This window comes from Mus caroli, unplaced genomic scaffold (assembly GCF_978045245.1).
Source record: "Mus caroli unplaced genomic scaffold, Mus_caroli_1 scaffold_15, whole genome shotgun sequence".
NCBI classification, from domain to species: Eukaryota; Metazoa; Chordata; class Mammalia; order Rodentia; family Muridae; genus Mus; species Mus caroli.
In genome coordinates, this window is record NW_028227270.1 from 21,760,019 (window position 1) to 21,887,432 (window position 127,414).

A 127,414-nucleotide genomic window follows, 5' to 3' on the forward strand; every position below is an offset into this window, starting at 1 on the left:
GCAGTGGGCTGCCGATAAGAGGGTGAGGACAGGGTGGGATAATTCCAAGGCTGGAAGCAAATCAAATCATTCCCTTCCTGTCCTTGCCCCACCCCCCTTCCTGGTGCTTTCTTTTTTTCTTTTCAGAAACCGGCCCCTGCCAGGTGTTTAAAAGCCTCTGGCCCAGCGCCTGCAGGCTCACCGACATTAGGCATTCGCAAGTTTGTCGCATTCCCAAGTTTAATTACTGTTATCGACTTTCTGGATTTTCATAAATTCAACTCACTGAGTAATGAGGTTAATAAAACCGGTGAACTCCTTCGCCGTGTACACAGACTATTTCTATAAAAATGCCAAGGCTGTGATTAGCTCAGATTTAATCATCTTTTCTACCATCTTATAAATGTTTCTAATGAACCGATTGGCTTTCCAACGGGGGGGGGGGGGGCTCTGCTTAGCCTATGTTAGGTTTTTATTCCTCTGGGTTTGATTAGTGTCTGTGTATTTATAGCTTCTAACATTTCTGCAGTGAATTATTTCCCCAGTGAGTATGTATCTGAAATTCAACAAATCAGATGGGCTAGAAATCACGACAGGGGAAGAATTAGCTCTGGCCAGCCCAGTGCCTGGAAGTCACTGCTCCTCTGGGCAAAAGCTTTATCTCATCTACAAATGTTTCTTGTCCAGGCTTGAGTGACAGGGCCCCCAGAACCCTAAATAATGCAATGTATCAGAGTGCAGGAATTTATTTTATTAATTTTTTGTTTTGTTTTGTTTTTCAAATCAGGGCTTTTCTGTGTAGCCTTGGCTGTCCTCGAACTCACTCTGTAGACCAGGCTGGCCTCAAACTCTGTCAGCCTTTGCCTCAATCTGGGAATAAAGGTATGTGCCTGGCAGGATATTTTTGTTCGGGTGGTTGGTTTTGTTTTTGTTTTTGTTTTTGTTTTTGTTTTTGTTTGCTTGTTTGTTTTTAGTAAAGGACTAGCTTTTAAAACTTTTTTTGTTTGTTTGTTTTTTGTTTTTTGAGACAGGGTTTCTCTGTATAGCCCTGGCTGTCCTGGAACTCACTTTGTAGACCAGGCTGGCCTTGAACTCAGAAATCCACCTGCCTCTGCCTCCTGAGTGCTGGGATTAAAGGTGTGCGCCACCACGCCTGGCTCTTAAAACTTTACATATTCATTCAATAAACATCACTTGACTCAAACTGCACACAAACAGTAGAGACACAAACTCCTGATCCTATCTGAGTCTCCTCTAAGTATAGGGTTCCAAGGCTAACCAGCCTTTTGACTTGTTTTCAGTCACACATAATAATTAGTAATTGATCAGCTTATTTTTGACAGACAAAATAAATAGGCTCCATCAGATCATATTTTCAAATCTGGTTTTATTTAAAATACAAGTAAGCCTTGGACATGGATGATGCTGTTTGCTTTTAGGGGTGGAAACTGTTCTAAAAAATAGCAAATCCTTTGGATCAAATTTCCGTCCCATTGAAAACCTTGCCCCCAAATCAAGAAAAACCACAAAAAATGGGGATGTAGCAAAATGGAGCAGGGATACATGAGGGTTATTTCAAGGGTAAAATCTATGATGACTGGGAGCAGGGCATTTAATGAAAGTGCCACATATGGAAGTTGCAAGAAACGGAAGGTGGTTTCAAATTGATCACGTAGGTCAGGCTCCAGTGAAGTGAACCGCCATAGAGGTCGGCTGCTTATGTTTTGGCTGCAGAGCTGGGGACAATGGTAGGGGTTGTGGGTAGGGATTGGTTCTTTGCATATGCTTTCTAGAACCTCATCCTACAGACAGCTTCAGTGTGTGGAACAGTGCTGGAGAAACTCCGAGGATGCCTTGAGGGACATTCTGAGATGGCCCTGGCCGTAAAGTGATGCTGGAGACTGGTCACACTGGGCACCAGACCCAGGCAAACAGACCCACCCAAGAGGCACCAACACAAGGGGAAGACACTCCCAGGATCACTACAGGATGTTGTTAAACTCCTGCAACTCCTTGTGTGAGTACCTTAGTTGGTTTTTTCTGTTTGTTTGTTTGTTTGTTTTGTCCCTTTCAATAATCATTTGAGCAAGCGCTGCTTTCACTCCATCTTAGAGAGCAGAAAACTACAGCACATGCAAGTTCAACTCTTCAGCTGTTGACTCCAAGAAGCAGTGTGTGCTAGGAACCTGTTTGTAACCTTGGTTGCAGGGATCACTGGTGCCTTTGGACAATTATAGTTTCCACCCCAGGGCCAAGAGGAACTTCTTGTCTACTGTCTACAGTCTACTAAGAGATTTCCTCTCATTGGGCTGCCATAGGGTTTGGAAAAGCAAGAGAGTCTTGGTTCATTCACCCTCTGAAAGAGTCAACATTAGCGAGGCTGGGGTCAGGGAGAAGCTTTAATGGCAATAATACAAGGATAAAAACACTCCTTGAAGAGCAATAGTTGGGAGCCAGAGACAGGATCCAAACAGCAGCATGACCCCCATTCCTAGGTCACTAGGATCCAGGAGAGCTCAGTGGAGAGGTGAGGCGTGCCAGCTGTGGAATCAGGGAACTACAGGGTGATGTTGAGAAAATATGTGCTCAGGACCAGAACAAGGAAGAAATAAGTGTGGGAAGAGCCTGCAGAAGATGCCCCTGGATGCAGGAGGCATGGGGAGAAAGAGCCCAGCCAACCTAGTGCCCAAGAGAGAAAGATGCTTCAGCCAAGACTGGGGCTGGGTTTCTCAGGGTGCCACTCTCTGTGAAGCAAGCACCTCAGTCCATTCTATCTCCTGGTCCCTGGAGAATGGGAGCCTTACACAAAGCCATGTCACTGGAAGGAACTGGGATTTAGATAAAATGGGTAGTATCTTAGAGTTTCTATTGCTGTGAAGAGACATTATGACCACAGCAACATTTAAGAAAAAAATAACATTTAATTGGGTCTGGCTTACAGTTCAGAGGGTTAGTCCATTGTCATGATGTTGGGAAGCATAGAGGTATGCAGGCCAATGTTGTGCTGGAGAGGAGTTGAGAGTTCTACGTCTGGATAGCAGGTAGCAGGAATAGAGTGAAACACTGGGCCTGGATTGAACATCTGAAACCTCAAGATCTTCCCTCGGTGACACACTTCCTCCAACAAGGCCACACCCACTCCAACCAGACCATACCTATCCTATAAAGCCATGCCTCCTAGTAGTGACACTCTCTATGGGTCTATGGGAAGTGGTCATTTTTTTTTCAAAGTACCATAAGTAGAAATGCTATCTTCTGTCAAGGCTAATTGCTCTGGTAGGTAATTCACCCCCCAAATATGTCCTTGGAAATGCTGATCACTTCACAGTGGTAGAAGGAGGGAGATGAGAAGTGAGCAGAAACAGGAAGCCTAAATTCCAGCTATAAGAAAAATTGCTTTGAACTTCCTTCCCTATACTAGAACCTATGTAATGAAAAATGTCTCCAAAAGGGGATGGGTGCCTTGGAAAACTTAAGAGTAGCATTGTAGGAGGTAGAGATAAAAATATCCATATTCTAAAGGTTGTCCTCTGGCGTTCTGAGGCAGCTTCACACAGGGAGGTAGGGTAAGAGCACAGAGGAACAGGTCTAACAGGTCTCCTGCTGACATGAGCTGCTCATCTCAGTGTCTGAACCCAATGGATGGAGTAAAGAAGACTAAAATCAGCATTAGCCATCTTTTCCCCAGTCGGGGTGCCAAGGACCAGTTAGGTGGGGTAACCATGACAGAGCCTGTCTTAGGTAAGACCCAGATGAAGAGTAGGAGGCAGCTGCACTGTAGAGAGTCTTTTAGTTGAGGCTGGGGTGAGACCAGGCTTGGTGTGTTGGGAGATGGACAGCAGAGAATGGGGCTGGGGTATACATGTAAGCTTGAAATAGTATCTACCTCTTAGTCAGGGACGAAATCATGGGGGTCCGTGTTGTCTATAGCTCATTTTCCAGAAGAAGCAGGCTTTGTGAGGTACCATCAAAGTCACATTGTCTTGGGATTTCCTTGGCTCCAGAGATCATGTGTGTGACTACGTGTGGTTGCCCCATTCTGGTAGCACATAGCCTGTGAATGGTTGGATATAGGTGGATAAGCAAATATTATATACCTTTTTAGAGAGAGGCCAGAGAGGCCAGAACACAGAAATATGAAGGTCAGTGATTTTCAAGAAGGCTCACCTGCACAAAAGCCAAAGAAGCCTGGGCTTGCTTCCCCTGGCTTGCTCAGTCTGCTTTCTTATAGAACTCAGGACCACCAGCTCAGCAATGGCACCGCCCACAATGGGCTGGGCCTTCTCCCATCAATCAAGAAAACGCCTTACATGGGGGATCTTATGGAGTTATTTCTCAAGTTTCCTGCTTTCAGATAACTCCAGCTGTGTCAAGGTGACGTAAGACCAGCCAACACAGATGGCACGCTGAAGGGAAAAGTGTCCTGATGAAAACCCACCGCTGAATTATGAACACTGGTTATTTATCTGCAGGGGGAAGGTTTGTGGTGAATTAGGTTGTACTGACTGCATAAACAGTTCAATGACTAGGCACATATGTATAACAAGGGTTGGAAGCTGACCCTGGTCTTAAGTATGTATGGTATTGATAATGGGGAAGGAATTGGAAATGGTTTCTATTTCACTTAAAGAAGGCTTTTGTAAGGCTCTACAGAGACCACTGCTCAGGTGCCTCACCTGCTAAGCTGAAAGTCTACATATGGGATGCTTGGCTAGTCTGTCTTCCACATCATCTGTTGTGTCTTTAATGGCTCCTGAGAACTATGAAAAACAAAAGCAACAGGTTAACTAAAATGTGAAATATCATTTCTTATTTTAAGGCATTTGTCAATACCAAAAACAAAGCAGCCAGCATCAGAGCAAATAAAAACTACCTTAAAACTAACATCTACGAGAAAAGCACCGGACCTGAGACTGCATTAGTTAGGGAAGCAGAAACCGGCCTGAGTAGGGCCACAGGCCTCATCCGGCCAGATCAGCGCCTGGGTAGCTAGAGCGCAGGGTTGCCTGACACCCGCCAGCTACCCACGACCCCCGCCACAGGATTTTGGGACTGCTGGTGAGTGGAACACAGCTTCTGCTCCAGTCCAATCACGCGGGACCTGAGACTGCTCTGGTTGGGGAGAGAGAAATCCGGCCTACATAGGGCCACAAGCCTCTTCCGGTCAGAAAAGCACCGGGGCAGCTAGGGCGCAGGATCGGCTGACACTCGCCAGCTACCCACAACACCTGCCACAGGATCTTAAGACTTCTGGTGAGTGGAACACAGCTTCTGCTCCAATCCAATTGCGCACGGGACCTGAGACTGCATTAGTTAGGGAAGCAGAAACCGGCCTGAGTAGGGCCACAGGCCTCATCCGGCCGGATCAGCACAGGGGTAGCTTGAGCACAGGGTCGCCTGACACCCGCCAGCTACCCACGACCCCCGCCACAGGATTTTGAGACTGCTGGTGAGTGGAACACAGCTTCTGCTCCAATCTTTAAACAGTGACAATGACAACAACTAAACCCAGAGATTACCAGATGGCAAAAGGTAAATGTAATAATCTTACTAACAGAAACCAAGACCACTCACCATCATCAGAACCCAGCACCCCCACTTCGCCCAGTCCAGGGCACCCCAACACACCGGAAAAGCTAGACACGGATCTAAAAGCATATCTCATGATGATGGTAGAGGACATCAAGAAGGACTTTAATAACTCACTTAAAGAATTACAGGAGAACAGGGCTAAAGAGTTACAAGTCCTTAAAGAAAAACAGGATAACACAATCAAACAGGTAGAAGTCCTTAAAGAAAAACAGGAAAACACATCCAAACAGATGATGGAAATGAACAAAACCATACTAGACCTAAAAAGGGAAGTAGACACAATAAAGAAAACCCAAAATGAGGCAACACTGGAGATAGAAACCCTAGGAAAGAAATCTGGAACCATAGATACGAGCATCAGCAACAGAATACAAGAGATGGAAGAGAGAATCTCAGGTGCAGAAGATTCCATAGAGAACATCGGCACAACAATCAAGGAAAATGTAAAATGCAAAAAGATCCTAACTCAAAACATCCAAGAAATACAGGACACAATGAGAAGACCAAACCTACGGATAATAGGAGTGGATGAGAATGAAGATTTTCAACTCAAAGGACCAGCAAACATCTTCAACAAAATTATAGAAGAAAACTTCCCAAATCTAAAGAAAGAGATGCCCATGAACATACAAGAAGCCTACAGAACTCCAAATAGACTGGACCAGAAAAGAAATACCTCCCGACACATAAAAATCAGAACAACAAATGCACTAAATAAAGATAGAATACTAAAAGCAGTAAGAGAAAAAGGCCAAGTAACATATAAAGGCAAGCCTATCAGAATTACACCAGATTTTTCACCAGAGACTATGAAAGTCAGAAGATCCTGGACGGATGTTATACAGACACTAAAAGAACACAAATTCCAGCCCAGGCTACTATACCCAGCCAAACTCTCAATTAACATAGATGGAGAAACCAAAGTATTCCACGACAAAACCAAATTCACACATTATCTCTCCACGAATCCAGCCCTTCAAAGGATAATAACAGAAAAAAACCAATACAAGGACAGGAACCACGCCCTAGAAACAACAAGAAGGTAATCCCTCAACAAACCTAAAAGAAGACAGCCACAAGAACAAAATGCCAACTTTAACAACAAAAATAACAGGAAACAACAATTACTTTTCCTTAATATCTCTTAATATCAATGGACTCAACTCCCTGATAAAAAGACATAGACTAACAAACTGGCTACACAAACAAGACCCAACATTTTGCTGCTTACAGGAAACTCATCTCAGAGAAAAAGATAGACACTACCTCAGAATGAAAGGCTGGAAAACAATTTTCCAAGCAAATGGTATGAAGAAACAAGCTGGAGTAGCCATTCTAATATCTGATAAGATTGACTTCCAACCCAAAGTCATTAAAAAAGACAGGGAGGGACACTTCATACTCATCAAAGGTAAAATCCTCCAAGAGGAAATATCAATCCTGAATATCTATGCTCCAAATACAAAGGCAGCCACATTCATTAAAGAAACTTTAGTAAATCTCAAAGCACACATTGCACCTCATACAATAATAGTGGGAGACTTCAACATACCACTTTCACCAATGGACAGATCATGGAAACAGAAACTAAACAGGGACACAGAGAAACTAAGAGAAATTATGAATCAAATGGATCTGGCAGATATCTACAGAACATTCTATCCTAAAACAAAAGGATATACCTTCTTCTCAGCACCTCATGGCACCTTCTCCAAAACTGACCACATAATTGGTCACAAAACAGGCCTCAACAGATACAAAAATATTGAAATTGTCCCATGCATCCTATCAGATCACCATGGACTAAAGCTGATCTTCAATAACAAAATAAATAATAGAAAGCCAACCTTCACGTGGAAACTGAACAACACTCTTCTCAATGATACCTTGGTCAAGGAAGGAATAAAGAAAGAAATTAAGGACTTTTTAGAGTTCAATGAAAATGAAGCCACAACATACCCAAACTTATGGGACGCAATGAAGGCATTTCTAAGAGGAAAACTCATAGCTCTGAGTGCCTCCAAAAGGAAACTAGAGAGAGCACACATTAGCAGCTTCACAACACACCTAAAAGCACTAGAACAAAAGGAAGCAAATTCACCCAAGAGGAGTAGACGGCAGGAAATAATCAAACTCAGGGGCAAAATCAACCAAGTGGAAACAAGAAGAACTATTCAAAGAATCAACCAATCAAGGAGCTGGTTCTTTGAGAAAATCAACAAGATAGATAAACCCTTAGCCAGACTCACTAGAGGGCACAGGGAAAGCATCCTAATTAACAAAATCAGAAATGAAAAAGGAGACATAACAACAGATCCTGAAGACATCCAAAACACCATCAGATCCTTCTACCAAAGGCTATACTCAACAAAACTGGAGAACCTGGATGAAATGGAGAAGTTCCTAGACAGATACCAGGTACCAAAGTTGAATCAAGATCAGGTCAATGATCTAAACAGCCCTATATCCCCCAAAGAAATAGAAGCAGTCATTAATAGTCTCCCAACTAAAAAAAGCCCAGGACCAGATGGGTTTAGTGCAGAGTTCTATCAGACCTTCAAAGAAGATCTAATCCCAGTTCTTCACAAACTATTCCACAAAATAGAAACAGAAGGTACTCTACCCAACTCATTCTATGAAGCCACAATTACTCTGATACCTAAACCACAAAAAGACCCAACAAAGATAGAAAACTTCAGACCAAAACCCTTATGAATATTGATGCAAAAATCCTCAATAAAGTTCTTGCTAACCGAATCCAAGAACACATCAAAACAATCATCCATCCTGACCAAGTAGGTTTCATCCCAGGGATGCAGGGATGGTTCAATATACGGAAATCCATCAATGTAATCCAGTATATAAACAAACTCAAAGACAAAACCCACATGGTCATCTCGTTAGATGCGGAAAAAGCATTTGACAAGATCCAACACCCATTCATGATAAAAGTCTTGGAAAGATCAGGAATTCAAGGCCCATACCTAAACATGATAAAAGCAATCTACAGCAAACCAGTAGCCAACATCAAAGTAAATGGTCAGAAGCTTGAAGCAATCCCTCTAAAATCAGGGACTAGACAAGGCTGTCCACTTTCTCCATACCTATTCAACATTGTACTTGAAGTCCTAGCCAGAGCAATTCGACAACAAAAGGAGATCAAAGGGATACAAATTGGAAAAGATGAAGTCAAAATATCACTTTTTGCAGATGATATGATAGTATATATAAGTGACCCTAAAAATTCCACCAGAGAACTCCTAAGCCTGATAAACAGCTTCGGTGAAGTAGCTGGATATAAAATTAACTCAAACAAATCAATGGCCTTTCTCTACACAAAGAATAAACAGGCTGAGAAAGAAATTAGGGAAACAACACCCTTCTCAATAGTCACAAATAATATAAAATATCTTGGCGTGACTCTAACTAAGGAAGTGAAAGATCTGTATGATAAAAACTTCAAGTCTCTGAAGAAAGAAATTATAGAAGATCTCAGAAGATGGAAAGATCTCCCATGCTCATGGATTGGCAGGATCAACATTGTAAAAATGGCTATCTTGCCAAAAGCAATCTACAGATTCAATGCAATCCCCATCAAAATTCCAACTCAATTCTTCAACGAATTAGAAAGTGCAATCTGCAAATTCATCTGGAATAACAAAAAACCTAGGATAGCAAAAACTCTTCTCAAGGATAAAAGAACCTCTGGTGGAATCACCATGCCGGACCTAAAGCTCTACTACAGAGCAATTGTGATAAAAACTGCATGGTACTGGTATAGTGACAGACAAATAGACCAATGGAATAGAATTGAAGACCCAGAAATGAACCCACACACCTATGGTCACTTGATCTTCGACAAGGGAGCTAAAACCATCCAGTGGAAGAAAGACAGCATTTTCAACAAATGGTGCTGGCACAACTGGTTGTTAACATGTAGAAGAATGCGAATCGATCCATTCCTATCTCCTTGTACTAAGGTCAAGTCTAAGTGGATCAAGGAACTTCACATAAAACCAGAGACACTGAAACTTATAGAGGAGAAAGTGGGGAAAAGCCTTGAAGATATGGGCACAGGGGAAAAATTCCTGAATAGAACAGTAATGGCTTGTGCTGTAAGATCGAGAATTGACAAGTGGGACCTCATGAAACTGCAAAGCTTCTGCAAGGCTAAAGACACCATCAATAAGACAAAAAAACCACCAACAGATTGGGAAAGGATCTTCACCTATCCTAAATCAGATAAGGGACTAATATCCAATATATATAAAGAACTCAAGAAGGTGGACTCCAGAAAGTCAAATAACCCCATTAAAAAATGGGGCTCAGAACTGAACAAAGAATTCTCACCTGAGGAATACCGAATGGCAGAGAAACACCTGAAAAAATGTTCAACATCCTTAATCATCAGGGAAATGCAAATCAAAACAACCCTGAGATTCCACCTCACACCAGTCAGAATGGCTAAGATCAAAAATTCAGGTGACAGCAGATGCTGGCGAGGATGTGGAGAAAGAGGAACACTCCTCCATTGTTGGTGGGATTGCAAGCTTGTACAACCACTCTGGAAATCAGTTTGGCGGTTCCTCAGAAAATTGGACATAGTACTACCGGAGGATCCAGCAATACCTCTCCTGGGCATATATCCAGAAGATGTCCCAACCGGTAAAAAGGACACATGCTCCACTATGTTCATAGCAGCCCTATTTATAATAGCCAGAAGCTGGAAAGAACCCAGATGTCCCTCAACAGAGGAATGGATACAGAAATTATGGTACATTTACACAATGGAGTACTACTCAGCTATTAAAAAGAATGAATTTATGAAATTCCTAGCCAAATGGATGGACCTGGAGGGCATCATCTTGAGTGAAGTAACACAATCACAAAAGAACTCACACAATATGTATTCACTGATAAGTGGATATTAGCCCAAAACTTAGGATACCCAAGATATAAGATACAATTTGATAAACGCATGAAACTCAAGAAGAATGAAGACCAAAGTGTGGACACTGTGCACCTTCTTAGAATTGGGAACAAAACACCCAGGGAAGGAGTTACAGAGACAAAGTTCGTAGCTGTGATGAAAGGATGGACCATTTAGAGACTGCCGTATCCAGGGATCCATCCCATAATCAGCTTCTAAACGCTGACACCATTGCATACACTAGCAAGATTTTGCTGAAAGGACCCAAATATAGCTGTCTCTTGTGAGACGATGCCGGGGCCTAGCAAACACAGGAGTGGATGTTCACAGTCAGCTATTGGATGTATCACAGGGCTCCCAATGGAGAAGCTAGAGAAAGTACCCAAGGAGCTAAAGGGATCTGCAACCCTATTGTTGGAACAACATGATGTACTAACCAGAACCCCGGAGCTCTTGTCTCTAGCTGCATATGTATCGAAAGATGGCCTAGTCGGCCATCACTGGAAAGAGAGGCCCATTGGACTTGCAAACTTTATATGCCCCAATATAGGGGAATGCCAGGGCCAAAAGAATGGGAATGGGTGGGTAGGGAAGTGGGGGGCGCTATGGGGGACTTTTGGGATAGCATTGGAAATGTAATTGAGGAAAATATGTAATAAAAATATTAAAAATCAAAAAAAAACTAACATCTACTCAGGAGCTGTGGACACCATCACCTGTATCTTATAGTATATTTTTTACAAGATCAAATAAACAAACAAATAAATAGCCCACCGCTGTGTCCTCAGCAACTGTCCTCATTTCTGATACCCCAAGGGTACACAGTCAGTGCTTAATGAATGAGTGATTGAATTGTGTGCATAGAGATGGTGTTGTTTCTTTGTTGTCTAGGTGAGGATGCTGACACAGGGAGCTAAAGGAGATTGTCCTGCCACTAATATGGGATGAGATTGGACGACGAAATGAGGAGCCTGCTTGATAACCTCATCCTGCAACCGATGAGTATCACACGATGCTATAACATATGCTAGGGGCATCTTTGGGGATTATTTAGATATAGGGAGGGTGGTTTTTTTTCCTGTCAAAATACTGAGTGAATATTTGAAGCTTATTTTGCAGGGTGATAGAGTCAGATGCATAACTATTGGTCTAATTTCATCACTGTCATTAATGCCTTCCCAGTATGCCCTCCTTGGTGATAGTGGGGAAGGAACAGGAAAATGCTCAGAAGAGAGCATGTATGATCCAAGATACACACAGTGGCCCTGAGTTCAGATGACAAAGCCCTGTCACTTTTGAGGGTTTTATTCATCCACCTGTCATTACTATTGAAGCCAGTAACTGTTCCCAGTCAGATCCAAGCCTTTCTTTACAATTAGTCTTTACTGAGGCTGGGCCTGCTCCTGCATGCCTTCAATCTCATGGATAAAATTTAATTTCATGGATAAAATTTAATCTCATGGATAAAGTTTAATCTCATTGGAAGGCAGAGGCAGGAGGATCTCTGTGAGTTTGAGGTCAGCCTGATCTACATAGTGCCTTCCAAAAGAGCCATAGAGAAATCCCGTTTCAATAAAGCAAAAAAAAAAAAAAAAAAAAAATGAAATTGCTCTTTATTGTGCTTGGTTTTATTTGTTTGCAGCCATGCTGATTATCAGTCATCTTTTGAAGTTGGATATAGTTAAAATGTAGGCAATTTTTCTATCTGCCAGGAGAGTATATTGTTTAAAAGGCTGAACAAGGACAATTTCGTCCTTATTTCTGGAGATGTAATGCTACCTCTTGTCAATGGTGCTGGTGACCTCACTGTGCTTGTTTTATATCCTGGGAATTGAGAGTTGGTTTTCAGAGGTTCTGAGAAGCCAGTCCAGCAGCCTGGCAGCCAGGCTTCAAGGAGCCCAGTCGCAATCCCACACACCCTTGGTTATGTAGATCCTTCGTGCTCCACTGCCAGGAGATCTTTCTTATAGTATATCCACTGTGGTGGCTCTATTCTTGCTGCCTAGTGTGCATCAAGAGGACATGAGATGCTGCCATATTTCACATGGAGTCTGTAGCATCACAGTTTTTAAAGCTGTACACACACACATACACACACACACAAACATGCATGAGCACACATAGACATATGCACATGGGCACACACATGAGCAAAAGCTCCCTACATGATATAACTTGCGTGGTGTTGCCTATGTTAAGTTATCTGATGGTGATAATAATTTTATGCTGTGTGAGTCAAACCATCACATTATGCACAATAAATATATATTTGTCAATTTGGCCTCAAAGCTGGGAGAGAGAATAATGTTTAAAATACCAATTTCTCTACTTTTTCCTGTTACCTATACCTGCGTTATGGGCATTGGTCCAAATCTGTTTTTTCTCATCATCTCTCCTAGAACACACACAGTATCTGGCACATGGTAGATGCTTATTAAATACGCCGATTCAAGAATGTGTGAGTGGTCAGACTAATGACTCTTTTTTCCCCTACTATCACAACCAAAATAACTTTCTTTCATCTGGGTATCTGAACATGGTTTTCTGTTTTCTCATCATTTTTTAAAAGTAAATACACCCCCCATCACATACACACACACACACACACACACACACACACACACTCATCCACTCACCACCACCACCACCACCATGCACACACAATTCATCTAGGAGGTTACTAATCCACAAATCACAAGTCTTACAGAACAGCAGCTAATGGGAAATCAAATACTTAGTGGCCATGGATTTGAGCAACGCCACCCAGGACAACATTGACTGTATCACTGTTCACAGCAATCTCAGGAACGCTTATTGGACTTTATACTATGCAGAGGGTGGATGCCCAGTTCCCCAACTGATCATGCAAGGAGCTCAAGGATGAGAAATGGCAAGCCAGAGGACTCATTGGAAGCTCTAACCCTATACTGCCCATGACCCATCCTGCAGGGTGGGTAGGTCTAGCAGAGCTGGCTAGAATCCTGACTACATGAGGGCACTTCAGGCACACTCAAGTAAGTGTCTAACTCATTACATTAGTTTCCTGCTCCTGTGTAACAAATTACAGCAAACGTGATGATGTAAAATACCTACTCTTTTTTTTATTAGATATTCCCTTTATTTACATTTCAAATGTTATCCCCTTTCCTAGTTTCCCCTCCTAAAATCCCTTATCCCCTCCCCCCTTGCCCTGCTCCCCAACCCACCCACTCCTACTTCCTGACCCTGGCATTCCCCTATACTGGGACATAGAACCTTCACAGGACCAAGAGCCTCTCCTCCCATTGATGACAAACTAGGCCATCCTCTGCTACATATGCAGCTGGAGCCATGAGTCCCTTCATGTGTTTTCTTTGATTGGTGGTTTAGTCCCAGGGAGCTCTGGGGGTACTGGTTAGTTCATATTGTTGTTCCTCCTATGGGGCTGCAAACCCCTTCAGCTTCTTGGGTATAAAATACGTATTCTTAACCAGTTCTGGAGATCTGTAGTCCTGTATCTTGGCATCAGCATGGTTTTGTTCCTTCTGGGGTCACAGTGGGGAGAATCCATTTCTCTGGCTTGTCCAGCCTCCAGAAGCTACATTCTTGGCTTATTACCCCCCCCCCATCTTTGGATCTCAGTCTTGTCTTTCCCTTCTCTGCTTCCTTCCCCTCCCACATCCTTCTGTCCCCTCTTCCATGGTCACATCTTCTCTGACTCGAACACTGAGTATCTCTTACAAGGATCCTTTCGAGCAGATCATCTGTGATGGTTTGTATATTCTCAGCCCGGGGAGTGGCAATATTAGGAGATGTGGCTTTGTTGGAGTAGGTGTGTGGGTATGGGCTTTAAGACCCTCACCCTAGCTGCCTGGAAGTCAGTATTCTGCTAGCAGCCTTCAGATGAAGATGTAGAACTCTCAAGCTCCTCCTGCACCATGCCTGGATGCTGCCATGTTCCCACCCTGATGATAATGAACTGATCCTCTGAACCTGTAAGCCAGCCCCAATTAGATGTTGTTCTTTATAGGAGTTGCCTTGGTCATGGCGTCTGTTCACAGCAGTAAAGCCCTAACTAGGACATCATCATACCCCAGAATCCTTCATTGAATCACATTTGCAAAGGTCCTTACTACTAAAACAACAGTTCTCAACCCGTGGGTCAAGACCCTTTGACAAACCTCTCTCTCCAAAAAATGTTAACATTACAATTCAGAACAGTTGCAAAGTTACACTTAGAAAGTAGTAGTGAAAATAATTTGTGGTTGGGCATCACCACAACACGAGGAACTGTATTAAAGAGTCACAGTATTGAGAAGATGGAGAACCACTGTGTCACAATGACATGTACAGACAGGGGTTAGGGTGGGGGCACTATTCTGTCTGCATTCCTTCCCAGACCCCATCAGCATTGCTCCAAACAGCTTCTGAAAGTGACCTTCTGTACTGGCTGGTTTTGTGTGTCAACTTGACACAGCTGTAGTTATCACAGAGAAAGGAGCTTCAGTTGGGAAAGTGCCTCCATGAGATCCAGCTGTGAGGCATTTTCTCAATTAGTGATCAAGCGGGGAGAGCCAATTGTAGGTGGTGCCATCCCTGGGCTGGTAGTCTTGGGTTCTATAAGAGAGCAGGCTGAGCAAGCCAGGGGAAGCAAGCCAGTAAAGAACATCCCTCCATGGCCTCTGCATCAGCTCCTGCTTTCTGACCTGCTTGAGTTCCAGTTCTGAGTTCCTTGATGAATAGCAGCATGGAAGTGTAAGCTGAATAAACCCTTTCCTCCCCAACTTAATTCTTGGTCATGATGTTTGTGCAGGAATAGAAACCCTGACTAAGACACCTTCTGACCCTCGGCTCTGGTGGTAGTCGTGTCCCTTCCTTCTGAACTTTCCTGGTCCCTTCAGCTGGATGTAGCTGCTTCTTTTTTACACTCTGGATCAAGCTCCTTTTCTGGGCCTGACACCCTATTTCCGTGTGTCTGTTACTTTCTGGAGAAAGTCAGCTCTAACTGTGTTCCCTCACGTCTACCAAGGAGGCACTAGAAACAGCACAGGGTAGATTACAGATGCTGTGTTAATGCTCTTCAGGTGACTTTAGCCTGGCCTAGTGCCACTTACATGTGGCCCCTAGAGTCTCAAGGCACATTTTTTATCTCATTCAGGATTTCTCGGTTAGCCAGAGATATTCATCCGCATGGTGAGCTGGGAGGACTGTCCCCAGTGGCCACTGGCACCCTGGGAAGAGAGCCTGCATTTGTACCTGCAGCTTGGCTTTGCACTTAAGCTGCAGACTGGCTGGCTATTGCTCTGCTGTGGGCTGAGTGGCTGCCTGCCTGCACTGCCAGTTGAGAAAGCCATCTCCAAGCAGGCCTGGCTATTTCCAGTGTAATTCTTTCTCTTGGCATGTGGTCCTTTGATGTGTCAGAATGACTCATTTGGCATTTGCAGCCAGTGAGACCCAGAGCTTAATGAAAAGGCACTGGACGAGAACTTCCCAACCTCATTTACGTTCTCTCCTTCTCAGGCCTCATCTCAACTCAGGTGGAATCTTACCTCCCTTGGCAGTGGACAGCAGCCCAGTCTGAGCTGCCCAGTTGCTGACACCTGAAGACACTTGGGCTGGGGTTGAAGTGGCCAGAAGGCAAGTGGGGGAATAAAAGCAAAGAACCCACTCTCAAAGATCCTAAAATCAATTGAGGAGAAAGATCAGACACTGAATCATGACATCATGCTGTAAAAGCTTGCATCAGCAAAGTGCTAAGGAACTTAGGAACTGATAACAGATCTCAGTCTACATCTGGATATATCCAAAATATTAAATATTTAAGTCTCCAAAGCACTGGACAAAATCCAGGGAAAATCTTCTTGTATAATCTAATAAATGCAAAGCCATTTTAAGGCCCAAGTATGAGAAAGGAGCCAGAAGCCAGAACTGAAACAGCTGCATAATGATATTTCCCAGGGTAAGATCTACAAAACAGTCAGAAGGACAGATGCCAGCCTGAGGAAATAATATTTGCAAGTCATACCATAAAAAATGGCTAATTCCCTTCATATAGAAAGAACACACACAAATCAATAAGAGAAACAGGAATCATTCATGAAAATGTAGGTAGAGGACAAAGCATACGGCTCCCTGCACACACAGGAAAACCTATTCAGCTAGGCTGGACAGATGGCTGTGAATGACGGAGACCTGGGGTCAGATCCCAAGAACACATCTAAGAAGCCTGGCATGGTGGTGTATGCCTATGACCCCCATTAGGGCAATAAGGGGTTTGTCAAGTGAATCACTGAAGCCTCAGCCAGTCTAGCCAAATGGATGGAATTCAGGTTCAGTGAGAGACTCTGTCTCAAAAACTAAAGTGGAAAGTGATCAAAGAAAGCCACAAAGAGTTACCCCCGGACCTGCACACACCCATGCACATCTGCAGGTGCATGCACATGTGTACCTACAACCACCACACACACACACACACACACACACACACACACACACACACACACACTGCGGCTGAAATCATAAAGAAACTATTATCTATAACACTGGAACAAATAAGGTTTAAAAAGTCTTGCATGTTGAGAAGCAGCTCAGGTGTCTGCCACTGGGAGAGTGCATACTATTGACACAGATTGTGAAGGAGGCAAGTTTTCACCATCTTTCAATATTACAAATGTGCTTCCCTTGACTCAGCAATTTCTGAAGCATGCCCCCCACACCCCCAGGAGAGAAATGCCAAAGGCTGCAGTGTTGTTTACATTGTCTGATTTGTTCCTAACTACAGCACTGCTATTTGAGATTGGGAGTCATCAAGACATCAAGACAGCCACGACTCAGTAAGATTTACCCACACAAAGGAACGCTACGCATTGGTCAAAGGCATGGGGGATGCCTGCCCTTCACGATTAGGACCAGGGTGTGTGGAGACACTCCCCAGCAAGGCGAAGGACAGATTGTTTGGCTCACCGCCATTGCTTCCTATATAAAAGGAAGGAGGGAAGCACCAGCTCTTTTCAGGGGTGAGCTCAGTGTGTCCCTGCTGGCTGGCTTTGCACATCCTGTCCCTTCATGAGGATGTCCTCTCTGTATGCCTGTTACAAAACAAAAACAAAAACAAAACAAACAAACAAACAAAAAACCCAAACCATTCTTCTAGGGCAATTTAAAATATTTCTTCCTGATACCCTCTTAATTGAACATGTCTATAAAATTATTAGAATGCTAAGGTTTGGGGGAAACTATATCCTAATAACTCATAAATAACTCATTCTTCCTTATAAGGTTGGTTGAACTGGAAAGGTCAACGCGGTCAGAAAGGGACCAAAACACAAAACTCAACACAGAGAGGAAACATTTGCAACACGTGTAGAGTTCATTGGTGTGGGTAAATCTTAACTGCAACGTGCTGTCTGGATGACTCCCAATCTAAAATCGTGCACCTCCTCCTAGAGATTACTTATTCAGATGTATTGAGATCTCTGCTTTCAAACCAATAGTTCAGCCAAGCGTCTTTGGCTACATAGTGAGTTCTATGCCAGCCTGGATTGCATCAAATCCTATTTCACAAACCAAAACCAGGCCAGCCAGATGTCTCAGCAGGTGGAGGTACAGGCAGCCAGACCGGATGACCTGAGTTCAATACCCAGCACTCACAGAGTAGGAGGGGAAAAAACCCACCTCTGGAAAGTGTATACCATGTGTATATTCAACCCCTCCTCTTAGTCATATATATCCACACATGTAAAATTTAAGAAATTATCAAAAACAAGACAACAATAGCAACACATGAAGCTAGCAATACAAAAGGAAAGAGAGAGAGAGAGAGAGAGATTGATTTAAGAGCACATGTTTAATTGATAAAACAGAAGTAATGTGATTTAAAAGATTAATGGGTGGGGGCAAATAAAAACTTGATTTTTTAAATAAAAATATGTATCTGTTACGAGGAAAACCCTGGGAGTTCGGAAGAAGAGGTGGTGATGTGGCAGGAACTCAGCAGTTGACTTCCCTTGAGGTCTCTTGACAGGAGGAGGCAGCTCGTGTTAAAATAAGGTAGTACACGTAGCCTATCTGCTCTACTCCAGCCGTCTGTGCCCAGAGAGCTGAACACACATAGACACACGGCCATTGCCACATCAGTTTGAAGAACGCAGAGATCTGCTGAAGGTCTGCAGATGGGGAAGAGCGAGTGAATGAACGGCGGACGAATCAGACTGTGGCTTCCTGTGCAGGAGTTTCGAAAATGAGGTCAAGCTTCACATATCTGTAGAGAGCTTCAAAAAAGAAACGCTATTAAAGAACCATATGTAAAATATTATTGACTTGGGGGAGGAGCTATACATATATGTACATGTATATATGTGTATGTATACATGTGTGTAAACACATGTGTGTTTACATTTATATGTTTAAACACACACACACACACATAAAAACAGTGCTCTATCCAGTTGTGGGGTTTTATGTTGACCATTCCTTTGCTGTTGAAGAAGACTGGTCAGTTCATGCAGCTAAAAGGGATGTTACCACAGTTGCCTCCTGAGGCAATATTTCCTCCCCCCTCAACACTGTACCAAAAGAAGAGGCAATTTCCCAGGCAAGCATAATTAAATATAAGTGAGTGCAAGACACTTCTCTGTAGCCGAGGTTATGAGCATTGAATTTGCAGAAATGCCCCGTAGAAATAATGCAAATGGCCCGCAGAGAACAGTAGCCCTGCCAATGACGCAGCACATAATACTATTAAAACTGCCTCTAATAGCTCATACACTATAAATCATTTCCCTAATTTCTTGTTTCTTCCCAGACTTTGCTGTTTTCTATAGCTAGCTTAGAATTTGGGCAGGCAAGGCAAATTGATGCTGAGCAAACCCAGCCTACGTCCTCATTGCTAAACGTGCCCTTGAATTACATTCTAGATTCATTCCGCATTGAAATGATGTTTTTACTCAATCTTTAAGAATTTCATCCAACATATTTTGACGATATTGTTTTCCTTCTTCCAACTTTTCCCAGCTCCTTCCTCACCTTGCTACCGACCCAGCTTTGTATTCTTTCTTTCTTAAAAACACAAAACAACAAGAAAACCCACATTATCAAGTGCTTAGCATGTTGGTGGGAATTAACTCAAGGCCAGCAGTCAACCTTAGCACAGTGACACAACCCACAGATGCCACCCTTTTTTTCATCAGAGAGGGTTTTCAGTTATTAAATGAACACAGACCGTCCTTGGGCACTAGGAACACTGAAGTGAGCTGGTATGTTTGTGTATGAGTGCCTGCGTGAGTGTGTGTGTGTGTGTGTGTGTATGTGTGTGTGTATGTATGTGTGTATGTATGTGTGTGTGTGTGTGTGTGTATGTGTGTGTGTATGTGTGTGTGTATGTGTGTGTGTGTGTGTGTTTTGAAGGAGCTCTCCAGAAGTAAAGACATGGCCTTCGCCCACCCTAGAGTGCACACAGAGTCTATGGAGAAGACAAACAGATTTTAGAAATTGCTTACATAGGTGATAAATTAAGTACTGCAGATAACCAAGGCCTGGTGATCCAAGTGCATCTAAAAAGGTTAGCTGGAGTGGCTTCCCACAGAAGTGATGGCAGAGGTACCACCTGTGGGGTTAAGCCATATTAACCAGGAGAGGTGAAGCAGCCAGCGCCAGGCAAAAAGGTCTACATAGGGAGGAAAGAAAAGCTGAGCAGGGCCAGCTGAGGGTGACTGAGGCTAAAAGACAAGGGCAAGGCTGGAGTACAGGTTGCCCAGGGCAAATAAGCAGGGGCTAGATTATTTTGGGGGGGTCCTTGTAGGCCATGTGAAGAAGTTTGGTCTTGGGTTAGGCATGGTGGCACAGGCCTTTTACCTTAGCACTTAGGAGGTAGAGGCAGGTGGATCTCAGAGTCTGAGGTCAGTCATGGTCTACACCAAGGTTACATAGTGAGATTCTGTCTCAAAACAAGGCCAACAAACCAAAACAAAAGAAAAGAAAGAAGAAGAGGAGGGGGAAAGAGGAGGAGAAGAAGAGGAAGAAGAAGAGGAAGAAGAAGAAGAAGAGGAGGAGGAAGAGGAGGAGAAGGAGAAGGAGGAAGAGGAGGAGGAGGAGGAGGAGGAGGAAGAAGAAGAAGAAGAAGAAGAAGAAGAAGAAGAAGAAGAAGAAGAAGAAGAAGAAGAAGAAGAAGAAAGAAGAGAAGGAGGATGAGGAAAAAGAGGAAGAAGAGGAGAAGGAGGAGGAGGAGGAGAAGGACAAGGAGAGATAGTAGTAGTTTTGTTTTTATTCTAAAGATAATATGAGCGTTGAAGAGATGACTCCGCGGTTAAGAGAACTGACAGCTCTTCCGAAGGTCCTGAGTTCAAAAAACCCAGCAACCACATGGTGGCTCACAACCACCTGTAATGAGATCTGACGCCCTCTTCTGGTGTGTCTGAAGACAGCTACAGTATACTTAGATATAATAATAATAATAATTAATAAATAAATCTTTAAAAAAAGATAATATGAAATTTCAAGAGGAGTGAAGTAAAATGACCAATCAGGTAAAATCATTCCCCTGGTGCTGTGTGGCTCACAGACTGGCTGAGGGTTAGCCAGCCAGGTTACAAAGGGAGAAAATAATGCTAATAATTACTGCGATGACTATCTTCACTGTTAGCCTGACAGGATATAGTATCCCTTTGAAATCCATCTTTAGTGAGTGTATCTGTAAGGGCATTTTCACCAAGGTTTAACTGAACAGAAAAGACCTTTCTAGAACATGGGTCAGCACCTTCTCACGGGCAAGGCCCTAGAATGAAGAAAAGGGAAAAACAGAAGTTGACCAGAGTGTGAGCAATTCCCTTCTCTCTCCTGTCTCACTGCGACACACAAGGCCAGCTGTCTCAGGCTCTTGCTGGAACTGATCTCACCCCGCGCTTTCCCCAGCAGGAGGGACTGTACCCTCAAACTGTGAGCCAAAATGAAGTCTTTCCTTCCTCAAGCTGCTTTTGTTGAAGGAAGAAGAAAAGTAACTGATACAAATATTGTTTATAATATAAATCAAGTTAGAGATAGCCCAAATGCCCACCAACAATGGATTCTCACCGGTAAGTTATATATAAACCTAATGGATTACTATGTAACAATAGAAAAGAATGAGGTATATACCTCACTCATATATATATATATATATATATATATATATATATATATATACACACACACACACACACATATATATATATATATATATATATATATATTTCACATCAGGATATATTATTACGTACTATGCATTTACTGGTTTATTGTTGTTTTGTTTGTTTGTTTCAACTCTAGGGATTAAGCCCAGGGCCTAGTGCAAGCTAAGTATGTGCTCTGCCAAGAAGCTACACCCTCAGCCCTGTATTTAGATTTGTAAAAGAAAAGACTAAATAAGCCCAGACAACCAGGATGGGGGTGGGCTGGAGGGGTGAGGTGGAGGGGAGGGGTAGGTAGATAGGCAGCGTGCCTCTAAGGGAAGTCAGGGAGCATGGTAGAGGGAATATAAGTAGAGACTGAAGTCGTCTGGGTACAAATTGTCTTATAAATTTGACCTTGAAGCCATATATTCATAATTATAAAGCAAAATTGAATTTAAAATTCAGCTCAGAACTATTGCAAATGAAACCAATGAATCTATGTATTGAGTTAATGGCATCATCCTATAAAAAGGAATTAATTAATTAGACTGCATAAAACTGTATGCCTTGGGGAGAGAGCTATTGAAAAAGGAAATTGCCAAAAGAAATTGCAAGCTGCTTTCAGTAATGCTGTTGATATTGGTATCTTGCTACTGTCCTGAAAAGGGGACAGGGGAGGGTTCACAGTGACGGAAAGCAGGAAGGGATGACCATGCCAGTGTCTGATGACCGAGTGTTTCGGTTTTCTAGTGTGATACATGCTAAGGACAAAAACAACGGCGAAAATATTTAAATGGCAATATTGGCCATACGGTTGCGTTTTTAAATCTACAATACTGAGTGTAAGGCAGAGAAAAGGAGGTGCTCTCTGCTCTAACCTGTCCTTGTCTTTGAGAAGTCCAGGTGTAAGACAAAGGTGAAGAATAAGCAGACCCTGTGGCCTTGACTTGTGTTAGAGTCAACCCTTAGTGTTTTCTCATCTTTAAAAGACAAGATCCCTTATATATGCTTACTGAAAATGAAGACCACGATGGTCAAGATCTCTAAGTCCTATTTTTAATTAAGTAGTGTGAGCTTCTTGGAGAGGCAGATAAACCCAGGTTCTGAGGATAATACAAGGTAAGGGGGTAGTATTCTATATAATGCTTGCCAAGAGGGGGAAATGAATATCAGTAAGAATAACAGCTCTATGGTAGATTTTAATCAATCAGTCAATTAATTAATTAATTAATTTTTTACTTATTCGCTTTACATTCTGCTCACTGCCCCCTCTCTCCTAGTCACTCCCTCTCATAATTCTTCCTCCTTCCCCTCTCCCCCATCTTCTCCTCTGAGCTAATGGGGCCCCACCCTGGGAATCCTCCCAACCCTGGCACTTCAAGTCTCTGAGAGATTAGGCACTTCCACTCCCACTGAGACCAGACAAGACAGCCCAGCTAGAAGAACATATCCCACGGACAGGGATATGTTCACAGCTTTTGGGATAGCCCTGTTCTAGTTGTTCAGAACCCACATGAAGACCAAGCTCTCCATCTGCTATATCTGAACAGAGGCCTAGGTCCAGCCTGTGTATGGTCTTTGGTTGGTGGTTCAATCCTTGAGAGCCCCGAGGTTAGTTGACTCTGTTGGTCTTCCTGTGGAGTTTCCTATGCCCTTTGTGGCTGCAATCCTTTCTTCTGTTCTTCCATAAGAGTCCTTAAGCTCCACCCTCTGTTTGGCTGTGGGGTATGCCTCTGTCTGAGTCAATTAGTAGGTGGGGCCTCTCAGAGAACAGCCATGCTAGACTCCTAACTGCAAGCATAACAGTATCATTAATAGTGTTAGAGATTTGGTGTTTGCCCATGAGCTGAGTCTCAAGTTGGGCAGGTAATTGGTTGGACATTCCTTGCTCCATCTCCAGTTCTTGCATTTCTTGTAAACAGGATAAGTTTTGGGTCAAAAGTTTTGTGGGTGGATTGGTGTCCCTATTGCTCCCCTGGGGTTCCTGCCTGGCCCCAGGAAGCAGCCTCCCCAGGCTTCTAAAGTAGATATTAATGATAGAAAAATAGTGGTTGCTTTGGAAGAATGGTATAGAATGAGCAATGTTGACAATTAGTAAATAAAGAGCCATGTGTTTGTCCATTGTCCTTCTTTCCTACATAAACTATATCTTAGGCTAACCAACTAACAAGGTAAGTCTTCTCCTAATGTCTTCTTGCTGTCAAATAAATAATAAAATATTATAATATTAGAATTTTCATATTCCTGTTTTGTTTTCTAAGACAGGGTTTCTCTGTGTAGCCCTGGCTGTCCTGGAACTCACTCTGTAGACCAGGCTGGTCTCGAACTCACAGAGATCTGCCTGCCTCTACCTTCTGAGTGTTGGGACTAAAGGCCCCCAGTTCATTGCCAACATGTCTGGATGAGGGAGACGTTTACTCCAGAGCTATTATATATATATAATACCTCTCATAATGGCGAGGACTGGGGCCATGATAATGGAGAGAAATGGATGGTTGAGGAGACATCTAGAAGGCGAAAGTGAAACTCACCAGGCTCCATGTGGCGCTGACTGCACTTGAAGCCAGGTCCAGGGAAGGGTCCCAGATGTCGGCACGGTTTCTACCTTGCGGTGTGGGATAGATGTGTTACCGTTCAATGAAACAGATATGCGAGATCAGCGCTAGAGGATGAAGATGATTCCAGCCTGGAGCCGATTGAGTTTGCAGAGCCTTTGGGACACTCAAGTGTAGTCACTAAAAGCTGGTGATACAGGCAGGCTTCCTTGTGGGGTGCATTTTCTCTTTATAATTGTCTCCTTTGTCTTGGGAGTGGGGAACTTTTCTAACTTAGAAGAGTGGCTGACCATGTTGGGTTTTCTTTTAACTTTTCTCCCAGAGGTGTTGGTAGAGGGGTCACCTGTACATATTTTGTAAGGCTACCTTTACTCCGTTGTCTAAGGAAATGGGGGTGGGGTATCATCTAATCAGCCATGCCTTGATGCTTAGGCTGATCCCGACCCTGGGTTACAAGCTTCTGAAGTCTCTTCCCTGTACTCTTCCCTCACATAGTCACAAAGATCCAGTTCTTCCCACTTCTGCAACAAAGGGACTGGACATTCAAAAGAGCCAAGTTAGTTGACTGCGTGTAAAGTAGCCATCGCTAGTCTGTGTTCTGCCATAATATCCCTGGATTGCAAAGGGTGGGCAAAGAATGGGGTGGATCCTGGTCATGGCTTTCTTGGACAGAGGGCCACCATGAAGAAGCTCTTTCTTCTATTGCACTTATTAAAATTAATTAACCAGTGTGCATGGAGGTCACAGGACGATTTATGATAGTCTGTTCTCTCCTCTCATTGTGTGGGTCCTGGGATGGAACTTAGTAGGTCCCCAGGCTTGGCAGCAAGTTCTTTTTCCTCCTGAGTCATCTCATTGACTTCTTGCATCTTTCATCCAACAATCTATTGCAAGATATGGAACAATTCAGTTAGGTAGGTGTTAGGATATTCCAACACGTCTCTGTTTTTGGTTTTTTTTTTTTTTTTTAATCCTGGATAGTACATACCTCAGGCTCAGTCCTGATCATATAGTAACAATATGTAGCAGAAATTTAATTATTATCTTATTTTCATTCTGTATATTTTCCGGGGCTTACCTCTTATTTATTTGGGATATGTGTTTCCATGAACACAAAAATGTAGACTTTTGTTCCAAAATACATTTAACGAGGTAAAGGGACGCTGCTGTCGAACTTGATTATTAACTTGATTGGGTGGAGAGCTTTGTAAAGCACAGCTCTGGGTTTATCTGTTGCGGTGTTTCCAGGGAGGATTAGCTAATAGGATAAGAACCACCCTGCATATGGGCAGCAGCACCCCATAGGCTGGGCTCAGACAGAATAAAAAAGAAGTACCTTTGCTCCCTGCCCATGAGGAGGTGAGTGACCCTCCCACCGCTCGGTCCCTCCACCACAATGTTCTGCCCAAAGGAATGGAGGCTCCAGACCACAGTCTGAAACTTAAGAAGCTGTGAGCAAAAATCAGCCTCCCCACCCCCAAACAATCTCTCACAGAAATGTGAGACATAAAGCAACACAAATACCCATATAGGCATAGGAGTAATGGCGGTTCAGAGAAATGGAGGACAACTCACTAGATGGAGCCTGGTGGTTGGCCTCCAAGAAGATGTTCTTTGCCTCCTCACCTCCACCATGGGTCATCCTGCTGCCCTTTCCTAAGAGTAACTGCATATTCTCTTTAAACTTGTTCAATTGTGACCAACTCTCTGTGGCACGCTTAGTGCAGACCCCTAGCGTCATAGGTCTGCTCACCGAGTATCATCTCTCCAGGTTTCAAGAAAGAAACGGGGCAAAAAGGCCTATGACAAGTAAACTGTGAGAGTCAACACCTAAGACACTGGGCTATTGGGAAAGTCTCACAATAGGTTTTGTTTGTTCTGTTTCAGTTTTAAATAGGGTCTTATGTATCCAGGCTGACCTTGAACTCATTCAGCTAAGGATGACCTTGAACTTCAGATCCTCCTTGTCTGCACCGCCTGAGTGCTGGGGCTACACTGCCCAGTGCTTCCGGTGCTGACATGGGCGTGAAGTCCACCAGCTAAGCTACAGCCCCTCCAGTTGGTATTTTAAAACTGGTGTATACTCCAGTGTTACAGGTATATTGACTAGTATATACCAAACTGCTATTTAGTATGTTATATTTAGTATAAATTAAAACTAGTATACACTCCAATATTAGTTATTTTAGATGAAAATAGGCTTTTTCTCCCTATTCCATCTAATTCCATCTATTTTCTCCCCTAAAACGATCCCCAGTCTTTATGATGATGAGGCACTTGCCCTCCTCTTCTGCCCTAATACAGAAATGTACTCATTAGATTTGTGAGAAATGAATGTTTACGGTGGTCTTTAGAAACATTATTAGGAGTTCTTCTAAATATAGACAAAAGCAATAAAAACTCCCAAAGCTACATGTATATTAAAAGGCATCATTGTCACACAAAATAATTTTGCCTGTGTATCCCCCAAGGAACTGAAAAGCACATTATAGTCGCTGTAATCCTGCTGGGCAGAGACAGTGTCTTCTCTATTCTTTGTTATGCCTGATGCTATCTGTTCAGCATATTAAGAAAAGAAATCTGTATCTAACATAATATGTCTGCCTTTTCCCATTCATTTCCCATGAGCACCAAAAGCCAGTTCTTTTTTGAGCGTTAGTTAGTCTTTCCAGACTAGACTCCAAAGTCTGAACAAATTAGGCTTAGGTCTTGCAAAGTCTCTTTTAAGCGAAGATGATAAATATTCCTGTTATTTAAAAAAAAATGGACAAATACGCCTTTCTATATCTACAAGGTCAAAAAGACAGGTTTGTGTTCTTGGGTGGGATACCCTCAACCCAGCGTCCACTGTGACTGCAGCAATTACTCAAATTCTGACTTCACGTGGATGAGGCACAGGCACAGGCCTGAAGATGTGGAATCTGACTCAGGACATACTCCCGCTCTGAAACAGGAAGTCATCCCCACTCCCCAGGTTGATGGTTTAGGGCAAAGAAGGTTTGTGTGTGTAAGGGTGATGGTGCAGACGCCCCTCGGGGCTGCAGCAGAGTTCTTTGGGTCCCCTAGAGCCTGGCTCCTGGCCCTGCCCAGACCATTGTCCACACACCTCGTCCTTCCAGCTTCCGGGCCGCCGGCGAAATGATTTGCTGCAGATGACATCAGCCCTGGGCTAAGGGCTGGAGGAGTGGAGGCAACCACCACGAGGACGTGCCGGGTGGTCCTTTCCTCCTCCTCTTCCTCCCAGGCTCCTAGCCTAGTCTCCACATAAACGGCACCGCCTCCTCGGCCTCTCACTCCCCGCTCCTCTCTTCCGCGCAGGGAGAGGGCGGAGGGGGAGGCGACGCGCGCCGGGAGGAGGGGGGACGCAGGGGGCGGAGCGGAGACAGCACCTTCGGAGATAATCCTTTCTCCTGCCGCAGAGCAGAGGAGCGGCGGGAGAGGAACACTTCTCTCAGGCTTCAGCAGAGCCGGCAGGATGGCGACCGTGGTGGTGGAAGCCACCGAGCCGGAGCCATCGGGCAGCATCGGCAACCCGGCGGCGTCCACCTCGCCCAGCCTGTCGCACCGCTTCCTAGACAGCAAGTTCTACTTGCTGGTGGTGGTCGGCGAGACCGTAACCGAAGAGCACCTGAGGCGTGCCATCGGCAACATCGAGCTGGGTAAGCGGTCCCGAGGCCCCCCAGGGGCGTGAGTGGGGAGACGCGCCAGCACGACCCCACCCAGGGCGCGACGGCCACCTTGTTCTCCCGCACGCCCCGCACCCACGCCTCTCCGGGCCACCTCCCACACTCCATCTGGACTCTTTTTTCTGGGCTAATTTCTAAATTATTTTATTTGAGACCCAAAGAGGGGATCTTTATAATAGCCCTGAGGGATAGGTCACCTGGCTGGGTCCGTGGCCACCGCCGACTTGGCTACCTCCTCTCGTGCTCATTGAAATGCAGGTGTCAGCGGAGCGGAGGCCATAATAAAACCGCAACCGCAGGCGGAGAAAGGGTGGGGTGAGCCTAGCAAAACCTCTTCTTTCAGCTCTGCTCTCGCCCTAGCCAAAGGCTGGGACCCACCTCCCCTTACCCGAAAACCTGGGGTCAAAACACCATGTGCCAAGGCCCGCATGGAAATCGTCTTTATCACAGTCACCTCGTGCTCCCCGCCCCCGCCAGTCTCACACACACACACACACACACACACACACCCCTCTGAGAATGGAGAATGCCTTTTCTGACTTAAAACTTCCCGATTCTTTCTTTCCTGGGAATGACTAGGCTAGTCCTTGGGCCACGCCCGTCCCCCCTCCCCCCCCAGCCCCCGAGGATACAGGCATGGAACCCGTCTGCGCTCTGTTTCTAGACGAAGCCCAGCCTCACTCTTGCCCCTGAGGTCCTGATTGCAGCTTTCAGAAAGGACAATGGGACCCCAGGTTGTGTGGGTGGGCTTCTTTGAAAAGTCTCAGCTTCAGGAGCCATAGCTTGAATGGGAGGAGGAGGTGGCAGGGGAGGGCCAGCTCCTGGGCTGCTGCGCGCACCAGGAACGGGCTCTGCGGTAGCGGAATAGCGGTTCCCGGGGAACCCTGGGCGGGGCTGGGAGGGTCCGGGAGGGCACAGCCTTGGGCGGGCAACGATCGGCCCGCCCTTCAGCCCCACCCGGTATGCCGCAGTGCCCGCGCTGGACAGCCGCACCTGCCCCCGCACTGCGGCGCCCCCGGCTGGCACGATGCTGGCTCTGCCCGAGCCTCGCGCTGTCGGGGGGCCTTGCGCCCACCTTTGGCTGTGAGCGGTTTTGTTGCGCTCCCCACTCCCCGTTGGCCGCTCTAGCCTCTGCTTTATTCCGCCCCCCTCGGCATCCCTCCCTTCACTTCATCCCTGGCAGAAGTCCCCGGGTCCGGGTGCAGCTCCAGCCTGAGCGCTCTATTCTCTTGGGGTGGTGCTGAAACGTTTCTGCCAGGAGACACCGGCTGGTGGGCGTGGTGCAGTCCGCACTGCGGTCTCTACGGCAGCCCGAGGCGGACAAAGGGCGTTCACGCAGCCCTCCTTTCCTTCTCCCTATCACGCCAATAAAAGATGGATGAAATGATTTTGGTTTAGATGAATAAATAAATAAACAAAAGCTTGTCACCTGCCTCTGCATTTGGAAATGCCCACTTGTCCCCAGAACAAAAGGCTTCAGGGTGGGGACTGGAGTTGCAGACCCGGTTCTTTTGTTTAACTTTAAAGCACGGATTTTCCCTTTCAGCTTAAAAGGAAAAAAAAAAAAAAGTGATCAGAAAGCCTGTCGTGATTTTTCATCTGGGGGATGAGGGGAAGATCAAGAATAAGAGATTTCAAAAGTGGAATGCTTTTTCTGAATGTCTCACTAATCCTTCATTTTCAGATTACGGGCTTTTGATCTGTTTCTCAAACTTCGTTTATTTCCACGTTTTTCTCCTTGGAAAAACTCACAAGTACTGACTTTGGGTGTGGCTATTGTGGGAATTAATGGCTAGGTGTTTTTAAATCATTTTTTACTTAATATTTCTGGGAAACAATCCATTAAGAAGTGTTTTTTCATCTCCAGAATGTTCAGAATCACCCATTGTGGTGCCAGGGGAGGAATCATCACGCCCATTTTTTTAGAGCTTGCGAACGGACATGAGGGAGGAAGAGTGAGGGACAGGCTCAAGGTCACGGAGCAAAGCTGTGCCAGGAGAACGTCTACTGCAGTGTCACTACTTGTGTGACCCGGTCTAGATGGGAGTGCCAGCAGGCTAACATCACAGATTCAGCAGGCAGTCTTCCGACCTTGTCTTTGAACAAGTCGTCTACTTGTGGGCACCTCTTGGTACAGGGAGGAGGCTCAGGCATCACCTTGCAACCACGTTTATCTTCCCGCTTTGTTACCGGGTTTGATCATTCCTTACGCGTTCCGTTCCAGGGTTTATTCAAGCCTCTTTCTGTTGGAGGAGAAAATAGATGCAGCCAAGGAATTCTGTGCGTTATGTCCTGGTTTTACTAGCGTTTAGTCCTAAAATCAGATTTGTCTTCTTAACAGCAGGAAGTAGGAAAGGGAAAGAAGGAGGGAAGGAGGAAAAGAAGGAAGGAAGGAAGGAAGGAAGGAAGGAAGGAAGGAAGGAAGGAAGAATATTTGAGAGAGAGAGAGAGAAAAGCACAAACCGCAGAGAAGAGTTCACTGAATTTTCACAAAGTGAAGACACCTGTGTTGTCCAGCTAAGAAACAGCCATTTACAAGAATCCCAGAAGTCACCCCACCCACCAATCCTAATGTTCATTTTGCAATCACCATGCTTTTTTGATTTTTAATTCCCTAATTTGGTCAGGGTTTTTTTTTTCTTTTTCTTTTTTTTTCTTTTTTTTGGGGGGGGGGGTGGATTTCTGAAATGGTTGTATCGATCTCATTAAGAATCAACCAAGTGTGTGAGCAGAGCCATTTCCTCAGGGTAGTAACAGATGTTGCTGATCCTCTAGAGAGTGCTCTTCTGGGTCCCCGGGTCTCCGATGCAGCTCACACTGCCCGGGTTTTCAAGGATAAGTGAAAATTCTGCTTCCCCAGCTTTTCAGACAGTCTGAGATGACTTAGCAACAGGGCAGGCAGGCCCTGTTTCCTTGGCGGGGCGCACTGCTGCTTCAGCTGGCAGATCCCAGCTGGGCCTCCTCCAGAGGTCACTATGGTGCCACTGCTATTGTTGCCGGTGCCTGCAGGCTATGTTGCTGTGAGGCAAGAAGAAACTGCTCCAGGGGGCTCAAGCTTGTCTGGTCAGCTCCCTGAGGGCTGGGGAAACCATTTCTCTCAGCTGTTAGCCTTGCTTATTCTCTCTTCCTTTCCCATCCAGACTGAGGCACTATGTAGCTGGAGACCCTGGAGTCTGGCATATTGGCCATCTGATTGATTACCCAAGAGCACTCCAGAAAGGCAATAAATAAATAAATAAATCTAGACCCCTGCAGAGGGATGGTAGATAACGAAGCAAATCAACAGGCCCGGAAACACCCCACGTGGATGCTAAGTGCTTCTGGAGACCAAGGAAGAAAAATGCTCAGCTGTTTTTGAAAAGCACAAAATCAGGGTTGATCATTTCTTCTCCAGAGCTTCAAACAATAGTGTTCACTTGCACTGTTCGAGCTACACTGGTGTAGTTCTATAGGACTTGATCCCAAACTACAGGTGGACACCACCAACTGATTCATTTGTCCTTCCCTAATTGTCCTCAATGTGGAGGTAGCCTGATAGCCTTATTCTTACCAAAATGCTGGCATCTGGGTATATTTTAATATCTAGACTCTATACAACAATGCCAGTCACACTGAAATGTAAAACACGGTACAATTGAGTTTTCATCATTTCGTGCCATTCTTTCTAAAGAAGCCAGAGTCATCTAATGAATGTTAAGTGTCAGACTGACGCTTTCCATTATGATTAGAGGGCAACTGACTGCCTCTCTAGGTGACATTAGAAATCAGCAAGATGTGCTTATGAGAAGATAGACAAGTGTAGTATCCACTGCCTTGAGTCTTTAGGTGTGAGTTAAGCCGGTTACATTGTAATAGTCTGATGCCACCTTAGTGAAAATGTTCTATCCAAAATTGTAGGCAAGAAAATAAAGAACCCAGAAAGTCTTTGGGATTTCATTTTCATTTTCTTCTAGCAAAGAAAAAGAAGTGAAAACCATATATGGTAGGAGATAAAGAGACGCTAGAATGTGTTACATTTATTATATTCATCTTCACACTTCCAAAGTCAGGAGGCAGATGGATTTTTTGCTTGTTCTGCCTAATTGGTGTTACCACTAAGGGCTCTGTGATCCTAGCTGAAATCCAAGCTAGTCAGTCCCTAAATGGAAGGTCATTAAATCAATGCTTTGTTGTAAATCTCCCCTAAGCTTGCTTTTAAAAGTAATTTCTAGCTTTTAGATTTAGAAATAAATTCTTATAGATAACTATTTGCTTCTAGTCTAAGATGTTATCCAAGACTTGAGGTTGTTTCTTTTTCTTTCTTTTTTTTTTTTTTTAATTATTGCCAATGCTCTGAATGGTGTGCTGTCCATGTGAGATATCATTTTCATTAAACACGAATATAAGACGAATATTAAGTTACTGGCTTTGTAAAGAGAGAAGCAAACCAAAGGCTAGGTCAAAGGAAAGCTGGGAAATCTTTTCTCTAAAAAGCCTCTTAGCATTTTCCGTTTAGCTGCTTCTCTGGTTTATACGTCTATCCCAGGTTCAAGTTACCTTCTAGTGTCGTTTTCCAAACAGAATCATAGGATTATAGGCTGACCATTCAGATATTTACAAGAAATACTCAAAAGCCTGCTTCTAAAAGGGAACGATTAAATTGGGCCCATTGAGGAAAATAACTTGTCAAAGGCCCAAGTAGTTGTCACGTGTGCGGAACGTCTGAGCACCAGCATGCACAGCGTGGTCCATTCATTTTCCTTTCTTTGATCTGCTGCTTCGGTTAGAAATAATGCAGTTTTCATCCACTAAAGGCGAGGTGCTTTTTGGTCTTATTAAGCCAAAAGTTTCTACAAGATCAGGGTAAGCTTTACGTAATCCAGCTGGAAGACCCAGTATATGATACGAACCTTCCTTCCTCACCCTGACCAGCTCTGAAATACCCTTCCCCTTCTTTTTCCCCTCTCTTAAAAACCACGTGCACGCCCACTTCTTTGTGCATCGCTACCACATGGGGTGAGAGAAATGAAAAGAAAAGATGGCCTGATGCTTCCTGCCCACCTGGAATGAACACAGGACAGTGTTTGCCTCCCTGGGTGGAGGCAGGATCCCGGAACAGCCTGGAACCTGAACCCCTAGCCCCTTGAACCTAGCCAGGCATTTGAAACACAGGTTAACTACCCCCAGTTGCTCCAGTTGTTAGCCCCTGGGTAATCCAGGAAGGACAAAGTCCTCTTAGATGGCTACAAAATCAAAGCCTCAACGAAGAGCTTGCCCTTAGAGGGGCGAGGAATATAATATGTCCCCTCCGCTCTCCCACTTCCCCTCCTCCCCGTTTCAGAATCTCTTTCAGAACTTCTTAACAACACCCAGGTATCTCCCCTCTTTGGCTGCAGAGTCCAGAGGGAAAATAGAATGTGCAAAGGGCTTATCGACTTCAGGGGCTCCAGCTTTGGCTCCCAGTTAGGCATGAAGGAGAGACATGGAAACAGTCAGAAGCAATCAGCCTTCATTGCGAATGTCTCCCTTTGCTAGCAATATCCAGCATAAGGGACCAACTCATGACTAAGTGTTTTATTTCTAAAACTGATAAGGCTCCAGAGTGTTCACTCCCAACTAAAGTAACCAGGAAGTCTATATAGCCTTTCTATAAACCACAGCACCAATTATGCATCCTTAAATATTTTGACTGGAAATTGCTCTGTTAGAAAGAGAGAACCTTGAATATTTTTCTTTCATTGACAGTTTACACACCGATTTTTACCAACGGTCTACTGGTTTTATTAAAAAAAAAAAAACATCAACTCAATGGATTTTTTAACGTTTAGCATTTTTCTGTTGTCAAATTATAAATGTAAACGACATAAATGAATATAAAATGAACAATTCACCACTGGCGTCGTGACAAGGGAGAAATAACAAATATCAATGCAAGAGCAAGCGGGTACCCAGCCCCAGACAAAGTCATTCAAATAGTGCAGCCATTTAGACGTTACTTAGAACAAAGATGGAAAAATAGGATGAATTTAAATACATATGTCTCATTATTAACTTATTGACCTGGCTTGACAAGCCAGAAGACAAAATGGAGCTCCATCAACGGTTCCGATTAAGCCACTCCGACAGGAACTCAATGGCTTTGCGCACGAGGCTAGTATAGAGTGTATATATGTTGAAGTAAAATATTCTAATGAATTCAGACCTCTCAACCTGTCAAGCTCTGCGGGGAACAAAAAGAAGCCATTTATCATGTCTCCACTAAAAAGACCCACAAACTCTCAACATGCCTTTCTTGTTAAAATTTAAATATTCCATTAGCACAAATGCAAACTGAGGCTATTTAATGTTTCCAGGGAGACTCATAAAATTTTCCCTTATAATTTAGCCTCTCCTTAGGAATGTTAACTCTTTCTTGTCTGAATCTTTCCCGCTATTCCTGTGAGAAATTCTCCCTCTATTGAAGGGACACCCAGCTGTTGAGAAGGTTCCTCTGATGGAACAGGTCTAGAAGCTCAGGCATCAGAATTACAATTTCAAGGCCACCTGAACTAGTTAGAGCGAATTCTAGGCTGGTTTGGCTATGTAATAAGACCCTGTCTCAAAAAAATTAAAATAAAAATGAGAGAAAAAGAGAGAGCGAAAATGAATTTGAAGATATCTTTTCATGTATAGTGAACAGAGTTCTACAATCTTTTAAAAGATCTATATCTAATATATCTTTAATCAAAATATTACATATAATTAAGACCTGTGTTGTATATATTATAGTATAATGCACATGATTATCCCTAAGATAGGAAAACAATGGTGGTAAATGGAGGTAGACATTAAGGATTTAGAGGTGGGTTTCATGCACTACCATGTAAACCCTCTAGGCTGATGGCATAAATACTAATCAATCAATGGATCAATCAATCATTGGCCTTTTGGTTAGAGATAGCTCACTTGCAGATATCCACCTAAGGGCTCAAGCCTCTTTCTGAGGAGTTTGATAATAAATACTTGTTGGCTCAGAAATTGGTTTCCGGCAGTTGAGGCTGATCACACCATGTATAGTCCTGGTGCTGTGTACTGGCTCCATCATGCACAGTCTGTCAGGGAAAGTCTGAGCACATACCCATGAACACACATACACGTGAACACACATATTACATATTACATGTGAACACACACACACACACACACACACAGAGATGTTGTCTGGGCTTCGGCAGCTCAGAGCTTTCCCGGCTTCTGTCCAAGGTTCTCATAACTTGATGGTCTCTGTGTTCCCTCTGAGACACCTCCTTTGGGTTGAAGAGGGAGGGAGAGGAGTACAGAAGAGACCGAGGAGATATGACCAGTACTGAAAACCACAGTCACACTGATGCTTCACCCTGGGTTACACTGGCTCTTGATGGCTCCTTCCAGGCTGATGCATGGGAGTTCATGCCCACCCCCAAACTACCGAAGTTTTATCAAGTATAAAAAGTTCCCCTGGCTTTAAAAAAAAAAAATTCAGTATAGCTCAACAATTGTGAATGAAAAGCACTCCCTGAGCAGCTGACTAAATAAAGTAAATTACTGATAGAACTCCTAGTCCAAACCTTGAGTTCCACCTGCTTATCAAAGATCACACAATTTGAGATTGATATGGAGGAGGGGGGAAAAGAAACCAAGGTCAAAAACAAGTAAGAAATCACACACACGCACTGCAAGAGCATCCTTTGGAAAACAGAGAGCCAGGCTTGAATGGCAGCTGCCCGTCCCACCTGCATCTGACATTGGCCACTTACTGGAGCTGAAGAAGCTGATGGTAGTCTGGGGCCTCCTAGCCAGAACTGTCATCTTCTGTGCCTCCCAGCCTGCCTTGAGTCTGCTGTTTGCTTTCCAGCCCCCAGCCTTGCTGCATGTACCCTTTCTGAGGGGGCAGAACTTGAGGCTCACAGTTAGTTCTTCTTCCCTTGTATCCCAGGGGAGGGGCCTTCCTTTTCCTATCTGTGGGCATCCACAGCTAGTCAAGGAACCTGTCATCAAAAGGCCTGAGAGAAACGTCCATTGGGGTGCTTTCCAAACCACTCTGAGGTGACTCCCGGAAGCCTGCCAACTGTCCTCCTTTTCCTCCACAGGGATCCGATCGTGGGACACAAACCTGATCGAGTGCAACTTGGACCAGGAACTCAAACTTTTCGTATCTCGACACTCTGCAAGATTCTCTCCTGAAGTTCCAGGTGAGGCTTCTATTCAGTGTTAACCTAGCTCTTGACAGGATGAGGGGAGTGACCGTTGTCTGGAAAAGCTTTGGTCTGGCGTGGAAAGAAAAAAGAATTTCCTCTCCTTGCTAGAAGTTTCTTTGTATGTATGTCAATGACTTGAGCCAGCAGCCACAACTTGGAAAAGTAGAATTTAAGTAATCACCATGTGGATTATTGATGGTGTGGGTTCTTATGAGAGGTTTGAAAGTCCAGCTTACTTCCCTTTGGGTTTCAGTGTTCTCTGACCTCAAGGGATTACAGACTACTTCAATATTAATTTTACTCAAAGTTCTGAGTACAGACTGGGTGCTCCTACAATCCTCCACCTCCCTTCTCTAGAAAGAGAAAGGACACTTGGTGTTTCAGACACAAAAGATGTTTTCAGCTCCTTAGTGTGGGAAAGAACCTGATGTTCCAAGCTGCTGTAAAAACAGCCTTTCTTTCAGAATAAGAGAATCAAAGGTAAGGACGCAAGCACTGGTCATATGTAAAGCTGTTCCCTCCAAGAGGATGTGTCCCACCCACCTATCTGGGCCTCGATGATGCAGATTCATTTCTTCCTCCTTTCTGAGCTATGAATTCCTTCTATCTGGTCCCATTTGGACATAATAAGAGAAGATTCTGGCTCCTATTGAATTCTCTCAACCCAGGTGTGTCTTTTCAGAAGGGTCACCATGGAAATGATACTACATTTTATTTCTTGACTACCACTTGAGCCGTACATAAAATCAAGACTTTCCTAGCTATATGCCTCTCTTCTATGAGTTCTTATTGGCATTGACAGAACATCAGGCATGAAGGTCGGTCTCTCTTACATGACTAGATCATATCCCACTACCCCATGTGCACTGAGATTCAAAGCCACTTGTGTGGAATGTAAATGACTTCTGGAGTCACTCTTAACTCAGCAAGATGGCTGTGGCACCTCTCCCCTGCGTTTTCCTTTTGACTTTGAGGATAGAATAAAACCCACCCATTTCAGTGACCATCTACTGTAGCTTTCCAGCAGAGAACTGAATGTGCTAATAAAAAAAAAAAAAACTGTAGAGAACATGGTGGATGATGTGGGTGTGGTTTGGGCAGGGTGGGGGGCGGGGAGGAAGTTATCTAGGGACCATCAGCACATAATTTGCTAAAGGCTAGGTACAGCTTAAGGTGTTTGCTCTGGTCATTATTGTGTTTTATTTTTCTGTCTTGCAAACCTCCATAACCATCTGACAGAAGATAAGTGCCATTTGCCAACAAGTGTGTTTGTTTCAGCAACTAAATGCCAAGTTTCTGTCACTTCTCTGTAGGTCGTTCTGGCTTTCTGTTTTGTAAGACGTTTTTTTTTTTCATTTCTACACATGTGGCTTTCATTGTATACATTCATATTTGGACTGCCTTCCTATGATGACAAATGTGCATTGCAAAAATGAAAAGTTAAAAAAAAAGCTGCAGAAGAATTCACTCTTTCCAGCCTAAAGGCCTAGCTTGGACTACTCTTGGAGACTAGACAGAGAGCTCTCTCTAAATTACCATGTTAGTACTCCGTCTCTCCATCTTCTCGCTGTCACCTGCTTTAAGAGTGGGTCACCTATCTAGTGATGTCAGCAGTGCTCAGTGCTGATTTGAGGACTGGCTTCCAGACATTCAGCATCCCTAGCATCATAGCCAGCTGCAGAGCCGGTTAATGTTAGGACCATTCCTTTCCAGGCTGTGCAGGACCCAGCTTCCCTCTGAGCAGAGCCAAGGGAGTGGTGCCCCTGTGGAGTCATGAAGTTTTCTGAGCAAGACTGTGCTACGGCTGAGTATTCCTTACCTAAAATGTTTAACACCAGACATTCTTGGATTTTGGAGATTTGGAGTTTGGGACATTTGCATCTCTAACCCCCAAATCTAAAACCTTTAATCCAAAATCTAAAGCCTGTTGCTAACCAAACCCTCAACCTGTCATCGACAAAAGCACAATTCAGAGTGCATCTTGAGTGTGCGGTGGAAAGAGGTTAAAGGTCAAGGACACAGACTGGGGTGAGTAAGGTTGTAAGATGGTCCTTACTTAAGAGTTCTAAGCGTGTTTGAGTCTAGTGGTCCCTTCCCCACTTGCTTGAAACTCAGTACAAACCATGTGGTGTGTCTCACACGCCGCTTACAGTGGAACCAGCCGAGTCACCCTCATTTAGAGTTTCAAGAATCTAAGTCTACTTGGAGAAAAGGAATAAGACGAGGGACGGAGTCTATCAAAACAAAAAAGCCATTCAGTCACTGTAAAACTGTTTAAATGGATGCTAGCTATCGTGCGCCATACACTGGGAAGATGAGCTGAGTAATAGAACCGGCATGACCTCTGTCACACTTCTGTCTTGAAAGTCATAAAGTCCTGCACCCTAGACATCAAACAGGTCCCTCTTCCCTCCCCCCATTGGTTGATTGATTTGGTTTGGTAAGTTTACAGCTAGCAGTCATGACAGTAGGATATTGGTCATCCTCTGAGACTGAGGAGCCAAGGGCTCAGGTGCTAATCAGATGAGCCGTACAGTCATGTTGGCTGTTATTTCTTTTGCTTTTCTTAGGAATCAGAGGTCATCTATGAAGAGTTGGTGGCTGCCTTAAATTGCAAAGGGCAGACCATGTATCTGGAATTAACTCTCATACTAGTTTAGACTTTGTACTGAGGCTTTGGAGTGCATTGGGAGGCGAATCAGGTCTCACTCAAGATCACCCTAGTTAGTCATTCGGGGCCTGGAATGTAGGTTGCCTTCTGCATAGTAGGTGGGTTGGCACAGTGTGACTTCTTGAAGACGTCAGTCCAGAGATCATGAAATCCTGGAGAGCGCTGACTGTGTGATTTTTAGATTGGTCAGTCACTGAAGTCTGCGTAGGTCTCTCAAACCACCTGAGCATGGACCGGCTTTTGAGGTCACTCAGAACACTCCTGCTGTGCACCAAGGCCATTCTCTGTGGATTGCTCTCACCGAAGCTTTCTGGCCAAGTCAGAGCTGGACCGATAGGCACAGGGGTCCTGAGAGAACAGCCCAGTCTTTCACTCAAGAGAGGGCTCTGCAGCTGAGTCTCTGCGACATCGAGCACTCTTATATGCCCTTCTATTTCTGAGTGCACACACCATCATAAACCTTTTGTTCGTGTATGTGATTTTTGTGCCTTAATGATGTTGGACTTGAGTCATTCATTGTTGCAGGTCTCCAGGAATAAGAATCTGCAAAACTTTCTATGGAAGCTCAAGTCTGCCATGACGCATAGAGTTTGACTGGCTTCCATTTCTGTTGTTTCTTTCCCAGGTTTAACTGTAGACCTTGGTGTATATAGTTACAGGGGAACTTATCTTCTGAGGGTATAGACAGTATCCCATAATCCCCTGGACTGGGGAAAGCCTTCTCATACAGAGAGAGAGAGAGAGAGCAATAGTCTCTTTTATCTCACGTTGTCATTTTTATCTGTTCTTTAAAATGGTTAAATTTTTTGATAACCCTTTTCTTGCCATCAGTACAGATTACAATTTACAGATTGTAATTGACAATTACAGTACAGTTACAGATTCTGGAGCCAGCTTCCCACATTTGTCCTTAGCTCTGTCATGGGTGTTTCTGAGTGGCCTTGGACACTTAAACATTTCATATCTCAGTCTCTTTGTTTGTGACTCAGAATGCTTACTTCTGCTTCAGAAGGAAGGCCAGTTGAATAAATGTGTGTGAACACATGGTAGCCGACCTTCTGGGGAACTAAATATAAGTGAGTAGCCATCTCTCATCTCCACAAGGAAGATCTGTATGTGCGTGACTGGTATGTATGGTGATTCTTACTGTCTGTGGGAAATACCGAGTTCCTGATATATGTCTGGCTTCCCTCTTGTAATCCTTTTTTAATTTATATTAAAGACAATCCTTAGAAGCAGTTGCCATGGGCATTCTCAGAAGGCACAGAGCTCTTCTTTTGTCTGGAGGTGGCAAGACTCTTCCAGTTTAATCGTAGATAATATTTTCAGCACTGCTCTCAGTTCTTTGGGCAAAATGAAGACAGTGCAAGAGTAGAGCCAGGGCAGAGGTTAGACCATCTGCAACATGGCCTACCACGCTGGACACAAGGATGGTGATGTAGGGTGATAGCCCTGGCTGTCTCCCTTACTGCAATGACCCAGTCCCTCCAAACCTCATCCTCTCCATCCACCACTGTTTCCTCTTCTCTCTTCAACCACAAGTGACTGTAGTGTCTGCCAATTTTAAGAGACTCACATTTCCTGTGGTTTACTGTCTTAGTCAGCTGAATTAATAGCACAACTCTAGCGTATTTACATTAGTTCTATCGCCACTAGCTACTAGATCACATTCACGAAAGCCTTCTTTTGTCTGTGATTGATTCTGAAAGGTGTACATGGGCGGTTCTGCTTGAGAACTCGTACCTTCCCTGTAGTGGATGAAAGATAAGCAAACCGCAGGCAAGCATCTTTAGGTCTGTGCTGAGAGACTGCTAAAAATATCCTTTCCGGAGATTGGCTTAGGTTAGAGAGTTAAAACCGATCCTTTACGTTTCAGTCAGGCGAGTCTTTCCCTTCCTTTCACATTAGTGAGTCAAGGTCTCCTGTCTAACATTTGCTGGCAGAGTTGTAAGAAAAAGAAAAAAAACCTCAACCATGACCCTAGGCTTTGTCATATTTCTGTGTCTAGTCCTGGATAGCTAGCCATTGCGTAGAATTATGACTTAGTTGTGTATGCTTAGAGTGCAACCACTGCTCTACAACAGAGAGTCATGGATGTAGTTTACAGCCTTGCTCTCAGCCTTTAAGCAACAAAGCACATACATGCATCGTCCCTTTGCATTCCAGGGACTGATGATGTGCCACTCAGGGAACCTGTGACCACAGGTTAGGCAAGGCTCTGTCCTGCTGCTTCCTCTGACCTATGTACATAGTCAGGGTAGGGCCCCTGTCAACGTGCCCACAAGGTTCCTTTATCCTTTGTCATTACGTCATTGTCCAAGGTGACAGGAGGAACTCAGTCGTTAAAATGACAAGCCTTATTTTCATGAAATAACCATACTCACTGAGGTAAATGGTGCCTGCCTGGGAAAGAGTTATTTTATTGCAAACCCCTAGCCTCCATCGGCCTTCCCTCTCAAGCCCGCCTAGCCTGCTTGCAGGGAGGGCAGCCTGCTTGCTCTCCCTTAGCCATATCTGCCGCCGTCCTATTGTCCCCTTCAGACTGATGGGTCCAGATCACAGCACAGAGCCTGCCATTGTCAAAACAGCCCAAAGTCACACTGGACTCGGAGTCCTGTGGTGTCTGTGGCATGAGGCTTTTGATACCTGTAAGAGCTGCATGCCTCTTGGCTTTCAAGTGTCAGGGGTTCTTTATATTCACAGCCTAGCACAGTAGGCGAGTTCCCTCCTTTGACACAGGTATGGCCAACATAAAGGAAACACACACACACACACCACCGTGTCATTTCTGTGTTCAGGTGCCTTCATCCCCCAGGGAGTTAATGACAGCTTGTTCACACCACCTAGAAATAACTATTCATCTCACTTCTCAAAAAAAAAAAAACCTGAGTAGAAAGGATGTTTTAGTCTGCCGACAGTAATGGCTCTCAAGCCGTTCCTAATGGGCACTGTGGAACTACTCCATACAGACCAGCGTAGGCAAGACCGTGGCATGAAGTGGTCTGCCTGGGCTCAGGGACCGTGTTAGGGAATGCCAATAACTGGCCATTAAGTGCAGCTAAGTGCAATCCAGAGCAGCTGCTGTCACTGCTCAGCAAGGAGACATCACAGGCGGCCTCCGTGCATTTTTCTTCTTCTTTTGGGGGGGGGGGGAACTAAAGTGCCTGTAATTTTACTCGGGGTCTAAAAACACACAACAGTAGTGAACTGTCACGCCCGCAGTCCCACACTTGCTTCCGGCCACCATTTGGGTCTTTGTGGTCCATGTCCAGCATTTGTAGCAATGTGCTAGGGAGACTGGCAGATGAGGGAACAGATGAAACACAAACTGAAAGATTGCTTCTTGAATTTCAGGCACTTGGTGTTGTGTACCTATTAATAAGCAAAGAGGGGTGAAGGGAACTGTGGGAGAAGATATGCCCACTGTTCATAATCTAGATGGGAAAAGATATCATTCATTCCTTTAAAACTCACTGTTATTTTACAAAGAAAGCACTTCCTTAATCTACAAATTGTGTGTTTGTGTGTCTGTGTGTGTCTGCATGTGTGTGTGTGTGTGTGAGAGAGAGAGAGAGAGAGAGAGAGAGAGAGAGAGAGAGAGAGAGGCAGACAAACACAGAGACTGACATAGAAGAGCTTTTTGTTCTCTATTCCTCAAGACCGGGAGTGAAATGAAAACCCTAACAAGCTCTATGTTTTGATTGTTCCAACCCGTGGTGACAAAGGTTGCCCAGGTACCAGCACTCCGCCCCCAGCAGCAACCCAAGACTAATTAAACGCTACCGCGGCAACGATCAAGTATCTCCAAACATTATACTCCAGGGCTCGCTGGCTTTGTTTTCTCGCTGCAGTCTGAGGGTGATAGCTATTGTGTGAAGTCATATTTCCTTGGTCCTGGAGACATGTGGAAAAATGAAGAGTACTTCCCCCAGAGACACACCTTAAACATGAGCTGCAGGGCCTGGGCAGCTAACACAAACAAGACAAAAATAATGTGACTTTAATAAACTCTTCCAGGGCTTAGAAGGAGTGAGACAAATGCTCACAGAACATAAGATGAGACAGTCCGTATAGGATTTCAGAGGAGAAGTATGTGATTCAAAGCAAGCATTGCAAGCCCAGAGAGTGCACCACACCTCAGTTTAAAAGATTCAAACGGTTGCTGCTAAGCGTTGCCACAGGATTTGGAAGGACTGATTTAAAACCCAGCACCTTAAGGACTGCCCTTATTGTCACGGAGGAAAGGCCCTTATGTCTGCCCTTTGCTCTTAAGCCAGTTTTTCCTTAATAAAATGGGATTTCAGTCGTTGTGAGAACAGTCACTGCTGAGTGTCTGGCCCAAATGCATAGATTCCTGGGGAAGCCTCTCGAGGCTAGTGTAGGATGGAGTAGCTAAGTGGTCAGTGCACCATACCTGGCCCTGAGCCCCCCGCCTCACGGGGTTGCCTTTGGGTTCCTGAAATTCAGCCCCAAATACCACATCTGGCAAAAATAAAACAAAAGCTGAGAGAAAGGATCAGCGATGGGCTATGTCCTGCTGCCTAGGTGAATGAGCTGCCTAGGTGAATGATGCTGATACGGTGAACAGCTCTGCAGCCCCCTGGTGGAGTCTTCACAGCTTTTAAGCTTTCGGCTGGGAGACCACACTTGCAAAAGATCAGTGCAAGCTGCCAGTTAACTGCACTAGACAGATGCACTGCATGCCTGCTCAGATTAAGGAGTGCCTGTTCTTCAGCTAGAATTCCAAGTATCTTCTCAGTGCAAAATTTAGATGGTGCAGCTCAGGGGGAAAACATTGTGTGTGTGTGTGTGTGTGTGTGTGTGTGTGTGTGTGTGTGTATGACGGGGTGGGGGGTAGGGAAATATCCCCTGGAACTGAAGTTAAGTAGACAGTTATGAGCTGTCATGTGAGTTCTGGGAACTGAACCTGGGTCCTTTGGAAGAGCAGCTAATGAATGCTTTTAACCCCTGAGCCATCTTTTCAGCCCCTTAACATATTTGAAAAACCAGGATTGAAAGGTCTATGAAAGAAACTTTATTTCAAAAATCTGCCTGTCGCACCTACTAGGACTGTCAGTCGGGAAACAGTCACAGCCTCGGGATGCTCAGAGCATTGACTTCCCAGGACAGGGGCTCTTAGCCCTAGCCTTTTCCTCTCTCTCCCTGTAGAAACTGTGAGCCAGACCAACTTAACTGTATTTGCACAACAGCAGACACCTGTGTGGAAAGTATTTCAAGACTCAGATCTGTGGGTGTTTCTATCTATGTCATTGTCTTTTCCCATTTAAATAAGAATGTGCATGTTGGCATTTGGTCCTGCTTTATGCCTCAAACTAAGTACTTATGCACAAGTTTTGGAAGAAGGCCGAAGGATTGCAGCCTATAAAGTCGGGGATTCAGTGTGGTTTGAGTGTGTTAAAAGTCCCAGGCACATCGTTTGTTGCACATAATTGAGAATAGCCTGCATTTTAATGAGCATGATCAGCTATGCATATCTTGTCATGTGAACCATCAATTAGCACGGCATAATTTAACAAGTCAGTACGTGCAGATATAAATACCCTTGGGGAGCTATGATCAAATCAGATTATTACCAACAATGTGTGTGCAGGTGATCGTTACCAGAGAGCCCGGGTTATCCAGATGGAAAAGTGATTTTCATGGTAATATGGCTTGTGATTGGCTATTGCCATCTGAGGCCATATTCATTCATTATCTATCTATCTATCTATCTATCTATCTATCTATCTATCTATCTATTCATTTATCTATTCATTTTTGTTTTTTGAGACAGGGTTTCCCTGTTATTTCCTGGCTGTCCTAGAACTCCCCCTGTAGACCAGGCTGGCCTTAAACTCTGAGATTTATCTGCCTCTGCCTCTGTGTGTGCCAATGCTGCCTGGCTTACATATTCGGCCTTTAAGGCAATGGCTCAATTTTCCCCAACTCAGTTTGATTATTTTTTTTTCTAAAGGCTTACGTTAATGTATGTATCCAATCCTATATGACATTGTGTGTTTACAGAAAACCTTCACAGGGCATGCTGAAACTTGAAAGAAAAATGTATGTATGTAATAGTGCCATTGGTGATAATGTATGTTGACAACAGTATGGTGGTCAGTCACTTAAGGTTCTGTTGATAACTTTTTGAGGGGTTATTCTCCAAGTTTTACAAATTCAGTGATACAGTCCTTTTGTTTTGTTTTGTTTTGTTTTGTTTTGTTTTGTTTTGTTTTAAGCAAACACGTCAGAATTCACTTAGACTCCCTGAATCAGTTAAGACATAGTTAAACTATTTGTAGTAAATATGGGTTTGGAAATGTATTCTTCCTTCTTCTTTCTAGAGTGATGTCTTTAAAGATAGCAGAGAGGAGAGAGACAGGATGAGATGTCTTTCTCTTTCTCTTTTTTAGTTCACCCTTTAAGCGAGTATTGTCATTTATTAGACGCACAGGCAGCATCACTGAAGGGGCCACAGAGCCCCAGCCACACCCTCCTCCTCTCTGAAAGTGTAATGTAAAGTGTAGTTGATTTCTCCACCCCACAATCCTTTAAGAAGCCACTAAACACAAAATCCAGTCAAGATTTAGAGCAGTGGCTCTCAGCCGTCCTAATGCTAAGAGCCTTTAATACATTTTCCCTCATGTTGTGGTGACCCCCAACTATAAAGGTATTTTCATTGCTACTCCAGAACTGTGATTTTGCTACTGTTATAAATCATAACGCAAATATTTGATACGCAGGACGTCTTGTAGCGACCCCTGTGAAAGATTGTTTGACCTGAAAGGGGTTGCGACCCACAGGTTGAGAACCCCTGATCTAAAAAGGCATGGAAAGTGAAATCGTTTATAAAAGCTTGTTGCCCAAAATATCTTAAAATTTTACATTTTGGAGCCACTTATATTTCCACTTATATTCATAATGTGTGTGGGGGGGTGGGGTGGGGGGGTGTATCACTTCGCTTTTAAATTACAGTTGTACACTATAGGAGCATAAGCAATCGAGGGTGCATAAACTCCTAATAGATCTGGGAAACACTGTTTTTTTTAAGGGATGCCATAACATCACAGGGAAACGTGCCATGCCCCCAGCCACACTGATGAAAACCCCTCTACATTGTTACCTGTATGAAAGTGTAGCACATGCTACCGTGACAGTACATCGTGGTTGACAAGGATAACCAGCTATCACTGATCAACGTGGTTGCTAAAATATGCTTCTCATTGTGACTTAGAATATACTCTAGGAGAAAAAAAGTTTTCTATGTGCAAACAGTAACAGAGCCCCCCTCATCTGACTGTCGCTTGGTTTTGCATTGGGCCTTCACACATATCATTCATTCACACACAACCTCCATGTTATCTGCTTCTATCTTGCTTTCATATTTCCACTTGAATTTTAAAAATAGTGTGTCTCCCTACTCTCCAATCACAGTCATGTTTTTTACAAACCATGTTGGTTTGGGTTATTTTTAGGCATGAGGTCAGTGTTTTGTTTTTTAAATAAGCCTTACATCACGGTTGGTTATGCTATTATGTCCTGTCTGCTTTTTGTTTTCTTGTTTTATACATAGAACAGAGATTATTTTGTGCCTTTGGAATATCATTCCAGTGTATAAATACAAATGAAATAATGTGTCAAATTAACTCACTCCATGGGGTCATCTAGAAATAGGCTTCTCTCCGTAGACATTCTGCTGCTGGCAACCTAAGCAAACTTCACACAGCAAATGGATTCTCTATGCCTGGTAAACAGACTCCTCGCAAATTTGAAAATAGTTAGCAACAAAAACAACAGAAGTTCCAATTTACAATTCAGAAAGAAAAAAAAAAACAATAAAGGAAATAAACAAAAGCATACTTTGAGTAAGTAAAAGCAAGACCTTAAATTAATCACAGAGCAGATTTCAGGACGGAACCTTCCAGGAGTCTAACTTTCGGATCCCGCTCCTTTTCCTTGTGAGAAAGAAGGAGGAATGTGGTTGTCTCCTAACCACAGAGACAAAGAGGCTTTAAGTTAAAGAGCCTTAGAGGGTAATGCCAGGACCTAGGCAGACAAGGTCAAGATGGTGAGTCGTGAGAAATCACTGGCTCAAGAAACTAGAGCCACTTTACAGAGTGAAAAATAAGCCATGTTAGACAAATGAAAACGTGCAGTCATTGCTTACATTATTAGCACTTTTTTTGTTGTTATAGATTTCCTTTAAACATGAAGGTGTTGGATATTTATTTACAAACTATCAACTTTCAGAGACTTGGCAAAAACAAGCGACCAATTTCTGAGAGAGAGAGAGTCAGAGCCCTCCACAGGTGGGCCTGGGATGGACAACCTGGGCTTGAATGACCTCTGTTGAGTAGATGTGTGCTCTTATGGAAAAATTCTTGAACTTCAGTGTTTTCTAAACTTTATCTCAAAGATCCTTTTACACTTAATGTTCTGCTATTTTTTTTTTGATAACATCAACTCATAGTAAAAAAAAAAAAAAAGTCACTTATATATTTGGTAAAATGCTTTACATGCAAAGGTAGCCATAGCTGTTAACTGTGAACATAGCCGATGGGTCAAGCCAAGATGTGTTTGTATGAAGTTCTTGGGCATTCAGAGTAGAACAGGAGAACTTACTGGGATGAATCAAAATGTAACTGTTCACACTCACCTGCTCACTGTCCCTAATGGGTATTGCTTGTCTGCGGAGTCTGGGGCCCTGTCATATAAGAGGGCTAATAACGATGTGATATATTAATTAGTTAATTAATTAATTAATTAATTAATTAATTAATAAACAAGCGTTTGTTCCCACACACTCTCCTGTGGTTGGAACTAACTGTCCATCAAGATTCAGAGGCACTTCTCAGTCACACAAGTATGTGTCTCCAACTGCTAAGGAGGAGAGGAGAGTGTAGCGCCATCTAGCATATGACAGAGGAACAGGTCCTCCAAGGATGACAAGGGAAGGGCCTTCACGGGTGAAATTCAGCAAAAGTCTTTTTCTTTTGTGCTTACGAAGGATGATGGTCGCTACTTATATTTCCTAGGTTAGCAGTCTGCACTGCCTCGTTGTAGAGGATGCAGGGTTGTTTTTGGTTTTGTTGTAGACTTTGTGAGGATCACCGAAAGCTTACAATCCTCTATTGCCTAGGAAATAGGAAGAGGGAGATGGAAATTATTTAAGATCTTTCTATAAAGATGGTAAGCGTTAAATGTATAAGTATTTTTCAGAAGACTTTACATTATTCTGTTGAGATGTAAGAAAAAAGCTAGAAGGCTGGCACGAGTTTTCACTGACCACCGAGAGACACGTGATTAGTGACAATTGGTTGGTGGCATCAGTAACTCCAGGGACCAGAGAAAGAAACCAGCGCGTTTAAACATAGGGGCATCAGAACTCAGGGGTTTTGGTTGTAACTGTTACTGAGGTTCTGCTGTAATGGAACCACAGTGCTCAGAGAGGTCCTCAGAGACTCAGCATCCTCCTGCCTGCCTTTGTTTACAGGATTCATAGGAAGTGAGGGTGCTCCAGTGTCCGCCAGGCTGGTTATCTCTACTGTTTGCTTTTCATAGGTCATCGTGATGCTGCTTGCTTGCATGGTGGCTCACTCAACATTGGGTGGCTCTCTATCATTTCATAGAAGACATGTCTAAATTAATTTTGGGGATACCATTATTTTCCAGAAGTCTGCTTTGTTCCTTTAAGAAAACCTTTTTTTTTTAAGATATAATTTTCCACTGACTCTCAGGCCAGAGTATTCATTTTATCTTATGCTGTAGAGCTTTTTCAAAAGGTTCCATTTTGAGTTCTGTTTGTTTTCTCCCTGGAAATGTTCTTCTAGGCTCAGCATCTGTCAACAGGCAAGGTTCCATACCCTCCTTCGGGAATCTCACGATACCCCTTGAGTCCCACCCAATGCCGCCTCCCCTTACAGGGACATTTCCTGAACTCTATCCAGTCCAGGTTGCCAACCACAGAGGCCTCATCTAGACTCGGCTCTCTTTGGTTCTTAAGGGGAGGAAGACTCAAGAAATGAGACTGGTTTCCCCCAAAGTGTGTCTTGCAGCCTAGAATTATGGACAGGTGTAAAGGACTGAGTTCGAGCCTCTCCAGCCTTCCTGAGTCTGACTGAACAGGTCAAGGGGGAGTGAGCAGAACAGTTAGGGCTGGACCACACAGGTTCAAATGCAAGCTCCATGTTATACGTCAATGCCCTGTGCCTCAGTTTCCTTACCGAAGACCCTGTTCTACACACAGTGGATTTATGAGTATTCGGGAGCTACATGCTATGTGAAGGGTGGAGATAGTGAGGCCATATTAAATGATGCTATTAATATGCAGCTTTCCTCCTTGGGTGAAACATGCTAAAATGGATACTTTGATTGCTTTGTATGCATTTCTTCTCCCGTGAGGCTTCCCCCTCGACGTACCTTTTTGCATGCCACCATGCAAATCACCATGGCCATGTTTGTTGTCATTAGTAGTGTCTTTTCATGAGTCCTTCAAAGACTCGTGAATTTGGAACCTCAGAGCATCTTCTTGTCTGTCTCCATGTCAACCCACTTCTTCAACTCAGCCCAAGTTGAAGCACCCATTGTGCGGCAGAATCTCTGTCTGCGGAAATCTGCCATTCAAAGCTGTCAGCGTGTTACAGTCTTTGAGATGATTCATAAGCCATATTTTTCTAGAGCGAGTTGCGTTTATTTTCACTCACTTCATTTATTTTCGTGTATGTAAGAGTCCCCCCGTAAGGTTGGCTTGCTCCATCGTAGTTAGCAGAACACCCTCTTACTGTTTGTCTTGCTCTTTTGGGGTGAGTCTTACTGAGCTGACTTTTACCTTGCAGGGCCCCTCTCCCCTGAACTTCTCCAGGGCTGTGACATCACATTGAAGGTCATCTGCCATGGTGTCCCTTCCCTAAGTAATATGCAGCTATTTTGAACTATAAACCAATATTTCACCAAGAATGCTATCTTCTGTTCTTCAGGTTTTCAGATACATGGTCTTAAGAAGGGAAATAAATACCTGTAGTGGTGAGGAGAGCTTTCACCCCTTCAGGGGAATGAATGCTAACAAGTGTCAGGAAAGCCGGGACCTCTGCTGCATCCTGACCGTTCAAACTTAGCATACCGTTGGCCACTCTGTGCAGCGCCACTCATATAAGTGGTTACGTTGAGCTTCTAATTTTCTCACAATATTAGCTCCAAATTCCCTAGAGCCAAGCTTTTCTTTTCTTTTCTCTTCTTTTCTTTTCTTTTTTTTTTAAACTTCTCTTTGTCTAATCAAAGTCCTTCCCACCTTGAAACCAATTGAAATCCCTGTTTTCCCAATGGTACAGTTCAAACAGCAATCCCTTCCTATAGCCTCGACACCTACCAAAAGAAGCCGCACACCAATTCTTCATGTCACTCTAGGAGTGGCTATGTATGAATTGCTTGAAAAATGCATACATTGGACAAGGCATATTAGACTGTTTGAGTCTGCCACCAAGGTAGCCCACCAGCTTTTTTAATCCTGTCTAATGGAGGCAGGCAGTCTGTAAATGCCATGGTTAGAGAATGTGCTAGCTACTGTCTTATCATTTTTGATCCATCTCAGAAACCTATGTTTTTAAAAGGGACTTAGGTTATTTAACACTCAAAACGCTGATGATATTAGTTTCCGTCATGTAAATCAGTGCATCATCCATATGCCAGGCGCTGTGTGGATATTTTGTGCTATGAGTGTATGGTGTAGCAGTGCTTTTTAAAATGCTCTTTTCTGTCTGTGCTTGTGAGTTTTTGTATCTGTTCGTGTTGTCTTTTGGGACACTGCAGTTCAATGGGCCTCAATAGTGGGGGAAATGCAGTTTTACTTCACTGGTCTCTAGGAGATGTTTTTGCATCAGAAAATGAAGGCTGGCCAGTGTAGTCCTTTGATTTCTGCTCCTTTTGGTATTGCCACAGCAAGACCCCCTCAAGTGCATTACTGAGCCCCATTATATTCACTCCCCCTCCCCCCACAAGGCCTGGTGAGAAGGGCTTGCCTGTAGCTCACATCCACCTCCCTGATCCTGCATATTAAACCCTGTAATTATAGCAGACATTACATTGTCTCCTGTCCACACCCACCCTCCTCCCTATAGGATGATGTCATTGCATGTCAAACAGGGGATTAGCACGAGGAGAGAAATTCTACTGCCTTTTTTTTTCCCACTAAGAAGAATTTGGTTCTGATAAATTTTCCTACGAATAACTGCTGTCTTACTTCATAGGAGAAGTTTTTAAAAGGAGAGGAAAAACCTTGAAAGCACAGAAACACACACACACACACACACACACACACACACACACACACACACTGGCCGGATGAACAGAGATAGGCGCTGCAGCGCTGTCTATCACTTAGTGACTGAGCAGGGACACAAAGCAAGCCTGGGAAATCGCCCCCTTGCCTTACAAAAGCAGGGCCGCATCAGTCTTCTCAGAGCCCACAGTGGCCCTGGCCCTGCTGCAGAAAATGGCTCTGGAAAAAAAGCAACAACAAGGCCCAGCCAGGGTGGCTGCTGGGTAGAAAGAGGATACAGGCAGCTGGTCCCATCCGTCTTCAAAATGTTTGCTTTTCATGATGGCGGGGATAGAGGATGTTCAAGTCCGATTTGTTGTGTTTCAGGCTAGAGCTCTTGTCTTCCCAGATGGAAAAATAAGTTAAGGTGCAAGATGGAAGCCGGGTGTCATAGAGTTTCTGAGCCCGGATTGGAGTTTAACAACCTTTTTCACTTCTTCCAACAAATGTAAACATAGACTTGGATATAGAGAAGAAAAAAAAACAATAATTCTAAAAAATAAGAAAATCCTTTTCTGTATGGGCAGGGCGAGTTGTTTTCATGTTTGAAGCAATCTGAGAGCTCTAAGTTGGAAGAGTTAGTGTAGGCCCAAGTGCAGCCTGGCTTAGCTGTGGGACCCTGGGCACCTCAGAACCTCGGCCTGCTCACCTGTGCAATGGCATTGACTAACTAGCTTCAACAGCCACACCTCACAGGGGAAGTCTGGCAAGTATCAGAGGTCGTTTTCCACTACCTAAAATCAGTTCCGATAGCAGGCTAGAGTTCTGAGAATAAGACACTACCCTAAAGGACAAAGCCTCTCTCCCCATTTCTGTCAGGCTTTCAGAGAACCAGACAGGGAAACTGCCTCTAACCTGTCTAAGCCCCTTTTCTTGTGGAGGAGACACGGGGTCTGTGAGCTCCAGGGCCACCCACATTAGAGATCCTTTGAAACTGTTGGGGTGGGGGATGTTGGTTGTTTGGAAATTGGAGAGTTTAAAACCTTTTGCAGTGCACTTGGGCCGCTGAGACCCTCCTTAGAATTTAGTTTCTTTGGGTCCAGACCGTATTTTCTTGTCAGGGATGACATTGCATACATACACCTCATCTTTCCATCCTTTTCTTGCTCTGCCTGGGAGGGTGGCGGCTGAGTTGCTTTATTTTCCTCCCTTTTTGGGGGGCGTTGTGGGGGTGGAGGTTTCAAAACAGGGTTTCTCTGTTTAGCCCTGGATGTCCCTTTGTAAACCAAGCTAGCCTCGAACTCAGAGAGATAAGCCTGCCTCCCAAGTGCTGGGGTCAAAGGCGAGCACCACCAAGCCCGGCTTTTTGTTTGCTCTTCAGATCTTTTTCCCGAGCGGGGCTTTGTTTAGGTGAGTGGCGCTTTAGGGGTAAGATTCTGAAGGCTACTAATTTGACCAACAGTTGTCAATTGCAGTTCTGGGTTGGCTACGTGGTTGGAAGGACCCTGGGATGTGTTTGAGGGTTCTAGAAATACTATACTGTCAAGGCCACCTGTCACGTTGCCCCTGTGTAGAGTGGGAAGAAGGGAGATGTCATGGCCACGTGCTGTCTCTGGACTCTGCTCCATGCAGAGTGGGGACTTCACCAAATCTGACTTCAGACATGGACTCTCACCCTCTGTTTCTGCAGAACTTACCTCTTCATTGGTGGGATGCTGCCTCCACTCCAATTGTCTGCCAATACGCCTTGGGTCACTTGGAATGCGGATAGCTCTCCTACCTTGTCATCATGGGAAGGCTGTTACAGAAGGGTTGTCATTACTTGTTCTGGAGAGCTGAAATTACTGTCTGGAGATGGCCACATCCTCCTCTCCCAGGTTGCTGTAGGGACATCAGGGTCATCTTTCCCACCACCCCACTTGTGGCCCCGCTAAGCTCTCAACATGGCTGTCATCTGACTCATCCGTGGCTTGGGTTTCTGGGATAAGGTTGAATCTGCCTGCTAGGACCTCCTTGCCCGGATGCTGGGGAGCGATAAGTCGCCTTGGTTGCTTTTCATGGTCATTTCACCATTACCATCTGCCAGACCCTGCTCTGAGCCAACCTGGCTGAACTTTGTTCTGTTTTTTTCAGTTGCTGGCCAGATGCTCTTCTGCATCAGGGTGCGTCCAGGCTTGGTTCTCTACCTCTTTTTCTGTTGTTACTTTTTGCCTTTGGGATATTGTCTTGCCTTGTTGCCCTGGCTAGCCTTGCTCTCCCTATGTCTGTCTCTGCCTTCAGAGGGATTATAGATTATAGATGAGTATGATCGCATAAGGTTCTTCACATATCCCCAGACACCCATTCAGTTTTTAGAAAATAAACTATGATCTTAATTTATTGTTCTCATTTAGTTCAAGCTAACAAACCCAACAGGGAAAATCTTGTCTGGAAGTTGCTATCCCATCCCCCCACCCCTACCCAAACCCAACCAAACAAAATCAGCTCTTTCCAGTGTTAAGGGATCCATGCATACAGGAGGCACTGAGTTACCCTCTCAAGCACCCGCATTAGCTTTATTGTTAGAAACCTATGTACCTGGTGCAGAGTGTTCGCATTTGCTCATTTCTGGTTGTAGAAAGGTTCAGATTTGCACATCCTCTGCTGCCTAAGGATCGAGCCACCTCCCTGCCCTTGTGCTCCTGGCACTAAGTTGACCAGCTTCTTGCAATAGCTTGCATTTGGTTTACATCAGAACTCCCAAGGGCTGAGGAAGGATTCACAGCCCCCAAAGATCAGCTCAGCACACTCCCAAGCGCAGCTTCCTATAAAGAGAGTGACTACTCAACTGCTGTCTGTCTGAACAGGACAGTGATGGCTCTGGTGCTTGGCTATGGACCTGCGTGCATTGGAGTATGATCGGTGACCATTGGTTCAGTTACTGTATTCAGCTGATGTTTCTGCATTATCTTGGAACACACTACTTCTCCTAGATCTGCTCCCAGAGGAGTTGGAGCCAGTAAACATGAGTCACAGCTACTGTTTTACATGAGCCCCAAGTTAAGTCGCATTTCCTGGTTGAATTCCATGAAACCCTTATGATCATGAGCTGGCGAGACCCATCTTCATCAGAATTTGCCCCAGCTTCTCCATAACTACCCGAAAGCATTGGCTTTAATCTCATTTGGAGATGTTTCTAATAAAAAATACATACTGAAGTCACCTTATTACAAAATTCAAAATTTGAATTACTATGATTCTTTAAACAGGGCTCACATACCTATCTGTGATCAATATTCACTCCAGAAGTAAGTATGATTAGGAATTAGAACTCGACATTCCTTTTGGGTTTGGCATGCTGAAACCCCTTCTCTCTCTTACCCAACTTAAATAGCTCTGATATTTGAATGTGATCGAAAATCTGTAGTCAAAAAGCCTCTAGCCAGCTGTTCATCTTTGGTATCTAGTATTAAAATCACCGGCGTGGGAAAAGCACTAATGCACATACTACCTTGGCCTTATGGGTAGTTGCCAACTCTTCTGCTGTTGACCAGCAGATGGCATGACTTAAGGCGTATCACCATGCAATTGAAAGTGGTTCTCAAGGTATTTGCCTCGAATTTCATAGTCAAAAATTCAATTTCCCTGTTTTATAGAGAGCTCTTACAAATAACTAAATAAAGCCTTAAAGATGGGCATATGCTGTGAGCATTCAGTTTATACACACACAAAAGCGATTGGTAGAGAGAGACACATTACACCATTATGAACCTCTGAAAACCACAGAACCTCTGTAGATGAAGCAGTAGGAGTGATACGAGAAGGTGCAGCCTTGCCCGCCATCCACATGGCTTTGAAAATCGTTCCGCACAGTGTTGGCGAAGAGCGCAGGCCAAGTTCTTCCCATTCTCCTACTAGATACAGATGACCTTTCTGACACAGGAATTTCAGTAAAATCCAGGTAGTAAAAGTTCATAAGCGGGGCTGGAGAGATGGCTTAGCGGTTAAGAGCACTGACTGCTCTTCCAAATGTACTGAGTTCAAATCCCAGCAACCACATGATGGCTCACAACCATCCATAACAAGATTTGACTCTCTCTTCTCGAGTGTCTGAAGACAGCTACAGTGTACTTACATATAATGAATAAATAAATCTTTAAAAAGAAAAGTGCATAGGCGTTTTGACTTAACAGATCCATACCAGCCGTTGAGTCTATGGAAAGAAACAGAGGTGTGCATATAGTCAGGTAAACATGGCTTGCTGTCTTATTACTTATATGTTTGAAAAACTCAGGAAAACCCCTGGGATTCTCCACAGTAGTGAGTGGTTTAGTTAACGATGACTACGCGAGAGGATTTAGTGCTCAGCCCACATTGCAAACCATGCATCGGTGCACACATGGTGGATGAGAGGAAAAAAGGATCATGAAGGTCGTTTACAGTTTGGTCCTAATGTAGTAGTCAAAACAATGCTTGTCTTTATAAAAATGCACCAGACTTTAATGTGGGTTTTCATCTGGGTATTTGCACCTATATTTTCTCTCTACTTTTACATTTTGCGCAGTAGTCGGCTGTTACTTTACAATCAAGAAAAGCCGTAAGCATTTCTTAAAAATGATAAGCCTAGCATTTGAGACGGGAGTCACTCCCCACTTTGTCTCATGGAAATGAGATTCAGTAGTGAGCGCTGTGTCCAGGGGAAAGTCGAGCACATTTGAGTCAGAGGTTTGAAAAGCTCTTCAGACCCTAACCTCAGAAACCTCAGACTTATGTAATGATACAGCACTAAAAGCCGAGATGTCAGCCTGAGTTAAGGAGGTTCGAGTAGATTCGTAAAACAGCAATGAGAGAGAGAGAAAAAAAAAAACAGGCTCTGAGGTCTTGGGGTTGGGCAGCCTCTTTACTGAATCTGTGTCAAAGTAGATGGTGTTGGGCTGCTCTGGCTGCCTGTAGGTACATTTTGTATTTGATGTTGGGCATGTCACCAGACTCTTTACTCTCAGTATTGGATGATTATTTTTGTTTGGAATTTGGCATTTTGGTACTGTTTCTATCCTGCACAGTGAGGTGTGATTCTGAAGATGACTGGCCATTGCAGAGGCAAAGGGAGCCTCCTTCCCCATCCCACTCTTAGATCCAGTGTGTCTGAGGTCATACAGTCCCCTGCCTCTCTGTGTCTCTCTGTCTGCCTCTGTCTCTCTGTCTCTGTCTCTCTATCTCTGTCTCTGTTTGTCTCTGTATCGCTGTCTCTGCCTCTCTCTCTCTCTCTCTCTCTCTCTCATTCTCTCTCCCTTAAGCATATGTAGTTCTGGCAGATCTGGAATGAATATGTAGATCAGGCTGTCCTCAGATTCACAGAGCTGCACCTGATGCTGCCTCCAAGAGTGTGGGGATGAAGGAACACTGAGGCTGAAGGTAAGTGCCACCACACCTAATGGCCCAGGCAGTTTTGATTAATAAAACATCAGGATATAATCCTTGGAAGGACCATAGTTGATGCAGCAAGAAAGGACGTTTAATTCTCTCTTGGGGATTGATCACAAAATGAAAGCAGAGAGTCGCAGAGTCTGGGCAAGCCTCATGTGTGCTTTAACAATGGGTTTTGGTTTATAGAGCTCAGGCTAATTTGCATCTCATTTCCTCGTAGGTTCTTCATCCATTGTAGCTGGTCCATTAGAAGGGTTCCGTTCAAAGGATTTATTTTTTTAATCATAAAGACTAACATTCATGGGCCAAGCATGGTGGTACATACCTTTCATCCTGGTACTCTGGAGGCAGAGGCAGGCAGACCTCTGAGCTTGAGGTCAGCCTGGACTATAGAACAAGTTCCAAGTCAGCCAAGGCTTCACAGAAACCTTGTCTCAAAACAAACAAGCAAAGCAAAACAAAAAGAAAACACTCAGAAATATATTATATAGGAATGCCTTACAAACGTTTTACCTTGGCCCCATTGTACAGCCCACTTGATGACTTATATTTACATAATCTGAGGGAAGAGTTTAAGTGAACTTTGGCAGCACCTGTTCCTGCCCCCTGTGATGCATTATGTTATTTGCAGTCAGTGTTATTTTGGCCTGTTAGACTTATTACAAGGTTGAGCCATTGGTTCTGTTCCTGCTGTGCTAAAGCATTTTTGAACGACCGCTGCATTGAGCCTTTGGAAAAGATGGAGGATGGAGAGAGACCTCCCCCCTAAAAAAAAAAAAAGCCTATATATTAGGACAACCTTTAAATAATACCTACAAATTTCTTTGAATCAGAAAGGGGTAGAAAGAAATGGCTTTGGCAGGTGAGTATGTGAGACAAGATCATGATGTGGGTAGAACAGGCCATAGCAGGAGTGAAGTTTGGGGTACAAGATCCTGCACCCTATGGCCCATGCTCTAGAAGTCACAGGAAGACATGAGATAGGGTATACCAAATCCTCTGAATATGGCAGGCTGCTGGGTACCTGCATGCAGCCAGTGGCTTCGTGAGAGCAGCCACACAGGAACTAACAGTGAGTTGTTGCATCCCTGCCTCCACCCAGGGCCTCCTGCCTGGAGCTGAGTTCCTTACCAGGCACCCTTTGTTCACAGTGACATGGGGACTGGGATCGACTTGAAAAAGGAAAGTCCGAGATAGACACTCAGGAGAAAAACCACAACCTCTTAAATCTTAGCTTTTATTTTATTTTATTTTTCCACGTGGTCCAAGTTGATGGCAATTTCCTTCCTCTTCATGGTGGTGGTGGCGGTGGCGGCAGCGGGCAGCGGTGTATGATTGCTTCCAGAAGCACAATTTCACCTTCTCTCAGAGATATCAGCATTATTTTTATTTGAAACTATTTTGTCTATCGTTTTTGTGGTGCTGGGCATTGAGCCCAAGGCTTCATGAATGCCAAGTCAAGTGCTCTACCTCCACTCCAGCCTTTCATGTCTGCTCTCTTAACACAAGTCCTTCTATGTTATTGTTGCTTCCCTTCCTGCTTGTGGCTGTTTGTGAAGTTTTTGTTTTGTTTTGTTTACACATGTTGTCTTTTCGGACTTGGTTCAGTAGAAAAAAGATGCAAGTCTCTTTCAGTGGTCTCTTTCGTCTATTCATTGTGGTGACACCTTGGTCACTTCTAAGTGTCACTGGAGAAGCTAGGCAATACTCACTGGGGCTACAGATGGTTAGTGGTGTTGGGTCCTTGAGCAGGACTTGGTAGCTCTTCAACTCTTCGGCAGGAATGTAATGGCCTCTGTTGCTCGGTTAGAAGGAGGCTTCAGGGCCACCATTCAGGGTCTGTTCCAACAGTTGCACCTGGCCACGGAGCCCAGGAGTTCTTTGGAAATCATGATCGTTACCCAGGGACAAGCAGAGAGTGACCTTTCCTGCTGCTGACCTGTTGTGGCTCTAAAAGACCAGGCGCAGTCCTATGTATGCCACCAGGTCTGTTCCCATGTCACAGTCAGCAAGTCTGACCACGCCCCAGGGCTTCCTCCACGGAACCCAAGAAACGCTCAGAATCCATCTGTTTGGAAATGCCTTATATGGAGAGGTTCTGAGGCTATTTTTGTGTTTGGTTTGTAAGAAGATTATGTTCTGTAAAAAGAGAGAGAAGAAAGAAAAGCCTGAGGCAGTGGGTACCTTGTTACTAAGAGGCTTAGATAAAGGAGAAAACACTGGGTCCAGGCCTTCACACCCTGATTCTGCGATAAGGTGGCAGCTTTCCATCCATCTGCTGCTGCTTGGACCGACCGTCCTCTGTGCCTTGTGTCTTGTGTGAGAGACCTGCCTGCCTCCCAGCACAGCCCCACAGAGAGCCTGCAAGGCTGGGACACCAAGTGCTTGTCACTGCTAGCCACTGCTTGCCACGTGCTTCCATAATGGCTGCTGTTCGTTATTCCTGCAGCTCAGCCCCAAGTCCAAAATCCTAAAATGCCAAGAAGGCAAAGCAAAGGAGACCCTACCCAGTGACAGGCTGGTTGGTGGTCCTCCCCACCTTTGGCTCTGTGCCCAGCTCAACTGTCTGGAGGGGCCAAGTGGTGGCAGCAGTGATGGGCTCACAAGTGAGTGGGCTGTTCTGCCTGCACGACCCTGTGACCCTTCCACCTTCTAAGAGGTAGCAAACATTAGTCACAAAACAAAACAAAACAAACAAAACAAAAAAAGATCAACTGGAGCCATTGAGATGACTTAGCAGGGAACCAAGCCTGATGATCTGAGTTCAATCCCAGGACCCATATTGGGTTGTCATCTGACCGCCACACATGTGCCCTGACATACTTCCTCCTGGCAAGTGTGTGTGTGTGTATGTGTGTGTGTGTGTGTGTGTGTGTGTGTGTGTGTGACTCTAGGGCGCTGGACTGAAAGCTCACTGTCCTATCTTCCAAAGGACCTTGGTTAGATTCCTGGCATCGACATGGTGCCTCCTAACTGCCTGTATGATGCCCACTTGTGGCCTCTATAGACACCAGGCATGTGTGTGGTACACAGAGATACATCCAGGCAAAGCACTCATGCACATTTAAAAATGCCCAAAATTTTAAATGCAATTGAAAAATATTATGAATAAAGAGGTAAACCTTTGGTACAGGCTGCAGAGGGGAAGAATCAAAGACCAATGCAGAACTGGTACATACTATCTTATATGGAATACAGTTCATAAGGAAACCGTTTTCTGCTGTGGTTTTGGTTAGTTGGTTGGTTGGGTGGGTGGGTGGGTATTTTGTTTTGTTCTGTTTTGAGACTGGGTCGAGATGCATAGCCCAGATTGTTCACAAACCCCTGATGGAGCTTAGGCTGGCCTCAAACTCATGGCCATTCTCAGGCCTTAGCTTCCTGAAGGGCTGGGACTATAAGTATGTACTAGTGCAACTTGCTACCTGTTTTCTTTCTTACTGGATGGAAGGGAGGCTGAGGTGTAGAGGTTGTTAGTGATTTGAGGGCAACTTATAGTCAATCTAAGTCTGACTTCCACGTTCACCCACTGGAAATAAGGTTTTCCCTGGATGAAATCCACAGTGGACTATGGATGGCTGTGGCCTTGATGTATCTGAGTAGTGGTAGATGGTTTTTGGTGATGTTCTTAGGGTGTAGGGTGTGTGTTGAGTAAGAAGATACCAATATTAGTAAAGTGTAGAGAAATCTTTCGTAGATAATCTGTATGACTGGCTTGGGATTCCTCCCTCCAAAAAGAAAAAGTGAAAGTTTAGTCTCAAGAGTTTAGTAATAATAGAACTCACTGCCAAGTATGAGAGTGTTCAGTGCAGTGAGAGACAAAAACAAGCACACTTCCTTTTTAGGAGATCTAGTGAGGCAGCCCAGGGATGCCCTGCTGGACCACTCTGCACTGAAGCCAGCCTCTCAATGACCAGTTCAAAGTTGTCTTCATGAATACCATGGCCACTGGGTGATGTTCTTACATCACCAGCAGACTTGCTGGCTTGCCACCACACAGACTGATCCCAGCTCTGCTTCTTCAATTCATTTGTCTTTTGAAAACATCTCCTTCCTGCCTCCCCCTGGGAACCACACTGCAGAAGTTTCTTTCCGAACTTTGTCCATGTGTCCTCAAGCTGCCACAACAAAATGTCACAAACCAGGTGGCTTACAAGGACAGGAAGTTCATGTCTTGGGTTCTTGAGGCCAAAAGTCCAGGACAAGCTGTTGGCGAGGCTGGTTCCTTCTAGGGTTCGGAGGGAGACTGCTCCTGTCCTCATCTGATGTGTGGTCTCGTCTCTTTGGTTGTACAACAGTCCCTCTAGTGCAAGTTGTTGTCAGCCTTCTTAATGCTGCGACCCTAATACAGTTCCTCATGTTGTAGTGGCCCCCAACCATAAACTATTTGTGGTGCTACTTCATAATTGTAATTTTGCTACTGTTATGAATTATAATGTAACTATCTGTGTTTTCTGATGATCTTTTGAGGTTCACAACCCACAGGTTGAGAAACACTGCTCTAGTGTCTGCCTCTGATGCCATATGCCACCTTCTCCCTGTGTGTGTCTATTCTCTCTTATTTTTTTAAGGACTTGTCATTATTTATATGTGTATGTGTGTGAGTGGGGGCACCTGTGAGACCTGTAAGAGGATGTCAGACCTCCTGGAGCTGGGATTGGTGTAAGCTACCCTATGTGGGTTGGGAACTAAACTCAGATCCTCTGGAAGTGCAATAGGCTCTCTTAATCACTGAGCTGGCTCTCAAGTCCCCTATTTTTCCTTCACATAAGCACACCGGCCATTGCATTAAGGCCCCCCCTAGTCTTGTATGATCTCCTACTTTCAGCAGAGGTCACGTGTTGAAGATCCAGGTAGATGTATGTGACTTTGGGGAAAGGCCAACCAATACAGTGCACTTTCTTTCTATGACCCTCTCTTGAGACTGCAGTAAACCCCAAAACCAAGTAGCTGACCCAGCTTCTAAGGACTCCTGACTGAAGAAGCAGAAAAGAGTACTCAGCTTGAGCTGAGTGTTGAGCTGTGAGGGGGGGGGGGGTCTCCCTGGCCTGCTCCAAGCCTTCATCCTGGCATGTTACATAAGAACTCAATTCTAAACTTGAGTTTCTTGCATCTGAGGCAGCTAGGTAAAGAGTTTCTGGTACCCTGAGCATTAGGCTTGGTTCTTTCACATTGTGGGCTTGTGGGTACTAGGGAGAATCTCGTGATGCTCTGAGAGGTGGTCTGGGCCCTCACTGGGCTGTGAAGGGGTCTAGAATGGACCCCTTCTTCTGGGTAGGACACAGAGATCCTTCTCTTCTCTTGCTATTGGAGCTGCCGGAGACTGTGGATGTTTGTGCGTCGTGCTGAAGGGTCTGTCCCTGCCTATCTCTGGTGCTTCCTCTGAATTCTATTCTGTTTGGGTGAAAGTCATTCTCAGTACAGCTGGGGGTGGGTGGGTGGGGGGCAGGGGGCACTGTTTGGCACAAATTCCCTTCTCAGTTCAATTTATTAGTGTTTTTTTTTTAAGAAATTACTTTTGTGCAGACTAAGCTCCCAGTCTGTTGGCAGGGGTGACGTTGGCCTCTGAAGAAAGCCATAGAAACACCAGTGGGAAGTGTTTACCAATCCTGTATGAAATTATAGAAAGGCCACAGGGAGTCAGCTGACTAGCACCAACTTTTGTATTTCTTTGCTGAAAGAAAATACTGAGTGTTGGAGGAACACAAAGAGAATGATACTAAATACAGAATGATTTTAATCTTTAGCATCCACCCATGGGGGGTGGGGGAAAGCCCTGCTTCCATTGTCAATGCCCCTGTCATGACTCTGAATGAGATCTTTTCCTCACTTGATGGATGGTGGCCTTAAGAGCTTGCAGGTTTCATCAGTGACGTGGCAGTGCTAATGTGTTGTCATTCTGACAGAGCACAAAACAGTCAGTGTGATTATTCAGTGTTGCCCGATCAGCATGGTTTTGAAGGGAAATGTTGCACAACCTAGAAGTGGCCTCATGTCACCTGACAAGATCCCATTCAGACTCCAGGCATCTCCTCTCTGAGGAGCAGGGAGTACCAGCCTCGGCTGTAGGCAGTGTTGGTGGAAATTTGCATGATCCTGAGTCACTCATGAATTAGGGGGTGCCTGGGGTCCCTGCAGAGGATCTTGTTCTAGATCTTGGGTTATATCCATCCCTATTTCAGAAATGTCATCGAATCGCTTCTCGGCCTTTTGGCTAAGATCAAGTGCAGAAATGTCATCGATTTCTTATGCAGGAAGTGTTCCCCTGTTCCTCCTGGGTCCAGTACTGACCCACAAAACACATCCATAAAGGATGTCTAGGGAGACCTTGAAACAGAGGTGTAGGAGAGGACACCTAAATTTGAATAGAGATCTTCCAAACAAGGAACTCACAGGGAGGGACTTGGGAAGAGCTACCTGCACTAAGTCCACACCCTTCTTTCCCTCACAAGAAAGTAATTTGTTCACTTGAGCTACTGGAGCTTTGGGGTGCCCATTGTGAGGAGGGAGACTGAATTTTTCATTAGCTCATTTAAAGCAAGTTCTTTCAGCCCAGCATGATAACCAAGTTAGGAATCCATCCGAATAGTGCCCCAGGGCTGGAGTGCACGGTTACCCCATTCACCTAATTTGAAGTCGATTGCCTTTTTCATTAAATCTAAAAATAATTTCAGGCCGGCCATCTTCCTAGGGATTTCTGGGAGAGGGTCAAATTCTGGGGGAGAAGTCGTGTCTCTGAGTGCTGGTGCTGTGTGATGAGAGAGGGTCACATTCTGGGGGAGAAGTCGTGTCTCTGAGTGCTGGTGCTGTGTGATTTTGGTTGTCCCTTTGCTCTGTGAAGCTGCCAGCTTTGGGGTTCTGTGTCTTCTTTTTGACTTGTCTCCAGGTGCAACCCAGAGTGGCCTGTAACTCTCAATTCTCCTCCCTGCTTCAGCCCCACCTACTGGTGAGATTAGAAGCCCCCGCCAGCGCCTTCAGCCTTTTGAGCTTCCAGGTTGTTTGTTTGTTTGTTTGTTTGTTTGTTTGTTTGTTTTTTAGAGAGACTCTTAAGTGTAACCCAGGCTGTGGCTTGAACTCCTTCATGATCCTCCTCTTCTGCCTCCTCCTCTTCCTTCTCCTCCTCCTCCTCCTCCACCACCACCACCACCACCGACTCTATTTCTTGATTACAGATGTGAGCCACTACATCAAGTTGATTGGCTAAGTATCAAATCCAGGTCGTGTTAATCAAGTGCTCTGACTGAACTGTGTCCTCAGCCTTGGTGGCAGGAAGCCAAAACAAAACTTGTGTGACTTTCACCAAGTGCTCAGAAGGTGTGGGCATGTTTGACTGAGGAACCTAAAGCTCAGAGTGTTTTAGTAGCAGGTCCACGGTCTCACAGTGAAGAAGTAGCAGAGATGAAGTTTAGACTCTGAAGATCTCAATTCCAAAACCCCTCAGGTACCTCTGGGAAGGTCTTTAATAGGGAACTCCTGTTGTGTGTGGTGGTTCACATCTGTAATCCCAGGCCCAACACTGGGAGACCAAGGCAGGATTGAGGATTGCTACAAGTTCAAGGACAGTCTCGGCTATATACAGTTTGAGTTCCTGTCTCAGCATCCCTCTATATCCAAGCTTATACCAAAGCTTCTAGTACTACTTTTGGTTTGAAAACTGCATTGGAAAACCTGGCTTGCGAGTGGGCTAAACATCTCGAAGCTCGCCTGGTCCCCATTCTCTGCACTCCCACGATCGTTCTTCTGGGAAATGGGACTTCCAGAGCCAGTCACTCTCATCAGGTATCCAAAGAGAGGAGGGAAGTGGCTGCAAATGACCGGCTCTTGGCAAGACTGGCAGAAGACACTGCTGGCTGTGCCCACTCTGTCTGTCCCCTCCCACTCTTTCCTCCTACCACAGGTGGCAGATGAGTGGTGTGTTCTGGTGGCCAGGTGGGAAGTAGGGCTTACAGGTCATGTCAGGGGAGAAAGCTGGGGCTACTGCAGTGCAGTGGAGCTGGCGTTGCTGCTGGGAAGTCTGCTGACGACGGGATGGACTCACCAGACGAGGTTCCTGCTTATGGTCATCTCTGACAGCATTACATGCGAGAGACAAAGCCTCTAGCCAGCTCAAGTCAAAAGTTAGCATGAGATTCCACTGGTGTCTGCAGAACAGAGTTCATTGGTCTCCAAAACTCTCTTTCCTTACAAAGGAAGGAAAACCACCCAAATTCAAAGACTTGCAGGTTTCCTAAACAGAAGGCCAGTTGGCTATAAAGGTGTTAACACCATTTATAGCAAAGATTCCACATGAATTCACTATGAACTTTAGAGTAGTTAAAGTGAAATAGAGATTTTACAATGGGAATCTTAATCCGATGCGTTATTTCATAAAGCTACCTAGATGGTTGAAGACTCTTCAAACTTTATCCCACCGAGTTTGCCATCTCACTCTGAGGCTACATAGCACTGTAGAATTCTTGCTCCTCCCTGTCTGCCGAGAGGTTAGGAGATAGCCCCGCAAGCCTTGAGGCTCCCGGGACCCGCAGTAGGGCATGAATACAGAGGGAGGTCTTTGTTAATGATGTCTAAGGCATTACCCCAATAGTTTTGAATTTTCATTTAAAATCAACAGCAGCATACCTAGCTCAAGCGAACCACGTGCCAGGGCAGTGGGGTGGTTAGCAATGTAAGGATATGGAGTTTCTGTGTCAACACGGGAGCCAGGAATCTGCATTTGTAACAGGCTCACTGCCAGCTGACTTTTCTGGCTTAAGCATCACTGTTGCTTCAAGTAACCTTGGATGCAGGGGATGTCCCTGGGAGACGATGAGACAGGAATAAAAGCAAAGGGCAAGTAGGAGGATGGGGGAGGGGCGATGGAGAAAAAGGTTCTGACGAGCCATACATAAAGCGTGGTGTGCTCTGGCAGAGTCGGGAGGTAGAGGACTCCTGGTCCACCAGTCTGACAGTCTTCAAATGGGACCATTTAAAAATGGTACCTGAGGATGTTATCTTGGTCCTAACGTACCTGAGAACTCTTATCTTCCAGAGCGCACTTTCCTTGATGTTCTTGCCAGGCATTTTCAGAGGTTCCCACACACTACATGTGATGATCTGATTACTGTGTCACCCTTGACTGGGACGGAGGCTGCGTCTAGTTCGATACCGGCATCCACCACAGTGCCTGGCACCGAGTAGATGATCATCACCCTTCATCTTTTGGTTGGATTCCCTGGAAATCCCAGTATTGTTGTTTGTTCTTTCTAGATTTCACAGAGCTGCAAGCTTGGGAGTGGAGGGGGCTGCTAAAGTCCTGAGAATCACGGTTTCTTCAAAAATAACTTGGAAAGAAATGTTCTGTTTTTAATCAACCGATTTATCCCCATCTTAGGGGGAAAAAAAATACATGTTAGTGAAGCCTGTTGAGAGCTTGGAGGGAGGGTATGTGAAAGTCTCAGATTTTTCCCTTTTCTAAAATAGTCATTTGTTTGTGGCATTTTCTCTGTGCCTGCTGGAGAGCCCTGAGTTTTACAGGAAGTGGTGAGTTGGCAAGATTGTTATCTCTTTAGTGAGATTCCGGTGCACGGTTCTAAGACTGGAGAACTTGTTTTTCCAGCTAAATTGCTGCTATGTGTCCAGGGAGCTGATAATAGAGTCCTCTGATTCAGTGGAGCTTATATGATATAGCCTCCTATATGATACAGTCCTCCTAAAGAGGAACCATGGAGACGGAATCATGGAGAGAGTGGGATGTTTGGACTAGAATACAGCGTCGGGGAGGAGCACGATATGGGTACACGTTGTAGACCAAGCAGGAAGTGAGACGATGTGGTTCAAGTACAAACTGAAAGTTATCCCTGGAAGCTTACCTCTTCGAGTTTAGCTTTTCTTTCTAAATATTGACGCAACCACTTCATCTTTCTAAATATTAAGTTCATAAAGTTGGCTTCAGGAGTTGACTATACATGCTGACTTGGCGCCAATGTCAACAAACAGACTGTCTTGTGTAAGCCAACATCATGGCTGCCTAGGACTCCGTGTCTCTCTTTGTTGTTACTATGTATTAGTTACGGATGCAAGACTTTATTCAGTATTTTCTCACCAGTATTACTGAAAACAACATTCAGTCTGCTTTCCTACCGTCTAACCTCTTTTCTGGTGATGATGTGTATTTTACATTAAGTGTCACCAACTGGTTATCAGCTGATGTGGCCACAAACCTCATGGGATGGCATGTCCAGCTTATTTACCAGTGAGAGGTAACTTAAGCCCAGAGAAAAGTAGGCCCAGGGTGGCTTTATCCCTTCCGGCTATCTCTGTGGTAATAATGTGGCATCGTAACTCTGTGAGTCTCAACCGTGTGACAGTTGGCACTGGGTTAGGCCAGGTGTGGTGGAATGGAGCTTGGTTGAACACAGAGGCTCCTGCGTGTGAAGCGTTAATGCAGGGACGCCACTTACCGGAGAAATTACCTGAAGAAATAAGGCCCAGAAGATGTGGTTGTCTGCTGTGTGAAAACTGCCCTTGTGCAGAAGTGATGGACCTGCTCAAAGCTCTGTAGAGACTGCTCCTGGGTAAGTGGCCACACTCCCCTACAGCCGTTGCTTCATCTGTGATATCGTAAATGTCCACAGTGGGCACACATGAAGTTTAAAAAAGTTTAAAGGGGACTTCTTAGCTGTGAGGCTGAAATAAATATGATATCAAACTGGTAGTGCCGAATGGGTAAAACCCAGGATCCTACTTCTGTCTCTGGTTTTTGTAAGTCCCTCCCTGCTGTGTGCTATTACTAATACACTACTACTACAATAATAATAATAATAATAATAATAATAACAATAAGTAACTACCAGTATGTGAGTGTGTGACTGATCCCCTTTGACACTTCAGGTGGACCCTTCTTTTCAAAGTTTTGTATTTGAGTAATTTTAAACTTATAGACAGTTGTAGTGACAATGTTCTCAATGGTCCCCTCTGCCTACTGTGGCTTTTGACTCTGCCATGCTATTGTTCGTTGAAGAAATCAGCCTTCATAGGATGTCATTAAAGTACAGACTTCTCCAGCTTTGCCCATGACATTTTCTTAGGCCATTGCAGAGTCCCACAAGGCATTTGGATTATGGCTCTTAAAGGTACATGCCAATCAAGACATGGTGTGTGTTAATTACTCTGTCCCCGGTTATTGTATCTACATAAAGAATATTTGGTTTCCTCTGGGAGTGGAGCCACTCTGGAATGAGGCAAGCGTTCTCTTGAATCTGGAAAGGCTAGTCCCTCTTCTACAGACCCACGACTTAGACCTTGTTTCTTTCTTTCCTCACCCTTGAGCCGTTGACCAGTAGCAGGTTTGTGAGGGATAAGTTTCTAACTTTAATCTAAAAATAACATGTTGAGTGAAGACAGCATCCACCATCCAGCTCTGTCCTTGGAGGTAGGGTGGGCTCTGCGTCCCCCGTGCCTCTCACCTACTCACTCGCTGATCTTGCTGGAACAGGAAGTGGGGAATGTGGTTCCATCAAGAGAACCACAAGGAAACCAAGGCCGTCTAAAGTCTGAGAAGAAAGCTTGTCTAAGGCCCCAAGAGTAAACGTAAGAAAGCAAAACACAGGCAGGAAATTGCACTGTGGCTATGTCTGTTGTCTGCTTCTGTGAAGTCTAACCAGACGATAGATAGCCCAAGGTTTGCTGAGCTGCCTCCCGTCTGCTCTCCCTCTGTGTTTGCTGAGGTCTTTTTGCACAGATTTGTTTTTCTCTTCCTGGCCATTTACAAACATGAGGTAACATGCTAGCTGTGCTCTGTTACCTAGCAACAGGCTGTGTGGCTTGCTTGACCGGAGTTCTCACAGGAGAGCCTGGCGGATTTGCTAAGCCCATGTCATACTCCCTGCAGGAAACTGTGTAACAGATCTTCAGGGACCACAGTGAACTTGATTAGAATGGTTTACTGATTCATGTCCAGGTGTGAGTTCTTTCATTGGCTAAAGTTTACAGCTAGTTTGTTAGATTTTTTTTTTCAGTATCTGTGGATACCAATCTTTGTGATAATCTTACCCAAAGCAAATCAGCCACAAGTGACCGGAGTCCTAGAGTCACGAGGGGCTATTTATTAGGACACAATGGAAAGGCGCTCTGGGGCGGGGGTGGGGGGGACCACACACAGCAGTGTTCCCTGGCTGATGGCTGCAGATGTGATGGAGGGGGCTCCTTCCCCCTTTGTGTTCCCCCGGGTCACTTCTGTTGGCCTTTGGTCAAGGAGATAAAGGGTGTCCCTTCCCCTTTGCTTGGGCACTGCTGGGCTTTGAATAACAGCAAAGGGCAGAAATGAGAGAAATGGTTCCACTCTGAGCTGGGGTCCTCGCTCCCAGCACTTCCCAGAGATACTTGGCTCACACTATACAGTCTTTAGGATGCCCAATAAAACAACAGAAAGAAATAATAATACCTTTCCCACATACCCTAACAAGATACCCTTCAATGCATGCTTTTTCAACAGCAATAAATAACCCAGCCTGGTGGCTCACTTCTGGGATCTCATCCTGGGCTACAGAGTGAGAATCTGCCTTAATAACTAATGAATACTCCATAATGCCTCAATTAAAAAAAAAAAGGCCTTGAAAAATGAAAACATTTCTAACCATAATCTGTAGGTTAGAACTTGTTTATGGTTTACCAATATGTTTAAAAACACTAGAATATGAAATAAAAGCAAAAACAAAATCCTGTTTGTGTAAAATTTTTGTTACCATTTCATTTTGCTTCCAGCTCTGGGAAATTCATTTACCGCATTTCTGTCTCCTGTTCCCAGCCCCCTCTCACCCCTCCATCACATGCAAGTACAGCACACACCATCAGATTTCTAAAACTATGTATGTGAAGTGCTTTCACGACCAAAGGGAGCATGAGTTAGGTCCAGAGAATTGGGGTGGTCCCAGGGCCCATGTACAATGCTTAGAGGCATTCCTCCAAGAGATGTTAGCCTGACATGTTTTTGGACCAGTTGAGTGTTTGGTTTTGGTCCCTTTCCAGTGTGCTGTTAACAACTTCATCTATTTATAAACACACACAGAGGTAGTGTCTCCACAACAAGAAGGGGCATTTCACAAGTTGTAGTTAATTTGGTCAGTGCAGATGGCCAGGAGCAGGGGAGAGTTGGAGCGCAGCGCTGGAGGAGTGAAGTCTACCGTTCGGCTAGTCAGTACCCTGCCCAGCTGAGCTCATGAACTTTGTCAGCTAGGGCTTCCCTGAGGACACAGGCAGGTCTCCAGCCAGTGAGTGAAGGGCTAGTGGGATGAGACCCTTGGGTTAGGTGATCAGAGCCACTCCATGAGCCTGGGCTTTGATGCTCTAGTATGTTCACCGGGAACTCTCCACCTCCAGATCTGCTAGATCTGTGGACTTCACTAGAACTAAGCCAGCTCATTCATTCAAATGTGAGCAACCTTCCCTATGCTTTAACAAGCCACCTACCAATTCCCACCAAACCAAAGGCTGCGCTTCTGACAGGTGTCCCTTGTTTGGGAAGTTTTTGTCTGGGAAATCCAGGTTGAATTTGTCAGATATCCCCAGAAAGACAGAACCAATCAGGGAGGGACATGGAACTATACCTGCTTATATATTTGTAGACAAACTCTTCATGATATGAGAGGGAATTGACCTAGGGAAATTGATTTGCAAGATGGTGGAAGATAAGTAGTCCCACAACAAGCTGGGGACATTGGGATGGTTATGGGCTAACCTCGGAACTAGAGAATCTAACAATAAAGTTCTCACTCCAAGGCACAAAGTGTAATATCTAAGAGCCATTGGCGGTATCCGAGAGCTGGAAAGGTTAGAAAGAATCTGGAAAACATGGCTCAGTGGCTAAGATTACTGGCTGCTATTCTAGAGGATTTGCGTTTGATTGCCAGCATCCACATGGCAGCTCACAATCCTCTATAATGTCACTGCTAGGGGATCTGACACTCTAGAGCAGTGGTTCTCAGCTTTCCTAAATGTTGCGACCCTTTAATATACAGTTCTTCATGTTGTGGTGACCACCAACCATAGAATTATTTCATTGCTACTTCGTAACTACAGTTTTGCTACTATTATGACTCATAATGTAAATATCTGCATTTTCTGATGGTCTTAGATGACCCTTGTAAAAGGGTTGTTTGACCTCCAAAGGGGTTGTGAGTCACAGGTTGAAAACCATCTGTCTTCTGTGGGCATCAGGAATGCATGTGATATACAGACATATATTCAGGCAAAATACACATTCACATAAAATAAAATATAATAAAATAATTTTTTATAAAAAGACAGCAAACCAGGGCAGGAAAAGAATAATATCTCAATCCAGGAAAAGTTCACCTTTTCTCTGGCTTGTTCTGTGGACAAGCTAACAGCACCAGCTAACAGGATGGTGCTGCCCACACTGGCCTACCTTCCTCACTCAGTCCAGTGGCACACATACCAGCCTCTTTAGACTACCCTTGGTCACACCCATTCCCTCCAGTTAGTCCTTAACCCGGTCAAGTTTGCACTTCAGGTTAACCGTCACACAGGGGCACTGTGTAGTTTGGGGGTATCAGCAGTGTCCTGCAAAGAGCAGAGCACTCCATAATGTAGGTAGAACAGGTGGGCTGGAAATGTTCATGAAGACAATAGCAGCTACTCAAGGAAGCCTGGGCATCTGGTGACTGAGGTGTATCCCTACTGTGTGCCCCTTGCAGTGTATCCCTTCGCTGGCTCTGTGCTTGGCTGTGTAGTGATGTATACTATTTTCTATAAACAGTTTATGCACATCCTGTGACCTCACAGACTTCCTTGGTAAACTCCTCAAGAGTCACAACCCCTTGCTTGTTTGTTTGTTTTTACATTTTGCTCCTGGGAGCTTCCAAGATGGGGAAAGAGTTTATAGTGATGTAAAACAAACATTCGTGATGAAATCTCTCTGTAAATAGGGCAGAGTATTCATCTATATTCTGTGTGTGTGTGTGTGTGTGTGTGTGTGTGTGAAGTCCTTCAGACATCATGGGAGGCTTAGATAGCCCAATTTAGTCCTCCCCATATCACATTCCCAACAGCTGCATTTGGAATGGCTGTGATGTTCAGATCTACCCACAATGCTCGCTTAGAAGTATTTTCTAAAGCATGTCATTCGCTTTTCCTACAGCCTTTGTGTAGCCTTCAGTAGCAGTTTATGGGCAGTGTTCAAGAGGCTGATAGAGGTTCTCCTCTTAAACATGTCTGGCTCGATGAGGTTTCTACCCCAGCATTTTCATCCCTCGCTTTCCCCTTCCTCCGTTTCTGAAACACTGGTGTTTCTTCATCCTTTGAACAATACTAAGAGTCCCACGAAGCATGGCAGAGCTGACCCGTGACACACACTGACCTGCTCCTCAGCCTCAGCTCCTTCAGGACCAAAGTTTTATCACCTTTTCTTGAAAAAGAAAAAGTATATATATATATATATACATATTCAGTGATGCATTGCTTGTGGTCCAAAAGGTCTCAGTTGAAGGGGGTAAGACGACATTTCTAAGTCTTATCCTCTCAAAGGGAAAAAACAAAACCAAAAATCAAACAGAAGTCCTCTAAAACAGTAACTTGTGAATGGAATGGTATGGCCCATAGTAGAGCCATTGGACACTAATTGGCACTAAAACCAGAAACCTGGGAACCAGAGTGGTTAAGGGCTCAGTGGTTAAAAACACTTGAAGTTCTTGTGATTTGTGATATGGAAAGGCCCAAATGAGGCTACCTGGGCCTTACATGATGTCTTCAGTATTTTACACACACAAACATACACACACACAGGAGCACAGAGCAAGAGCAGAGGTCCCCCTTAGAGAGGACCTGGATTGGTTCCCAGCACCCACATGGTGACTCATAGCATCTGTAACTCCATTTCAAACTCCATTACGTTAGAGACCTCTTCTGACTTCCAGGAGTACCAGGCACACAAGTAGTACACATGCATACATGCAAGAAAAGCACATATACGCATAAAATAAATAAATTCTTCTTTCTCTCTCTCTTTCAAAGCATAAATCTGGTAGAGGTGCTTGGGCCAGTGGAAAGACAAGCTGTTGACTTTGGATCCTAAGGAGGCTGTCAAATCTTAGGGTGTTAGTGATAGCTCACACCTGTATGATGCTGCAGTGGGGCTTTTGTAGGTTATCTCACTTAAATCTCATCTAATTAGAGAAGAACTGGCCCAATTCCCATTTGAATACAGAGAAACCAACACGGGACTCAAGTTTGGTTCTGAGCTTCAAGAGTTCCATTGCGTGGTAAGGGTGCAACACTCTCTCTAACATACACAGGCGCGCAGAGCAAGACCAGAGGACCCCAGGCAGCTTCAGCCGAGGCATGACGGGGACTCTGTTTGAGCAGCCAGCCCAAACTTCTGTCTCATCTTCTTCACCCCTTTTTCAGATGCGAGCACAAATCTATGAGAGAGACCTCATAAGTCACAAGTCATAAGACCGAGGTGGCATGTTGTGGGTCAGACCTCAGGCTTTTCTCTACCATACCACTGCTGGTTTATTTGTAGAAGGGAACAGATTTTGAATCAGCAACCCCAAAACAACCCAATGGGTTGGGACCAGCACTTAGCCAGGACTTCGTAAAATGTGTGTTAAACAGATGGATGGATGGATGCCTGACTTTAATTGAAGCTGTATGCAAATAAACACATTTCCTTTTTTCATTGTCTTGACCCACTTTCCTACCCAAAGATGTTTTCATTCAGTTTGGAAATCCCAGATTAGACAGTCGCCCACAGGTTCCCTGCGCCTGCGAAGGGCCAGCAGCGGTGCATTGAGCTGCTTTTCCTATCGTATTGTGGATTAATCAAAGGCTTTGTTGCTGCTGTGAACACAAATCTCCAATTTCATTATTGCGCCCGCTGTTTGTAATACGCTTATTTGGAATGCAAATAGCGGCAGGACACAGGTCAGCAGCTGTAGTTGTGGGTGCAGTGTGGGAGACAAGAGACAAGATGGAAATAGAACATTGAGGACAGCCAGCTGAGGTCTGGAGGGTAGGGATGCTTTCCACTACAGGGGAGGGAGTGGCTCTCTCTGGCAGTTGGGCAGCAGAACTAAGAGAAATTATGATCCTGGTCCCTTGAGAGTGGAGAATAATGAGTAGGCACCCTCACCTTTCCAATAAGACTCCTGAGAAATTATTGGTCCCTGTGAAGGGAGAATGGTGACTAGCCACCCTCACCTTAAGACTCATGGCCATCCCTTAATGAGTTCCATAAAAGCAATTCCCACCTTCCTGTAACTACTTCTAGGTGAGTGGGGAATGAATGGTAGTGAAGGAAATAATGTGTACAAAACACCTTTAACGCTGCCTTGGTCACTGGAAGCAGTTAGTAGGTGCTAGCTCTTCCTCACTCCTCCGCCTGTAGCCGTTACAGTCCTAGTCATGGATGGATTAGTAAAGGGGTGGTGGGGATCTCCCAAGGATGTAAACTGAAGTCAGCTTTAGCCTTCCATCTTGTCCTCGATATACCCAACTGTTCAGACAGTTAAAACAGCTGTAGTACAACCGGAGCGTTTGGACTTTGTGACTGGCTCCCCTTACCAACAGCAGCAGGAGATGTATACATAGATGGAAGCTGCCACGTGGCTGAATGAGCAAGATTTTCAACGGTGACTTGGAGGGGGATTGAGTTCAGAAAGGACTGCTGCTGTGTGGACTGGAAAAATAAGAACAGCTTGCAATTTTGGTGATTGCCAAGGGAGATGCAAAACTGCTGCTCAATGGAAATGAACAGCAGGTACAGCCCAGGCAAGAAGCTGCTGCTAACTTTGGTCCATCACTCTGACTGCTGCAACAGATAGAAGGAAATGCTTATGGGTGGGAAACAAGTGTGTAGTGTGCTAATGATGATGGACCTTGCTGAAGGAGGAAACAGGAGTGGGGTCCAAAGAAGCTCTTCTTAGACATCTATCTATCTATCTATCTATCTATCTATCTATCTATCTATCTATCTATCTATCCATCCATCTATCCATCTATCCATCCATCCATCCATCTCTCTCCATTCATTTATTGTGGGTATATATGTGTATATGAGCATGCACTTGTGCAAGAGGCCAGAGGAGGACTTTTGGGACTCGGTTTTCTCTTTCTACTGCGTGGGCCTTAGTGGTCAAACTCAGGTCATCAGACTTGGTGGGAGGTGCCTTTCCCTGCTCAGCCATCTTGCCAGTCCTAGTCAATGAAGTCATTAAAAAAAAATGTATATTTGGGGTTTGAAGGGCTCATTTCTGGAGAAAGAGATTGGGGCACTACACACAGGTCTAGTTATCTCAGCCTTTGGAGCTAGCCCATTGTATAGAGCTACCTGTATGCCACATGCCCTATGGAGCATACTTGGTCCCCTCAGCAGCCCTACGAAGTAATACTATTACCATTGATCAATGAAGAGCCAGAATGATGAAACAACCCAAGATCATAGCTAGCAAGTTGTCACACTGAGATATGAGCTGAGAGCAGTCAGTCTCCACAGACGATGAGGAACCTTCTACAATCAGAACTGAACAAAAGCAAATCAGCTCTTGGTAAAAGACAACAGAGAAGTGAACTTTCTTTCACGGGAGTTTAGGAATTAGTCAGAACGGAGTTTGCTGGTCATTTATGCCTGCTTTCTTCTTCGGAGTCCTTTGGAGCCTCTTTGGAATCTAGAAAGAACAAAACCATCAAGGATCCAGTAGACTGGCAGGCACATCGTTAGCCCGGGCCATCTTTTTTTCTGGGTTGTGTATGCACAATTATCTGTTGGCATTGGCCATCTGCTGTTATACTGTTGGTAGACTCCATTACACCAGTGATTTAACTTGGGCCCTGGAGAAAAGGGCCTTCTCCTTTGGCCAGGAAATTTGCCATTGGTGGATTTTTAGAGGAAGCTTCCAACATATCAGCTGATGAAAATCAAAAAGGAAACCTTTGTAAGGATTCAACAGGAACTTTGGGGGCCCCAGGAGTTAAAGTATTTCATATTAAATTGGAGTCTAATTATAAGGGGATCACTTTCCTGGAACTAAAGAAGATGAGATGTGGTACTTACTCGTGATTTTTAAACTTGAGATGTGGGAAGGAGTCTGTCACACAGAGCCTCTGTCCACAAGAAACTGTTTCAGCTGGGAGGGGGTGGGGCTCCTTCAGAATTAAACCCAACTGGCGCTTTAGCCTTCACCTGTCTTTAGCCAGTGTCTTTTATAATACAACAGTGTAAGTCTGGGAATTTTTAAAAAAGATTTACTTATTTATTTTATGTATATGAATGCTCTATCTGCACGTATAGCTACATGCCAGAAGAGGGCATCAGATCACATTACAGATAGTCATGAACCGCCATGTGGTTGCTGGGAATTGAACTCAGGACCTCTAGAACAGCAAGCAGTCAGTGCTCTTAACTGCTGAGCCATCTCTCCAGCCCTGAGTTTGGGGATTTTTATGGATGGCAGCAACATGTGTCTTTGAATTGAATCAGGGAAGGGATCTTAGCGATTTCTCCATTCCCTCTCTCTGTTTCCAGTTCCATTTCCAACATAAATGGGAATCTGCAAGCAGTTAGAAAGATTCTCTTATTGTGGATTAGGGGTGAGGCATAAGGGGAGGTTCTCAGCGTGTGTTAGGAACTAAATAAATCCTCCCTAGCCCAAACACGTCCTGTAGCCACTTCCTGGCTATTTTTGAAAAGACATAAAAGCGAATAACATCTTTAATCAAGAGCCGTGGTAGCATTAGGTCTTTTACTACATGTTATATTTTTCTGTGAGCCTATACTTATTTGCCCAGCTAGAAATAGCTGGAGTTATTTAAACAGTCATGACTCTTATCTAAACAACGAGTGTAGGCTGGAATCGACTCCCTGATTACACTCTTTAGAAATAGTCCTTTATTTTTATTTGCGCTCTTTTGAGGTAGGAAGAGTTCGTAAATGTCCCTGTGATTGTTCCGTTGTATCAATGTAGTAGTCTAAAGATGTAATCATTTTATTCTGTATCATCCTTGAGATAAATATAGAGAGTCTCAAGGACTGGTGAAGCTGGGTATGGTGACGCTACTGCAGCCCCAGCGCCGAAGGCTAAGGGAGGATGGTGGCTGTGAATTCAAGGTCTGTTGAGGCTACACAGCAGAGCCCCGTGTCAGTCCTCCTCACCCCGAAATGACCTCTTAGCACTCTGAAAGCAGAACACAGGGCAAGCAGCAGGACTCCCTCCCTTTCTACTACAAGGTCAAGGGTCCTGGGAGACTGTCTTCTCATCTTAAAGAGAAAATCAGACTGACCATGAGAAAACCAGACTGACCGTGAAAGTCAGTGAAGGCTCACTTGTCCTGTCACAGTGTCACCTAAACGGGGAACAGGTCTAGCCTTGGCCCTGAGAAAGATGGGAGATTTTTTTTTTAAGTCAGAAAACCTGGGAGCACAGTTCCCATTTGTATCATACAGCTGTTGAGAGATGCCCTTGGGCCTGGGCAACACAGTGGCCCTATAAGGGAAACTGTAGCTTTCCCTAAAGTATTGAGACTCTATATTTAAGAACTCCAGGTCAGGAGAAGAGAAGAGCCAACCTTTTGTCAGCCAAAGCATTTGGCCCAGTGGTCTTCCGTGTGCCACAAGGAAAGGAACACTTTGGTGGCAGGTTTACCAATCACTCAATTTCCCTGTACCTCACTATCTCCATCAGTACAATGAAACTCCAGTGGAACTGATGTTACAATATGCAGAGAATAATAACCTGTCAGGAAATGGCAACTGTCGTGGCCCTGAGAAATATTACCTACCCACAGCAGAAGGGACAGAGAAGGGAACAGGGAGGAGGCATGTGATGTCCTTAAAGAGCATGTGTGTCTCTAAGCCCCCTCTTTTCTATCCTCAGCTCACATTGATCCTGTTAATGATGTGAGAGAAGATGGGGGGAGGGGTGTTGTCAGAACTGAGATGTAGCTCAGATCCTCCAGACAAGCTGATGGTGCTCCCATGCAGACAAGCTGGTGCTCTCATGCAGACAAGCTGGTGCTCCCATGCAGACAAGCTGGTGCTCTCATGCAGACAAGCTGGTGCTCCCATGCAGACAAGCTGGTGCTCTCATGCAGACAAGCTGGTGCTCCCATGCAGACAAGCTGGTGCTCTCATGCAGACAAGCTGGTGCTCCCATGCAGACAAGCTGGTGCTCTCATGCAGACAAGCTGGTGCTCCCATGCAGACAAGCTGGTGCTCTCATGCAGAGGGCCTCTGTACTGAGGCAGTGTGGTGAGCATGCCACGCCCTCTGGGGCACTAAGTCTGGCACTGAAGAGCTAATAGACTGCGATCAGGAAGGCTGAAGGCCACCTAGTCACACTGTGTGGAGAAGGATGACGACCAAGTTAGTGGCAGCAATTTTTCCCAGTGAAAAGCATTGTTAATGTGATAATTTAAAGACCTTTAAAACAAAAGATTTTATTTATTTTATGTATATGGGTACCCTGTTACAATCTTCAGACACACCAGAAGAGGGCATCAGATCTCATTACAGATAGTTGTGAACCACCATGTGGTTGCTGGGAATTGAACTCAGGACCTCTGGAAGAGCAGTCAGTGCTCTTAACCACTGAGCCACCTCTCTAGGTCCCTAAAGACCTTAAAAAAAAAATCAGAGGGGGCAGGGGGGAGGAGGGCCTGGGGGACTTCTGGGATAGCATTTGAAATGTAAATGAAGAAAATACCTAATTAAAAAAATAAATTAAAAAATTCACATAAATAGAAAAAAAAATCCCTCAGAGCTACTTTTAAAGGAACTAACTTGACAAATCTTTGAAGTAAGGGCTCTGAGACCAGTGGACGGCCCTTTTCTCTTTCTCCCCATTTCTCTGACTCTTCAGAGGAGAGGTGAATGCAAAATGAGTTTATGAGAAAGACATGCTGGAAAAGAAAGTTAACCCCAAACCAAAAACAAATAAACAAAAAAATGCTCTTTATAAATACCTTGCTGCCTGTCCCCTGCGGCTACAGCTCACTACATTACTCTGGGTGTCATTTTGAAGTATTTCTAAGGAAATAGAGTTTTGTTTATAGAATTTTTGCTTCATCATGTCAGTTCTCTCACCTCTGCAAGCCTGGGTATTTCCTGCTTGTTTACAGGTGAGTGACCTGAATTGGGTAAAGATATGAACTCATCACCATTAAAAACCCCTTCCCTTTCCACTTAGGACCCTTTACCTGTTACGAATGCACACGGGTGGGGTATTAATTATAGCACAGCAGGTATTGCTGAGGGGAGACTGTCACCTAGCTCAGAGCCATCTTGTGAGTTGCGTGGGGCTTTATCGTCCATCTGATGCAGACTGTCACACGGAGTCTCTGAAAACCAGAGCCAAAGCATGGTGCATCACAGAAAGATACTAAAAGTTGCTTATTAAGATCTCCCTTTAAAGATTTATTTTTATTTTATATGTATAGAAGAGTGTTGTACCTGTATCTATGTCGCCAGGAGAGGGTGTTGGATCCTCCGGAACTGGGGTTAACAGACAGTTACTAGCTGTCTAACATGGGTGCTGGGAACCAAACTCTGTTCCCTTGCAAGAGCAGATAGAGCTCTTAGCTGCTGAGCCATTTCTTCAGCCCCTTGAAATAGTTTAGAAAGTAGGCAATTATGTTTTCTAGCTGCTCCTTTTCCAAAAGAACGGCCAGACAAGTGGCCAGCTCTAAAGCCAACAACAGCCTCAGCCAAGTGGATGAGAGCCCAGGTTTTGGCCATCCTGACTCACACCAGTAACCTAAGAGTTGAATTTGAACTTCTCTTGCAGCCCAGCTGTGGCTTCCAGGGAGGAATTGGAGAAATATCTAGATTAAGAATCAAAGACATCTTTCATGCTGCTTGGGTTGCTGTCACTAATTGAAGGCTCCCATTGCCGTGCGATAGAAGGCAGGGGTAGGAGGGAGGTGTCCCATCCCAGAGGGTAAATGTTTCCAGGTCATGTAGAAGTGACCTTAGCCTCTGCAGTGGCTGTGCTGGACGCCGTGGGGATCTGGATACACACACCTGACTTCAGTCTGCCACTGGAGAGCCAGCCTTTCTGAACCTTAGTGACTTTGTCTGTGGCAAACTGAATTATTTTTAATATAAGGAGTAGATCAATCTGGCAGTTGTATTTCTTTACGTTTTGCTAGTCCCCAATAACTACACAGAAAAACCAAGATTTATTTCAAGCTGTACAACCCCATATGCTAATCTGGCTACTTTCCAGTCATGAACCCACGATACTTGCATCCTACTATTGATCTTACATCCTACTATTGATTTTACATCCTACTATTGATCTGGCTCTTTGGGTTTCAAATGTTTTTTCCTTGGGGTCTTCTCAGACCCTCTCCTCCTGGTGATCTGAAACTCCACCCCCACTCTTTCCCGGGGCTGGTGGAAGCCTGGCCCTATTGTCTCTTCTGCCTAGCCAGTTTGGTGATCAACATTTATTGACAAGGCAGACAATAAATGCTAAGAATTGTTTATATAGACTTGAGATGGGAGGTTCTTGGTATAAACATTCCAGTGTCGTGCCCGGATTGAAACAGGATGTCAAGGTTGAAGAAGGATAACCTTTAAACAGTGCACCAAAACATCATGCCTGCAGTCTGTAGAACAGAGTCTGTCCATCCACATCCCCATCTTCTGAGTGATAGGCTACAGGAATTCTGTTTGAACTGCCTAACGCCAACCCAAAGGATGCTTCCCAGCACATGTAGCTTCATCACTGGCCTCTTGCCTAGCTTTGCCCACTACCCTCTATCTGTTAAGCCCTCTTACTCAGAAAGCTTTCCCAAGTCCTCCTCCCATGGTGGTTCTCTTCTGTCCTTAAGAACTTCATGTCCCCTCCAGAGTATGCATGCACCAGAAGGTGGTGGCCATGGTGTGATTTCTGCTGACCCTTACTCCCTAGCATTGAGGGAAGTTCTTTCAGTATTTGGTAGATTGAATGTCACAACCAACAGGAAGTACAAGGAAGCCTCCCACCCAGTGTCCATTTTCTTTCCTATTAACCTGTGTGTTCCTTCCTGTGTGTTTTTTATTATATATATATATTCTTTTATTTTGACTCCCCATCTTCCCTGGTTTTCTCTTAGCCTGAGGTCTTTTCTTCTCTCATTTCAGAGAGCTATTTCTTTCTTACTTTTGTCTTACAGTTGTCTCAAGCTACAAGTCTGAGAAACACGTGGATAGGTTACATCTTTTGTCCAAATAGGGACAAGTTTGAAACTTAGATTTGAAAGAACCTCTAGCAGGTTTTCATGGCCATCAGCCCTCCAGCTGGCAGTTGGCAGTCTTTACAACACAGGATTCCATTTTGCCTAGACCCCTTATACCAACTGGGCAGGTTGCTGATCCAGCAATATGTCTGTCATTAAGAGGCAGTCCTGTGTCTAGGACCGGAACCCATTCTGGATTTGTTGGCTGGTAGATTACTAAGTCTGGGTTGCATATCCATCTGGACTTGGCGAACTTCACTCTCCCTCATAAGACGTCTAACCCATTTCATCTGTCGGCCAGTGCATTGGGACTATAAAACATTCTCAGCTAGTCAGGTTTAAAAACATTTGAGGTTGCTGGGTATGATGTCATGTGCCTTTAATCCCAGCACTCTGGAGGCAGAGGTAGGCAGATCTCTGAGAGTCTGAGGTCAGCCTCATCTACATAGTGAGTTCCAGGAGAGCGGAAACTTCATAGAGAGATATTGTCTCTTTTAAACAGAATATTGAGGTAAAACCTAGCAATTTATTTGATATCTAAATTAAACCAGATATCTATGTTTAAAAATCATCCTCAGGTATTTATAAATAGGAAGTTTATATAAGTCATAGTTTGTGTGGGATGTATTTATGTGGCTATTTAACAGTGCAGACTATAGGAGCTGGAGGGATCACTCACTGGCTAAGAGTTTGATATTTTTGCAGAGGAACAGAGTTCAGAACCCAGCACTGTGTCAGACAACTCACAACCTCTTGGATGCTTATAACTCAAGCTCCAGAAGGTCCAGTGCTTCTGTGGGCTCCACTATTCATGTGTCTACACACACACACACACACACACACACACACACACATGCACAACACACCCTCTTTGAGAAGCCTCTCTACTACTCTACCATATCCATGTGTTTGCTGTAATCTTTTAGAAAACTCGAGCAGGAATTCTCATCTAGGAAGCCTTTTCTTAGTGCCATTCCCACTAGTGAATAACAAATAAGTACCAAGCGTTTGTGTTTGTAAGAAGCACCAGAAAGTGTCTTGCAATCAGATCTCCGGCCCCAGAGCAGAAGAACGGAGTGTGGCATCTGTGAACATATGAGTAAGCACCAAGTACTCCAAGGAACACCTCCCAGAAATGTGTTCTCTCTGCAAGACCTGCACCCATGTAGGAAGCAAGCAGAAAGTGCACAGGAAGACATGAGTTCACTAGACTGAACATGTGTAAAGACAGAGAGAGCAGCTTCAGGGCTGGCAGTAGTTTCCACCTTCAGGTGGTTATTTCTGGACCAGATCATGAACACTGAAGAATTTAGCTGCATCTTGAAGGTACTGGAAATACTTGCTTGTCTAGGAACTGCAGGGCCGTGTTGAAGTCTGTCTTATTAGGGTTTTATTGCTGTAAAGAGATACCATGACCGAGACAACTCCTATAAGGTAAAGCATTTAATTGGAGCTGGCTTACATAAGTTCAGAGGTTTAGTCCATTATTGTCATGGTGGGAAGCATGGCAGGACACAGGCCGACATGGTGCTGGAGGTTCTACATCTGGATAGCAGACATCAGCAAGAGAGTGCCACAGTGGGCCTGGCTTGAGCATCTGCGACCTCAAGGCCTGCTCTCAGTGACACACTTCCTTCCACAAAGCCAAACCTCCTAATAGTACCACTCACTCCCTATGAAGCTGTGGGGGTCATTTTCTCTCAAATTACCACAAGCCCATAATGAAATGTTAAGGTTGCGTTGACTCCCCTCATTGTGCTAACACTACTATTTTTCCTCTATTCTATTTGCACATTGCCTAAGAAGGCATTTACTCTGTACAGGACCTTGCAGTGTAGAACTATCAGTCTTACCACTTTGTGGAAATGGGGATGGAGTTACTAAGGAGTAACTTTGCTGGAGTCAACAAACCCAGTTCAACTAGAGCTAAGCTGGAGTGTGTGTGTGTGTGTGTGAATGGGTGGGTGTGATCATAAGTGTGCAGAGTCTGGAAGAGGGACATCCTGTTCTATTACTCTCTACATTGTTTTCTTCTTTCTTTAATTAAAAAAATTATGTATGTAGGCGTTTTATCTCCATGTCTGTGCACCACATGCATGCCCGCCATCAGAAGAAGACATCTGGAACTAGAGTTACAGATGCTTGTAAGCCTCCATGTGGTGCTGAGAATTGAATTCCATCCAGTCCTCTAGAAGAGCAGCCAGTGCTGTTAAGCACTGAGCCATCTCCTCAGCTCCTCTGCCCTATTTTCTTGACACAAGGTCTCTCACTGAACTTGGAGCTAGACTGGTGGTCAGAAGTCCTTGTCCCCACCCCGTCTGAGAGCTGGAGTTGGAGGCATGTGCAAGCATGCCCAACTTTTTACTTAGGTACCTGCGAGTTGAACTCAGCTCTCCATCTCTTACTCATTGAGCTATTTCCTCAGGTCCCTAGAGCTTGAATTTGAATTTAGGAGGTCTGGTTGCAAACCTGAACTCTTGACCACGAGTTAATTCATATACAGAAAGACCCTTTTGGTGGAGCTTATAGACTGGTTTGGCTACCTGGAGACAAGAAGATACGTTGGAGGCATTTCACAATTCATGTGAAAGGCAGTGATAAGCAAAGGAGGGGTCGAGACATCATCTGTTGTTTGAAATTCAGAGTATGTGTCGGGGGTGGGCATTGTGAGTTAGAGTCTTCGGGACATCTTGTATGGTACTAATGTTAGTGTCGCTCTGGGTCTCTTCCTGCAGTTGGAAAGGTCATGGCTGGGTGCGGACCATTTCCTTGGTGCTGCTCCCAGATGGGTGCCAACTCTCTTGTCTAAGTCAGACCTCATTCCTGACAGAAAATGAACCAAAAACAATGGAGATCTCTGGAGGCAGGAGTGATGGCTCAGTGACTAGAAGCATATTGCTCTTACAGAGGACTTGAGTGTGATTGTTCACAATCACCTCTAATGTTAGCCTCGGGATGATCCAATCGCTCTGTCTTCCAAGAACCCTTGCACTCACAGAGCATGTTGGAAGAAGAGGTATCAAAGCATGCCAAGAAGTCCCATAGAGGGAGTTGATTTTTAAACTGGGCACCAGTGGACCATGATATTGAGCATCTTTTCCAAAGCTCTGATGTTCTACCAGCCATTCAAAATGGGCACTATTATGGTCACTACTTCATTTGGCTCAGGATCACTTGTTCCACGGTTCAAAGTTCACACAGTTGGCAAAGGGAACTTAAACTTAGGTTTTCTGGCTGCAATCCCAGGCTCTGAAATTCTAGACTACAGCACCCTAACCATGGCTGAGCAACTATAAGAAACACTATACCATGTAAAGTCATATCTCAGCACATTGAACCTCCCTGAACTTTTCATCAGCTAGATCAGTCTAGAGAGATAAGAGAAGCACTCAGACCCCTCCATAGCTCAGATAGTTATGGGCAAGAGGAATACTCCAGAATCCTAGTATATGACAGGCATGTGTCTATAAAACTACATATGATTTTTGGCCCAAAGCTTATTCTACGCACTGTACTTTTCTCTCTTCCAACCAGACCTGGCTCTGCTGATACTCAGAGCTGTGGACGCCTTAGCAAGGTTGAAGCAGTTGCTTCACTAAACACCTAACATCCTTTCCCTCGGGTCCTCCTTCAGCCTTTATCACCTAAAGACAAGGCCTGGCGATAACATAAGGCCCAGAGAGTTCTTTCCCAGAACCTCTACCCCCAACCCCTTGCCCAGGAACCAACGATGATCTAGCTTGTCTTTATGACTATTCTCAGAAGATGCATAAAGGGAAATCTGAGCCCCCGGCAGCAGTAGCTGGCCCTGTTCCAGACCCAAAACCGAATTAAAACCTCATTAAGTACTTAGCAAGGAAGGCCTTGTAGTGGCTGGCAGAGAAGCTGAAAAGCAGAGGAAGAGAAGGGGAGGGCATCTCCAGTTGGCAAATGCCAGGCTGTGAGCCGGGCGGGGCAGGCCAGGAAACAAGACAAAACAGGGCCTCTGCTCTGCCATGCAGACATGTCTGTGAGTCTGCCAGATTGATGCAGCCACATAATCTATGCTAATTGCTAGATTTCCCTTTTTTCTTTTCTTTTTTTTCTTTCCACGAGAAATGCCCAGTATGAAAGCTCCAAAACCAGAGGCAAAGCAGAAACAGCAAAATGTAGAGTTTAGAGCACAGAGAGGAAGAACAAAGGGAAATAGGGGATCGGGGTTTGCAAGATGGCTTCCACTGTTCTGGCCAGCTTCATGCAACCCTGGCTGCCGGCCCCGCTGTGTGCTGTTGCCTTCATGACCATGGGTCCAGCGTTTGAGACTTGTGAATCGAATTCTTTTCAAAAAACGGAAAGCAAAAACTTCCAAGCCTAGAATGAGCAAAGTTAGGGTAAAAATCCAGAGATATTTGGCTATTAAATACCAGGTTGGATTTAGTTGGGCAAAGAGAGCTGGTGGAGTTAGTTGGAGAAGTTATTGTATTGGGTTTTACTCTGTGTCCCTTAAGAAAAACTTCATATACAGGGCTGAGCATTTCCTGTGTCAGAATTTTTGAAGACCCAATAAGAACAGTTAACTTGAGTTTGTTGTGAGGTCTTCTTCAGAGTTTAATAGAGGGCTACCCTAGGCCAGGACATGGGAGGCAGATAAGTCTCTGTGAGTCTGGCAAATGGGACAGCACCCAGGTTTTCAGGGCCTGTTGCGCTTGTCACTACTGGAGTGGATGTAGCATAGTGGGTTCTGGGACAGACATGGCTATATAAAAAGACCCTGCTTAGTGATACAAACAAAGAAATGAATAGATAATGGCTAACATACCCACCTGTATTAGTCAGGGTTCTCTAGAGTCACAGAACTTATGGATAGTCTCTATATAGTAAAGGAATTTATTGATGACTTACAGTCGGCAGCCCAATTCCCAACAATGGTTCAGTAGTAGCTGTGAATGGAAGTCCAAGGATCTAGCAGTTACTCAGTCCCACACAGCAAGCAGGCGAGGGAGCAAGAGCAAGACTCCCTTCTTCCAATGTCCTTATATTGTCTCCAGCAGAAGGTGTAGCCCAGATTAAAGGTGTGTTCCACCACACCTTAAATCCCGGATGACCTTGAACTCGGAGATTTAATCTTCTGGAATCCATAGCCACTATGCCTCAAGATCTCCATACCAAGATCCAGATCAGAAACTTCTATCTCCAAGCCTCCAGATAAGGGTCACTGGTGAGCCTTCCAATTCTGGATTGTAGTTCATTCCAAATATAGTCATGTTGACAACCAGGAATAGCCACTACACCACCCAAGGCTCATCGGGTCTTATTAAAAATGGTTCTCCTTTCTCTCAGTTGTCTAGCCATATAGGCATATAGGTGTATAGTATATAAAGGTAAACTGTATATGAGGGAAGACTCATTACTTCCTCAGAATAAAGAAGAGAGCAATGATAAGAAAGAAAATACATGAGCAAATGTGCGTTTTCTTTTTATGTGTGAGCTTAACCCAGGAAAAGATGGAGTCTGCCGATGCAGCAGAGACCTTGGATTTAAAGAGCATATATTTAAAAATGGAAGGAACACCTGGGATTCAGTCAGACCCACCTCAGCTAAGTTGATAATCAAGCTGCAGCCAATCAATGCCTAGCAGTTTGGTTCCCCAGGCAGAAAGTACAACAGTACAACAGTGTAAAGAACCGAAGAGTCCAGCGGTACACCGAATGTCACCCTTCAGCAGCTCCGGGAGAGGGAAGGCCACGGTCATTGAGAACAGGTGTACTTGTCTGGGTATTCGAGCATCCAGCCATGACCTAAGAATGCAGGCACCACGTGGGTGGGAAAGCAGGTACTGGGCTGGTCTACATGGATAAGTTAACCATCCCACTCCAAACGACAAAAACTACAGGTCCCTAGAGGTTGGCTGAGGCTATGTATGAAGTATCTGTAGAGATGGCCAGATTTCATAAGTTCTCAACCTTCCCAATGCTGCAACCCTTTAATACAGCTCCTCGTCCTGTAGTGACCCTCTCACCATAAAATTATTTTCATTGCTACTTCATAACTGCAATTTTGCATGCAGTTATGAATCATAATGGAAATAGTTGTTTCCCAGAGGTCTTAGACAGCCCATAAAAGAGTCATTTCATGCTCCCAAAGGGGTCTTGACCCATGGATTGAGAACCACTGTCTTCAATGGGCCCCTAGAAGCCACCTGTATGTCACCTGCTGTGGATGGTAGCAACTGGAACCTCACTTCAGTTGAGGAAAGGTCTCCAGTCTTTTGAGTCTCATCCTCTCAGGTTAAGATCTTGAACCTAAGAAGTCCTTTCCTGATGGGCCACTAGGTCAGTCATTGCCATCGCAGGTAGTTTTACCCACGTGACTTGGAAAACAATCTGGCCCATGAGGCTAGGATATGGGTCATTTGGTAGAGCGAGTGCTTGCCTGATGTGCCCAGGATTTGATCCCAGCACTATATAAATCATTAACAAGTGGGCGGAGGCAAGCATTTGTAACCCTAGCCCTCAGAAGGCAGAGGTAGGAAGATCAAGAGTTCAAACTCAGCTGCACAGTGACTTTGAAGTTATCCTGGCATACTTCAGATCCTGTCCTAAAACAAAACAAAAACAAGAAAACCAAATCCAGTTGATGCTATTTCTCCATGGTGTAGAACCAAAGACTGGCCCAGGTTGGGATAATTGCTTTAACTGATTCTATGTTTAATGTGTGTTCTGTCCTCTATCAGTATTTTTCCTTTTTCTTTTTTCCTCTTCAATAGCCAGACACTAAGAAGGACTAACACAGTTTTTTGTTTTGTAGGCAAGATGGCTTTGGGAATGAGTAACAGCCTGATAATTTGGTTCTGAGAGGAGCAGGGGAGGATTTTTAAAAGGTCAGCCGTTTCCTTGGATTTAATCAATGGTTGGAGTTTTGGGTGGCAAATTAAATGTCCAATAAACATGTTAATGCATTCCAAGAATCAATAGGTAGTGGGAAACATTAGCTGAGCCTTTAATGATCATCCTTTGTCCCAAGGGAAATAATTCTAGCATTATGTTGAGACACCGGGCAAGTGGCACAGGAGAACAATGTAGAGATGATGTTAGTGAGGCCACTTACTGTGTCCTTACTGATCACTGGAGCAGTCATTGTCACACTGTCTTATTTCTCAAAGAAAACTCAGAGCCATCTGCATCACCTAGGAGACTGCAGAAGTGCAGAGCCCCAGGCCCTCCAGACCTCCTGAGTCTGAATGTCCAAGGGAGGGTCCATGGATAGGAGAATTTTATGAAGTCCCTTGATGGCTGGCCTATTATGGCAGGCCTGTTTATTTAACATATCATAGTGTCTGTGGAGAGCAAACCAAGAGGGTTTGGGGTTGAATGTGAACGTCAGTTCTCATTAGGTTATTTGGTGTCTAGAATATTCTGCCTCCATTCTGTGTAGAGGTGGTTAGAGTTCTGTGTTAGAACAGGCTGCAGTTACAGGTTACCTTGTGTGCGGTGAAACCTCGCAGAATGGGTTGGGAGTTCATCTCCCCTTTGTTTTCCCCAGCATCTCCATCAGCCTTTTTCTGCCTCTGCTTGCCCTTTAATTATGGGCATTTCTCTAGACTATAATCAGAGAGAAGCACGAAGCACTCTCCAACAGCATCAACTAAAAATAGACCCTGATCTGGCTCAATCTGTGGCCCAAGCTTTCGATCCATGTTTCTATCTACTCCTGGACCTAGCCACCTGGGCAGGCGTGGGGATGTTAGATGCAGTACAACCCATGTGACTCACTGTTATCAGTCTGTCTTTGCTATCTTCTCCCGCCCCCCCCCCTTCTCTCTCTCCTTATTCCTCCCCAATCTAATACCTTAATTATGTGCCTCACAGTTGAGCTTGGTGGCTCTGCCTGTAATCTCAAGCACTCAGGAGACTAATCATGTTGGAAGATTGAGGGTTCATGGATGAACTGGGTTAAATAACAAGCTTGAGGCTAGCCTGAGCTATATATAGTGAGAACCAGTCTTTAAAAAAACAAACAAACAAACAAACAAAAATGAAATAATAAAATAAGATGGTATCCCAGTGTCTGACCTGACTCTATAGACTGACCACTGCCTCTGGTCCTCGCTCTAAGGGACAGTCACAGCCCTGGGCTTCAAGTTCCTCATCCTAGCAGGTCTAGGGTGCACATTAATAATGATAATGTCCCTAAAGTACTTAGGTCAGTATTGACCTAGGACATATATTCAATACATCATAGCCATGGTTATTATTTATCCTTTCATCAGATATTCATTGAGTTCCTACTGTGTATAAGACAGTGTTTCAGAGTTAGGTTTTCTGAGTTAAAAGAGCCCCCCATTAAACTGTATTCCCTTCAGGACAGAGGTGGTGTCACTCACATTTTAACCCCCTGAGCTTCATTTAAGAAGATCCCGCTGATCCGCCTGAATTAAGTTCCAGAAAATCTGTTCTCTGAAGGCAGTGAGTATCATCTGCACAAATAGGAAGCGCTTCTTTTTACAATGGTAGCAGGGCCCCGAAGATTTAAATGACTCTCTCTCTGAAACTTTCTTCTCAAGAAAGTCTAGCTGGGTTTAGTGGCCCAGATACTCAAAAGGCTGAGGCAGAAGAGGACCACCAGCTCAAGGCCTTCCTGGTCACCTTAATGAGAACTTTTCTCAAAATAACAAAGTTGAACAGGGCCAGGGATGTAGCTCAGTGGTAGAGCTCTGGCTGAGCATGTTTAAGGCACTAGTTCATTCGATACTAATCATCACAAAACAAGCAAACAAGCAAACAAAGCTCCCAGAATCAACAACCACAAAAGCAAAGGCAGTTACATCTGATTGTGAAAACCTAAGAAAATGTAATTTTAAGATGAAAGTGCCGGTATTAATAATCTTCTGGTTCTACCTAACTCATCACAAAGACACGTAGCAGGTAGTTTTCAAAATAAAAGGCCCTGATATTATTTATCAGAGATTGGAATTATTTTTCAATCTAAGAAAATATATCTCATCTCTCCCCCCCCAACATATATGTATATATTATATGTGTGTTGTTTGTTTTTCTTGATAAAGTGTCTCTGTGTAGCCCTGGCTGTCCTGGAAGTAAGTCTATAGACCAGACTGGCCTCGAACTCAGAGAACTACCCGCCTCCACCTCCCAATGCTGAGATTAAAGGCATGCAGCACACCCAGCTCTAAACCTTTTTTTTAAAAAAAAAAAAAAAAAAAAAAAAAAAAAAAAAGAAAGCCTTTGGGGTGGGAGTGTAGCTCAGCAAGAGAATCCTGAGTTCATTCCTCAGCACCACAAGAAAAAGAAAGTTAATTTAATTGTAAAATCTTAAGACATTCTGAGAAGCTAATGAAAGGAGTGAGAATCAGGAACCATATGGCTGGATTGAACTCCTACTTGACCAGCTCACTGTATCTGTGTGATTGAGACAGCCAACTCTTAAACAGGTGGTCCCTCAGCTTCAACCTCTCTACCTGTACAATAGGAGGGATTACAATGGTACATTTTTTATATGTATGTAGAAAAGACAACATGGCGGCTGGTGAGATGGCTCAGCAGCTAAGAGCACTGACTGCTCTTCTGAAGGTCCTGAGTTCAAATCCCAGCAACCAAGTGTTTGGTACCCAACCCCAGTACAAATGTTCCCCTGTATCCATAGGAAATCTTTTGGCATCTATAAGTTAGGGTCTATAAAGCCATGCAGGTCTGATCTTCTCTGAAGCTTCCTTCTCTGTAAAATGGGGAGAGCGGGAAAAATACTGTCACCAGGGTTCCTTCGGGTGTCCCAGGTGAGAGAGGCAAGTTCAGACTCCATCCAGTATGAGAGCGACCAGTCCTCAGGAGACTGGGGAGGAGGCCTCACATCTTCAGGGCAAAGGAAAGAACTCCGTGCTGGTACATAAGGAGCAAGACGATTTTCTTCTGTGTTAGGATGGTTTTATTGTTGTTGCTTGTTTGTTTGTCTGTTTGTTTGTTTGTTGCTGGGATTTGGAATTTGGGGGGTTTGGGGAGGTTGAGAAAGTAAGAGAGAGCTCCTAGTTCCCACCCTATCCAAACCCAGGGAAGCAGATTCAGAGGTTTGGACCAGGATAAACAGAATGAACACAGAGGAGCATATTGGAAGTGTTGCGGTGAGTCATGCGTGCTGATCCGTTTTAATGAGCCTGATGTGGTTCTGAGGAGCCTGAACAGGGCAGACCTATTTGTATCTGATGTGCCATGTGGAGTAAACGCATTGTGGGTGATGGGACCTCAGGCCAATCTTGTAAGTCTAGGCCCACAGTGGGTGTTGTTTGTTCCTTAGGTGACCTCCAGGGAGCCTGATCTTATCTACGTTGTTGATATTTCTTTCTTTTGTCTGCCACTGTTCACTTCTAACCCTTGACAGTTTGTCTGGAGGCTTTGAGAACCTAGTGAAGAGGGTCTGGGTGTGGTGGCAAATGCCTACAAGAAGATGAGACAGGAGGATCATGAGTTGGAGGCTAGGTTGGGCTAGATTGTGAAACCCTGAGGGCTAGAGGGCTGGCTCAGTGGAGAAAGAGCTATTGCTTTTCTTGCAAAGGACTAGAGTCCAGATCCCAGCACCTGAGCAAGCAGCTCACAACCACCTACAGCTCCAGTTCCAGGAGAGCCAGTGCCCTCTTCTGGCCTCTATATACCTGTGCATAAATATGTGCAGACATGTAATTACATGTAAGGGAAGAAAGAAAGAGAGAAAGAGAGAGAGAGAAAGAGAGAAAGAGAGACAGAGAGAAAGAAAGAAAGAAAGAAAGAAAGAAAGAAAGAAAGAAAGAAAGAAAGGAGGGAGGGAGGGAGGGAGGGAGGGAGGGAGGGAGGGAAGGAAGGAAGGAAGGAAGGAAGGAAGGAAGGAAGGAAGGAAGGAAGGAAGGAAGGAAGGAAGAGAAAAAGGGGAGATGGTGGGAGGAAGATATTACAAAGCAAATGAAGGGGCTAAGGGAAGAGCTGAAGAGAGAGACAAATATGGTGGGCGATTTAGAAAGTGAGTAAGAACTCTGCAAAGAGAACAGAAGCCACTGCTTTGCGTCCTAGCACTGCAAATTCTGGATGAGGGAATATGGAACACAAAACAAGGACTCCCCTGCCAGCAGGGGCAAAGCCAGACTGCTATAGCCAAAGGCTGGGTGATCTCTACGTACTTGGAGCAGCTTGGGACAGAGAGAACCTTGGGAACTGGCTCTTTAGTTACTTGTTTCTAGGTTGGGAACACATGAAGTCCAGGAGGGCAGGGCACCCAAGGGAAGGATGGATGGAAGGCCCAGCATCTTGGAAAATGAGACCACAGCCAGTGACAGGGAAAAAGAAAAATAGTTAACGGCAAGGGAGTGTAGGGAAATGAGATATAGACTCAAATCACGGAATTGTCTGCAACTCTAAAACCAAGCTGATGAAAACGAGCCACGTTGCTTCCAAGCACTGATCAGCTCATTTACACTGAAAAAGATTATTTAGAATATGCCCTGGATTTGTGTACAATGGGATTCGATGCTTTAATTCTCTTAAAAACTAAATGGTCAGAATCTGAAGAACAACGTGGCTGTCAAGGACACACCACAGAGCTGAAACATCAAAAACAAAGACTTCTTTTCAACAGGAAAGCAATCTCATTTCTGGGACTGTCAGCGGGGAGGATGGGGGAGAACTTGGCTGACCATTCAGCAGAAACAACCCTGATGGAGGCTTGATCACGCTGTCCAGCAGATTTTGGATGACTGTCAGCTGGCCCACGCTGTGTGTTAACCTCTTACAAAGGGAAGTGTTGGCTTTACAATCAGGCAACCTTTATTTTGGGTGAGTGGCTCAGGAGGAGTGAAAGGGATACTGCCACATCCCTGACCTTGGCCATGAGAAGTTAGGCAAGTCATTAGACCTCAGGTTTGTGGTCCATGAAGAGGAGAGAATGTTTGCGCTCAGGCTGTCTTTGGAGTGTTAGGAGACTTAAACACAGCCTCCACCTGCAAGATGGAACGCTTAGCTCTCCTAAGTCACTCTCCACATTTAAGGTTTGGTCGCTGTGTTCCTGGGATGGGCTTTCAGCCTTGTAGTTAACTTGTGATCCAAGGAGATTGGCACCTCCCACATGGTACGTTCTCTTACTCTCCATGCCCATAAAGTCAGCCTTTCCACTGGATTATGTTTGGGTTGCCTTCTACCGCTGGTCCTGCTGCCTCAGATACCAGGCTAGAAGTTCCTTTCCCAAGCCTAAGGTTAAACTGGTAAGTCAGAAGAGATGAACAAGGTGACTTGATGAGAGAAGTCCTTGGAGAATTCAAATTCCCTATAGGGTGAAAGGCGTTGTCTCCCCAGAGGGAGGCCGTATCATTTCCCGATAAACAGTTGGCTTTCTGTTTTCTGTGCTGACGCCAAGGCTGGTCTTTGGGGATCCTAGCAATCAGGAGATACCAAGTCCCCCAGCGCCTTTGTTTTCTCAGGCTTCTCAGAAAGCAGCCTTTAAGGGTTTGGTGTCTTCCCTGTCTTGTGGTCACGTCTCTCTACGCTGAGGTGATTTGGGGCTCTAGGGAACATGAAGGTGGCTTTATTTGCTCCCAGGTTGCTTCATCCTCGCTTCTAGATGCTTCTTCCAATTTCTAACCCTGAGTGCAAAGGTGGGGGGGGGGGATGGGGCTGGGGAGGGTGGGCAGGGGTGGGGGGTGGGAATCTGCTAAATTGTGGCCTCTCAGAAGCTCTGTTCCTGATAAACTATATTCACCCAGACTCTCGTTTCCCTGTTTAGAAACACAGGTGGGGCAGAGGCTCACAGGGGACCAATCGCCTTGGGCCCTTCACAGATTCCTCTCTTGTTGTATCACCTCTACCCTGTGAGGGAAGTTTGGCCACAGTTCCTGCCAAGGCAGGACTTGCTTTCCTCCCAGAGTCAATTCCTTCCATCCCGGCTCTGTTTCTCTTCACACTGACCACACATCTGCCCTGCATATTATGTGGGTTCCTAGAGTAAGGAGGCCTGGTTATGGTTTTAAATAAAAGATGTTATTAAACGCTGCTTAGAGACCTGTAGGTAATTACCGACCACAGGGCTGTGATTTCCATGGCTGTGAAGCACAGCTCTTGATTCTTGCTTTTATCCATTTAGCTAAACTTCACCGGTGGAGTTTTATTGAGCACAAAGGTTTGAGGTGAGAGGGTTTCCCCTTCACAGCCCTACTGTGATGGAGGGGTTGGGGTGAAGGTCTGCCCACATTCTCCCTGCCTCCTTTCCTGCTTTAACATGCAGGGTGTTCACAGTCCTTGAGTGATCAGACTTTATGCTTAATTAAGCAGTCTCAGGCTGTCTTTAGCCCAAGCGTCTCCCAACCCAACCCTAGGATGTTCTTTCATCTTCACAATGGAGTCTAGATTCTAGTGTTGGTTCACAAGACCAGGTGCCTGATCAAACAGTCACTCTAGTGTTCAGCCAGCAAAGACTGGTGGGAGGGGATAGGAAAAGGCATGACAGCAGTGGGAACTGGCAGGAGAAAAGGTAGGGATAGGGTAGCAAGGACCTGTGGAATTCCCCCTGACCGCCATCTTGGCTGTCTGTGATTCAGGTCCTGCTTCATCTTCTCTCTGTCATACAAATTAATAAACTGAAGTTGTTTAAATAAAGTTCTGGCCTGTAATCGTTGAAGGGGAGTTCAAGATGGGTATTGAGCTAAACAAGCTTTTAGCAGTTCTGTGTTCATCAGGAGGTTGCTCAGCTACCTTGATGCTTTGATCTGGGCCAAGGATGCTGTGGAGTTGCTCTGGCCTCAGCAAGGATGCTTCAGTCTCCCAGTTTCTCGGTATAGGCTCTGCGTGTGGGAAAGAAGACTCATCCATATGTAAAAAGAGATTCTAGCTGGGCAGTGTGGCACAAGCCTTTAATCCCAGCACTCGGGAGGCAGAGGCTGGAGGATTTCTGAGTTCGAGGCCAGCCTGGTCTACAGAGTGAGTTCCAGGACAGCCAGGGCTACACAGAGAAACCCTGTCTTGAAAAAACAAAACAAAACAACAACAAAAGCCATTCTAGATTTTGTTTTTCTTGAGAATTGGGTGATCTTGAACTTCTGATTACCAAGCCTCCACCTCCAAATGGGTGAGGTTATACAGTCATGGACCACCAAGACCGATTTATGCAGTGCTGGAGATCAAACCTAGGCCTTAGTGTATGCCAGACAAGTATCCTACCAACTGAGCTCTATCCCAGCCCAGGTTCTGTGTTGCTACCCTCTGTGATGAGAGTGCCTGAATTTAGCCACAGTCAACCTCTGAAACCCAGGAGGGTGCCTATGTGTTGTGTGTCAAACCCATGCTGAGAGGAAAATGTTAAACTCCCTGGGGAGATCTATAACTATCCTGGAAACATGAAAACGTCATTTTTTTTTAACCTTAAAAGATTTCAGAAATCACCTAGATGTAACGTGAACATAAATCAACAAAATAACCCAACTTCAACAGACAAGTAGATTCAATTAAATACGATTTTAAAAATAGAAAAAAAATCCCAGCAATAACTGCAAAGTATAGACTGTTTGAATTTCAAATACAGCTGTAGGAGACCACAGACAAAAGCCCCATTGTCTGAAGGGCCCTGCTGCTCTAAGGGGTCCTCATTCTCTTTTGATTCTGAAGTGGAGCAGACCCTTTGTCACATTGCAGCCTTCTCTGTTGCCCCCACCTCACCAGGTCGAGCCTCACAGCTATGTGGAATTTTTTGAGGAAGACTTCAAAGACTTTTTTTTTTCATATGGAAACGGACTGACACAACTCCATCACTCCATGTCCAGCCTCCACAAAGCTGAGAAGGGTTAGCTATTCATCGGATGCCCCTTGGTTTCTTTATGAGGTATCTATAGCGAGGGCAGACTAGAGGGTGAGGAGAGAGGCTGGGAACTTCTTTCCTGAAGCTACTGAATGGGGACCTTTACAGGCAAGGGTGGTAGCTTCTCCCTGAGAATGCCTGGCCCTCTTCCCAGTGTGAAACATTCCCCAAATATGCAGCTTTGTGAGCATCCCAGCTGCCTGAGCAGACAGCCGCCTGCTGCCAGAGAGTGAGTGGGCACCCAGGGATGCAGGGTGTGGGGAACTGACGGGTCCCTCAGCCGAGGCCCTTGTCTTGGCAGATGCTGGAGAGGCCCGACCTTCGGTTACGGGTCTTGTGGTTGAATCTGGACAACATTCCAGCCAAGACAAGAGCTGGGAGCTCTCTCTGACTGTCTTTACATCCATCCCTTCCTTCCTTCAAATCAACTCTACAAAAAGGCATCTTGGCGCACATCCGTTGTCAGTGTTCTCGCTCTGAGTTCTCACAAAGATGGACAAGGCATCATTAGCTGAATTCCTGGGCAGACTGCTCTGAAACATGACTTAGGGATTGTGGAGGTGACCAGCAGCTGTTACGTGACCTTTGTTCTGTTTGGCAACAGAGAAAGCCAAGGAGGAAGAGAGTGTCTGGTGGATGGTAAGAAGCCCCTGGCAGAGAGCAGCTGGAGACTTCTCTGGGGAGGGCTGGCGTGTGCAGGTAGGAGCGTGGTTGTGGTGGCTGTTGTTGCTTTTGAAGCAGCAGAGGAAGGGCTCTGACTCCATTAGACACTCTTGGGGAGGGGGCTGCTTCTGCAAACCTTGCTTCAGTTTGCTTCTGTCACTCCTCCAGAGCACAGTTAATGACAATAGTCATACCCGGTCTCACATTGTCGGGTGCTCTGGGTGCTCACATCTAAGATATGATGAAGAAACAGCCATTCCTGTATTGGTTAATGTCAGCTTCATTCTTGTCTTAGAAGATCTCAAAGTCTTTGTTCCGAGGAGGCCACAGATGGAAGGGCGACTTGATCCAGTATAGATTTGTGTGATCTTTCACTGTCATCTGCTTTTTGAATTGTGTTTGCTTTAGCTTTAAGTGTGTATGGATGTCAAGGGGGAAAACAACCAAAAGTCAAAAGGCAAATTTTACATTAATTACAAAATATAGCATTCATGATAAATGAACTGTGTCTTCCATGGTTTGGCATCTTTTTCCTAAGTCTCGGTTCTTTGCCTGCTCAAGCAGTTAACACTGTTCTTATTTGGAGTGTCTTCCTGACTGGTCATTTGCAGTAGAACATTTCATGTTTCTATTTAATTTTTGCTTTGCTGTGTATTCTCTGCTGACATCTTGCTTCTTTAAGCCCATCTGTTGTTTTTAGTCTGTTGGTCTTTCCCCTAACTCTTCTTCAGCATCTGATAGCAGTTTTGCCAAAGCCAAGTTCTGATAACTAGCTAGCATCATCAGAAGTGGTTAAATCCAGAAGGGATCTAGAGCTGGGCAGCCTGGGACCAGACCCTGCCCTGCCCTGACCCTGTTGTGGCATCCTGAGCTACTCAATGTCCTCTGTCAACTCTTTGTCTTCAGTAGTGAGCCATGGTCATGGTACCTCGCGTGAGAGCACTTCAGGGGATTCAGTGAAACTGTGTAGGTCTCAGAACAGGGTGTGGCACCGGCATTGTTTAGTTTGGGCTGCTCCTCTGCCTTCCTAAAGTTGACTGGTAAATGTTACTGTAAGGAAAAGCAGGGATGATCAATAATGGTGACATGGCTAGAATGTCTCTATGCAGCTGTTTCTATTTTCTGTGATCCTTGACAATACAAAGGGGAAATCTCCAGCTGAGTCGTGCCTGGAACCGCCTCCTTTGTAATGGCTTTCCTGAGATAGTGTATATACATATACCACACACGCTTTCCTGAGCGCTAGCATATACATATACCACACACGCGCGCAAAGTATTTTCTTCAGGGTTTACTTGTCTGTCTCATTGATCCTTCGTCTTGTGATAAAATACATATAAAGAAAAATTGGCCATTTTAACTATTTTTTTTAAATCTACAACTCAGGAGTGATCAATACATCTACAAGGTTGTATAGATCATCACTTACATTTTCAAAGTGTTTTCATTATCCCAAACATGGGATAGTACCCATTAAGCAACAGCTCCCCAATCCCCCCTCCTTTAGCCTTTGGTAATTGCTATCTTAAATTTACCTATTCTGGGTATTTCATGGGCATGAAGTCCTATTTTATTTATCCATTTGTGTTCAGCTTCCCCCCCCCCCTTATGTTCTAGTTCATCTTTGTAACATTAGCAGAGCTTGATTTTTTTTTTTTCTATTTCTGACTAGTATTTCGTTGTGTGTAGACCACATCTAACCCAGACACTTGGGTTATTTTATCTCTTGGCTATTAAAATAATGCTGTAATTAACATTAGCACAGAAATATTTGCTCAGGTTCCTACTTTCAACTTGCACCAACCAATTAAATGGCAGTTCATACAGGATTCTGTTTTAGCTTTTAGAAGAACCCTAGATCTGCTTTTCTCTGTTGGTATCTCCCTCAGCTGCTCCTGTTTCTTCCAGGCTTCCAGGCTTCATTGTACTTCCAAACAGCAGGCGTGCTTTTCCCTCCCAACCACGTGGCTTCCTCCCACATTTCCGAGGGAACGCCCCTCTCTGTCCGTTGTTTGCTGGTAAAGCATACATCAGCGACTCTGGCTACATTCACTAGATGGCTTTCATCTCCTTGTCAAGGCAGGGTAATGTTTGTAGAAGGCAATCCATAGGTCTCTGCTGACCTAAGCCTGAGGCTGACCAGCCACAGGATGGTGCTGTAAGGAGTGGGAGATAACAAGAGCCCTGCAGAGCATCCTTAAACAGGCTTCCTCATCCCAAACCACACCTTACTTTTTTTTAGTTCTCCCTCAGTTTTGTCTTATGGGGCAGTTTGGCCACCCTGTCCTGGGGGAGGGTCGCCTTCCACTTCTCTTTTGCCCATGGTTTCTTCACTTTCCTACAAGCAAGTGAATTAATTAGTGAATACCCCAACAGACTGTAAGCCTGCCTCAGACAGCCATTCCGGCTGCTGGGTTAATTGTTAGTCGGGTTTCTGGCCGTCATTCACTTCACAATGAGGCTCCTAATTAATCTCCCCGCCGTTCTCACCAGAAGAAAGGACGTTAGGGAGAAACATCCCCAATTACCATGAGAAAGGAAATGTCAAGAGCTCCACCGAGTTTTCCTGGCACCCCTCCCTGGTCTCTGATAAAAACCCGGCCATTGGGTCAGGAGGCTGCCTAGCCATCGACCATGAAAGACCCAGTGTAAAAGCCTGGGGGCCCCAGGCTACACCAGCTCCAGTTGAGCCTGCTGTGTGCACACCCTCGTGCTCAGTAGCATCCACTGTGTTCCCCAGCTTCCAGGGCCACATCTGAGTTGAAAATTTCTCTGCTGTCCCAGAAGTAGGCAAGCCACTTTCATCTGGAAGAGCTAAAAGTCTCTTCTTTGTGTTTTTTTTTTTTTTTTTTTTTGTGTGTGTGTGCCTTCAGGACAAAAGATTCTTCATCACCGAAGTGACGTCTTAGAAACAGTCGTTCTGATCAACCCTTCAGATGAAGCAGTCAGCACTGAGGTGAGTATTTCAGTTCTGGGAGGTCTTAGAGCCTCCAAGGATGGAGACTTGGCTGATCAAAGGGGCTAGATAGGTGGGGGAGTTGGAGAGAGATGTACAAGGGGGAAGTCCCAGGTCCTAGGCTTCCTCGATGCCCAGAGCCTGCTTCTCTGCATCTAGTATCATAGCACCAGCTCACCAGAAGCCTCTTTCAATTAAGGACACAGCGAACAGTGCCAGCTGGAAGCATGTTTGTAGAGGGGTGTAGAATGGGGGTATGCACTGGGTATGTTGTTGCCAGGATGCGGAGCAAGAATGTAGCAGAGGAAATAGACGGCAAGCTCCAGGCTGGCACATACAGGGATGGAACTCAGAGAAGACGAGCATCCCAATAGCATCCCTGTTCAGAGAGATCCAGGCCAGCACTAGCTAACCTTGGAAGGCAGGCCAGCACAAGCCTCAGAAACATGGTCTCTAGAAACATGGTCAAATCACCTGGTTTCATCATCCAAGGTCTGCCACTTATAAGCTGCTGGCCTCGGTCAAGTTATCTTACTGCTTCGGTTTGCCCCTCCCTGTAAAAGAGATCATAATAGTCCCTGAATTTAATGCTCCTACGTAATGCTCCCTGAAGTGCTCAGGGCTTAGAAGAAGTGTGGCACATAGTGAAAGATGTACATGCTGGCTCCTGCTGCTGTATCATTAGCATCACATGAGAATACTTACTACTAGAGAGAGTAATTGGGGATTTTAGGACCTACCCTGACATAAGAATTTAGAGGAAGCCAAGAGAATCTCTGGTCCCCTCAGGCCAAGCGTTGATAGAGCTCCTTTCCCACCTCCTCGGAGATAGAGTCGCTTCCTGAACATTAAGGTAGCCAAAGGCCCTGGCAACATCCTAGCCTAGACGGTGTGTGTCTTCTGCCGGTGCCTTAGCAACTCTGACTATTCGGGTTTTCAAATTGGGATATAGTTCATCAACCATAGAATCATCCACCGAAAGTGTGTAGTTTTGTGGGTGGTTTTTTAAAAAAAAAAAAATAATTATTATAAAAATGAGCAGTTTAACTCCAAAACATGCCTGTCACTCCCCAAAATTTCCTAAACCCATTAGCAGTTACCCCACTGCCCCTTAGCTTCTGACAATCCCTATTTTTCTCTCTCCAGATTTTTTCCTGTCTTAGACATTTCATACAAATGGCATCATACAACATGTGGCCTCTTTTGTGGAGCTTAACTTAGCTTAGTGGTGTCATGATCTAGTCCAAGTGTAGCACGTTGGTCCCGCACTCCTTTCAACGATTGTGTGGCATCCTTTTGTAGACATGTGATAATTCATTTCTTAGTTTCTGCCACTTTTGTTGCTTTCGGTTTGGGGCTATCGTAATCGGGCCTGTTTTGACCTACTTCTTCATGCAAAAGCTCTGACAATCCAATTAGGCATGAAGTCACAGAAAACCCAGAGGCACTTTCTGTCACCCAGAAGCTGGAGGGCTAGCATGTACCCAGGTAGACTGCCTAGCTGTGAAACAGGAGTTTTTTTGTTTGGTTGGTTTTTTTGTTTGTTTGTTTGTTTGTTTGTTTGTTTTTTGTTTTTTTAAAGCTTTTGTTGGAAGTATCAAGCTAGTTTGTGGACCACATGAGCCTGAAACAACTGCTTAGGTATGCATGCTTTTCCAAGAGTGTGGCCTGTGGGGTTCATGGGCAGGGGTCATGGCCTGTTTAGTTTTGAATTTTCCCTGGTGCAGAACATGATACAGGGCACGTAGTGTGTGCTAAACATTCAAGAACTGGGTTCAGAACCTTGGTTCAGAGGGTGGTGCTCCCGCAGAGGACAACTGTCCTCCCTCCTCCACCACTCCCCACCACCACCACTCCTCCCCCAACCTCCCCACCCCACCCCACCCCCCCCACCCCACCCCCGGGCCAGCAAAGGTTCTTTTGCCTAAGTTATTTTCAATTCAGTTTCTCGGATTGCCACTCAGGGGTCTGCCTTTTCTTCTGTCCCCTGTCAAGCTTCTTGCTGCAAGCGCTGCAGTCTGCATTTGTCATGGTGTGCTTGCTCTGGAAGGACTGCAAGAAAGGAATCCTGAGTAGGAACTTGAGGCCTGCTTGGGAACATGTCTTTTCTGAAGCTAGCTGGGTGACCGGGATTGGCATAGCCACAAGTCTCTCCTGGCCTCATAGGCTGCAGGCTGCAGGCTGTTAGTAGATTCTTTATAACAGCTGTGGAACAAATGCTTGCCAGCTGTGAAGACCACTTTGAAGAGAGGGGGAGACTCGGAGAAAGTCAATAATACCCTGCTGTTTTGGGTCGAAGTAAAACTCTTAACATGGGATTCACCGGCACACTAATAGCCACGATGATTAATTTTAGGAATAACTTACAGGCAGGGCTCTGTCCAGTACTCCCAACCCCCACTCTCAGCTGAAGTAATTAGACACTCAGAATGAACGCATTTGGTTGGCAGTAAGCTTCAGGCACAGTCATAGTGCCTGGGACTTGGGGGCGGGGAAGGGGGCAGCTCTTACTCTGCACCCTCACTTACTCTGTGCCTGCGCTGTGTTTCAGGTGCGTTTGATGATCACTGACGCTGCCCGCCATAAACTGCTGGTGCTCACCGGACAGTGCTTTGAGAACACTGGCGAGCTCATCCTGCAGTCTGGCTCTTTCTCCTTCCAGAACTTCATAGAGATTTTCACAGATCAAGAGGTGGGTTCCGCGCAGCGCATCTGGGCTACTGTTTGGATGTGTAGGGGAAGGTACTAGGAGGAACCTCTTTGAAATAAGCAAAAACTATGACCCAAAATTGCGTAGGCCTGGGATAGATCGCTATTCCGATCGATGGATGAGTAGCACCTCGGCCATGGTGCTGGAGGAGACGTCGGTGGGCACTGTGAGTGCATTTGGAATGATCATCATTAACGGATGGCAGAAGTGCTAGCGACACCAGAACCGACCGAACTCCAGGAGAAACACAGCTTTCCTGTTTTCTCAGAGATTTTTCCACAGATCTCTTGGACTTCAGCAGGATGAGAAGCTGGGGTGGGGTCCGGAGTGGACTGAGGGATGCACTTCCGGGAGCTACTCCAGTCAGTTAGAGCTGTCTCCCTGAGATGGCAGGCTTGGTGTGTCGTGTGCTGGGAAGGGCCATGTGTCTCCCAGCCTTCAGTCGTCCTCAGCCCCACGCTTCACAAAGAGGTCTCATGGCTTGGCCTCTCACAAACTGTCCAGCTTCATTTGTTTTCACCTAGAGGCCTCAGGAAAACCCTGGAGAGATGACACACCAGTTTTCCCTCTCCCCATAGAGACATAGGTCAGGGAGACAGCATGGAAGTGTGAAAAGGGACATTTCTATTCAGTGTGTGGAGCCCCAGTTTGTTCAGAAGGTGTGAGGTCATCTGTATTTGGAGGCACATAGCACCAGCTCACCAGAGTGAGAAAGATCCCTGGCTGGCAAGTGGCTCCTTGCTCGGAGGCCTCTGTGCGCACTCACAGCTGGCCTGTCTTCCCATTTTAAGGTGGAAGCTTTGCCCGTGTCTTTCTCTAGAGCTGGGCTTCTTCCACCCCCAGGGCTAAGCCAAATGCCCTGCTGTATCACAGCCACATTGCTCAATTGCCCTGAAATGCCAGGGAAAGAGCTATGATTTACCCTGGTGGGACTGCTGGGAAACTGGTGAATAGTCGCTATAATACCAGTTATTTTTCAAGATCTGTTCTTAGATCATGTGCTATAACAGGTACTTGGGCTTTTGTCATCATTCCAGATGTCAGCATCTTGTCCCAGGGATGGGATTGAGTTGTAGTGGCCAATCTCATGTTGGGTGGTTAAGTGATGCGGCTGGTAAGATCAGCTCAGCCCTCAGCCTTTGGTTCATTTGCATGCACATGGGTGCCTTCCTGCACTCCTGTACAGTTCTGTAGCTCCTTTGCCATATAAAGGAAATGTGTAAGAAAAAGCATTTTATCATCGCCAAGACTTTACACAAGGAGGTATCCATATGCCATTCATCTGGGCCCCGAGTAATCCCCTCTCTGAGAATGAGAAATGGTTTTATGGAGTTGCCCACTTAAATCACTTTTTAAAGTCCTAGCAATGGAGTTTTTGTACAGTGGGCTGTGCGTGTGCCCAACTTTACCATTAATTATGAAGAAAAAGAAAGCCTTATCTAAAGACTTCAAGTTCTGTAGAAGGGACAGCTTCTCCAGGTTTGTAATCATAAATGTGGGTTCTGAGTGGCTTACACATTATTACATCCAGCAGCTACTACCGATGCCATGGACGGTCATATTCTCCTCTCTTACCCCACCTTCTCCAGAGGAAGCCATGCTCAGTGCACATGAAAGGCTCGCCACAGTTTTCTTTAATAGATCAGGGTGGCGGGGTGGCAGGAAGTGGGGAAGGTAGAATTCGTGCCTACCTCCTGCCAAATCGAGGAACTCAGCCTATATTTCTTTTACCTATATTTCTTTTACCTAAATATTGAAGAAAGGTTGCTACAGCTAAAGTAGATGGAAAACTGCTAGACTAGGGGCTGGAAAGGTGGTGCAGTGGTTAAGAGAACCAGCTACTCGTCCAGAGACCTGGGTTTGATTCCCAGCACCACCATGGCAGCTCACAACTTTCTATGACTCCAGTGTCAGAGGACCCCACAACTTCTTCTTGCCTCCAAGGGCACTGGATCCATGTACTACACAGACATACATGCGAGCACAGTTAATAAAAATGTTTAAAAATCACTAGAGTAGACCGATGGATACTCATGTTTGGAGCCGTGGTTACCTGGAAGGCTTGCAGAATGACTCATTTGGGGTCATTTGCTGTTCAGTCTTGCTCCCTTTGTCCAGCCCTTGAAACAAAACATAACATTAGAAAAGCAAACATTTCTGAGACCATTTTCCAACCTTTCCATGGAAAAGGCTTTTCTTTCTGTTGCATTATATCTTCAAGAAGGGACTTTAACCCCAAGTTCACCTACAGCATCATTCCCACCCATACCCTAGAGTAAGTATCTTCTGTTTTCTTCTTAGCTATCTACAAAATGCAAAAGGCCCTGTGTGTTCCCATGTCACAGTAGGTATTGGGGGGTATCCAAGCTTTCAGAACTTGCCATTCTTCGACACCTTGGAATTATCGAACAGGTGGATATTCGAACCCAGAGCTAAGAGACTTTGAGCTGGTGAGAGATACCCATTTGTAATCCATTTGCATAGTATGGTTATTTAGGGCCTAGAAGATAGATGCTTTACTCTAGAGAGAAAGCATTAAGAAAAACTCTAGAGGTTAAAGTCAAAGAGAAAGGTCCAGCAAACAGGACTTGTTTCTGGAGTTTTGTTTGTTTAATCTGGTTTCTCTAAAATGTCACAATTTGGGTGGGAGATGATTATAGCTCAATGGTATAATACTTGCCTGGCATTCCCAAGACCCTGAGTTTGACAACCAGCATCAACACACATGCATGTACACACATACACACACACAAACACACACACATACTCACGTGCACACACACACAGCGAGCGAGCGAGAGAGAGAGAGAGAGAGAGAGAGAGAGAGAGAACTAAATAGAAACAAATAAATACAACTTGTTAGACCTGTCCTAACCTAGATCCCGTTTTCCAGAAATCATCTGACCAGATTAATGTCACCAGAGTCAGCAACTTGAGCAGTTCTCAGTCCAGTTAATAAATAAGTCTAATTTTCTCAAAGCATGATTAGGTGTCAGTGGAGAAGAAATACGGGCCTTGAGGCATTCTTCAAATTAACATAATATGGAGAAAAATAATAAACCTTTTAAGTATGGTACTTCAGTAGAGGACCAAGCCAGTAAGGGACCTTGAAGTTTAAGCCTCTTTGGCTTCATAGAAATCCATTTGATTGTCAACTAAAATCCCCAAGGTTTCCCATGGATATTGTTAAGCTGCATCTTCCAAGCCCATCCTTATCTGCTGGCTGATAACCCTTACATTTATCCCTTTAGAATGCCTCCCTGCTGACAGTTGCCTTGCCATTATGCCCTAAGTCCAAAGCTTTCCTAAACACCTTAGCTCTACCGTCCCACACTCCCTTACTCCTCTCGTTTTGAAGCTGTGCACAGCTTTGATGAGCATGTCTGTTCCATTTTCATCTCAGTCAATCAATACTCAACAGCAGAGGAATGAACTTGGAGCAGCCTGCCGCAGATCTTCCTCCTGGTTGACACTAAGAAACACCACTGCCTATAATTCCACGTAATTCTGCTTATCACACAGTTCCAAGATCCTGTTACATGTCTTGCCAAAGCCCAGAGACACACTGTCTATATTATTTCCTCTTTAGCTAAGCAGGTCATTCAATCAAAAAAAGAAAATGTAGTTAGGAGTTCGTGGTTTAGAAAGTGTAATTTGTTTTGCAATATCTTCAGTAAAGCCATTTATTCCTGTATCTTCCTTCCTCTTTCAGTGTGTCTGTGTTTAATCAGGAAAGGTAATGAGCAAAAGAGACAATCATATCCCAAAGTAGTATTACGCCCACTCACGTCCATCATGCATCTGTGAAGAACCATGATAACTGGCTCTGTTTGATAAGTATCGGCAGGCACTTGTCCCAGCTGCAGGAAGACAGCATGTATTGAACTGACCAAATTTAATGCAATGTAACCTAGTGTACTGCGTCTGGTTATACACTGGGGAAACAAAGATAACGAAACTTTCATTGTAATAGGGCTTGCTGTGTGGCTGCTGTTACCCATGAACATGGCTTCCCAGTTCATTTGGAAGCAGCCCCAGTTTCAGAGAACTAGTCCTCATGCCAGCATTGCCAAAGCCCTACTGGTCTCACCATTCACTGCAGAGGTGTGGACTGAGCATCACCATGGACTGGGTATCTTAAGATACCTGTTACCGTTGACTCCTGTCCTCATCCTGATATTTATCTTACAGGCCTGGAGCTGCACTATGGGAAAACACAGGGGCTGTAGTTCTCTTGGGTAGCCCCAAGGATGTTGTGATATCTCTCCTATCTCCTGACCTATCCCATCTGCCTCCTTAACTGGCTCTCTCCAACTCTTGTCTTTGTCCTTCTCTCTTGTTGTGTACAGCATGCTGATGTTTTTTCCAGAGTGATTAGATTTTCCCTGTCTGGATAGGGACTTGTCCAGCTGTGCTGGAGGCTTGCTTTTCTGGTCTCCTTAAACCATAGCATTCTAAGCTTCATGCTCCCTGGCTTCCTCAGAATTTTTTGAGTCATTTTCTGCATTTCATAGGAACTCTCTGAAGATAGGAAGAGGTAGAAAGTAGGATAACATTTCTCAAATCGTCTTACGTTCTCCTTGAACTAGGTGACTATATATTTTCATATTAATTAAAAAGCTAATGGAGCCAGGCAGTGGTGGCGCATGCCTTTAATCCCAGCACTTGGGAGGCAGAGGCAGGTGGATTTCTGAGTTCCAGGCCAATCTGGTCTAAAGAGTGAGTTCCAGGAAAGCCAGGGCTACACAGAGAAACCCTGTCTCGAAAAAACAAAACAAAACAATCTAACAAAAATAATAAATAAATAAATTTTAAAAATATTAAAAAGCTAATGGTTAGGAGCTGAAAAGATGGCTCAAGAACTAGATGCTCTTCCAGAGGAGGAGGGTTCTGTTCGAAGCACCCACTTGATGGTCCACAACCATCCTGACACCCTTTTCTGTCCTTCATAAGCACCATATGTGTGCTGCACAAACAGGCAAAACACTCATACACATAAAACAACATAAATAAATCTAAAAATATCATTTTAAGTCAATGACTGAATAATCCCAGACGCACCCGGCTACACTAGACCTTCAGTTTGCTTCAGCTCAGCTAGACTGGATCTCAGAGATTAAAAGGAACTGAACTTAGTTTTCAGTTTTTTGCTGTGAAAGACTTGGCAGTTTCGATTATCCTTGATACCCCCCACCCCAAAATGCACAGCATGGATAGTTCTCATATGTTCTGTGTGAAAGTTAGGGATGCGAGAGCCCTTGCCATGTTGAGATTGTGGTGAGGAGGGTCTATGTCAATTGTTGGACAAGAAATCATACATTAACCATGGTAAAATGATGGATAGCTTTTCTCCTGGGATTGTCTAGTAGTTTTAAAAGGCCATCTTTACATGACAAACACCCAAAGGCAATATTCAAGTTATTTTATAATTGCTGTGATATAAACACCAGTCACCCAGATGGTCCCCAGTTTTGGAACTGGAACAGGGTTCTGGGACAAGGACATACAGGGAGAGGATCTTAGAGCAGAGGCCCCGAGGTAGCAGAGAATACAAATGGGGACTCAGAACAGAGGCTGTCTACCTTCAAGTTTATCAATATTTTAGTCAGGGCCATGGCCAAGTAATGGTCAGGTTTTTGTTTGTTTTGGTTTTTTGTTTGTTTGTTTTTCGAGACTGGATTTCTCTGTGTAGCCCTGGCTGTCCTAGAACTTGCTTGTAGACCAGGCTGGCCTCAAACTCAGGAAAAACCACTGGCTTTTGCCTCCCAAGTGCTGGGGCCAAGTCCTACGTAAAGTCAGTGATCCTATAATAACTAGCAGTGATGGAGATGAGAAGCCAGGGATGACATCACTGACACTTTCCCCCCTTTCTTTCTGTTTGCAAACCCAGATTGGTGAGCTCCTAAGCACCACCCACCCTGCCAACAAAGCCAGCCTCACCCTCTTCTGTCCCGAGGAGGGAGACTGGAAGAACTCCAACCTTGACAGACACAATCTCCAAGACTTCATCAACATTAAGCTCAACTCAGCTTCTATCTTGCCAGAAATGGAGGGACTTTCTGAGTTCACCGAGTATCTCTCAGAGTCTGTAGAAGTCCCCTCTCCCTTTGACATCCTGGAACCACCGACCTCGGGCGGCTTTCTGAAGCTCTCCAAGCCTTGCTGTTACATTTTCCCAGGGGGCCGTGGGGACTCGGCCCTGTTTGCAGTGAACGGATTCAACATGCTCATCAACGGAGGATCAGAGAGAAAGTCTTGCTTCTGGAAGCTCATTCGGCACTTGGACCGTGTGGACTCCATCCTGCTCACCCACATTGGGGATGACAATTTGCCTGGGATCAATAGCATGCTGCAGCGCAAGATTGCAGAGCTGGAAGAGGAGCGGTCCCAGGGGTCCACCAGCAACAGTGACTGGATGAAAAACCTCATCTCCCCTGACCTGGGGGTTGTGTTTCTCAACGTACCTGAAAACCTGAAAGACCCAGAACCCAACATCAAGATGAAGAGAAGCATAGAAGAAGCATGCTTCACTCTCCAGTATCTAAACAAACTGTCCATGAAACCAGAGCCTCTATTTAGAAGTGTAGGCAATACCATTGAGCCTGTCATCCTGTTCCAAAAGATGGGAGTGGGCAAGCTTGAGATGTACGTGCTTAACCCAGTCAAAAGCAGCAAGGAAATGCAGTATTTTATGCAACAGTGGACTGGCACCAACAAAGACAAGGCCGAACTAATCCTGCCCAATGGTCAAGAAGTAGACATCCCAATTTCCTACTTAACCTCAGTCTCATCTTTGATTGTGTGGCATCCAGCCAACCCCGCTGAGAAAATCATTCGGGTTCTGTTTCCCGGAAACAGTACCCAGTACAACATCCTAGAAGGACTGGAGAAACTCAAACATCTAGATTTCCTAAAGCAGCCACTGGCCACTCAAAAAGATCTCACTGGCCAGGTGCCCACTCCCCCAGTGAAACAGGTCAAACTGAAACAGCGGGCTGACAGCCGAGAGAGTCTGAAGCCAGCCACAAAACCACTTGCCAGTAAATCTGTGAGGAAGGAGTCCAAGGAGGAAACCCCTGAAGTCACAAAAGCTAGTCAAGTGGAGAAAACACCCAAAGTCGAAAGCAAAGAGAAAGTGTTAGTGAAAAAAGACAAGCCTGTAAAGACAGAAAGTAAACCTTCAGTGACAGAAAAGGAGGTGTCCAGCAAGGAGGAGCAGTCCCCGGTGAAAGCCGAGGTCGCTGAGAAGCAAGCTACTGAGAGCAAACCCAAAGTCACCAAGGACAAAGTGGTAAAAAAGGAAATAAAGACAAAACTCGAGGAAAAGAAAGAGGAGAAACCCAAGAAAGAAGTGGTTAAGAAGGAAGACAAAACACCCCTCAAGAAAGACGAGAAGCCAAGAAAGGAAGAGGTGAAGAAGGAGATCAAGAAAGAAATCAAAAAAGAAGAGAGAAAGGAGCTGAAGAAAGAGGTGAAGAAGGAAACACCCCTGAAGGATGCCAAGAAGGAGGTAAAGAAAGAGGAGAAGAAAGAAGTTAAAAAGGAAGAGAAGGAACCCAAAAAGGAAATCAAGAAGATCTCCAAGGACATAAAGAAATCAACTCCTCTGTCAGACACAAAGAAGCCATCTGCATTAAAACCAAAAGTAGCGAAGAAAGAAGAGTCCACTAAGAAGGAGCCTCTTGCTGCTGGGAAACTCAAGGACAAGGGGAAAGTCAAAGTCATTAAGAAGGAAGGCAAGACCACAGAAGCAGCTGCCACAGCTGTTGGCACTGCTGCCACCACAGCTGCTGCGGTGGCTGCAGCTGGAATAGCTGCCAGTGGTCCTGTCAAAGAACTGGAAGCTGAGAGGTCCCTTATGTCATCCCCTGAGGATCTAACCAAGGACTTTGAGGAGCTAAAGGCTGAGGAGATTGATGTGGCCAAGGACATCAAGCCTCAGCTGGAGCTCATTGAAGATGAAGAGAAACTGAAGGAAACCCAGCCCGGAGAAGCCTACGTCATCCAGAAAGAGACGGAAGTCAGCAAAGGTTCTGCTGAGTCACCCGATGAGGGAATCACCACCACCGAGGGGGAGGGTGAGTGTGAGCAAACCCCTGAGGAGCTGGAGCCAGTTGAGAAGCAGGGCGTGGATGACATTGAGAAGTTTGAAGATGAAGGAGCTGGTTTTGAAGAATCCTCAGAGACCGGAGACTACGAAGAGAAGGCAGAAACTGAGGAGGCTGAGGAGCCGGAAGAGGACGGGGAAGACAATGCAAGCGGGAGTGCCTCTAAGCACAGCCCCACAGAAGATGATGAAAGCGCAAAGGCTGAGGCGGACGTGCACCTCAAGGAGAAGAGGGAGTCTGTGGTCAGTGGTGACGACCGGGCGGAAGAAGACATGGATGATGTGCTTGAGAAAGGAGAAGCTGAACAGTCTGAGGAGGAGGGCGAAGAGGAGGACAAAGCAGAGGATGCCAGAGAGGAAGGCTATGAGCCTGACAAAATTGAGGCTGAAGATTATGTGATGGCTGTGGCTGACAAGGCCGCTGAGGCTGGAGTCACAGAGGAGCAGTACGGATTCCTGGGCACGTCGGCCAAGCAACCTGGAATCCAGTCTCCTAGCCGAGAACCTGCATCTTCAATTCATGATGAGACCCTACCTGGAGGCTCTGAGAGCGAGGCCACTGCTTCAGATGAGGAGAATCGGGAAGACCAGCCTGAAGAATTCACTGCCACCTCTGGATATACTCAGTCTACCATTGAGATATCTAGTGAGCCTACTCCAATGGATGAGATGTCTACTCCTCGTGATGTGATGAGTGACGAGACCAACAATGAGGAGACAGAGTCCCCATCTCAGGAGTTCGTAAACATTACCAAATACGAGTCCTCACTGTATTCTCAGGAGTACTCCAAACCTGCTGTTGCATCATTCAATGGATTGTCAGATGGGTCAAAAACAGATGCCACTGATGGTAAGGATTACAACGCTTCCGCCTCCACCATATCACCACCTTCGTCCATGGAAGAAGACAAATTCAGCAAGTCTGCTCTTCGTGATGCTTACTGCTCAGAAGAGAAAGAGTTGAAAGCCAGTGCCGAGTTAGACATCAAAGATGCTTCAGATGAGAGACTTAGCCCAGCCAAGAGTCCATCCCTGAGTCCTTCTCCGCCATCCCCCATAGAGAAGACTCCCCTGGGTGAACGTAGCGTGAATTTCTCTCTGACACCCAATGAGATTAAAGTGTCAGCAGAGGGAGAAGCAAGGTCAGTGTCCCCTGGAGTGACCCAGGCAGTAGTTGAAGAACATTGTGCCAGTCCTGAGGAGAAGACCCTGGAAGTAGTGTCGCCATCCCAGTCTGTGACAGGCAGTGCTGGCCATACACCTTACTACCAATCTCCCACTGATGAGAAGTCCAGTCACCTACCTACAGAAGTCACCGAAAAGCCACAGGCAGTTCCAGTGAGCTTTGAATTCAGTGAGGCCAAAGACGAGAACGAGAGAGCATCCCTAAGCCCTATGGATGAGCCTGTGCCTGACTCAGAGTCTCCTGTGGAGAAGGTTCTGTCTCCTTTACGCAGCCCTCCCCTTCTTGGATCTGAGTCCCCATATGAAGACTTCCTGAGTGCTGATAGCAAGGTTCTTGGCAGACGTTCCGAAAGCCCCTTTGAAGGGAAGAATGGAAAGCAGGGCTTCCCAGACAGAGAAAGCCCAGTTTCTGACCTGACATCCACTGGTCTTTACCAAGACAAACAGGAAGAGAAAAACACGGGCTTCATACCCATAAAGGAAGACTTTGGTTCAGAAAAGAAAACCAGTGATGTTGAAACCATGAGTTCTCAGTCAGCTCTAGCTTTGGATGAAAGGAAATTGGGAGATGTATCTCCAACACAAATAGATGTCAGTCAGTTTGGCTCTTTCAAAGAAGACACCAAGATGTCCATTTCAGAAGGCACTGTTTCAGACAAGTCGGCCACACCTGTGGATGAGGGTGTGGCAGAAGACACCTACTCCCACATGGAGGGTGTGGCCTCTGTCTCTACTGCCTCTGTGGCTACGAGTTCGTTTCCAGAGCCAACCACAGATGATGTGTCTCCTTCTCTGCATGCCGAGGTGGGTTCTCCACATTCCACAGAAGTTGATGACTCCCTGTCGGTTTCTGTGGTGCAAACACCTACCACGTTCCAGGAAACGGAAATGTCTCCGTCTAAAGAAGAGTGCCCAAGACCGATGTCAATTTCTCCTCCAGACTTCTCCCCCAAGACAGCCAAATCCAGGACACCAGTTCAAGATCACCGATCTGAACAGTCTTCAATGTCTATTGAGTTCGGCCAGGAATCCCCTGAGCATTCTCTTGCTATGGACTTTAGTCGGCAGTCTCCAGATCACCCTACTCTGGGTGCCAGTGTGCTTCATATCACTGAAAATGGGCCAACTGAGGTGGACTATAGTCCCTCTGATATCCAGGACTCTAGTTTGTCACATAAGATCCCGCCAATGGAAGAGCCATCCTACACCCAAGATAATGATCTGTCTGAGCTCATCTCTGTGTCTCAGGTAGAGGCTTCCCCATCCACCTCTTCAGCTCACACCCCTTCTCAGATAGCCTCTCCTCTTCAGGAAGACACTCTCTCTGATGTTGTTCCTCCCAGAGAGATGTCCTTATATGCCTCACTTGCGTCTGAAAAGGTGCAGAGCCTGGAAGGAGAGAAGCTCTCTCCGAAATCTGATATTTCTCCACTCACCCCACGAGAGTCCTCACCTTTGTATTCACCTGGCTTTTCAGATTCTCCCTCTACAGCTAAAGAGACTGCAGCAGCTCACCAAGCCTCATCTTCTCCACCAATAGATGCAGCAACAGCAGAGCCCTATGGCTTCCGCTCCTCAATGTTATTTGATACAATGCAACATCATCTGGCCTTGAATAGAGATTTGACTACATCTAGTATGGAGAAAGACAGTGGAGGGAAGACACCCGGTGACTTTAGCTATGCCTATCAAAAGCCTGAGAATGCCACCGGATCTCCAGATGAAGAAGATTATGACTATGAATCTCAAGAGAAAACCATCCGGACCCACGACGTGGGTGGCTACTACTATGAGAAGACAGAGAGAACCATAAAATCCCCATGTGACAGTGGGTACTCCTATGAGACCATTGAGAAGACCACCAAGACCCCAGAAGATGGTGGCTACACCTGTGAAATTACTGAGAAAACCACTCGGACCCCAGAAGAGGGTGGGTATTCATATGAGATCAGCGAGAAGACGACAAGGACCCCTGAAGTAAGTGGCTACACCTATGAAAAGACTGAGAGGTCCAGAAGGCTCCTGGATGACATTAGCAATGGCTATGATGACACTGAGGATGGCGGCCACACACTTGGCGACTGTAGCTACTCCTATGAAACCACTGAGAAAATTACCAGCTTTCCTGAGTCTGAAAGCTATTCCTACGAGACAAGTACAAAAACAACACGGAGTCCAGACACCTCTGCGTACTGTTACGAGACCATGGAGAAGATCACCAAGACCCCACAGGCATCCACGTACTCCTATGAGACCTCAGACCGATGCTACACTACAGAAAAGAAGTCCCCCTCAGAGGCACGCCAGGATGTTGATTTATGTCTGGTGTCCTCCTGTGAATTCAAGCATCCCAAGACGGAGCTCTCGCCTTCCTTCATTAATCCAAATCCTCTTGAGTGGTTTGCTGGTGAAGAGCCCACTGAAGAATCCGAGAAGCCCCTCACTCAGTCTGGAGGAGCCCCCCCACCTTCAGGAGGAAAACAACAGGGCAGGCAATGCGATGAAACGCCACCCACCTCAGTCAGTGAGTCAGCTCCATCCCAGACAGACTCTGATGTTCCCCCAGAGACAGAAGAGTGCCCCTCCATCACAGCCGATGCCAATATTGACTCTGAAGATGAGTCAGAAACCATCCCCACAGACAAAACCGTCACATACAAACACATGGACCCACCTCCAGCCCCCATGCAAGACCGAAGCCCTTCGCCTCGCCACCCCGACGTGTCCATGGTGGACCCAGACGCCTTGGCTATTGATCAGAACCTAGGCAAGGCTCTGAAGAAAGACCTGAAGGAGAAGACCAAGACCAAGAAGCCAGGCACAAAGACCAAGTCCTCTTCACCTGTCAAAAAGGGCGATGGGAAGTCCAAGCCTTTAGCAGCTTCCCCCAAACCAGGAGCCTTGAAGGAATCCTCCGACAAGGCGTCCAGAGTGGCTTCTCCCAAGAAGAAAGAGTCCGTGGAAAAAGCTACGAAGACCACCACCACTCCTGAGGTCAAAGCCACACGCGGCGAAGAGAAGGACAAGGAGACTAAGAACGCAGCCAACGCCTCTGCATCCAAATCAGTGAAGACTGCAACGGCAGGTAGGTGGGGTCACTTGAAAGCCTGCCTGCTTCTCTGTTTGTCCTTTTGCTGGGAAGACCAGAAATGGTGGACTGATGCTCTACCTTTCGTCCACCTTCCTCTTCTGCTTAAAGGTTCACCTCCTGGCCCAGTGTGGCTTAGAGAGAGTAAAGTGCACTGGATCTGTCTGGTGGGATGGCTAGGCTGATGTCATTCTGGGCAGCAGCTGTAGGCCTGTTGCAAACCTTCAGAAGTAAGGATGTGTGTCTCAGGCTGCCCAGGGAGGCTTCAGGCAGGCTGATCTTAAAAATCACATCAGGGTGACAGATCAGGAGCTCCCAGAGGCGTATTAAAATGTAAAATTATAAAAATCTACACCTTTAGAAAAAAAAAAAAAACCTAACATGTAGGCAATATATGAGCCCACTGAAACATCTGCTGTGTTTTCTTACCTGCTAGTAAACAATGCGATTCCAGTTGACCAATAACTATCGAGTAGCAGAAGAGGAAACCGTTAAAGCTGTCTCTCCTTTCTACCCACGGCCTTGCTAGCACAGTGATTTCTCAGGCCAGAATTCTACTCAGCAGGAGCTAAGTAGAAATGCCTGCTGGCTCCCCATTCGCCACTGATAGCCAGTGGTCTCCATTCCTTAGTGATGACTTGAGACTTTTGTTTTTGTGAGGTAGGTTCTTGCCATTTCAGAAATTATTGGCGATTATTTCCAAGCTCCAACCCCAAATTTCTTAAACATTTTCCCCCTGAAGCTCAGGACATTAACTCAAATAGCATAGCAGTGTTTTATGTTTAAATCATTGTAGCATGAACCAATCCAAAGATACACTCGTTTGATACTTTCGTGCTGATGCAATGGTAGAAAACTGTGAGAAGTCTTTGTTTCCATAATTCAACTCTTCTGTTTCTACAGAGCAGTGTGTTTCAGACACCATCATTGCATTGCACAGTAAGACAGCAGCACAGTGTGGGGCCAGAACCAGGGCTGCTGTGAAGCTGTGTGTGCCATGCTGCACACATGACCGGAAACTCCATGCATCATTACATCTGATTTTAAATTAAGTTCCATGGGTGATCAGAAATTTCTTACTGTTGAAAAACATATTTGTTCCATTCATGTTTAGTTGTTCAATTCCATATGGCATCAGGATCCATAAGTTGAGCCTCTGTCTTATAGAGCTTTTCAAACTAAAATACTCATTAGTACAAGTAGATCCTTTGGATGGAGAGTACTCTTATCTAATATATATATATATATATATATATATATATATATATATATATATATATATATATATATATATTAGCTTTCTTGAGACAGGGTTTCTTTATATAACAGCCCCCGGCTGTCCTGGAACTCACTTCGTAGACCAGCCTGTCCTCAAACTCCTAGAGATCCATGTGCCTCTGCTTCTCGAGTGCAGGGATTAAAGGCATGCGCCACCACTACCTGGCACTAATGCCATAAAAAAAACAAAAAAACAAAAAACAAATCCAAGAAACTCTTTTTTCTTTTCTTCCTAAGGGGTTGTCTGCAAAGGGAAGCTAAGCCTCATTTTCAGTTTCTCCTATTGAACTGGTAAAGAAGCAGGGTATAATTTCTCCTAATGTTGGAGGCCCTACACGAGGAGCCAGGGAACTGGGACTCCTACCATCCTTTTCATGTCCCAGAGACCGCAGCTGGGGATCCGTGGATGTGTCTGTGTCTTCACACTGCTGTGACCCTTGCTTTGTGTTTGTTCCCAAAGGACCAGGAACCACTAAGACAGCCAAGTCGTCCACCGTGCCTCCAGGTCTCCCTGTGTATTTGGACCTATGCTATATTCCCAACCACAGCAACAGTAAGAATGTCGATGTTGAGTTCTTCAAGAGAGTGAGGTCATCTTACTACGTGGTGAGTGGGAACGACCCTGCCGCGGAGGAGCCCAGCCGGGCTGTCCTGGATGCCTTGTTGGAAGGGAAGGCTCAGTGGGGAAGCAACATGCAGGTAAGAACATGGGGCCCATGTCTGAGGTGCATTTGAGCTCATTCTAGAAGTGAAGAGAAGGAAACATATTGAAATAGGAGTCTTTGTCACTGCAGATCCACATGTAGTACCTCCTGACTGTTGCATGTGAAATATGCCAATGAAGTTTTCAACTGATGTTTTCCAGGAACCACAACCAAGCTGTAAAAATTATTTTTTTTCATCGAGGGGAGGAGTTGTAGCCTAGAATATAAATCAGCTAGGAACTTGTTGTTCAAATAACAGGTCAGTTTAGCTTACAGAAGATAGCCCAAGGTGGCCTCATTGATAGGGTCACTATCAGTAGCAGTGGAGAAGAACCGCCTTACCTAAGACAGAGTCCACGCATCGGTAAAATGACCTGAAATGGATTGCTGTCCCAACCCTGCCCCTCTCCCCCCAATTCTGAGTATTGTATGTGTGAATCAAAGTTGACCTGAGCCTGTGGAATTGCTGCTGAGGAATTATCTTCCTCACTAGTAGACTAAAGCTAGGAACATGGTCACTGGCCAAGGTACGTGGGATCAAGTCTCCAGGTGAAATTCCAGAGTCGTGTCATTGCCTCTCCTCTCGGGATATATTCTGCTCCAGCCCCTCCGGGCTGGCTATGAACCATCCAGTCTCCATGATCCTATTGGGCTCTGATCACTGGTTATCTGCTTTGTGGGTCTGCAAATCATTACCTACAACTTGTGCTCACATCTTCCATAAGATTGCTTCCAAAGAATTCCATAGTGTTCACATGAGAAGTACCAAAGTCGGTACTCCACTCCTACAGCCCAGACTCTGTTTTCAGGCCAATGGGTGGGCTTCTGAGGGTTTGAGCTACAATATAAAACTTCGTGCACTAAGTGTGGAGTATATAGGCCGTACAACATCTGCCCCGTGTTAATGGAAACACGAGAAACGATATTTTTCTGGTAAAACGGCATTTTTTTTTCTTTTATCCCTTTCTGCTAGTGATCCAACAGACACCTTGTTCTGTTTTTACTCTGGCATCTATCCCTGCTGTCCTTTAAGTATCTCCTTTTCTCCCCCTCCGTAGGTGACTCTGATTCCGACACATGACTCCGAGGTGATGAGGGAGTGGTACCAGGAGACCCACGAGAAGCAGCAGGACCTTAACATCATGGTCTTAGCAAGCAGCAGTACAGTGGTCATGCAAGATGAGTCCTTCCCCGCATGCAAGATAGAACTGTAGAGACCCGCAGCCGGCCACACCACAGGATTCCGAACTGTGTTTCCAGAAATTCTTGAATTTGAAACTACCTTTTCTAAAACGTCCATTCATCCAATTAAGTCACTGAACAGTTATTACCTGCCAGATGCTATACTGTGTCATGGTGATGCAAGTCACTGATAGTCTCCATTTTTGCTGACTGCTAAGGGAAGTAACCATATTCCCACAATAGATTTCGAGTTACTGCAAAATTACCTACCCCCGTTCATCTCTGCTGAACATTTGGAAGCCATGCACTCACGCACCCAACTGACTTCTGCTAGGTATTGGCATTTATCATAGAGAGAGAAAGAGAGAGGGATAGAGAGTCAGCGGGAGGGGAGGGAGAGAGGCGGGAGAGAGGGACAAAGAGACTGCAGGAGAGAGAGAGAGAGTGAGAGGGGAAGACTCAGAAAGAAAAAGAATGCAAGAGGCAAAGGTGGAGAGTTCTGATGAGATGCCCAGGGAGAAAGAGTGGGCAGGATGGGGTATAGAGAAGACACCAGCAACCAGGTGTGCATTTTCTCAGACCACAGCTATTCTGTGGTCTACACAGGTGGAGTTTTCCATTTTCATCAGAGTCATCAGAAAGAGTCTTATTCTCCTAAAGCATGTTTCTAAAGAACAGAAAGAATGAAGCCTGTTACGAGGGCATGAGATTTTTCACGCCTTAATTCAATGCCTTTGCTATTATAAAGGCTGCACACGGCATAATGTAGCAAGTGTAGACTGGATGAGTGAGTGGTTTGCGCCCCATTCAGAACTCTCAGACTTTTCAAACACGTGAGTAGGTTGATCTAAGGCATGCTCCCAGCATTTGTCTACCCAAGTCCACACCAAGTCAACCTGCATGCAGCAACACCCAAGTCCACCCCAGTTAACTGAAGCAAATACCAAAGCAGTTGGGAGTACACATGGGAGACATTTTGCCTTAGGAAGTGACTTGAATGTACAAAGATACCTGATGCACTTATTTTTTAATGTGAGACAGCAAGTTTTTAAAACATCCATGTAGGATTGTAGATACTCCAGGGAAAGGAGCGTGTGGGGAGGGAAGGTACCAGAAGCTCATCTGATTGGCCCAACGGTTTAGTGCAGAGTCATGCTTGGTGAACATCACCACTTCTGATGTACCCGTGGCCACTCAACCAAATACGTTGCACCTTTCGTAGCTTCTTTAATTCTTCAAGTTCAAGACTGGAATGGCTTCTTTGATCAGAACCAGGAAAACAGTGAATCTTATGGTGGAAGAGCTCTCAGCAAGTGTACAGCATCTGCCTTCCTTTGTCTTGCATTGGCTATTTTAATTTTCCATTAATTTCAACACATGGGAACACATGTACAGAAGATCTTTTTTTTTTTTTTTTTTTTTTGCTATGCAAGAACTTTTCATAGAAGAACTTTTTAACAAGTGTTTTCATTTACAGGAAAACGCAAAGAAAATTTTGAAACGATGGTCTTTCTTTTTAATTATTATTTTGAGTGTTTTTGTAAGACAAAAATTGAAGTTTTTTAAGGTTCTGGCAAGATTTGAAGTCTGATATTGAAGTCATGATATTTATTTAAAAACCTGTCACTACCAGAAATGGTGGTACCTCCTGCCCTTTGACTCTCATACCATGAAAGTTGAGTCTGTGCTGTTTGAGAGTGGGTAGGTGGTGGGGTAGGCTACTGTCCGGGGCATCACCCAGTGCTATCCCCTCCTCCTTTCAAGATTATTCACCATGAGGTAAAAGAGCCAAGTTCAGAAGCACCCTAGCACCAGTTTGCTTGGGTTTTTTTTTTTTTTTTTTTCCTGGAAAACATTCAGTGAGAGAAGTAATAGATTGAAAACAAATGAATTCTCAACTTCTATGTTCACCATGTAGAGAGTTCAGACATAATGTCTGTCGCTGTCATCACTGAACCACAGACTTGTGCCGCCAGATCATGAGGAAAACTTTCGCCAAGTTTCAAGTGGCAGATTCATGTTCAGAGGTTCAGAGGTGGCAAACTTCTCAGTGACAGCTGTGCTGTGCTCGGTCACGCTACGTTTCCTGCAGACTCTTAAGATCTACGGGGTAGTGAACAATGACCTCATTTTATTTTCTATGTTAGTTATTTATTTCAAAATTTACATTTTCGTTTATTTTCATCTGTAAAGTATATGTTTCGCACTGCTATTTTACTCTGAGGGTTTAAACAATATTTCTCCAGGGTTTCCTCACTGAGAACCCATGCAGTCTACTTAATGCTGTGAATCACATTTTCCAAATGTTTAATTTTTTAAAGAAAATTAATATTCTATTTTTGTTAGGTGTCTCTAGGAATGCAGCTTTTTTATTTATTATCCTGTTTCTTTCAAACCCGTAACAGTGACACATTAAAGGTACAAAACTGTCCTATCTGATGGAAAAGTCACCGTGATGAAAACAGAGTTTGTTGACTGTAAGCCCACTTGCTTCTCACTTCATCAGACAAGCTCAATACACACAAGATAGTAATTTAATGGGAGCTGTTAGGCTGGTCCACACGTGAAGAGAAACAGTTTCTAGCCTTCTTGCCAAATCCAGACCTCTGGTTGACTTTTCTTTCATAGAAGATGGAGTTATCTTCCAGTTTTCCAACTTAAATTTATTTAGCCTTTATATTATTTTGTTTTTAAAAAGTATATAAATACCTTAGAAGAGCCATAGCCAGCCTTCAGTTATAACCACTCGACCCCCATACCTCTTATTGTTTCTACAGAATCTAATGGGGGAAAATGCTTCACAAAACTGTCACTGATCCATTGGCTCTCATTCCTATGCAATCTGGCAGCACCCTCCTGCACCCCCCGTCCTCAGTGATGGCCACGGAGCCGAGGACACCAGGGTGAAGTACATTTGTTTTACAGGTGGCTCCTGACCTCCCAGGCACCTCTCCTACCTGTGTGGCTAATCTGATCTTGCTAGTTCCATACATACACAATTAGTTTAGAGGTAGCCACCACAATGGGACCGTGTACATTTGTGGTGAGAGCTAAAAACCGACACAGACTTCTAGAAGATTTGTGCATACGATTCTTAATCCAATTGTATAGATTGAATATTTGAGTGGAAGGCATTTCCACCCTGTTTAAATGATGGAATTCTATTGAGCTAGCACTCCCGATCATGACCTTTTTAGTAGTATTTGTAAACAAAATTCTACAGAGACTAAATCTTAGAGATAATCCTCCATTTCAATTTTAACCAATTCTGTCCTCTTTTTCCAAACCCCGAACCCCATGCATGCTTTCTCAGTCTTGTGATGGGACTGGACACAGTGACCGACCCCTCGCCCCAAACACCATTTTCCATGGAATTCAAAAGAAAAAAAGGTTTTTTTCCCCCTTAACGTTACATATCATAGTGAATGGTTTCCCCGGTGTATATGAATGTTTTAAGTGTTTCCAATAGCTTATGAAATTTAGGAGCTTTCTGATACTCGTTTTATAAATTTAGTCATTTGCTAATGGAAATTTTACCACCTCCCATTTCTGTTACAAATCTTAGCTCCCGGAGCGGCGCTACAATTCCAGAGTTGTTCTGCTCACCTCCTCTGTCATTTGTCACAGGAGGTCCCTGCTTGGCAGTGACGTTTGTGAGTTAGGATAATGACTTTCCTTCTCTTCTTTTTTTCCTTTCGTACTTAAGATTTGGGAGAAAAAGATTGTGTTTCCACCTGAGAGGAACTGTAAGCTTTTATCATTTAACCAGCTGAACACCACACCAAAAGCAACCTACGGATGAGCACCGCTTTGGTAGCAATTAGGTTTTATTCACCTGGTATTAAAACTATTCACTATTTCAAAACAAAAGCAAAAACCGAGACTTTATGAATTCATTTCAAAGGCAGCATCAAAAAACTGAAAAGGAAGGAAAACAACAACAGCTAATAATCGGCTTCTCCGCACGTGTGGAGCTCCCGAGAAACAGGAGCCCCAGAGAAGTGGCTCTGCTCAGCCGCCCGCCCGCCCGCGCCGCGCCGGTCCTTGCTTTCCCGCATGCGCCCGCCCGCGGCAACGTGCAGTCCTACGTCCGGCTGCGGAGAAGCCCACTCTCTCTCTTGTTCTGAATGGTGTTTGTGTCGGTCTGCAGCTGTGTATGGTATTATGTCTTATAATCCTGCATCACTTCCATCCTATCCAGTCATATCTAATGTAGAAAAATTAGTTTCCAGTGAAAGTAATATGTAGTGCTTTTATGATATTTGTGTGCAATATCCCCTCTTCTATCAAGGATATTTGATGTAAAGGAAAAAAAAAAACAAACAAACAACAGAAACTCAGTTCCACAATAAAATACAAAGTGGTAAAAGTTCACTCATGTGTTAAGACATCTCTGGCTTCCTTGTCATTTGGACTTCGCCTCCAGGATCAGGCGTTTCATTGGTGGGCTCCCTGGCTTTGGGTGATCAGCCAAGAGGGCCCCAGCTGATTTTTGCAACTTATTTTCAGTGTCTTTTAATAGTCAAGCCAATAGCTCCTCAGGGGAAGGACTTGGTGCCCACAAGACGGAGACTTCTGAACGCAATTTTTGTAATTAAGTGGGCATTTGATGGCTGGTGGACCACACCCTGGGAGGCACCCACCCCAGCTAGCAGTGACCCAGGTGGTGGCGCACGCCTTTAATCCCAGCAGTTGGGAGGCAGAGGCAGGCAGATTTCTAAATTCAAGGCCAGCCTGGTCCACAAGGTGAGTGCCAGGACAGCCAGGGCTATACAGAGAAACCCTGCCTCGAAAAACCAAAAGAAAAAAAAAAGAAAAAAAAAAAACCTTCACGTGCTTCTTTAATGATTAATATTTTGAACTCTGGAGATGAAGGGGTCGGGGGAGCAAATGCTTTTCTACCATTAGGGAACCAAAAGACAGTTTCTGTATATAAATCTTATATAAATTTTCTCCACAGCCCTTGATTCATCATTTAAATCTCATAATGGAATTTATTACCAGATGGGTTTGACAAGAATAAACTCCCTGTTTTCTGAACATGTCAAGGACAGACCTGGAATCTAATGTGTGTACTCACTTTCAGTAAGCACGTGGCATTAGTAATGATCTCGCTTGAAGTAAATATTTAAACAGACATTTTATTGGCATGGTCTGAGGAGTATTGCCTTTTTTTTTTTCTTTTTAACTTCCCCAATATTGCACAAGCAGAAGCATCTTGAGGCCGTAAGCCAGGGCCAAATCAGAGTGGGGAAAGGTTGCCTTTGAATCCAGAAGTTGCTAGGCTACAAGGCAAGCGTCTAGCTCTTCGTTTATTAAGCTGAATTTCACTGTTTATCATTATCAGTTCACACTCACATTACATTTTCTACTGCTATGATTCACTAAAGCTGAAGCTGAGTCCACCTCAGACATGAGTTAGCTCTTCTCAGCCACACCTAACATGGATATTGGGTGCCCACAGAATCCCCGTCCGTCCCCTGACTCCTGTGGTCCTACAGAGGCATCTTCATTTGGGAACTCCAGACTTCTAGCCCAGTTATACTCAGAACATTTGTACATGTCATCATTTGCCCATTTCCCGGAGGAACCGCGTTCAGAAAGACGAACGATGTCCCTGCCATTGTGTATTTTATAAGCAGATTCAGTCAGAAAAGAAAACCCACACTGCTCTCCCAGTTTAATCTCACCGAGTCGGGAAGTCCCTTGGGTACCCTGGCCATAGGTCTTAGCCAGGGGTTCTGAACTATTAATAGGACGAGGGGTTTCTTGGGCTGTGTGGTAATATGCTCTCCTGTGCCCTCGGAGATGTTTAACAGCATTCCTGACCTCTCTTCAGGAGATCCCAATAGCAGCTCCCCTCAGCTGAGTCTCAAAAATACCAACAAATGTTACTGAAAGTGCCCTGGAAGAAAACTATTCCTGGCAGATAAGCACAGCCTTGGGGTTACCCCAGGCTTCTGTAGACAGCTGCCACTGGTGACAGACAAGTCCCAATCTCACAGCCAGGGCTATTGGTTGGTTGTATAGCATGCCAGGAGGAGTTTCCAGTGAAGGAATAGGGTTCACACACATGTTCTTGACTGCCATGCCCCTTGGTGAAAGCCCAGGTGTGCAATAGACTCCTGGAGGGTCCCCAGTGGACTGAGCCTGCCCTGCCCCCACATAATTGAGCATTCCCAGTTGGTTTTCCCTAGTTCCCTATTGAACTTTCCCCCTATCATCTGCCTTCTTGGGGTCACTTCAACGGAGTGTTTGCCTTCTATCCTGCTTGTATGTGTGCACGCGCACACAAGCGCGTACGTGTGTGTGCATCCGTGCGAGTCTGTCCTGCCAGATGTGATCCAACTTGACTCCGGCCCTCCAGCCCGCTGCGGTGGCCTCAATGCTTCCTCAGCACTTTCCCAAGATCTCCTTTTCTTGCCTGTGTGAAGCACACGTTCTTAGGGATTACATACAGCAATGCTTGTGAAGGGTTTAATATGCCACTTGGCTATGAACGATCGATAAATATGTTTGCTGGGCATGTCGGTGCAGGCTTCTAGCTTTTTCACCTCCTAGTTGTCTTCTTGGAGACAGATAAGTAGGATACAAATGAGTCAGTGAGAATTCTGACATGCTCTCCCTTTCTGTAAGATACCTATCTGACAAATTTCACTCGGTCTGAATCACCCACAGAGGTTTCCTTGTGGGCTCTCTTGGGAGAACGATGCAGCGCAGTCCCCAGACTTTCAGTCTTTTTTTTTTTTTTTTTTTTGGTTTTTCGAGACAGGGTTTCTCTGTTTAGCCCTGGCTGTCCTGGAACTCACTTTGTAGACCAGGCTGGCCTTGAACTCAGAAATCCGCCTGCCTCTGCCTCCCGAGTGCTGGGATTAAAGGTGTGCGCCACCACGCCCGGCTCAGACTTTCAGTCTTAGAGCAAATGCTCCTCAGTAAATAAATACAAGCGCTTTCCTCGCAGTGATGGCCGTTCCCTGGTTAGTGGTTGAGAAGGTAAGAGCTCCGGTCTTCATGGAATTTAAGGTCCAGTGCCACTGATAAGTTCAGGGAATCCATGCAGAATAAAATGGGGAGGGGTTAACACTCCAAGGGCGCGGCAAACTTGCCCTGAGCCTGGTTCATAAGAACCTAGAGGAACGAGGGTGGGTCCCTGGGCTTAATCCCATGGCAGTGGGGAGCAGGGTAAGGAGAGAATCAAAACGAATATTCTCTTTTTTTCAGTGACTCCATTTGGTTCAAAATGGTACCCATTTCTCTGGAGTCCTGTGCACTGAGCCATCTCTCCAGCCGCCTGCCCCCAACCTAAGTTATTTGAAAGTAGCATCTGTATTCCTCACTTCTGCCCATTACAAAGCATTTAGCAGAGTGCACTGCCTACAGGACCTGCTGAACAAATAACCGTGCACACATGTGTGAGGCAGACCATGAGTTCATCAGACGGTGGTGGGTGGGACCAAGTGGAGAAGCTCACCAAGAAGTAACTTTCTGTAGTTGAAGGAACACCAGTTTGTCCCATGGACTAATAAGGCGAGAGGATGAGCTAGATTAATGATAGGATGGAGGGGAATTTGAGTCAGACTTCAGACCTAGATGGATGAAGTCAATAGGGATGATGCCAGGTAGAAATGGGAAATGGAACTCTCAGTGATCCCAGAAGCATTAGCAAGTGTGGACGGAGGCTTCAAATGGGTCCTTCTTGCCAAGGAGGAAGAGGATAGAAAGGTATCACTGGAGAGAGGGGAGATGCGCAGGGCACTGTGAGGGATCTGGAAGGGAGAGCACGGCTATGTGATGTGGCCTCATTTTCCTGACAAAGCAGGAGGCATCTCCACAGTTCTCAGAGTGATAGGGTCTTGGGCTCACATTGGAGTGGTGAGGCTGCTAAGGGCAAAATGAGTCTGTAGCTAGCCACAATGACCAGTGAGTTCAGAGGACAGCCATAACTATGAAGAGGAATTCAGTTACTGTCAGATTATTACTCCGCACACTGACACCAGCTCCAAGGCAAACAAACAAAAATCCCAATTATGATATATTAGTTATCCACAAGGCTACTGCTAAAAGAACCCAAAATTGAGGGGCTTAAAAGTTGACGGGATATTCGGGAGGCTTGATGTCTAAAGTCCAGTCATGGTAGGGCTGAGCCATCTGAAGCCTCATTTCCAGGAGAAACTCCCCCCTTGCCTCTTCCATCCTCCAAGGTTGGTGGGCCTCCTATAGCTTGTGGCTGCTCCACTTACCATAGTCACCCTATCCCTTCCATCTGTGCTTTTGTCTCTGCATTCACAGTGCCCTCTTTAAGAACACTAGTCTTGGTGGATTAGTAATCTCATTTTAATTTGATACCCTCCACAAAAGACCTCCTTCCCAACTAAGGCCAGATTCTAAGGGCTAGGGCCTCAGTAGATCATTTTTAAGGGATACAATTAAAACTGTTCCAGATGTAGGCTCATGGATGCTAAGTAGACCCGAATAAAGCGAGAAGGAAGAATGCTAACATGAACACTAGGGCTCTCCTGGGCTGACTGTGGAGTCTAGGTTGCAGTGAAGTCAGGAAGGATCCAGATTCTGAAGCCCAAGTTTGGGTGACAGGGTCTAAACGAAGGGGTGGTAGGTGGGAGGAGCAGGGGATAAACTGCTTCAACGGGGGTCATGGCATGAGGTAAAAGCAGAGAGGGGCATTGCAGTTCGAGAACCTCAGACAGTCACAGGCTGAGACATCCGTGGAAGAGACAAGAGGACAGCTATAGCCAGAAGCCTCAGTTGTTTGGTTTAGGAGATAGGTGCATGGGTAAGGGATAAGAGACTGGAAAGCCGAGAGTTCCCGGGGGGGGGGGGGGGGGAGAGAGAGAGAAACACGACACACTGTCACAGAAGAATCTAAGGAGGGGCAGTTTGCAAGCTCCTGCCAGGTCAGGAATCAGGATAGGGATGCTGCTTTGAGGAAGGATTGAACTGCAAGGGGGTTGGGGGTGGGGACCAAGGGAAGAAGGACAAAGGCAAAATTAAGAGCCAAAGAATAAACAAGATGGCTCAACAACGATATTCATTTTTGGTCATCCCTGGATTGATCTTGGATCTGTAACGGAGAAAACCCTGCCTTTGATAAACCTGAATGCCAGCCCTGACTTGTGATGAGGACCTGTACCCATCAATGCTGCCAGCCTGGAAGACGCTGGCTGAGATTATACCTGGAGGATACAGTGCAGGCTAGGGCAGCCGCAGCCAAGCTCGGGCGAGGTCCTTAGCCTTATCTCTTTTCTTGTAGCATGGGATGACAGCACTCCCTCAAGATGCTGTCATACTGTGAGGACTCTGAGTAAAGACTGTCACTACTGCTTGTCCTAGTCTGATAGAGGAGGGCTAAAAGCCCCAAACAGTAAAGACAACGAGGGCAAGACCCTCTCCCTCCTTTTCCCCAAAGAGAAATGTTCTGGGATTATTTTGGTGTCTTTCTTTGCACAGGTTCTGAAAGAAAGATACAATCTTGAATAAAGATGTACCCTGGTACTTAAAGGTAACATTACAGGGCAGGCCAAAGCCCCCTGACCCTTTCCCAGAGAGCTTTCCAGGAATATTCATACCCCATCTTCTGACAGTTTGCACTGAGTTCTATCACCTACGCACTTGTTCCAAAGACAGAGAGAAAACCAATAAACCTTACAAGTTAATGGGAGACCAAGACAGGAAAAACAGACCTTGCAGGGTAACAGTTGTTTGCAGTTAAGAAGTTTCCGTTTGTCCTACGTCTGTCAGTCCCATCTGCTCCAGATATGCTTGATCACATGTGGGTGGGATGTATGCTTGTCCCTGATTGGACCTGATGGGAAATGCCTTATGGGTATGCCTTTACACCCGCCTCAGTAAAATGTGACTATTTTCTAGGAACTCTGGAATGGTTCTGGCCAGAGCCCATCATCTTGGCTAGTATTTAATTAAAAATTACTTCAGATTTGGCGCAAAAATTGTGGAATTGGTATTTCTCTTGCAGTTCTCAGGTTTAACACCATCCCCTCTTTGTTTTCTCCCTTCATAGAAATGTCTGCTCTAAAGCTGCCCTGTGTGTGCACACGCATACCAAAGGCTCATTTACAAATCTGACAATGTGTGGAGAGTTATCCTGATGTGCTGAAGTCAGAGCTTAA

General features: G+C 45.1%; 1 protein-coding gene and 1 long non-coding RNA gene across 2 annotated transcripts; one reads left to right on the forward strand and one right to left on the reverse strand.

The window, feature by feature from the left end:
- Nucleotides 1–18,323: 18,323 nt before the first annotated feature.
- LOC115029079 (uncharacterized) lies at nt 18,324–28,157 on the reverse strand. The gene is made up of 3 exons (XR_015045372.1): nt 28,063–28,157; nt 24,156–25,063; nt 18,324–18,750 (listed from the first exon to the last, which is right to left on the reverse strand). It is a non-coding gene; the product is annotated as an uncharacterized LOC115029079 (long non-coding RNA).
- Map1b (microtubule associated protein 1B) lies at nt 27,533–119,108 on the forward strand. The gene is made up of 7 exons (XM_021179887.3): nt 27,533–27,838; nt 35,953–36,054; nt 98,933–99,015; nt 101,567–101,707; nt 107,616–114,102; nt 115,844–116,082; nt 117,146–119,108. The coding sequence occupies exons 1-7, from the start codon at nt 27,655–27,657 to the stop codon at nt 117,299–117,301; spliced, it is 7,392 nt and encodes a 2,463-aa protein (XP_021035546.1). The 5' UTR covers nt 27,533–27,654; the 3' UTR covers nt 117,302–119,108.
- The last annotated feature ends 8,306 nt before the right edge of the window (nt 119,109–127,414 follow it).

Coding starts and splice junctions, on each gene's coding strand:
- Map1b (XM_021179887.3), top strand. CDS start 27,655: ATGGCGACCGTGGTGGTGGAAGCCACCGAGCCGGAGCCATCGGGCAGC. Junction 27,839..35,952: donor CATCGGCAACATCGAGCTGG/GTAAGCGGTCCC, acceptor TTTCCTCCACAG/GGATCCGATCGTGGGACACA. Junction 116,083..117,145: donor AGTGGGGAAGCAACATGCAG/GTAAGAACATGG, acceptor CCCCCTCCGTAG/GTGACTCTGATTCCGACACA.